The following is a 144,179-nucleotide window of genomic DNA, read 5'->3' as shown; positions in this document are numbered from 1 at the left end:
TTGGCCCGAAACGTTGACTGTACTCTTTTCCAGAGGTGCTGCCTGGCCTGCTGAGTTCCTCCAGCATTCTGTGTGTGTTACTCCTCAAGCCTAACTGCTATTGTAGTCATGCTGAAAAACAACTTTAACATAAACAGCCAGAATATGTTTTAGATGCTTTTTGAGAGATAGATATTGATCAAATAGAAATAAACCTGTTCAACTCAGAGACTAGCCTGTATTATACTGATATGGGTCCTACAGGTATTGCCCTGGTGTACCCTACCACAAACCATGACTGAATTATACTACGGCCACTGAAAGTGAGGCTAAGGAGCCAAGGCAGAGCACACCATAGATGTTTCTTTCAGATGTAAGAAACCACAGAATAAGCAAAGGCCATTCACCCCTACAACCACACTCCTTCCATAGCCCTGAATAATCTTCTCTGCTCCTCCAGTTGTTGTTGTTCGTCCTTCGGAGTCGAAGACGACCACGACTTCTGTCAGGTGGAGGGTTTGCGACTGTGGGTCCGGGGGTGACTGGGCCCTGAAAGCTCGCCCACATGTGGGACACATGAGGGTAGGTGCTGCAATGGAAGTGGAGGTAGCTCGAGCCTTACACGTGGTGCGTTTCCTCTGAGCCTCTGCGGTGCGTCTGATTTCTGCTGCACACGCTCCTTTAGTGGTCCTGCTCCACCAGGTTGGGCGGTCCAGAGCAAGCGATTCCCAGCGACTGGGATTGATGTTGAGGTCTTTGAGGGACACTTTGAGGCAGTCTTTGAAATGTTTCTTCTGCCCTCCAACTGAGCGCTTGCCCTGGCTCAGCTCTCCATACAGCAGCTGTTTTGGTAGTCGACTGTCAGACATCCTGACGACATGGCCAGCCCATCTGGCTTAGGCTTTCTGTAGGAGGGTGTAGACGCTGTGGGTGCTAGCCTGCTCCAGGACCTCCATGTCTGGGACTTTGTCCTGCCATCATACATAGAGAAGTCTGCGGAGGCAGCTCAAATGGAAGTGGTTGAGCTGTTTAGCGTGTCTGCTGTAGACAGTCCAGGTCTCACTGGCATAGAGGAGGGTGGTGAGAACCACTGCTCAGTAGACCTTCAGTAGTCAGTATCAGTAGTCTTGTGACAATCACCGAGGCATCTCCCTCCTGTCCATAGCTGGGAAGATCTTGGCTCGCGTCCTGCTTAATCGCCTTCTCCAACACCTTGAGCAAGGTCTCCTCCCAGAAAGCCAGTGTGGCTTCCGTGCAGAGTGTGGAACTGTCAACGTGATATTTGTTGCATGCTCCTCCAGTACTGAATACCTGAAAGTTCAGAGACAGTGAAGAAGTTGACACAGGCAGTGCTGATGTCACCAGCAGATATGTGGAAACTGATTCTGCTTTTGGATTCAAAGTACATTTATTACCAAAGTGTGTATACATTACACAACCTTGAGATCTGATGCCTTACAGGCAGCCACAGAACAAGTAACCCAAAAGAACCCAAAGGTCACCATGTAGGTGAGAAATAAGGAGAGGCCATTGCCGGAGATTCTCTGGTTAGGATCAGATTATTTTAATGTCATATACGCCTGGGTGCAATGAAATTCCTTGCTCTCGTGAAACTCACGGAGTAAACAGTATACATCATAATGATAAATACAACCAAAGCAGTGATAAATGCAGAACTTCGGAATGGCACAAACATCACAGTGTAACAAGGAAAACCAAAGTGACATTAATGATACGACTGAGAGAGGGAGAAATAAGGATTTGAGAACGCGGTAGCACCATTGGGAAGGGTATTCAAAAGAGCTGAGTGGTTTAGAGGTCTGAAAGCAGTGGGGAAGAAGCTGTTCTTCAATCTGGATGTCCAGGCTTTCTAGCTCCTGTTTCTTCTACCAGATAGTAGAAGAAAGAAAAGATACCGGATAGGGTGGCAGGCATCCTTGATGGTAATAATAGCTTTCCAAAGATAACACACTGTGAAGGTGTTTAAGGTAATAAAAAAGGCCGTTGGACAAGGATGGTGTGTGGTTAATCTTGTCCAAGACTAGACAGACTGATTCAACGATTGTTTATCAGTCCTATTTTTTAGAATTAATGATATGTTGAAGGCCCAATGCCAAGAATAAATGAAACAAACACACTCTTTTCATGCTAATTACTAATAAACGTATGAGTCCTGGAACTGGTGATTATGACTTTCTAGACGTGACCTTCAATGAATGTTTCAGTTCCTAAGATCCATGATATTGCTTTAATCCACAAAAAGTGGGTCTCAGATATTTGGTAGGGATGGTTCAAATTTGGTTAACCCTTGAAAGGGGAACGTTGATCTAAGTAACTGTAGGCCAGGGAGAAAGAAACCTCCACCAGCCTCTGATCCTTGTTGATATCAGTAACTGTGCACCTCTGTCAGGTTAAAATATATTGAGTAGAAATCTGGCTTCATTAAGAATGTTCACATAGTCAAACATTTCAATAACACACACATCTAGATTCAAATCTGAAGAACTGCTTTTGGACTAAAGCTGCACAGACATCCATGAAATCAGTAGTGTATCCCAGATACTGGTGCTGGGGCCTTCACTGCTTGTGATAGATTAACATGATGATGGCAGTTGGTTCTTCACTTGTGAAGATCAGGAGGGGAGAAGAGTCCTTGGAGTGATGGCACATTCGTTGGTGACTAAAGAGGCCAGTCCTAGATCTACTGACTCTGGAGCAGTGGGGACATGGGATAGCTGGGATGCCGGTGCTTGGGTAGTAGGATCCTTCCTGTGCCTCCTCTTCTCCTCAGGTCTTCTGGATTCCTCAAGGTTCTTGTCTGCAACATGGATCAGCATTCCTCAGTGTCGCAAGCCAGCCGCAGCCACCAATTGACCTCAATATTTGCCTGAGGAAGCTGCTGCATGAGTTGGTGTCTGTACCTCATGCGCAGAGCACGACGATCTCTCTTGTCCTGAGGGAGTTCGCCCTAGAGTACTGCTTTTGCTAACCTAAGTTGTCCATGCGAGACACATGGCCTGACCAGTGGAGCTGCCTGAGCAACAGAGTGGCTTCAGTGCCTGGAAGTTGAACGTTCTCCAGGATCTCGTTGCTGGAGACACAATCCAACTTAAATGTGAATAACATACAGTAGAGCGTAGCACAGGAGCAGGCCCTTCGGCCCGCAATGTTTTGCCTAACCAACTAAAAAACTAAATCAAAAACCTCTTAAAATTAACCCCTCCTACTACACAATGTCCAATCCCGCCATCTTCCTCACATTCATGTGCCTATCTGAACATTACTAAAAGCCTCTAGTGTATTTGACTCTACCACCATGCTAGGCAGCACATTCCAGGTACCCACCAAGCTCGGAGTTAAAAAACTTATCCATCACATCCCCTTTAAACCTAACCCATCTCACCTTCAATGCATGCCGTCTGAGATTAGACATCTCTACTCTGGGAAAAAGATACTCCCTGTCTACTCTATCTATGCCTCTCCTCTCAACCTCTGCCACTCTAAAGAAAACAATCCAAGTTTGTCCAGCATCTCAAGATAGCGCATGCCCTCTAAACCAGTCAACATCCTGGTAAACCTCTTCTGCACCCTCTCCAAAGTCTCAACATCCTCCCTATAGTGGGGCGACCAGACCTGGTAGTAATACTCCAGATGTGGCCTAACCAGTTTTACAAAGTTGCCACATAACCTCTTGACTTTTGAACTCAATTACTTGATTAATAAAAGCAAGCATTCCATAAGCTTTCTTAACCCCCATTAACTGTGTAGCCACTTTCAAGGAGCTATGAAGTTGAATCCCAAGATCTCTCTGCTCAGCAGCACTGTTAAGGATCTTGCCCTTAACAGTGTACTGTCTCCTTGCAATTGCCCTACCAAGGTGCAACAACTCAATTTATCTGGGTTAAACTCCAGCCGCCATTTCTCTGCCCAAATATACAACTGATCATGCTCTATTCTTTGCCAGTCTTCTACACCAACAACAACTCCACCAATCTTGGTATCATCTGCAAACTTACAAACCCATCCATCTGTATTTTCATCCAGGTCATTTATATACATTACAAACAGCTGAGGTCCCAGCACAGATCCCTGTGGAACACCACTAATTACAGATCTCCAGCTCCAATAAGTCCTTTCAACCACTACCCTCTGTCTTCTATGCACAAGCCAGTTCTGAATCCAAACAGCCAATTTGCCATGAACCTCATTCATCTTAATCTTCTGGATTAACCTCCCATGAGGGACTTCATCAAACACCTTACTAAAATCCATGTAGACAACATCCACTGCCCTACCTTCATCAATCTCTGTCATCACCTTGTCAAAAAACTCGATCAAGTTAGTAGGACACGACTTACCCTGCACAAAGCCATACTGGCTCTCCCTAATTAGGCCATGGGTTTCCAAATGGTCATATATCCTATTCCTAAAAATTTTCTTTAGCAATTTCCCTACAACTGTCATGAGACTTGCCGGTCTATAGTTTCCAGGATTTTCCCTTGTTCCTTCTTACACTAGCCACTTGCCAGTACTTGGAGAGCTCGCCTATGCCCAGAGAGCACATGAAGATACTGGTCAAAGCCCCTGCAATCTTGTCTCTGGCTTTGCTCCAAAACCCTGTGGTAAATACCATCAGGCCATGTAGATTTATCCACCTTGATCCTCATTAGGAGGCCCAATACTTCCTCTCCTTGGCCTCTAAATGCCCTAACATATTTATACACTCAGCACTGATCTCCTGGTCCTCCATGTCCTTTTCCTTGGTAATTACTGAAGCAAAGTACTCATTAAGTACCTAACTCACATTCCCACATCGAAGCAAATCTTCATCTCTTTACCCTAGAGTGGGCCTACCATCTCCCCAGTTATCCTCTTGCTCTTGGTGTCTGTATAGAATTCCTTAGGATTCACCTTAATCCCACTTGCCAAGGACTTTTCATGGCCCCTTCTGGCTTTCCTAATTCCCTTCTTTAGTTCTTTTCTGGCTTCTTTACACTCCTCATGTGCTCTGTTTGATCCTGACTTCTGAAGTTTTACATACTTTTCCTTCTTCTTCTTGACTAAATTCATCACCTCTATGGACATCCAAGGTTCTCTTAAATTTTCATCCCTGTCCTTCCTTCTAATAGGAACATACCTTTCCTGTACTCTGTAGAATTGATCTGTAAACACCCTCCACATGTCTGATGTGGATTTGCCAGAGAAAGGGTGTTCCCAATTAACATTCATTAGTTTCCTGCCTAATGTCCTCATAACTTACTCCACTCTCATTTAAAATTCTCCCGCAAGGATTATACCTATCCTTATCTATAGCTATCCTGTAAGTTAAGGTGGTGTGGTCACTGTTCCCTAACTTCATCCACTGAAAGGTCAGTCTCATTATCCAACACCAGGTCCAGTACAGCCCCTTGTCTCATTGGATCTTCTACAGACTTCAGAAGCCCTCTGGATACATTTAACAAACTCTGCCCCATCTAAACCCCTTGAACTAAGAAAGACCCAGTTTATATTAGGGATTGTAGCGATGTGCTACACACGGAGCTAGAAATAACGACACACAGTCTGTAAGCTGCACCCAAGACTGGTTTATTCAAACTTCGCGGCACTGGCTTTTACACAGTTCCGTTTCCGCCCTCTCCGGGCGGGAATGACATCAGAGGTGCATTACAGAAGTCTCTACCCGCGCGTGGGCTTTCTCCCCTTGCTGGTGAAGAAGAAGGCCCAGCGCCATTTTGGGGCTGGCCTCTCTGCCGAAGTGCGCACCATTTTGTGAGCCGGTTCCCCTGCGTAGAAAGTGGGTCACCACAGGATGTTGAAATCCCTCATGTCAACAACCCTATTATTTTTACACACACAATGTAGGAGAAATGATCATAAAGTTTGTGGATGACACCAAAATTGGCTTTGTGGTGAATAGCAAGGCAGGTTGTCGCAGGCTTTGTACAGCAGGATCAACACTCACTGGACGCATTATTAGGTACACTTGCTCATTAATGCAAATATCTAATCAGCCAATCACGTGGCAGCAACTTAATACATAAAAGCATGCAGACATGGTCGAGAGGTTCAGTTGCTGTTCAGAGAAAATATTAGAATGGGGAAAAACTGTGATCTAAGTATCAGAAGATCTGGAGGATCAGAGGGATCTTGGGGTCCGAGTCCATAGGACACTCAAAGCTCCTACGCAGGTTGACTCTGTGGTTAGGAAGGCATACGGTGCATTGACCTTCATCACTCGTAGGATTGAGTTAAAGAGCCGAGCGGTAATGTTGCAGCTATATAGGACCCTGGTCAGATCCCACTTGGAGTACTGTGTTCAATTCTGGTCGTCTCACCTGAGGAAGGATGTGGAAACCATAGAAAGGGTGCAGAGGAGATTTACAGGAATGTTGCCTGGATTGGGGAGCATGCCTTATGAGAATAGGTTGAGTGAACTCGGCCTGTTCTCCTTGGAGCGACGGAGGATGAGAGGTGATAGAGGTGCACAAGATAATGAGAGGCATTGATCATGTGGATAGTCAGAGGCTTTTTCCCAGGGCTGAAATGACTAGCACAGGAGGGATAGTTTTAAGGTGCTTGGAAGCAGGTACAGAGGAGATGTCAGGGGTAAGTTGTTTATGCAGAGAGTGGTGAGTGCGTGGAATGGGCTGCCAGCAGCAGTGGTGGAGGCGGATACGATAGGGTCTTTTAAGAGACTCCTGGATGGCTACATGGAGCTTAGAAAATTAGAGGGCTATGGATAAAGCCTAGGTAGTTCTAAGGTAAAGACATGTTCGGCACAGCTTTGTGGGCCGAAGGGCCTGTATTGTGCTGTAGGTTTTCTATGTTTCTATGTTTTTAAGTAACTTTGACTGTGGAAAGTTTGTTGGAGCCAGACAGGTTGTTTTGATTATCTCAGAAACTGCTGAAGTCCTGGGATTTTCATGCACAACACTCTCTAGACTTTACAGAGAATAGTGCAAAAACAAAAAATAACATGCAGAGAGTGGCAGTCCTGTGGGTGAAAACACCTTGTTAATGAGGGAGGTCAGAGAAGAATGGCCAGACTGGTTCAAACTGACAGGAAGATGATGATAACTCATATAACCACGCATTACAATAGTGGTGTGCAGAAGAGCGTCTCTGAATACATGATAGTTCAGTAGTTCAAATTAAAATCAGAGAATGTATACAGTGTACAACCTACAATTCCTACTCTCCACAGACATCCTCTAAACAGAAAAAACCCCAAAGAACGAATGACAGAAAAAGACAAAAGAACCCCAAAGCCCCTGCCCCCCCATGCACAAGCTGCAGCAAGCAGCATCAATTCCCCCCCCCCCACTTATTCTGGCATAAAATGTCAGCGTTCCCACCACCCACCATGTAAGCGACAGCAAAGCCCCCTAAGAGAGACCATGGTCTATAGCCCATCATAAGCTAACTGTTCACTCCAATATTTCGACATCCCACAGGCTCTCTCTCTCTCTCTCTCTCTCTCTCACTAACAAGGGAGGGGCAGAAGAGACAACAGTTAACATATCGATGTTACAGTCAATCTGAAGCATTGCTTTTTTATTTCAAGTTCCCCGATTTGAAAATCAGCAAATCGATTACCGAGTGCAGAGTTCTCCTACAGCCACCCTATTGTCTTCGATGTTCCAGTTCCCGCTAAGCTTCAGTATGTGACACCAGCAAGAATTCAGATCCTGAAGTCACCCGACTTCAGGCCAAACCTGGACATACCAAAACGCGTCAATCCGTTGGCTACATCAGCAGAAGAGAATGAACATACACTCAGTGGCCACTTTATTAAGTACAAAAGCTAAAAAGTGGCTGCTGTGTGTGGATCAGATGGAAAGTTGAGTGAAGCCTTGGCACCTGGAATTTAATGCAGACAAGTGTGATTTTGTACGTTTTGAGAACTAAAACAGGAGTAGGACATATACAGTAAACGATCGAGTGCTGAGGAATGTTGTTGAAGACAGGGACCTCAGGGTCCAAACCTGTAGTTCCCTAAACCTGAAAGGGTGGTGAAGAAGGCACATGGCATGCTGGCCTCATGGTTAAGGACACAGAATAAAGAAGATAGAACGTTATGATACAAACCACACTTGGAGTATTGTGTGCAATTCTGGTCGCCACGCTGTAGAAAGGATATAATGATACTGGAGAGACTTTCGAGAGGTTCACCAGGATGTTGCCTGAATGGGAGGACTTTAGCTGTGGGGAAAAGCTACACAGGCTGGGCTTGCTTTTCCTGGAGCAATGGGGGTTAAGAGATGAAATGATAGAAGTAAATAAAATTATAGGAGGCACAGATAGTGTAGATAATCAGAACCTTTCTTTTTGTCTCCACCAAAAACAATTGGCACAGGCTTAAGATCAAAGAAAGATGCTTTGAAGAAGATTTGGAGGGCTAAGAGTTCTATACTGAGAGTGGCTGACATCCAGATCTTGCAGCCAGAGGATGTGGTGGGATCCGATACAATTTTAAGAAGCATTTAGACAGGCTCTTGAATAGATAAGGAATAGAAAGGTGCAGACCTAAAGCAGGCAAATGTCATCGGTAGAGGTGGACAAAAGAGCTGTCATGGCTGTAGTCAGCCTAAGGGCCTGTTTCTGTGCTGACTACTCCATGATCATTCTGTAGAAGGAGTGTTTCCTTTAGCAGAGAAGGGGAGAATCTGTCAAGATAAAGACCAAATTCAATGCTTGCATAAATCATGCTGAAGTGTCAGGCTTCAATGGCATTGGCCTGACCCGCACCTACTTCCAGGCGTTCAGGCCTCTAGAACAGTCACTTCCAGGATCTCCAGCCCCTATCTTGGTATTCCGGGAGAAATTAGCCATTCTCGGGCCTTATCACTGCCCAACCAACACCAGACCTCAGATGCATCTATTTCATCCTGGGAACTACCCAATCGCATCCCTGGGCTGGAGTAAACAACAGCAGGACACTGCAGTACTGAAAGAAAATTGCTGAAGTAAAACACTTCACAGACATGAGTTAACGAGATGATTTAAATATTTACATATTTGAAGCTGCCTTTCCTTACTGCAATAAACATGCCAATGGAATTTTGCAAATTTTACAATTTATGGAAATATATACGTATTACCTATTTGCAACTTTTCTGCCTTACCTGCTTTAGAGTTCGCAGGGCCTTATGCAGAATCCAGAATGCTGCAGATGTTAAAGTGTTCATATCGGCTGCTGTGAAACTAATTATCTCATACCGGATGGCTGACCGTTTAAAGACCATGAAGATGTTGAGAAAGGCTGGCGTTGAGGTATATAAAAATGGAAGATGATGGAGATGTTCCGCAGGTCAGGTGGCATCTGTGGAAAGAGAAGTAGCTCACGTTCCAGGCATTTAAATAAACATTTGCAATATTATATCGTGTGATTAAAGATACATCGCTGTACCAGCCACTGCCAGTTAAGTGTTAATTTGATTCACACCCTGCCATACAGAACGACAACAACACAAAAGAGCTTACGGACACTCCATTGGTGATGATGTTACCATGTTACTGTTTCAAGGCGTGACAATACTGTGATCAATATTAATAGAGGAAGAGGGTTCGCTAGGTAGGGCAGTGCCAATAGCAGCCAGTAGATATGATGGATATGTTGACAAGCTCAAAAAGTATGAACAAATTAGTCCATCTTCCCTGTAAGTGAAATGAGTGTGGAGGATCCATGGATTGTACCTTTTATACAATATTTTACCAAAAACTGTTATTGGTTGAATGCTTCCACCATTCAGTAATGGATGTCGATAGCTTTATCTTGTTACTTAAAGTTAAAAGTTCAAGTTTATTGTCATTCAAACATCCACATGTGTGCAGCTAAATGAAACATCATCCCTCTGGGGCCAAGGTGCAGAACTCAGTCACACACAGCACATAGATTTACAACACACACAAAGTACTGGAGGAACTCAGCAGGTCAGGTAGCATCTACAGAAATGAATAAACAGTTGATGCTTCAGACGGAAGGCCTTCTTCAGGACTGAGAAGGAAGGTGGAAAATGCCAGAATAAAAAAGTGGGGATAGGGGGAAGAGGCTAGCCGGAAGGCAGTAGGTGAAGCCAAGCAGGAGGGGGAGGGGGGAAGGTCAAGGGCTGGAGAAGAAAGAGTGGACCATCGGAGAAAGGGAAGGAGGAGGGGACCCAGGCGCAGGTGAGAAGAAGTGAAAGGTCAGAGTGGGGTATAGAGGAAGGTGGGGGAATTTGTTTACCAGAAGGAGAAATTGATAGGTTGGAGGGTACCCAGATGGAATATAAGGTCCACGAGTGAATCTGCAGATGCTGGAAATAAATAAAAACTCAAAATGCTGGCAGAACTCAGCAGGCCAGACAGCATCTATGGGAGGAGGTAGTGACGACGTTTTGGGCCGAAACCTTTCATCAGGAGTGAAGTAACATGGGATGGTCGAGGGGGTATAAGAAGTGGGGGGAGGGATGAAGTAGAGAGCTGGGAGGTGATAGGCTGGAGGGAAATGGGCTGGGGGAAGGTGGAGAATTATGGGAAATAAAAGAGAAAGAAAGGTAGGGCTGGGGGGGAGATTATAGTTAGGGGGGAAAAAAGAGAGAGAAAGAGAACCAGACTAAAATAATAGATAGGGATGGGGGTAAGGGGGGGGCAGGGGTATCAACGGAGGTCTGTGAGTTGGATGTTCATGCTGGCAGGTAGGAGGCTACCTAGGCGGGAGATAAGGTATTGCTCCATCAACCTGCGTGTGGCCTCATCTTGACGGTAGAGGAGGCCATGGACAGACATGTCGGAGTGGGAGTGGTCTGTGGAATTGAAGTGTGTGGCCACAGGGAGATCCCGCCACTGCTGGAGGACTGAGTGCCGGCGTTCGGTGAAATGGTCTCCCAGTCTGCGGCGGGTCTCCCCAATGTATAAATGGCCACATCGGGAGCACCGGACCACTCCCACTCTGACATGTCTGTCCATGGCCTCTACCGTCAAGATGAGGCCACACACAGGTCGATGGAGCAATACCTTATCTCCTGCCTAGGTAGCCTCCTGCCTGCTGGCATGAACATTCAACTCACAGACCTCCGTTGATACCCCTGACCCCTCTTACCCCCATCCCTATCTATTATTTTAGTCTGGTTCTCTTTCTCTCTCTTTTTTCCCCCCCTCACTATGATCTCCCCCCAGCCCTACCTTTCTTTCTCTTTTATTTCCCATAATTCTCCACCTTCCCCCAGCCCATTTCCTTCCAGCCTATCACTTCCCAGCTCTCTACTTCATCCCTCCCCCCACTTCTTATCCCCCCTCGACCATCCCACGTTACTTAGATAGATAGATAGATAGATAGATACTTTATTCATCCCCATGGGGAAATTCAACTTTTTTCCAATGTCCCATACACTTGTTGTAGCAAAACTAATTACATACAATACTTAACTCAGTAAAAAATATGATATGCATCTAAATCACTATCTCAAAAAGCATTAATAATAGCTTTTAAAAAGTTCTTAAGTCCTGGCGGTAGAATTGTAAAGCCTAATGGCATTGGGGAGTATTGACCTCTTCATCCTGTCTGAGGAGCATTGCATCGATAGTAACCTGTCGCTGAAACTGCTTCTCTGTCTCTGGATGGTGCTATGTAGAGGATGTTCAGAGTTATCCATAATTGACCGTAGCCTACTCAGCGCCCTTCGCTCAGCTACCGATGTTAAACTCTCCAGTACTTTGCCCACGACAGAGCCCGCCTTCCTTACCAGCTTATTAAGACGTGAGGCGTCCCTCTTCTTAATGCTTCCTCCCCAACACGCCACCACAAAGAAGAGGGCGCTCTCCACAACTGACCTATAGAACATCTTCAGCATCTCACTACAGACATTGAATGACGCCAACCTTCTAAGGAAGTACAGTCGACTCTGTGCCTTCCTGCACAAGGCACTCCTGATGAAGGGTTTCGGCCCAAAACGTCGTCACTACCTCCTCCCATAGATGCTGTCTGGCCTGCTGAGTTCTGCCAGCATTTTGTGTTTTTATTTGGAATATAAGGTATTGCTCCTCCACTCTGAGGAGGCCACGGACCTGCACATCAGAACAGAAAGGGAATATACTTACTATCCAGCACATACAGTCACAAATAATACTAACACAAGTCCCTGAGTGGCATGGCCTGAAGATTGACAAGCTGGCGTGGTGCGAGGTGTAAGTTTATGTAAAATTATTACACTGAGACAAGCTGTGCTATAAAGGTGTGAAACAGCAAAAGTAACCAGTGAGGGCTGAGAGTGTGCCTGGGAGTTGGGAGCAGGGGCAAAGCATTCAGAAAGGGTGTGCATGTGCGCTGGGTGGCAACAAAGTGTTCAGAAGTGTAACAGCCTGGGGTAAGAAGCTGTTTCCCAGCCTGATCGTTCTGGTTCTCATGCTGGGCTACAGCAGATGGTCAAAGAGTTTGTGGGAAGGATGGGAGGGGTCTTTAAGAATGCTGGAGATGCTGAGTATGCAGTATATGTCCTGACTGGGAGGGAGAGAGACCCCGATGATATTTTCAGCAATCCTTACTATCCATTGCAGGGTCTTGCCATTTGCTGCATTGCATTTTCCATTCCAGAGATTGATGCATTTGCCTGTGGAAACAGTAACACAATAGAATCTATGGGCACTACTTTAATCAAACACAAAACATACACTACTAATTAAGGTACAAATTTTCGCCTCATCACCATCCACTTAGAATTAGTAGGAATAGGCAATAACTATGTGTCTTTTGGCATAATTCACATCCCAAGGATGTTTTAAATAAAACTTGCTTACACATCAGAGCTAAGTGTCTAGGTCAAAAGACAGTTAGCTTTTTAACATTACTTAAGTACAACTACACAGTTAGGATTTGAACTCTTAATGCATAAGACTTAATTTCCACATAGAAAGCCTACAAGATGGGTTTTTAGAGCAGCTTGTGATTGAGCCCATTAGGGGAATGACATTTCTGGATTGGGTGCTATGTAATGACCCAGATTTGATTAGGGAGCTTAAGGTAAAAGAACCATTAGAAGCCAGTGATCATATGATAGCATTCACCCTGCGGTTTGAGGAGAAGCTGAAAGCAGAGTGACAGAACATAACAGTGGTGATGAGGAAGTTTTAAACAACCCTAAGACAACTACCTACCTGTGGAAGCTCAGCGAGACGTTTAAGTTTAAAAAAAGCTCAGTGAAATGTTCAAGTTCTGAAAAAAAGCACAAGACATTTGAGTTAAAACAAAATGGATGAATTGATGGGTTCATAAACAATGAGTGTCAAGTAATCAAAGAGTAGAAATGACTGGCTACATCAGGAAGACAGATGTGTTTGAATGCATAAGAAATAACAGAATATTGTATACTGAGCAAATTGAACTGTATTTTGAAGCAAATGAAATAGCCATTGAAAAGCAAGGGCCAGTTTTGCTGAGTGCTTTGGGTGGAAAGGCATATGGTTTGCATAGAAGTTCAACTGCTCCAAAACAAACCAGCCAAAATTAGTTTTGCTGATATAGTAAAAGTAAAGCAGGAACATTTAGAACCAAAATCATTGTTGATCGCAGATGACTTTAGGTGTCATAAGTGGAATCAAAAGGAAGGGGAGTCCATTTCAGCATACGTGGCTGAATTGAAGAGATTGCCTGAGCATTGTCAGTTCAGTGATGGGTTTAATGATGCTCTGAGAGATTGTTTGGCTTGTGGAATCTTACAAGAAAACATTCAAAAATGGCTCCTAACTGAAGCACAGTTCACATTAAAAAGAGCAGTTGAAATCGCTATATCAATGGAAACAGCAGTTAGAGGCAGAAGTGAGTTGCAGTCAGGAATGAAAGTGGGCATGATCAAAATTGCAACATCTGAACAGACACCGGCCTGGCTGAATATATTGTGTTACTGTTATAGCAGGGGTTCACATACACCAGGCCAATGCAGGATTCAAGGTGAAACTTGCAGAAAATTGAACAAAAGTAGGACACATACAAAGAGCATGTCGGGCAGACAAAGATAAATGGACTGCACAGAGAAGAGAAAAATACAGTGATGCTTGAAAGTTTGTGAACCCTGGAGAATTTTCCCTACTTCTGCATAAATATGACCTAAAATATGATCAGATCTTCACATAAGTTCTAAAACAAAAAATAAGTAACACAAAAAAACATCCTTGCTCATTTATTTATCGAGAAAAATAGTCTATTTGTTTGAAAATGTATGTAAACCTCTGGTGTAATGCCTTCTACAAACCCTTTTTGTGGTTAGGTGATCCAATCAATAAGATGAGATTGGAGGTGTGGGTTGTAGAGGTGTCCTGCCCTATAAAAAAGACAAAGTCAGGTTACTGACAGAGCCTGCTCTTCTCAAGGAAGATCTGTTTATGTGCATCATCCTGCAATCAAAATCACTTTCAGAGGACCTTAGAAATCAAAATCACTTTCAGAGGACCTTAGAAATCAAAACAACTTTCAGAGGACCTTAGAAATCAAAACAACTTTCAGAGGACCTTACAATTCAGAGAATTGTAAAGATGCATAAAGCTGGAAAGGGTGACAAAAACATTTCTAAAGACCTGAGTGTTCATCAGGTAAGAGAAATTGTCTACAAATGGAGGAAACTCAGTACTGTTGCTACTCTCCCTAGGAATGGGCATTCTGTAAAGATCACACCATGCAATGCTGAAGGAGGTGAAAAAGAACCCAAGGGTAACAGCAAAAGACCTTAAATTGTCTACAAATTGCTATAGTCTCTGTTCGTGTATCTACTATAAGAAAAACACAAAAACGTTGTTCATGGAAGGAAACCCATTGTTCTCCAAAAATACATTGCTGCATGTCTCAAGTTTGCAAAGGTCCACCTGGATGTTCCACAACACTTCTGGGGCAATGTTCTATGGACAGATGAGACAAAAGTTGAACACCTTAGCAGAAATTCACATTACTATGTTTGGAGGAAAAAGGGCACTGCACACCAACACCAAAACCTCATGCCAACTGTGAAGCATGGTGGAAGGAGCATCATGGTTTGGGGCTGCTTCGCTGCCTCAAGGCCTGGACAGCTTGTTATCATTGGGAGAACAATGAATTCAAAATTGCATCAAGACATTTTACATGAGAATGTCAGAGTACCAATCCAACACCCGAAGCTTGTTATAAGCTGGATAGTGCAAGAAGACAATAATCCGAAAGACAAGAGTAAGTCACAACAAAATGGTTTAAAAAGAGGAAAATTCATGTTTTGGAATCTGAGTCAAAGTCCTGACCTTAATCCTATAGAAATATTGTCGAAGGACCTGAAGCAAGCATGCCCACCAACATTCCAGAGTTGAAGCAAGTTTGTATGGAGGAATGGCCTGATATTTCTCCAAGCCGATGCGCAAGATTGATCAACAGTTACTGGAAACGTTTGGTTGAAGTTATTGCTATACAAGGGGGTCACACCAGCCAGTGAAAGCGAAGGTTCGCATACTTTTTCCAAGAGATACATATAATGTTGGATCATTTTTCTCAATAAATAAATGAACAAGTATAGTGTTTTTGTGTTATTTATTTAATTGGGTTCTCTTTATCTAGCTTTTGGACCTACATGAAAATCTGATCATATTTTAGGTCATATTTATGCAGAAGCAGAGAAAATTCCACAGGGTACACAAACTTTCTAGCACCAGTATAAAACGTCTAATTGCAGTTTCAAAAAGACCACTAATCAGCATGCTATTGGTGAAAAATATGATAATGATGAGAGTGACACAGGACTGAGTAGCCTTGAGAGTTACAATGTGAAATCTCACTTCATCTGTCTGAGGAGCCCACCTGCTTCAAGCAGGGTTCAATTATACCGGTGCCTAAAAAGAACTTGGCAACCTGCCTCAATGACTATTGTCTAATAGCACCTATATCCAACATGATGAAGTGTTTTCAAAGTTCGAAGTGCAATGTAAAAGTTATTATCAGAGTACATAAATGTCACCACATACAACCCTAAGATTCTTTTTCATGCGGACATGCCTTGCAAATCTATAGAACAGTAACTGTAAGCAGGATCAATGACCAACAAACTGTGCAAATGTAAATAAATAGCAAAAAATTTGCCTGTTGGAGGAGATGCATTGGCTCTTCACTCAACCCTAGAACAACAGGACAGCGAAGATGCATACATCAGGATGCTCTTAATGGACTACATCTCATCATTTAATACCATCATCTCCCTCAAAACTTATCAATATGCTCCAGGTCCTTGGCCTCAATACCTCCTTGTGCGATTGGATCCTCACTTGCAGACCCCAGTCTGTACAGATTGACAACAACGTCTCCCCCATGATCTCCATCAGCACAGGAGAACCACAGGGCTGTGTGCTTAGCCCTCTGCTCTACTCACTTTACACTTATGACTGTGTGGCTAAGCACAGTTCCAACGCCATATTCAAGTTTGCTGATGTTATAGGCCGAATCAAAGGTGGTGATGAATCAGCATCTAGGAGGGAAGATGCCACAATACCAGCTGCTTACTCCATGCCAGCAAGAGCAAGAAGCTTGTTATTGACTTCAGGAGAAGGAAACAAGGGGACTATGAACTGGTCCTCATCGGAGGATCAGGGGTGGGGAGGGTCAGCAACTTTAAATTCCTCGGTGTTATTATTTTGGAGGACATATTCTGGGCCCAGCATGTAAGTGGAATTCTGAAGAAAGCACGGCAGTGCCTCTACTTCCCAAGGAGTTTGAGAAGATTCGGCATGACATCTAAAACTTCAACAAACTTTTATGGATGCATGGTGGAGAGTGTATTGACTGGCTACATCACAGCTTGGTATGGAAACACCAATAACTTTGAAAAGAAAATCTTACAAAAAGTAGTGGATATGGCTCAACCTATCATCAGCAAAGTGTTCCCAACCATTCAGCACATCTACATAAATGCTGTGGCAGGAAAGCAACCTCCATCATCAAGGACTCCCACCACCGAGGACATTCTCTCTTCTCACTGCTGCCATCGGGAAGAAGGTACAGGAGCCTCAGTACTCACAGCACCAGGTTCAGGGACAAGTTATTACCCCACAACCATCAGTCACTTGAACCAAAGGGGACAACTTCTCTCTGGTTCGCTTGCTCCATCATTGAACTGTTCCCACAACATATGGACTCACTTTCGAGGATGATTCATCTCATATTCTCGATATTTATTGCTTATTTATTTAGTACCATTACTTCTTTCTTTTTGTATTTACACAGTTTATTGTCTTTTGCACACTGGTTGAACACCCAAGTTGGTGTGGTCTTTCATTGATTCTATTATGGTTGTTATTCTAGTATGGATTTATTGTGTATGCCTGCAAGAAAATGAATTGCAGCATTCTATGTGGTGACATATATGTACTTTGATAATAAATTTACTTCAAATTTTGAAAACTAACAATAAACAAGCAATATGACGTACGCCAGAAGTGAACAGCAAATTAATTAAAATGGAATTGGATACCAGTTTGATGTTTCACCCATTCCACAAAATGAGTTTGAATGGCATTTCAAAGATACTAAGCTAAAGCCCGCAGATATCCAGTGAATAAGGTATACTGGAGAAAATATAACTCCGGTGGGAATGGCATTTGTAACAGCAAAATTTAAAAACCAACAAGCCACATTGTATGTGGTAAAAACAGGAGGGCCTGCACTGAGGGATCATGATTGGCTGAGACAACTACAACTTGATTGAAGATCCATCCAGTATTTGCATGCCACATCCCCGGCAATAGAGGCAACTGAAAGCAAATTAAGAAAGGTACTGGATGATGCCACAGCAGTGTTCAGGGATGACATTGGAAAACTCAAACATATCAAGCAAAAATTGTGCTAAATGAAAAGGCCACACTCAAATTTTACAAATCCTGTCCAGGTCCTTATGCCATCCATGATAAATTAGCCAGTGACCTAGATTGTATGGAGGCTGAAGGAATTCTTTCCAATGTTGAGTGGAGCCCATGGACAATGCCAATGGTCCCAGTAGACAAGAAGAATGAGTTTGTCAGGATCTGTGGAGATTTTAAGGTCACCATCAACCCAGTATTGAAAGTAGATCAACACCCTCTGCCCAGGATAGAAGATATCTTAGCAAACCTTTCTGAGAGAAAATACTTCAGCAAAGTGGACTCAGCTATATATATATAATACATAAGTTGATATACAATCCATTTTGAGTTAGAGTATTGTGTAATTAATATTTCATTAATATTTGATAATAGTAAATATACTGTTTGAAAAAACATTCTTTATTTGTTTAAATAATTTATATGGGCTATATGAATGGCATATGTTATCACAACACCTCATGATACGTGTGTGCCTCGTTTAAAATAAAAACGAAGCACACAACCTATCTCTTGGCTCCCTTGTTTTCCTTTTGATTAGTTTCTATGTTTTGGAGTTATGAAACATAACACTATCAACCTCTGTTTTAAATATACTCAATGGCTCAGCCTTAAACCCTATGTATTCAGCAAAACTGGCACTTGCATTTCATCAGATATTCCATTTGCTTTAAAGTACTGCTCAATTTGCTCAGTATACAATATCCAGTCATCTGTTGTGCAATCAAATGCCTCAATTTTCCAGCTGTAACAAGCTATTTCTGCATTTTTTAATGATTATTATCACCCTGTACTCACTATTTATGAACCCGTGAATTCTTCTGTTTTCTGCCTTTTTTTAAGTTTGAACATCTTTCCTTTTGTGAAGAAAACATGTTGCTCTGAAGGAAAGAAAACTTGCTTCACTTTTTAAAAAACTCAATCTTTTCTCACTACACTTTTTTTGAACTCCAACATCTTGCTGTACTTCAACAGGTAGGTAGTCGTCTCAAGTTTGTTTTAAACTTCCTCATCAACACTTCTGTTTTGTAACTCCAAAACATAAAAACCTGTAGAAAAGAAAACAAGGGAGCCAGGAGATAAGCCGTGTACTTAATTTTTAGTTTAAACGAGATATGTACATATGACATGGTGGCATGATGACGAATGCCATTTATGTAGTCTTACATATAACCTGTAATTAATTATTTAAAGAAATAAAGGATGCTTACTCAAACACTATATTTACAATATTACTGAAATATTAAATACACAACAGATAGTTTCTTGATTAATCAGGGCGTCAAAGGTTATGGGGAGAAGGCAGGAGAATGGAGTTGAAAGGGATAAAAAAATCAGCCATGATGGAATGGTGGAGCAGACTCGATGGGCTGAATGGCCTAATTCTGCTCCTATGGCTTATGGTCTAATAAGCAATGATTATACTAGTAGTTCAACTATGACATTATTGTGAATGGTCACATATTAAGGACATGATTTGAAATTTTGTGTGCTGAATGCCCAAGGTCCTTCACAGCTAAAGTTCAAGTGCATCTAATTGATGTCACTTTCAAACTTCAGGTGGCAAATCATAAAAGCTCAGCATGAAATGCCTGAGATTTCTTTTTTCGGATTGCTTTACATCTGCAATAAAGGATGGCATTGAAGTACCATGTCTGGAATGTGATGGGTGTGAACTAGATGCAAGACTTTTGTATATTTAACAATAGTCAAATGCAAATGCACTATATCTACTATATAACAATTACTAGAATGCTTTAAAACAATTTAAAGCAAACTTCTAACCAGCCATTATTGCAGTATCGTAATCACCATACACATCGAAATGAGGCAGCCTAACGTTTTGTATTTTCTCAGTCAGTTTGTTCAATGGAAGTCAAACATTTCCTTTTAAAGTTGCAAAACTAGGTGTTTACAACCGCCCTGATCGAACTTCCTGTATCTCCTATTGCTGGAGGTGATTTATTGCAAGTTGGCATTAGAAAATAGCAAGCACATTCCTGGGAGCTGGCAATGGTTCAGCTTCAAAGAATTCTAATCTCATGCAAAGCAATGATTCCTGAGCAGTGCATGCTTCAGATACCTGAGGGCACCAACGACCAATACTACAGAGCTCAAAAGCCTTGCTGTGACAGACTGGGCGATTCCGTGCAAGCGCTGTTCCACCGTTCTGAACACACTGAAAGCCATCAGCATAAGCTCAAAGCATTGGGTGGATCAAAGACGGAGCAATCCATTACAGCCATTCAGCAATGAGATACATTACAATACTTACAACCAAGCACAAGGAACAAATGTGTCTCGAAGACCAGAATATTAGCACATTAAATATATGGTTGATATAAGCACGCCAGATTAAGTGGTAGTTTGTCCAGCAAACTGAGGTCTGAGAGCCACAGCCAGCTTGGCTGGGGTTGGCTGCCTATCTGCCCGTGCCTGTGTGTGTCTTCTGGCTCATGTTACTATGGAACTTCCTGATGGGTTAAAGATCAGTCACAGTTCAGGATTTTGAAGCCAATTCCCTTTTAGTTATTCTGCTAAATTGTTCACAGGCAGGGCACAGTCTTCTGTGGTCGCAAGTTTAATGCTGCACAGTCTACAGTTTTAGTGACCTTTCTTTACGCTGGAATTTACATGCAATTCCCAGATACCCTATCAGTTAAAACATCGAAATACCATTAACAAGCCCAGGCTGATGTTTCTCAGAACATTTTCTTTCTTTAACTGTTTTCTCTGAATTTTATTCTTTTCATGTTTTCTTCCTTTTTATTTATCCTATTTACCAGTTTTCTACCCATAGACACTTTTATTTTGTAGGTATGGTCCGTTCTCAGGTGCCAGTTGGGCAGATGCAACTCTTGGGCTTTACTTTTCTGAAATCCCCAGCAGAGGCAGCTGGATAATAATCAACAGCATGATACTCCACTGGAAAAACTGAGACAAACGGACAACAGTATCATCCAGCACAGAAAGTGGGCCATGCACATTGTGCCTTTGCAGATCTGTTGACAAACCTTCCCAACTAATCTCACCCCTTGCCTTTTTTTTCCCCACAGCCCACAACATACTTTTTATCTTATCAAATCCTTTTTAATCATCCTTTGAGAGTCTTTCTCAGTCTAGATTCAGTGGCCACTTTATTAGGTAGAATACAACTGCTCATTAATGCAAATAGCTAATCAGCCAGTTATATGGCAGCAATTCAATGTATAAAAGCTTGCAGACATGGTCGAGAGGTTCGGTTGTTGTTCAGACCAAACATCAGAATGGGGAAGAAATATGAGCTAAGTGACTTTGACCATTGAATGATTGTTGGTGCCAGATGGGGTGGTTTGAGTATCTCAGAAACTGCTGATCTCCTGGGATTTTCAAAAAAGACAGACTCTAGTCTAGAGATTTACAGAGAATGGTGTGAAAAACAAAAATAAATTCCAAAGAGTAGCAGTTCTGTGAGTGAAAATGTCTTGTTAATGAGAGAGGTCAGGGGAAAATGGCCGGACTGATGGGAAGGCATCAGTAACTCAAATAACCACGCTTTACAACAGTCGTGCAGAAGAGCATCTCTGAACGCACAACATGTCGAACCTTGAAGTGGATGGGCTCCAGCAGCAGAAGACCACAACATTACACTCAGTGGTCACTTTATTAGGTACAGGAGGTAACTAATAAAGTGGCCACTGACTGTATACTCATCAGAGTTGTGTGCTGCAGTCACAAGGGCGAAGCACCTGCATACTCCCCACCTTCAATCTTACCTACTTTGGCTTCCTCAAAGGAGATTAGGAAACATGAAAATTGTTCGGGAAATGTCTGGTGTGTGTCTCCTTTTCACAGTGAGGCTGGGCTAAAGGGGTCTGGGCCCCCCACACAAATGGAAACCAACTTAAAAACAAGGAGACAATGCTGAAGCTTTATAAGACACTAGTCAGACTGCACGTGGAGTCATGTTAACAGTCTTGGGCCCCTCATCTCAGAAAGTATGTGTTGTCATTGGAGAGAGTTCAAAGGAGGTTCTGGGAGTGAAGGGGTTAACATATGAAGAGTGTTTGGCTCCTTTGGGCTTATACTCACTGGAATTTAGAAGAATGCAGAGGAGATCTCATTGAAGTTTACCAAACATTGAAGGGACTAGCTAAGGTGGATGTGGAGAGGATGCTTCCTTTGGTGGGGGTATCCAGATCTAGAGGGCATAGCCTCATAATTGAGGGGCAACCTTTCAGAACAGAAGAAAGGAGGATTTTGTTTTAGCCAAAGAGTGGTGAATCTGTGGAATGCTCTGCCAAGACTGCGGTGGAGGCCAAATCCGTGGGTATATTTAAAGCAGAAGTTGATAGATTCCCGATTGGTCGGGGCATCAAAGGATATGGTGAGAGGGCAGGTGTATGGGGTTGAATGGGTTCCGGGATCAGCCATGATGGAATGGCGGAGTGGACTCGATGGGCTGAATGGCCTCATTCTGTTCCTATGTCTTATGGTCTAACACAGGAAATAGCTCTAGAAAGATAGTTCACATTTTCTCCTCTCTGTAAACTCTTCCCTGACCAGTGATGTACTAAAAAACAAAGCCAACACTTGCTGAAGTTTGTTCAAAGAGAAAATAAATTCAGGAAATTAAGTCTGGAAATGAATTCAGTGCATTGCATGGGCTTGATAGGAAATTATATCAATTGCCAGGACACTCTGGCATCGATGTCTCTGTGCACAATCAATGAGGAACCTCATCACTGCCCATTCATTAGACTACGCTCCACTGTTAATAATTGTGAAATACTAGCACAGCTTACCTTGGGGATGAAAGCAGCCATTTTACCCTGCAGCATTCTGATGATCAGTTTCAAAGTGGATATCTGTTATAAGGAATTCCTGGATTTGATCACCTGCATCCCAGGTTTCTAAAATAGCTCATTACCAAGACAGTGGATGCATTATTTGTGGATGTGCAAAGATCTCTAACAGTTCCAGTGGACCAGGTGGCAGATGTGACCTACAGAAGTACAGATCTCTTTGTCTGATAAATGTGGATGGCAACATTCAGGAAACCACTGTTAAAGATTTAGTAACAGGACATTTAGGAAAACATAACCTGCCTAGGTTGAATCAATGTGGTTGCATGAGAGAAAAACTGGTCCTTTCAAACTTAACAGAGGTTCCTGCAGAATGTAAGATCAGAGAAACCAATGGATAGCACACATTTAGGTTTTCAAAGGGCATTTGATTAGGTACTACATAAAAATATTATTCAAACTAGGGCTCATGGGATTGGGTGTTAGAATGATGATAAATCTGTCAGTGGACAAAAAGTAGATAATGGAAATAATATAGTCATATCCTCTATTCCCCAATCTGGTCTGTTACCTCTTCTCACCCACCTATTACTTCCCCCTGGGTCTCCTGCTCCTTTTTCTACTGTGGTCTCCTCATTCTCTCCTATCAGATTCCTTCTTCTCCAACCCTTTACCTTTCTAGCACACCTGGCTTCACCTATCACCTTCCCACTAGCCTCCTTACCGTCCACCCCCCCCCACCTTTTCATTCTGTGTTTTCCCCCCCTTCTTCTTCAGTCCCGAAGGAGAGTCTCGGCCCGAAACGCCGACTGTTTATTCACTGCCATAGATGCTGCCTGACCTGCTGAGTTCCTCCAGCACTTTGTATGTGTTGCTTTGGATTTCCAGCGTCCGCAGACTTTCTTATGTTTATGGTCATGTTCAGTTTGGCAGACTAGTATGTTGTATCAAGGATTAATGTCTGGATACAGCTGTATTAATTGGACCTGAAGAAACTATTGCAACTGCTGACACAAAGGTGGAAAAATAAACCACACAAAGGATACAATGTGGTTGCAAAGGCAGGGAGAGAGCAAGCAGATGGCAAACGAAAGGAAGCTGTTTTTAGTGTGGGCAATGATTATCTGTTGGTGTTCAAAGAGATTTGGTTTTGTTATACATTAATCTCAGTGCAAACTATGTACAATAAAAGTACATGAACCAATAAGGAAGGCAAATACATTTTGGCATTTTTTTGCAAAGGCAGTTGGGTGCATGAGTAAGATTTGCATTCAATGTTCTTACACTGATATAAGGTATTTCACATCCCAGGTAGGCCCTGTTGTAATGGAAATACTGCAGACATTTTGAGTAAGGTTCTCAGTAACTGCAATGCAATAATAACTAGATAATCTGTCATAGTGATATAGACAAAGCAATAAATATTGGTCAAATCACCTGCCACCTCCCCTTCCCTTCTTCAAATAGGGCTGTGGGTCTTTATACTTACCTTTAGATGGCTGACCTTGGGTTTACAGTTGTACCCAAAACCTGCCACCCCGGAAGTGCAGCACCATACCGTATATCTTCTCAGCACCACAACAGGCTATCAACAAGATTTTTGCGATGGTCTCTGTTGTGGGCCCTGAACCCACACACTTCTAGCTAAATGCAACAGTGATGCCCGCTGAGCTGAGCTGACATATTATGCCAAGGGTATTTTTTAACAATCAGATGGTAGACTGTGATGGAATTCCTCGGTACAGAAGTTAGCTTTGGTAGTGCCAGTGAGATGGAGTTCAACCTAAAATCTCTTGATTTCAATCAGTTGAACCACAGCCAATATGACATTGCTCTTCAATGTGTCACTGGTGATCTGTGTGAGATAGAGGTGTTATCAAGAGCGAGAAAGTATACAATGAACTCACTCAAAGGTACATAAAGAAAACTGAATACTCCAAACACTAAACCTTTGTTGTAGGGAAGTCATCACTAGGAAAAAAAGGGAAAGGGAAGGGCAAAATAGATATAAATATCTCTTTCCTGTGGTGTTGGTCCAGAGTATTACATAAGCACGCGACAGTCAAGGGAGAGTGCTACTCCGTAGCCAGCTGTATTAATATTAGTCATTATTCTAGCTTCAGTGGGAAGCAAGTAATGGGAGCAAGTAGCTGGAACAGCAATGTAAGGGGACTGGGCAGAAGCAGCTGAGAAACTCCCAGTTTCAGGGAGAGTTCATCGCATTGTGAAAGTCAATGTATCATAGGGCAAACAGACAGTGTATAATCAGTCATAACATGGAAATATCTTCTAAAAAATTTCTCAAAGCTGAAATACAGGTAATACTGAAGAAGGGGCTGTCTGAAATGATAACCCTGTTATTGAATCACTTGCTGGAAATGAGCAATAAGGTTAATGCTCTCATCTGAACCACATTGGCGGGGGCCACAATAAATTGGATGATTTACTGTTTTGAGAACGTCAGCTGAATAACATGAATTTCAGCGTTATATGCTCTTGGCAGTGGGGTGTGGGTTGGAGGAGGAATTCTGCTGCAGTCCAATTTCCTGGCGCAGCAGTGGGATGTATTTTGGGGAGCAATCAAGAATTTCTGATTCTACACCTTGCCAACCGCATTGTGCTGTCTTTGGAGAGGGTATTATACTGCACATGTTAAGAGCTTATCAGTACTCACTTAAACACACCAAGACCTACATGAACACTGCAACAGTGTTGATGTAAGTTAATTCAAAAACGGCCACAAATGAAAAGAGTAATCCATATAAAGACAAATTGACTCCATTTTTTAACTTAGAGATTCAAGCCTTCCAGCCCAATGATCCATGCCACCCAGTAATGCCCAAATTTAACCCTAGCTTAGTCACAAGGCTATTTACAATGATCAAGTAACTTACCAACTGGTATATCTTTGGACAGTGGGAGGAAACCAGAGCACCTGGAGGAAACCCACATGGTCACCGGGAGAATGTACAAACTCCTTACAGACAGATGCTGCTGGAATTGATTTCCAAACTCTGACGCCCCAAGCTGTAACAGTGTCACGCTAACCGCTATGGTACTGTGGCATTGCGTTCTTCACACCTGTCTCAACTCAACACCGCTAAAGAATGAGGCAGAAGCTCCAGTTAGCTCGACAATCAAGGGCTGGGGAGAGAGACAAACTGGTGCTTGTGCATTTAATCATTACCCATCACTCAACTAGTGTACACGCGGTGCCAGTATCTGTGTCGATGTGTTTAAGAAACGGAAGATATCGGAAACGACTGCTGAACAAATACCCTGGACTAACTTACAGGGTGAAATTTACTTAGGATGTTCATTTAACTAATACATGGAATTGTGAATGTTTGAGAAATTTACAAAATGGAATCTAATCTCAGGATTCTACATTGTGAAGGTGACTACAGTTCTAAAAGTGGAGTCACCCTTCTGCAGCAGAATCTCTGAGATTAGATTCCATTTTCTGAGACTCCCTATCAAAAACTAAAATATTTTGCGCAATCCTAGTACTTACAATGCTTCTAGTAAAAGATAATCCTGCAGATGTTGGGAGTGAGTTCCAAGACTTAGATCCAGCAATAATGAATAAAAAGCATCCTCTTTGTAAGTCATTTGGAAAGAATCTGCCCCATAGTAAGGTTGCAAATTCACCTGGTCTGGTTAAAGAAATATTAACAAGTAACTAATTTGTTGATGGTGCTTACTCCAGTGAAGATAAGCCAGAGTGAGGATGGACTCTTTCATTAGCTGGTGGGGTAGGGGGGAAATGTGAACTTTGAGGATGCAAGGTGGCCTCAATATGGTGTATTATATAAATGGGCAAATGCGTGGCGGATGTAGTTTAAATGTGAATCTATCCACTTTAGTTTTAAAAACTGAAAGTCATAATCATCTAAATTGTGGTAGTCTGGGAAAAAGGAAGGAGCAATTAGAATGTGGAATCCAGTAATGTGAGGGCATCACATATATTTTCCATTTATGTCCACTGTAACCTCCTTCAATCCTCTAAACTCAGGCTCCTGCATCCCTCCTGTTCTGGATTTTTCTGTGCTTTGCTATTGGTCTGACCACTGTCTATGAGCCAGGTTACTTTAATTCATGAGATTATGGAATTTGGATGAAACGCTCCAAGGAGAGAAGGGCGTGTAGAAAGGAGTAAGTAACCAGGTGAGTGAGATCACACCTACTCTGGGTTTGACATTTGTTTGCTCAATGTAGATGACTACCCCCGAACGAAATGAACTGGAGAGAAATTTCCATCATTCAGTTGCCGTGGGCTTTTCTCTCTCCCTCCCCACCAACTGCATATCACCACATATGTAGTCGAGGCAGCTTGAAGGGCAGCTGGGCTTTCAGGTAGGATTTGTGCTGTCTGAAGTCTGACATCACTGTCATTGTGGTGGTTTTGGTTTGAGCTGGCTCAGTAATCTGCACTTTGAAATCATGATGGTGTTACGGACCCCGTAACTGGGTATCTTACCAGCAAAGATAGGAGTATCCGTTGAAGTCTGATGATACTATTTTTAACAGTATTTATTAGTAAAAATACACAAAAATAATATCAATGCAAATATACAGATAATATACTACATCAATACTAAACCTAAAAGTGCGGGTGTAATGAATTGTCCGATGGAAATATAAAGTTCAGTTCAGTTCATGCAGGCTGCGGTAGTTGTTGATCACTGTGTTGCAATTGTTGGAGAGAGAGAGAGAGTAACTTGCTGACTTTCCTTTTATGCTCTTGATCCGTCGATGCGTTGTTATTGTGGCCATTCACGTATGACCCCTCCGTCCTTTAGCTATACCGTTCCGTGGAGGACTCGTCACCCAGGCAAGGGTGGACACACACACAAGCCCCCACCGGTCTCGTAACGTCTCTCCTGGTGCATCTGAGGGGTGTTCCCCAGACCCTACTTTTATCCCCACTCACAGGGTCTCAGGTGTCAATCAGGTTGGGATGATGCAATCCCTCAACCAGACCACTCTGGTTGCCCCCGAGGGGTTTCAATGAATAGAACAGTACTCAATACACAATTCCTTCTCCAAGAGACAATAGCAGTAATCAGTGGTTCCGTTCTGCTTTTGTTAGGAGGAGACCTTCCACCTTTGTGTATCCCTGCGTTGTCTCTCTCTCATTACTGACATGAGCTGTTTATCTCTCTCATTTCCTGGGTATCAGACCCGAAATAATAGCGATTTTGCGATTCTCAAAAAGGGGGGGGGGGCGACTTTGCACCCTTCTGCCCATCAGAGTTGCTCCTCATTCGTAACAATGGACTAGCGGAAGGATTGGAGGACCAAGACAAACAGCCAACTCTGGTCCCGTGTGTGTGACAGGCATGTTCACTCATGCAACAGTTTCTGACCAAACAGAACTCTGTCCTTTTGCTCCTACTGTGCACAAGTAAATACTAAAAAAAAATGGACTAATTTACAGTTGTGTAGTGGTGATTAATTCACCTTCCTGGTTTTAAAGAATGGAATTTGGGCCCAGGGAGAACCTTTTTAATGCTGTAAAGTACCACAGCACGTAACTAACTGCTGGATAAAAGATGGAGGAATGAGCTGTGCAAATTTTAAAAATGTATATTCATATTTGTTTTACATTAACTAGCATGACTAACATGTTAGAAAAACTAGCACAATTTGTCATCAAGTTAGTTGTGCTAATTAGTGGCAGCCTTACTAATGATCTTCCAAAATTCTTAAGATTTTAATAGTTTCTCAGAAAAGTAGGAAATGCAGCCACTACTTAAGGAGGCAAAAGAAAATTGCAATACAGACTACTCAGGTCTGACAACTATTGTCAGGAAAATGCATGGATCAGCAGCATTGTGGGTGGGAGTCTCCTTCTGAGCAGCTCCTCCACAGCAGCTTGTCTCCACCTTCCAATGGGTATAACTTGTTGTCCTTGCTAATAACCATTTAATGAATAAAGTCAGCTTTGTGTTGTAAACACTTCATAACCATAAAAACATCTCAATCACTTTTAAATACATTAACACGTACAAATGCTCAAATACTGCATTGCCCTCTACCCATCAGGACAACCAGGGATATAATCTTATACATAAATGGCTAACCTCAGCTCTCAGAAAGAGTGGCCATTTTATTAGATATATCTGCTCAATAATGCAAATACCTAATTAGCCAATTATGTCGCAGCAACTCAATGCATAAAGCATGCAGACATGGTCAAAAGGCTCAGTTATTGTTTAGACTAAACATCAGAATGGGGGAAGAAATGTGATCTAAGTGACTTTGATCGTGGAATGATTGTTGGTGCCAGATGTGGGAGGGGGTGGGGTTGAGTATCTCAGAAACTGCTGATCTCTGGGTATTTTCATGCACAGCCGTCTTTAGATTTTACAGATAATGATGTGAGAAACAAATACTATGGTGTGAGCGGCAAGTTTGTGAGCAAAGATGCCTTGCTAATGAGAGTGGTCAGACCGGTTCAATGACAGGAAGGTAGCAGTAACGCAAAGAACCATGTTACAACAGTGGTGTGTGGAAGAACATTTCTGAATGCACAACACATTGAACCTTGAAAGCAGGAGACCCCAAATGTATACTCAGTGGCCACTTTATTAGGTATAGGAGGTAGATATCCCTGCACTGGAACAATTGTAACTAATCCTAGAAGCACACTCCACTGCAAAAGAATGCACTGTCATAAACAATAACATGTAATTAGTTAAAATTAATAAAACTTTGTAGTTAACATGCACAAAATGCTGGAAGAACTCAACAGGTCAGGCAGCATCTATGGAGGGGAATAAATTGGTCAAATTTTCAGGTCGACCGTTTATTCCCCTCCAAAGATGTTGCCTAACTTGCAGATTTCCTCCAGCATTTTAGACCGTAAGACTATTCAGTCCATCAAGCTCTACTCTGCCATTCCATTATGCTGATTTATTATCCCTCTCAACCTTATTCTCCTGCCTTTTCCCCTTAACCTTTGACCCTTACTGATGAAGAACCGATCCACCTTCGCCTTGTCCTCCACACATTCACCACCCTCTGCCTGAAGGAATTCCTCATGTCTGTTCTAAAGGGACATTCTTCTATTTTGAGGCTGTGCTCTCTGGTCATATAGTGACTCCCTCACTATAGGAAAGATCCTATCTATGTCCACTCTACCTAGGTCCCTCAACATTTGATGAGTTTCAATGTGATCCCCCTCACTCTTCTAAACTTCAGTGAATACATTCCAGAGCCAACAGACGGTCCTCATATATTAACACGTACAAACAAGCTGGATGAACTCAGCAGGTCAGGCAGCAACCGTTGAAATGAGCAGTCAACGTTTCAGGCCGAAACCCTTCGTCAGGACTCAGCCCGAAACATTGACTGCTCATTTCAACGGATGCTGCCCGACCTGCTGAGTTCCTCCAGCTTTTTTGTACCTGTTGATTTGACCACAGCATCTGCAGTGTACTTTGTGTTTACTCCTCATATATTAACCCTTCCATTCCTAAGATCATTCTTGCGAACCTCCTCTGGACCCTCTCCAATGCCAGCAAATCCTTTCTTAGTTAAGGGGGCCAAAACTGCTCACAGTACTTGAAAGTGCAGTATATAGCATCAGCATTCCCTCATGCCTTTCTGTTCTAGTCCTCTTGAAATGAATGCTAACATTGCATTTGCCTTCCTTACCACCGACATAACCTGCAAGTTAACCTTTAGGGGGTCTTACACGAGGACTTCCATTTTCATCTTTTGTGCATGTTGCTCAAGATTTCCAGCATATGCAGAATCCCTTGTGTTTAGTGTTCACTGGGTTTTTTAAAAATATTCCATCATGGGAAAGTCGGACAGTATAGCAAAACATTTTTTTTGATTTTGACCAGAAAGTTAAGTCAATATGATTGATGTTCAAGCTGCTGATAAAGAACAGAAGGCAGAATACATCTTTTGGCAGAAGTTTTCATTAACAAGGTCCTGAATTGGTTTCTATGTTGGAGAAACAGAAGTGGAAGACGGATTGGGTAACAAGCACATTAACCGGTGGCAGGTTGTATAGCTCAGGAAAGTGAGAGAGAGGAGAAGAAAAACCCCACAGCCTCAAAAGTATACATTCAGGGAGGTTCATACTACTGCGTAGCAACTCTTGAAGTAACAAATATCTCTTCAAATAGGTAATGTTTACTCAAGGTTGGATTAGGTGTCCACAGGAGTCAAACTGTCCAGCCACACTTGGGTCAAAGCATGTTGAACAAGATTCCTCAATACAACAAGGCAAATGCAGACATATTTTGTTGGGAGAGGGAAGGTGCTGTGAGGAATATTACCTAGCTTTGTAGCTTATATCAAATACAAATGGAACTATATCATCAATTTTTAGACTGTTCTAGGTTTCAGTAAATAAACCAATTATTGAAAAGAGATTTTACCTGGGAAGCTATTTTCAAATTAAAAGGCTTTTTTTTGTGTTTTCTCTTTGATTCAACCTGGTGACTTTATTATTACATTCTCATAAAGACCTCAGCAAACTGAAGTATTTTAAGTGGATTGACTATAGGTAGCCAATGCAAATTGGGTAAATATTGGACAAATCATCAAGTTTTAATGTTTAGATCCTGTAGTTTAGTGTCCGCATTAATACTTGTACCTGTCAATTACTGTATCGGGGAGTACTTAAGGAATGTTAATATGAGGTCTAATGCTGCAAAATTAATCTCTGAGTAGGCTGGAAGTGAATGGCAAGTGGTTTGGTGCTTGCTTTTCTTCCTCTCTGCTGACTCCTTTGTTAGGGGGTATTCTGAAGTTATGTGAATATAGCATATTAATTTAAGCAAGAACCAGTCTTCAATTCTTATTGTAAATGTAAATACATTCAGGACGCTTGCAATTAGCCTTCAGTTCTTATTGTAAATTGCAAGCAGCAAATTGAAGTTAAACTGGCCCACAGATCAAGAGATTGCAAACGGAACAGTCAAACATTAAGAAAATGGGGTTGTTAACTGGCTTGCATCGAACCAAGCAACATGGCCAACTTATTTGCACCATTGTGTTAGTGCAGGGAAGTGTCCCAGCCAAGGTATTTGAACATTCAGTTTTCTCCCAATGGAGATATGCAATTCAAAGGAAATATTGTCAACCCAAAATATTGAAGTGAACTATGACCTTGCAACTATATCAAATCTCCCACTGTTACCATTGATCTTAAGGGGTATAAAATATGTGAGGCTCTACTGAGAGTGCCTGCTTGTTGGAACAAATAAAGATTTCTATTTCACCAGTCTCAGTGTCTCTCCGATGAATTTGATCACAGTCACAACATCCCTTTTCTTCTTAAAGGCTAGGTAGAGGTGTGGCCCTGCCAAATGTGTGTGTGCAAGTCTTAGAAAGGAATGTCTGGAAAAGTTACAATCTTCAAGGCTGAAGGGATCCTTACCCCAAATCAATCAGGTCAGTGAAGTTCCACCGTCTCCTTATGTGCATGATGACTGCCACTGATGCAAGTTGTACTTGTATCATTTCCACCACTACCTGGCTAACTCATGTTCAGAAATGAAGACGGCCCGGTTTCTTTATTGGTTTACCACAAGGCTGCTTAAAAGATTCAAATTTAAAACACACACTCAAACTCTTCAAAAAAAGTTTCTTTTTTTATTTAAGGTCATGAATAAAGAGCAGTGGTCGTTATATTATCACAATTTTTGATTAAATTTATTAGAAATGCTAGGCGTTTTTCCCATAAAGGACACAGAAAATCGGCAGGAAATTGTGAATCTTTGATTGTATTTCATAAATTTGGTGCAAGGGCTAAAGTACAACAAAATATAGAGTCTCTTCAAATACAGTCTACACAAAGTAACAAAAACAGACATGTTACAGTCACTACCCACCTTGCAAACCATCAGTAAACTAAATTGGCCTCACTTGACTGATTCGTCTCACTTCTCTCGTCACCACCAGCCAGCACAATCCGTCAGCCAGTTGTTAAAATCCAGGCCGTATTACACAGCAACTTCAAGCCTGGATTTTACCTCAGCCAAGAAGAGTGAAGAAAATGACATCTCCCACCAGTGTAGCTTCCCTCAGAAACAGGGTATGCTTAGCCTCAAGTCCAGAAATACCTAACCTTTTTAATACAGTGCACAGATTTACATTTTGCTTTATCTCCAAGCCTGTGGGGTAGGGGTAGAGTAGAGACAATGGGAAAAAAGATAGAATCTAAGCCATTAATCGTAGCTTTATTGAAACAATGTGAAGCTGAAAACAGGAGTCAATTTCAGGGCCCTCTTAAACTGCAGTATTGTTTATAAACGTCAAGGGCCCTTTGCTTCTCATCAATTCCTACTCCGACTCATTTGCTTCTGAAGGCACCATTTGGTTATCGCCCCGACTGTCCCACAGGTTTATTGCAGATGCACTGGAGGCATGCAGGCTTTAGCATGTTGAGTGGAGTGAAGCTTAGCCTACGCAGTTCATCATCTGAAGAGGCTCAGGAAGTGGCAGGTGAGGAAGAGGAATGGCACAACTTCTCCAGCAAGACCTAAACCTTGCTGACCTGGGAAAGGGAATTTACAGGTCCCAGCTCACGTCACCTCCCCTCCTCACAAAAGAACTGTCCAATCAAGTAGTGTAATGATAAAATCTGCTGGGGAGAGCAATCTATGTCAATTTTGTATTTTGTACTTAAGGATTTGCATTTTAAGGCATAATTCGTGGGATACAAAGGTCCTGATATTACTTTAACTAATTTGTTCAGTTTTCCTCAATCATGTCTAAATCTAAATCCTCACATGTGCGATGGAATGGGAAGGCCTCTGTGCCACCACAATTCTTAGCATCCTCCTCTTCCTCACTTTCACTGAGTGTTTCAATCCGGCAGCTTCTCGTTGGACAACTATGTGACAAGTCCAGCCTGAAGCCTGCAGTGTCCAAGGTAGAGTCAGGTGACTGGCCCTCTGGGGATTTCTTTTTCTCCGTTTCTAGGCAAGGACTGCTCAGGTTTCTCCTCTGCAACAAGAACAAAAAAAAAGAGTATGTTTACAGGGCAATGTACATCAACCCCGGCAAATTATGCACCGAAGCAGTAGACTGTGTAAACAGCAGTTGAAATTTTATCTGCTTTGCAAACTGGGAGAGTCCACAATGATAATTAATATTGTGATAGAAACAGAGTATATCCCAGTGTTCACTTGGGACTTCTCTGTTCCTGGCCACTTCTACCTTCTGCTTCATGATTTCTGCTGGCCACTGCCAAAGATGGACAAATTTCTACTGGACATTTCACAGATACTATAGTCAGCTCAGATAAACCAATTGCACTTCGATTCAATATAAGCACATGCAGTTTGAGGATAATGTAATTATCAGAAGGAATGCTGACTGATTCTCATTCCTAGAGTGAGTACTTGAAATGAGCAAACTCACCATTGACCAAAGACTGAATTTATGACCTTTCTGGCCTGTGTGTCTAACGACACCTCTACAAACTGTTAGAGGTTGACTTATCAATAAACTGATTTGCAGTTATACAAAGAATAAAGAACCTTGGTTACACATCAGCTCTGCTGGGATTCTGTACAATGCATAAATTCCACTCTAATCATTTCATTCTAACAGAATAATAATCAGCACTGCAAGAGGGGTTTACTTTTATAGCAGGTGAAGTGCTATACAGGGATAAGTGGGGAAATGGAAGACATGTAGATTCAGCTGAGTGAGCCATTCCACTTCTGTGTTAAAGAGATCACCCCCTCTATTCCATCTCCCCCACATCACACACAAAACCAGCTTTCCTATTTAAAAATAAAGACAAGCTGAAATTAATGTTATTTGAACCTTTAAAAGATGGTATCATGCTGTATTTTTTCTTATCTGATTAGAATGGAGATGTCTTCCAAGGTGGAAATCTATGGTGACTGGCAAGAGTATTCTAGTGTAATGTTCAATTGCTACCAATTGGTGGTAGTAGAGAACAACAACCAGTGCACGCACTTACATGACAGGGTTAGGCTTTGTAGTGAGGAAGGTTGACAATTACCCTTTGAAATCATTAACCACCTCAACCCCAGTGTTGTCAAGCTATTTGACCAGGGTTGAAAACACAGCAGACTAGTATCTTCCATTTATACAGTTCCTTATTGAATATCTCAGTAGCTCAGAGTACATGAAATAGTTTTTAAGATGCAGTGATTCATATAGACAATGGTACAGTTATTGGCCTTCACCAGCCCCATACCCATCTTAGGAATGATGGTAGAATGGCAAATATTTAAAAACTTATTAGTTAGTTTTATAAACAAAGAATTGGGCCAGTAACCATATTTTCAAATTATTTAATTAGTTGTAGAGTACTTTGAGCCAGAGTTCAAAGAAAGGCAGCACGAGTGCAAGCTATTCCTTCAGTGACTTTCCCAATCTGTGTGGTACAGCTTCTCACTGCAGGAATCTGGATAGCATTTGGAGTAGGCAAGGATTTCCCCTCCAGAGAAAACAGAAATGGACCAGGCATTCCAATCTCCTAACAAGTGATTGAACAGAAGTGGAACAACCTTCAGTCTTCCTGACTGAGTAACCACACATGGACAAACCACCTACAACTTCTGTGCATTTCATGAATTTTTATGATTTTATGTTCGCCTCATTCAACATACAGTGGTGCTAGAAAGTTGGTAAACCCTGTGGGATTTTCACTGCTTCTGCACAAATATGACCTAAAATGTGATCAGATCTTCATGCAAGTCCTAAAACTCGATACTGTCGAACCCAGTTAAGTAAATAACACAAAAAAACACTATACTTCATTTATTTATTGAGGAAAATGATACAATATTACATGTATCTCTTGGAAAAAGTATGTGAACCTTTGCTTTCAGTAACTGGTGTGACCCCCTTGTACAACAATAACTTCCAACCAAGTGTTTCCAGTAACAGTTGATCAGTCCTGCACGTCAGCTTGGAGGAAATTTTAGGCCATTCCTCCTTACAAAACTGCTACAACTCTGGGATGTTGGTGGGCTTCCCTGCATGAATTGCTTGCTACAGGTCCTTCCACAACATTTCTATAGGATTAAGATCAGGACTTTGGCTTGGCCATTTCAAAACACAAGTTCTCTTCTTTTTAAACCATTCTGTTATTGATCTACTCTCGTATTTCAGATCATTGTCTTGTTGCTTTATCCAATTTTTATTAAGCTTCATGTAGCAGATTGTTACCTTGACATTCTCCTGTAAAATGTCTTGGTACAATTACAAGCTGTCCAGGCCCTAAGGCAACAGAGCAGCCCCAAACCATGATGCTCCTTGCACCATGCTTCACAGCTGGCATGAGGTTTTGATGTTGGTGTGTAGTGCCCTTTTCCCTCCAAACATAGTGGCATGCCTTTCTGCCAAAAAGTTCAATTTTTGTCTCATCTGTCCAAAAAACATTGTGCCAGAAGCATTGTGGGACATCCAGGTGGTCTTTTGCAAACTTGAGACGTGCAGCAATGTGTTTTTTTTTTAAAAGAGCAGTGGTTTCCTCCCATAAACATCATTTTTGTTCAGTGTTTTTCTTATAGTGGACACATGAACAATGACTTCAGTAAGTTCTAGAAATTTCTGCAGGTCTTTTGCCATTACCCTTGGACTCTTTCCACCTCCTTCAGCATTGCACGTTGAGCTCTTGGTGTGATCTTTGCAAGAAGCCCACTCCTAGGGAGAGTAGCAACAGTACTGAGTTTCCTCCATTTGTAGGGAATGTCTCTTACTGTGGACAGATGAACACCCTGGTCTTTAAAAATGCTTTTGTAGCCTTTTCCAGCATTATGCATCTCTACAATTCTTCTTCTAAGGTCCTCTGTAAGTTGTTTTGATCAAGGCTTGGTGTACATAAACAGATCTTTCTTGAGAAGAACAGGCTCTGTCAGTAACCTGACTTAGTGTCTTTTTTTTTAAAAAAAAACAGGGCAGGGCACCTCTGCAACCCATGCCTTCAATCTCATCTCATTGACTGGAACATCTGACTCCAAATAACTTTTTAGAGGGCATTACCCCAGAAGTTCACATACTTTTTCCTGACAAATACATGTAATTTTGGCACACACAAAATGCTGGTGGAACACAGCCGGCCAGGCAGCATATATAGGGAGAAGCACTGTTGACGTTTCGACGTCGACAGCGCTTCTCCCTATAGATGCTGCCTGGCCGGCTGTGTTCCACCAGCATTTTGTGTGTGTTGTTGTTTGAATTTCCAGCATCTGCAGATTTCCTCGTGTTGACATGTAATATTGGATCATTTTTCTCAATAAGTAAATGAACAAGTATGTTTTTTGTGTTTTTTATTTAATTGTGTTTTCTTCATCTAGTTTTAGGAATTATGTGAAGATCTGATCCCATTTCAGGTCATATTTATGCAGAAAGAGAAAATTCTACAGGGTTCACAAAATTTCGAGCACCACTATACAATGAGGATGACTGACAGCTCCAAACTTGCATTTTATGAGAGGGAAGAGGATGCCACATTTTACCATAATTAGTGAGAAAATTTAAGAAGTGATGAGAAAACAGAGTTTTTCCAGAATCTACAGATGAATGCCAAAGACAACAAACACTGTGGCAGCATTTATCTCTAGGCCTCTAACCCTTTGTTAGGCCAAAATATATTAATGATCACAGACCCACTGAAGGCTATCAGCAGAAATATTTTGCCTTAACTTTCCTCTCCAGGATCATTTGTTGAGGTAACCCTTTTGTCCCAGGAATGATCAAGAGTAACTGGACTTCACTACAAATGAAACAAACACATCTGGGACTGGATACAGAGATGAGTGGGGGAAAAGCTTATCAACTTTCCAGGAAGATAAAAGCAAGGAAATGATATATCTGCATTCATTAGTAATGACACTGTCACAGGGCCAGTGGCATTTTCAATAAATTATACAACCAGCTTCTTCACATCCCTCAGTAAAAAGCAGCCCCTGCATCCTTTTCTTTAAAAGAACACCAATCATTCGATTGTTTGGGGCTGCCCTTTCCCTGCTGCTAAGAAACCATTTATCAGCTCACTCCAATTAACTACCAACAGGGAGAGCGGTGAACAGCTTTGAAACCTGGAGTCATTGCAGGACTAAGTGTGGGAACATCTCAGAGTTTCAGTGCTGATGGACAAAAGGATTCAAAGAATTTCCAACATTTTTGCAGTGGGAGGCTGATCCTGGTCCACTAGCTTAGGGAAACAAAGCCAGCTGTTTAAAGGCTGCTGTACACGTCGGAATATTTAGTTCTTGGGCTTGTACCTTTGGTTTAAAATGTGCTGGACATGAGGATCTGGCAGAACAAGCAGCTCTATATCTGTACTTAAATATCATTACACGGGTGAGCAAAATTCAGTTTGCCTCACTTCACTCCCAAAAACTCAAACTGTTTCCTTTTTGCAACTTTAGTTCAAGGAAGTTTAAATTTTAGCTCAATTTTTTTTTCCAAACTGTAGACAATACAACAGGTTACAAAAAATGGCAAACACTCCAGCTAATTTCTGGCAACTTTCATGAAATGAAATTAAAATTTTACCATGGGATTGCAATTAAAATATGTTTTGAGTAACACCAATCTTGAAGTGCTATTATAAAATGACTGCCTGTGAATTTTAAAAGTCTTCACAACTTCTTTTGATAAATAAGTAGCCTTTTTCATACAGGCTGTTTATATCGGCTGAGCCATACTAGTTCAGCTGAGGTTTCTACCCTTATCAAACGTTTACCAACATCCCTCTCTATTTAAATTACCTAGCTTTTTAACACAGAGAAACATTTCAGATTTACCTAGTTCATCTAAAACATGAAAGCACCTCAGGAAGATGGTGTAAATACAAGAAATTTGGAATACCATAAAACATGTTTGGGTAAAGATGGGAAAGTACTTGAGCAGCATGGTTGTAATGTTGCTAAAAGAAGTTCCCAGATGGCTGGCATACAGATCTTAAACAGGGCAGTACTAGGATTTGGTAAGGAAGGGGATATCAAGGCCCTATTTTTGAATGTCACTTTGCTATTTGAGAGTAGGAAGCAGCAAATGTGTACACCCAATTCTAGGACAGACCAGGGTCTACAGCTAGGGGCTGACACGTGATAGACCATGGCACATTCAAGATTGTCAATTCCTGACAAAATGACCCAGTGTCAAGTACTACATTTCAAGGATAGGGCCTTGTAAAGGTGGAATTGTTTTAACCTGACTGAGGTATTATGGCTCAACAACATGTTTCTTAAGGTATATACAAGACATTTTAACTGTTTGTGAGAATCTAAAGTACTTGACAAGGAAATAAATTGTCAAAGAGTCTGCTTTTAAATTTGGTCTCATAACCAACCATTATATACATATTTTAATTTGATTCAACTTCAGACTTCACAGAAATTATGCTAATAAGTATGCCATCCTTGATCCTGCACTCTACTATTCCTACTGGATTACTAGGGAACACAACAAATAAATCTCAACCTTCACTACCTCTACTGACAAACATAAAATCATAAAAACCTTTTGGCCTGTATTACTTGATCAATACTGTGAAATACATGCTGTTTGGGTTCTCTAATGAATTCCATTATTGAATGGACAGACTCATACATAGTCACAGAGTGATAGAGCATGGACACAGGTGCTTTAACCTAACAAGTCTGTGCCAACCGTGGTACTCACCCAGCTAGTTCCTGCATAAAGCCCATAGATAGCCTTGTAAGCCCCACTCCTGCAAGTACCTAACTAAGAGCTTTCTCAACCACTCCCTTCAGCAGCTCATTCCATATAATCACCACCCACTGGGGAAAACGTTGCCCTTCAAGTCCCTTTTAAATTATTCATCTCTCAACCTATATCTTGTTTTGGATTCCCCTACAATGGGGGAAAATCCGTTACCTTCCACCTAACATACACCACTCTTCGGTTTAAACATTTCCATAACATTCCTACGCTCTCAAGAACCTAGAATGGACAACCTCTCCCTCGAACTCTGGTCCTTTAGCTTTCACAACATGCTCGCAAATATTTTCTGCACTTTTTTCAGTTTTACCATACCTCTCATACAAGAGTGACCAAAACTGTACTCAGTAGTCCTAGTGTGGCCTCATCAATGATTTATACAAATGCAACATGGTGTCCCAAGCCAGTGAAATGACTGATGGTCAGCTTATTAAATGTCTTTTTCACCACCCTGCCTATCGTCAATACTTCTTTCAATGAACTATGCACATACTCCGAGGTCTCTCTGTTCCATTGCAATCCCTAATGCCCTACCATTCATGGAACAAATTCCATGCCAACTTGTCTTTCCAAAATGTATCACCTCACACTTATCTGTATCGAGATCCATTTGCCACTTCCCAGCCAACTTCCTTAACTAATCAAGATTCTCCTGTAATCTACAATTACCTTCTTCACTATGAACACCTCCTAATTTTGTCTCATTTGCAAACTTACTGATTAAGCCTTGTGCATCCGTATCAATATCATTCATATAAATAACGAACAGCAAGAGGCTAAACAATATAGCACTGATACAAGCTCTTTGAACCAACCTCTCCACGCTGTCCATCCAGCTACTCCCATTTCCTGGAAATACCCAGTTACCTACAAGCCCCAACTCCTCAATGTACCTATTCAAATCTTCTGCTCGGCCTGAAACATTAAATCTGTTTCTCTTCCCACACTCGTAGGAAAATTCCACAAATTTCCAGTATTTTCTGGAATTACCTGATAGAAGCAGCCTCAGACTAGCCTGCTATTATTAGCTTCCCCTGCTAATTAGTAGGCTTGACTGCTTATTCTCATTCAAGCTTGTCTTCCCTTTGCAACTACCTGACATTCTGCACTAGTTACTCATAAAATGTGGTCAAATACAATCTGCCTAAACTACTAACACACCAATTGTACACATTGTTTAATCTCTCACGGTCCAGGCTGGAAAAAGTCTGTGAAACTTTATATTTAATAACTGGTAGACCCTCCTTTAGCAAAAATAACCTCCACCAAATGTTTCCTGTAGCTGCTGATCAGACTTGCACAACTGTAAGGAGGAATTTTAGACCATTCCTCCATACAAAACTGTTTTAGTTTGTCAATACTGATCGACAAATGACGCAATAGCCGAGCTCTACACACTGTCCTTACACACCTGGAGAAGAAGGATGCTGATGTGAGAATGCTCTTCTTGAACTACAGTTCAGCATTCAACACCATAATTCCCTCCAGGCTCAACAAGAAGCTCAGAGATCTCAGCCTTCACCCTGCCTTGTGTAGCTGGATCGTGGACTTCCTGTCAGATCACCAGCAGGTGGTAAGAGTGGGCTCCCCCATCTCTGCCCCTCAACACAGGAGTCCCTCAGAGCTATGTACTAAGCTCCCCCCGTCACTCTCTGTATACCCATGACTGTGTCACCAGTCACAGCTTCAATCTGCCAATGAATTTTCTGATAAGACTACACTGATTACCCAATCTCAAATAATGAAGCAGCCTACAGAAAACAAGTCACCACCCTGACACAGTGGTGTCAAGAAAACAACCTCTCCCTCAATGTTGCAAAAACAAAAGAGCTGGTTGTGGACTACAGGAGGAATGGAGATGGCAGGCCCCTATTGACATCAATGGATCTGGGGTCGAGAGGGTGAACGGCTTTAAGTTTCTTGGCATAAAACATCACCCAGGATCTTACGTGGTCTATATATACCAGCTGTGTGGTGAAAAGGCATAACAGCTCCTCTTGCACCTCAGACAGCTGAAGAAGTTTGGTATGGGCCCCCAAATCCTAAGAGCTTTCTACAGGGGCACAATTGAGAGCATCTTGACTGGCTGCATCACTGCCTGGTATGGGAACAGTACTTCTCTCAATCGCGGGATTCTGCATAGAGTAGTGCAGACAGCCCAGCGCATCTGTAGATGTGAACTTCCCACTATTCAGGACATTTACAAAGACAGGTGTGTAAAAAGGGCCCGAAGGATCATTGGGGACCTGAGTCATCCCAACCACAAACTGTTCCAGCTGCTACCATTCGGGAAATGGTACCGCAGCATAAAAGCCAGGACCAACAGGCTCCGGGACAGCTTCTTCCACCAGGCCATCAGACTGCTTAATTCATTCTGAAGCAACTGTATTTCTATGTTATATTGACTGTCCTGTGGTATATACTATTTATTATAAATTACTATAAATTGTACATTGCACATTTAGACAGAGACATAACATGAAGATATTTATTCCTCATTTATATGAAGGATGTAAGTAATAAAGTCAATTGAATATTCCTGAGATACCTTGCATGAACAGCCCTCGTCAGGTCATGCCACAGCATCTCAATTGGTTTAAGGTCTGGACTCTGACTTGGCCATTCCAAAACACAAACTTTTCTTCCTTTTTAAACCATTTAAAAAAACTTATTCTTGTATTTCAGATCATTGTCTTGTTGCAACATCCAACTTCTATTAAGCTTCAGATGACGGACCACCACCTTGACATTCTTGATACAATTCCGAATCGATTGTTCCCTCATGATTGCAAGCTGTCCAGGCACTGAGGCAGCAAAGTGGCCCCAAACCGTGATGCTCCTTCCACCACGCTTCACAGTATAGTATTTCATTTTCATTAGTTTACTAGAAGTGCTAAATAATAATTGAAATAAATATGTCCATGAAGTAACGGACTGGGAAGTATGAAAATCAACACTAGTACCTTAACTCATCAAATCCTGGAGAGCCACCAAGTTAATTCAGTGCCTCAGCCAATTTATTTAATGAGCTGGAGGGCTGTCTCGTTCCTCTTTGCCTGGTGGGTAGAAGGATGCAACCCTTGGCAGGCGATGGGATTGTTTGAGCTGACCTCTCAGTAGACAGAGACATCCCAGTAGTAAGGAAGGATCACTGCTCCTGAATGTCACCCAGTGGTCACTGGTGGTAATGGATGCGCCAAATGCAGACATAGGGTTCAGATATGGTCTAATAACTTTATGCTCGCTATCCAAGGTATGGAAAATGAGCACAGAGTTAGGACTGGAGATAAGTAGCTCCACTGACTCTTCACTGGGAGGCACTAGCCTCTGTAGTATCCAGGACATCTTCAAGGAACAGTGCCTCAGAAAGGCAGCATCATTAAGGATCCCCACCACCCAGGACATGCCCTCTTTTCATTGTTACCGTCAGGACATACAGAGCCTGAAGGCACACACTCAACAATTCCGGAACAGCTTCCCCTCCACCATCCAATTTCTAAATGGACATTGAACCCACAAACACTACCTTACTACTTCTGTTTTGCTATTTTTTGCACTAATTTAATATAAAAACATACACACACACACATACTGTAATAGTTTTTTGTCCCTAGATGATCATGTATTGTAGTGGTCGCCAACCCGTCGATCGCGATCGACTGGTGGATCTTTAAGACTTTCCCAGTGGATTCCAAAAAAAAAAGAAAAATAAATACACAATTCCGGGTTGCGGGATTTTAGTTTTGTTCCTTCTGCCCAGTGTGCATGTGTGTAGCTCCCCTGCCACGTGACTACACAGTGTAGTTCAGTGGTCCCTAACCACCAGGCCATGAGGAAACTATGTGATTTGTTGAACTTGAATGCACGCGAGGTCATCAGTCGCCTAAACGCAGTGATACCCTCATGCCAGGGATCACTGGTTGGTCTCAGGTAACCGGCCGCTTCATGCGGCTGGCAGGAAGTGCCGTTGCTGCTGGCCTGGAGCGCGGACAGATGGGCACCGCCTCTAAACCTGTTTAGCACACCGAATGTCTATGGAGAACCCGGTGCTGAAATATTCGCAGACAACCTAATTTGGGCTCAGGGTTTCGTAAGTAGCAGAGCAGCTACCTCACTGTGATCTACTGAAACAAACTTTTGTCAGCCAATAGATCCTATGGGGGGGGGGGGGGGGGATGCGCCCTGTCGTACTCCTCGCTCAGTCACTCGCTCTCTCCGGACTGTGACCACCACAGCCCTGGCACTGGGACCTCACCCCACCCACGACCAGCCGCACCTGGCCAAGGTGGCGGGCGGGCGGGAGGCTGAAGTTGGGGCCCGGAGGCTGTCTAATGAGGCAATGAAGCCCTCAAAATTGCTTCAGTACCCTCAGTCCAAGGACCCCGCACTTAAATACAAACCCGCTGAGTTTTTTTTCCGGCGTTAAGAATGTGAGTAAGCGGGACAGCAGCTAAGTGCTGAGAGCCACGTAAACTAAATTGCGGAATAGACTGGACATAAGGAACCTTCTTCGAGTATCGCTGTATTCTGGTGGCGTTTAAACCCGCCCAGCCCCCCAAATCAGCCGGTCCGCAAGAAAACTGTCAATATTAAACCGGTCCGCAGTGCAAAACAAAAGGATGGTGACACCTGGTGTTCATACATTATTTCTACTTCTGGTCTTTTCTGCCCCGCTGCGCATGCGTGTAACTAATCGATTTGGAGTCGATCTTGCCTTTCACTAAGCCCGAAGTAGGGGATCTTGGGTTTCAAAAGGTTGGTGACCACTAATGTATTGCATTGTACTGTTGCCACAGTTTACAAATTTCACAACATATGCAGGTGATACTAAACCTGATTCTGATTTTGAAGACAGAGGGACAGCAAGTGTGAACGAGACAGTGTCAGGAAATTGTGCATATGTTGACCAGCTGATGGCAGCACCAGCCTCGAGTTCTGAAGCACCACAAGATTTAGGGGTTTAGACAACTCTCAGCACAAAAACTAACCCAGCAAAAAAAAGGCTAACATTGAAAAAAAATTAGTCGACAATTAAAGAGCCATACTTCAACATGAGTATGTACCTTTTCCAGAGGAAACAGTAAAAGAAAATTAAAAATTAGTAGTGTCTCTGAAACCTTGATTAGAATTGTACTGGGTGTAGGCTACAGCCAACTGCAGCAACACCAAGAAGTTTCCATAATGAACAACCAAGAGACAGCAACAAGATACTGTGCTCTAGAGCTATGCTGCAGTACAAAGCCTGAGCAAGACAATAAGAATGAGACCTAGCAGCACCTAACATTATCTGCTGTTGAGGAGCTAACCAGAACTGTGTAAAACCCTGCACTTTTGCTGAGCACTCACTGTCTGTGTCTGGGGAGCAGGGCTGGGAAGAGGAAGTGGTTGGTAGTAGAGGATAACGTTAATGCTTGTAACAAGAGGCCTTACTAACCACAGTGAGCTCAGATGTCAAATTCACTAATGTGCAATTGCATACACCACCTGTCTCTCTTTTACACCACAGTAAAAGTGTGTAAGTGCACTTAATTTCACTCACTAACTTTGTAGATAGAAAAGACAAAGAGGGTGGATTCCAATTCTACAGCAGTAATATTCTGTTTCAGTCCTCTGTTTTGTGTTGGTACTGACTAGGTCAATGACTTTTTAACTCCATCTGCCTGTATCATCACCCCACATAGCCCTGAGCTTACTTCAATCAACCTGACAACGTTGTTGACATCCTTTATTTGTTTTAAAACAGTCACTATCTCAAGACTTTCAACAAAAGGAAACAGAATACAGGTTACAGTTGTCCAAAATTCTCTTCTGATACCTGTCAAGGCCAGTGAGTACTATGATTAGATAAAATCTTTTTACAAACTGAACAGCAAGCAATAGCAGGAGAATTTCGGTACCAAAGCAACTGCAACATTCCAATGGGACACATCTCAAGCACAAAGACCTTTGTTGATTATTAAGACCTTGACTAATAAGAGTTATTTTAAAATCCTCTCTTCCTTGACAAGACAAAGGTGACATGAAGGTGCACTGTGACTTCTTGCAGTGTCTGGCTTATCTCCAGCTTTATTCCCATTTGTTTTAATAAATTAAACATATCTGCTACAATCTGGTTTTAAAATGATTACACTATGTTCTGCATTCTGTTTTTCTTCTACTAACTTAATGTACTGATGTATGGCATGATCTGTACTCATAAAGAAGCTTTTCAATGCATCTCAGTACAAATGACAATAATAAACCAACAAATTACGTGGTATGGTGTCATCAAACACAACAACATCTAACAACCAAAATGCACAGGGAATCCCAAAATCAGTTCTGTGTTAGTGCAGATTGAGACAAAAAGAAAAACTACTTTTTGTCAAAATCCATTATTAAGAGTACATGACTCGGTGCATGGTTTGTCACCCATCTGTTCACTTTAATAATATCCTTCCTCCCTCCACAACTACTCCTATTAAACAACGAAACATTCAGTGGGGTCCTGCCATGCATTATAACCACACATCCAGTAGCATTACCAAAGGACTATCCAATACATACATGAACACTAACTAGATACTGTACTATATAACTTGCCCTGCCAGGCTTGCAGCAATGAACACCACCCATGTGCTAAATGGCACAGATCCCTCTGCCACAGGCTCAGGGTTAGGGATGGATTTTATAATCCACTTACTACTCAGAATAAATGGCACATTAAATCAATTCAGGACTAGAGAGAATCACTGCAGAGTAGTTCTGGGAGTAGAGGTGGTTTTATTGGTCAGCAAACTTGCACTGCACCTGATCTGTGAATGTTTAATGGAACACCTAAATCAGCATCATTTATCTAGCCTATGTGACTTGGGATGAACACACTGCCTGTTAAAAGCACAAATAGGTTAACACTAACTGGTATGAAACGAAGAACTAAGTCCCTCTTTAAATAAAATGCCTTGAGTTCAGAATTTTAGGAGTTAACCTGAAACAAGACTAAATTACAACTGAAAAACACCCACTCGTTCAGAATACATATAGTCAGAATAGAGTACTTGGCAGTCTGCCTAACAACTATGTGCAGTGTTTGGAGTTATTGGTCCTATATTTACATCCCTTAACAGGAAGGGTGGGATATTATAGCCATCATGTACTTGGAAAAGGACAAGAACTGGAAAATAGCATTTCAGTGGGAAACGGCAAATGACATCAATAAGTACTGATTAAAATTAGGGCAACCTCTAAATATAAAGGGCAGCACACAGTTGGTTTTCTGGCTTATAGATTAGAATTTAGTATTTCACTACCTAATATTGCTGTTTAATGTGTTCAGATGACCCAAGATTAAATTGTTGATCTCTATGTAATATAACACACACAAATTACTGGAGGAGCTCAGCAGGTCAAGCAGCTTCTATGGAGATGAATAGACAGTTGACGTTTCAGGCCGAGACCCTTCACTAAGACCAGATCAGGACATGAGGTCTGATGTAGGGTCTTGATTCAAAATGTCAACTGTTTATTCCTCTCCATAGATTTTGCCTGACCTGCTGAGTTCCTCCAGCATTTTGTGTATGCTGCCCTAGATAGCCAGCATCTGCAGAAAGTGAATGAGATGTCTCATACTGAATCCTGGGGTTTGTTCAAGGTTAAACTGAGAGCACAATTAGGCCCAGCACCATAAAACCAAGAAGATGCAACAAAATCTGTGTTTCCCAATTATTGCCCACCACACTGCCCACCCCCCTCACCCCACCCTGTGAGCAGATACCTCAGCTGTAGTCTGGAATCAGGCTTAAATGCCAATCTGTACAATACATAATTACCAGCTATCACAGATGGCTCAACAGGAAAGAACAAACAGCTTCTTTATCTCATTGTGCCCTTCCTACCAAATAAATATTGAAAAAAAGAACCTTTTTTGATCAGTAAGAACATTTAATTCCAGCCTACTACAGATTGATAATGAACATGGTACTTTAGAGAAAGGATTTTTACCAGTATTTACTCTACACACCCATATAATAGGAACTGGATAGATAACAGGTATACTGGTAACCAGGAGATCAGTGCATATTTATTTTATAAAGGTGGAGCATATATTGCATTATTAGCAGCTGGATCTAAGCCACTCCATGTTCTACACCAGGGCTCTGCTGAGTTAATGGATCTCAATCAAGACAATAGTTTGTCTGCTACATTTTACCTCCAATCCCTACGGTCAGAGGAAGAATGAGGTCATTCAAGGTTTCCTAATGTATGAAACTTTGCAGTTCCTATCTGTTGGGAAATGCAAGTGCCAGTCAGGACCTGAATTAGACCCACAGTCCTCCTTCCCCAACTCTCTGATTTTGTAAGTTATAAACATCCTGCCAGGCTGTTACACCACAAACTATAATTGCCGAATTAGGGCATGTCTCTCTAGGATAAAGAGCTGAGCAGTCACATCTTCACCCAGCTGCTTTTAATCCAGTAAAAATACCTATAACATCAGGCGGCAGTTACTCAGTTAGTTTTTTTCTAATATGATTCACGGAGAATGTTGGTATTGCAGTGATATAAACAGAGTTACCATTAGCTAACAGGGTAGATAGCCAACATCATCATAGATAGAACAGAGTGGTAGACAGACAATATCTGCCTTCCATGGTAAGTGTGTCTAAAACTGGTGGGCACAGGTTTAAGGTAAGAGGGATATCCAAGTGGTAACTTTCCACAAGACGAGTAGTTGGTATCTGGTAGAGCTGCTAGAGTTAGAGATGGAAGCAGGAACAATTACATGTTGACAGGTATTTGGATGAACAGAACATAGAGGAATATGGAATTAAACAAAATGGAATTAGTATAGATTGTTATGACTCAGAGGGTCAAAAAGCCTGTTTCCATGACTCTACCTTTGTACTTCAGAGACAAAATCAGATATAATGGTAAAAACATGAACAACACAGGAGATTCAATGAAAGCTTCATAATGCTGACAGTGTTTGATTAAACACTAAGGGACCGGACCGGATATATAAGTATTTGGACAGACATGAACTGATTAAGGATAGTCAGCATAGCTTCGTGAGTGGCAGGTCATATCTAACCATGTTTTGAGGAAGTTACCAGGAAAGTAGATGAAGGCAATGCATTGGATACTGTCTACATGGACTTCAACAAGACACTTGACAGGGTTCCGCATGGGAGACTGGTCAAGAAGGCTCAATCGCTTGGCATTCAGGATGAGGTAATAAACTGGGAGAAGCCAGAGTGGTAGTAGAGGGTTGCCTATCTGACTGGCCGCCTGTGACTTGTGGTGTGCCGCAGAAATCGATGCTGGGTCTTTTAGTGTTTGTCATCTATATCAAAAATTTGTGTGATAATGCAGTTAACTGGATCAGCAAATTTGCAGATTATACCAAGACTGGGGCTGTAGTGGACAGTGAGAAAAGCTATCATGGCTTGCAGAGGGATCTGGACCAGCTGGAGAAGTGGACTGAAAAATGGCATACGGAATTTAATACAGAAAAGTGCGAGGTTTTGCACTTATACAGTAAATGGTAGGGCACTAAGGAGTGTGGTAGAACAAAAGGATCTGGGAATACAGGTACATAATTCACTGAAAGTGGCGTCACACGTATATAGGGTTGTAAAGTGGCTTGAGAACATGGAATGAGCACAAGTGGTGCACGCGAGCTCAACTTCAACATTTAAGTTTAGATAGGTACATGGATTGTAGGGACATGGTGGGCTATGCCCCCAGTGCAGATCGATGACAGCAGGCAGTTTAAATGGTTTTGGCATGTATTAGATGGGCTGAAGGGCATGTTTCTAAGTTGTACTTCTCTACAAGGACTGGCTTGGTAGCAGCAATCCTAGAGCATCGTTAATTGAAAAAGAAATGTTCCTTTGTGCTAGCTTTCTTTACACTGCAGAAGTAATCAGATAATCTGCAGAGATCCCTGATTTGATTCCTCAAGTCCAGAATTAACTTTTCACCAAAGTCCCGAGACTAAAGGAGAAAGGAAGAGGAAACAAAAGCTCTCCAGCACCTGTTGAAAACTCTACCTTTATCCCTGGATCCTAAGCTGCAAGGTTCCAGTTTCAAAGGCACAACTGTTAGTTAACTGCCAAGAGGAAATCAGGTACTTCCTTACAGGAAAGGGGGAGAGAAAAAAAGTTACAGGGCCAACAATTTTATTTTATAAAGTCTTTCACTGGATGGAAAGAAGCTGGGATTTCTCTGCCTTTAACAACACTGTCATACCTCACTTTATGGGAGAGGCAACAAAAATACAAACAGAACTCAAGTAAAAGCTCAGAGACATGCAGTTTACAATTGGAAATTAAGAACAAAATTGCCAAGAGCTGTAGGTGAAAGCTGGGTGGGCCAAAAGTGACCCCAAGATACATTAGAGACTTGGGAAAATGGTAACTACTAATCTGGAGAACACCTTTCTCTATAACTGTGCTTTGAGCCCAGAGAAATATGCAAGACGTTTTCCAGCTAGCAGTGAGGAATCAAATGCAATATTAAATTTTGCTCTGTGCCATGCTGTTTAAGGGGAACAATACCTACAAATGAAAAGGTTACACAACATCAAAGGACGTGATTCTCATAAAAGGACTAATTGGAAGGGATGTTTGACTTCATTATTGATTCCATCATACAGCACACTTACAAAGAGTGTTGCACAAGAAAGCAGCATCCATCAAGGATCCCCATTGTCCAAGTCCTTCTCTCTTCTCACGATTACCACTGGACAAGAAGTACAGGAGCCTTATGCCTCACACCACCAGCTTCAGGAACAATTATTATCCTACAACCATCTGGCTCCTGAACCAACATGGATAACTTCACTCAACTCAATGATGAACCGATTCCACAAACTATACTTACTGTAAAGGGATGCTGCAACTTATGTTCTCAGTATTATTTATTTACATTTTTTATTTGCATGATTTGTCTTCTTTTGCACACTGGCTATTTGTAAGTCTTTGTTATGTATAGTTTTTCATAAGTTACATTGTATTTTATTATCTTCCTGCAAATGCAAGAATCTTTAGGTAGCATATGGTGACTTATGTATTTTGATAATAAACCTACTTTGAACTGTAATGTTGTGTCTGCAGAATTATAATACTCACTTTAGATTGAAACCAAACAGTAGAAGAGTCTAAAATCTGAATTCTCTCACGCCTGAGACATATACAGCCACAATCTCAATGAGTATTAGAGACATAAAAAATGAACTACCAAAATATTTTTAAAAATCTAACTTTTCTCAACACTATTCACACCCAAGGACAATGCCCAGACCATCTTAGATCAGGTCTACCAAGAAACGCACAGCTGCATTGATTTTCTTGGATTTTGTGTTTGTTCATGGAATACATGAGCCCGGCTCGATGCATCTCCCGTGGGATGTCTAAGCTGAATGCATCTGTAATACCGTGTACTGATCCCTCACCAACTCACCTGTTATTGAAACCTTCAATTTATTTTGTCCCTCAAGTTCAGCAATTTCCAAAAATAGCCAGAATCTCTTTCAATCCTTTCCTTTCCCACCTTCCGCATTCTGTAATTCAGTTCCTCCAAACTTCTGCTGTTTATGCATCATAGCTCACACTGTATAGTATTTAAATTTAATTTTGACCTGAAACTCCCATCATGCCTAAATCCTCCCCATACAGAAACCCTTTGTTTTTCTCTGTGTGGGTTTTTCAACATTCCCACTTCTTTTGGCTCCTGTGCTTTGTGCTTAGACCTCATAAGTTAGGTCATCTCTCCGTGAGGCTGCTGCTTCTCCCTATCCCTCAGCTCTAAACCCACTGCCATAACCAACGTTTAGTAATCTCTTCTTTGTCTCAGGTTGTCTTTCAGAGAAAAATATACTTCAAATTCCTTCAACTGTTTCACATACAACTTGTTCTTAACTTGCTAGCACAAATTGTTATAGGATTAGTTACAATGATTAAAAGTTTGTTGAGTCTATTTAGACCTCTTCTTGATCTTTTACTCTGTTTTGACAAAGGGTCCCCTCTAAGCAGAGGGTAGAAGCATTGTCTCAACAAGATCAATATCTATGGGGGTGGGGGTGTGGTTTAAATAAGGTTGGAAGGAATTTCTGAAAACCTAACATGTTGGTTTTGAAGATGTATTGCGTAGTGTTTTTTTTGCAGAATAGCAGATGCCATTAGTAAAAATCATTTACTGTATGTGTTCTAAATCATAGGTATCACAGTGCAAAACACTTTGGATTGATAATGTTACCTTCACAAACCATACTTGTACAAAGCTTTCTATCCATTAAGTCATCACTGTCATAATAAAGCTGTGTTCTTAATACTACAATGTTCATTGAATGTTCTCAGCAAGTCCTGGCCTGCATAATACTCTACAATGAGAAATATTGTTCCTCTAAAATAATTCTTACCTTGATTTCACAAATTCATTTTCCCACGATAGTTTGCTACTAGGCACCGAGTAGAATAAGTCAGGAAAATCTTTCTCTTCCCACCAAGATCATTTACGTCTGTTATTTACAATTCTGACCTCATTTGCCATTCTTAAATATTACACCTGGCACAATTTACAACAAATTACAGTGCAATTCTTCTCAGAGTTAAGACTATTAAGGACACAGATTCTTTGAAAAATCAACTTTCTATTTAGATCAGTGGTTCCCAAAGAAGGTGATATCAACCCTCCCACCCACTCTCCCGGGCAGTGGCAGTTTCTAAGAGGCCATTAAAGATAAAGGAGGCCATGGGGGTAGGTATTTGGTAGCAAAGGGGCAGCTGAGGGATTATTTGGCAAATCATGAGAAATCTGGACTGAAGAAATTATCTTAGTTCTGGGCACAGCCCGGGCATTTTTACTGTTCACTGCTGTAGTACAGTGTTAGTTAGTACGATTCCCATACTCAAATCACACAGTGATGCAATTCCTGTGAATCAGGGTATGGCATTCAATGGGATAAAGCTCCGAAGTTGCCCTTTTGAATGGTCTTGACCACATTTCTCTAGCCCATGGACGAACTGGGATATTGCTGCTCCACTTTATGTACCTTCAACAGAGTCAGGTTTTGCCTGAGCTAAGATGACATCATAACTTTCCCCTTTATTGACCGCAAATCTTAGGGTTGAGCTTAAATGATAGGAGATTGACTGGGGTCGTTAAGCTATAACAAAAATGGCAGAAGCAGACCAAACCAAAAAAGTGCAGAGTATCTGAAAAATGGATTTATACCAACACCAAGCAACCAACAGTAGCCAATGTGACTGCTGATTTAAAAAGCTTTTTTTTTTTTACCCCAAATGAGGCAATGAAACCATCCAGGCTCCTTGAACATCTGAAGAGATTACACTATTGGAGCAAACAAGAACTTAGCTTATTTTCAGTCACTTTGTGAAAACTTTCAGAAATGGAAAATAGTTCTAAGCATATTTATCAGCGTTTCACTACAAAAGTGATGGTTTGCATGCTTCAGAAAACATTTTTATCAGTGTTTCACAACAACAGTGATGGTTTGCATGCTTCAAACACTTCATTGCTATATCTGGAAAGCCCCATCTGGAGAAGAACTGATACTGCCACCAGTGAAGGGACTTCTAAGAACAGTTTTGCATATGTCATCAGACCAAATAATTAAAACTATTCCATGCAGCAACAACTCTGTTCAAAGACAAATAAATGAAATGTCTTAGAATGTGGAAGACACATTGTGCAACATACTTAGGACACAGAATTGGCTCTGTAGTTGGCCAAGTCAAATCTGGCAGGCAATCAATTTTTGCTTCTTGGTTGTGTTTGATTCTGAAAGATGAAAGCATGGTTGAAGAATTATTATTTGCAAGGGGACTGGAAACAGATATGATGGGGGAGTCAATATTGTGGGTTGTTGAGTAATTTTTCCAAAGTGGTCATTCCACTCACCATCAGATGGGACACCATCAACAGGGCGCTACAGTGGGGTTATTACTTTCTTGAAAAGTGGTATGTGACATTTTCACAGACTACATCGTGTCGCAAAAAACTGTAGTGACTGGCAGCACAATTCATTAAATACTGTTATCACAGTGGTAAATAAAATCAAGTCTCACACTCAATTCTGGACTATTTCGAGAGCTTTGCATTGAGAATGAAGAACAGTTTGAAGGCTTACTGTTGTACAAAAAATTCAGATGGCTCTCAAAAGGAAATTGCCCGAGATACTTTTATGCGTTTTTGAAATAGTGATAAAATTCTTTGAAGACTTGAATGCTTCATTCAGTAATCAACTCAAGAATATGAGCCATGACACTGCTTATTTGTTAGAATTATTTGCAAAATTTAATGAAAACAGTCTTCAACTGCAAGGAAATAATATGAATCTTATCAAAGCCAAATTAGTCATTTCCACCTTTCTGTTAAGTGCAACATTGGACAGTGCAAGCTTTTCCAATTTCTGAGCCTCTGAATTGGAAGGGCAAGAAAGAATACCAGATGACCTTCAAGTATACTGTGCCCATCTGCGTGAGCTGTATAAAGACATGACAAAGAGATTTCAGAATCTTCTCTCGATCCATTCCTGAACACTTGTAATGAGGAATTAACAGGAAGGATGGAGGAAGAATTGATCTTGCTACAAAATGACTTGAGATGAAGCTGAGGTTAAAAAAAAATGATATCAAGACTTTTGATTGCAGAAAGAACATGATTCTGCACTGGAAAAAGGTCAAGATGTTCTTCATTGCCTTCCAACACCATATTTAGTGGAGAGCGGTTTCAGTGGAGTTGTCCAACTTCTTTCAAAGCAACAAAACAGACTGCAAATTACTGTATGTGGAGATCTGAGCTTCCTTCTAAGTGACATTCAGCCTGATGATGAGAAGCTGATCTCACTGCACCAAGCCCATCAATCTCATTGAAAGGTGAAAAAGCAATGAATCATAAAAAGCAATGAATAGTTGGACTACTAGTGTATGCTCTAAAATTGGTGATGAAAATTGTTTTTACTGTAATTAAAGACAATTTTATTTGCAATTTTAAATCAATTTGAATAATTTTTGCAATTACTTATCAGTGCTTTGAATTTTCAGCTCCTATTTTCATCACTGTACATCATAAATCAAAATTCTTTTTCATTTTTATGTAATGGCCAGAAAGGGACAGAGACTATGCTGGCGATGTGGTCTGGGAGCCAAGGAAATGTTTGGGAATGTTGATTTAGATCGATGAGGTATGCATACTAAATATTTTATTTGCATATCTAGCACATACTATTATACCTTGCACACCTGGTGAGTGAGTATACTGCACAACAAAGAGTAGTTCATGTGCTTGGTATTTTCAGCATTGCAGAGAAATTTCAAAAATGAGAATCTGTGCAAGAATCCAATGCGGAAGCAAAACTTGATAAAACTAAATAGATTTACTAAACAACTTGGATTTGGTCAACAGATTTAACAGGAAATATTTATACAGTCACAGTTACGCTTCAGGAGTCTCCTTGCTGAAATTTGTAATTAACTGCTATCATATTTCAATACTGTGTCCAAAATAAGGAAGAGGAATGAAATGTAACATCGGGCGCTTAGAAACTAAATGAGAGGAATTACTATTGGGGAACAAGTAAATGACAAAAACCTTAAATATTTGGTATCAAACTTCACAGTAGAAGGCAAGAGAACTAACTATACTAAAGTAGGTAAGCAAGAAGCAAAAGACAATGAGGAACTTAATTAAGGTTATTAGAGAAAAAAAAATGCTAGGGAAAATAATTAGCTCAAGCTTGTTAGGCTTGATGGTTCCCATCCTAATGATCAAAGAGAAGACTGACATGACTGGAGAGTTGTCACCTTCCTTAATTTTGACAAAGTGGTGAAGTCTAGAACAAGGGAGCATAGCTTCATTATAATGAGCACTGAAGGGTGAACGGAGGAGGACCGTCTTCTCTCAGAGGATTAAGGATCCTTGGAATTCTTTTATAGACAATCCTCTAGGGTGGAGCAGATAAATCTAGAAGTTTGATGTTGCAGTGTTTGCCGAGCTTGGCAATTAGCTTTTAAACATTTCATCACCAGTCAAAGTGACATCCTCAGTGCATAGTTGCTGGTGTTTCTCTCTGGGAGTGCTCACCTTTATATAGTCTCCATTTGCTTGCCTCAGTCTTGATTGGCTACCTCTTCTGTCAAAGCTTCTGGTATAAATGAGGAGCAAGGCAAGCAATACCTTTGACTGCAACAAAACAATACCCAAGTGCTGTCAGGTGCAGCAAAGTTGAGCACAGTCTGAATGAGTCACATGCTCAGATCCGCCTGAGAGTTAAAAAGGTTGAACCGCACTACACATTTCTTCCTATCCCTTCTTCACCCCCAAATTCAGTTCATGCTAACATATACAAAAAGAGATAAATACCAGCCACAACCACAGAGAAGAAATAACAGGTTCAACAGCTTTTGGGGGGTGGGGGAGAGAGGGGGAGGGATGGAGGGAGAGGGGGGAGGGATGGAGGGAGAGAGGGATGGAGGGAAGGAGAGAGGGAGGGAGAGAGGAGGGGGTGGGAGCTAGGGAGACTTTGCTTCCCCAGCAAGAGGGCAAATAAACGTAGCAGTGCTCATCTCTGTGCATTATCTTAACCTTAACCTTTAATAACAAATACTCTCCGTATGTGAATTAGAACATATACTCAACATGATTAAATCTACTCAGCTCTACCAACCAGGAAAATGAGTTGATGTGTTACAAAACTGCCTTCCCCATTCATCATCTCTTGTTCCTTACATGCAGGTTTTACAGTGCTACAGTTTATTAACTAATTTGCTTCTTTTGAATATATTAAAATTATACTAAAAAATGTCAAAGCTTTTGGTTAAGAATATAGCATGTCACAGAAAATGCATGTGAGATGGGGGAGGGGGAAGAGGCAATGAACTGTGCTCCTTTGAAATGTGAAATCAAGAAGCTCCACGTGAAGATTTAGAGTAGCATTTTGAGCCATTTCTCTTTGTTGTCACCCCTCTTTTCATGCCCAGCCAAGTATCCAAATTGCCAGGAGAGGGCTGTGCCAGGTGCTCAGCTACAATGAAACTGCTTGTGGTAGTGGGGTTTTTCCTTTTTTAAATGCAGCAGGAAGGCAGGAGAAGGGAAGAGCTGCATCATCAGACGTACAGCCATAAAACAGATTATCGAGAAAACGTTCAGTTAGAAAGTCTATCTCACACATTCTTTTGAAACAACTTAGCCTTTCTTTTTCCATCCAGCCTCAACATCTAAGCCACATGATTTTAACTTTAGTTGCTGCCCTATGCACGTCACACAGTGAGAAACTGCAGTAGTTTGCAGTAACATACGTATGTTCCATGGTAATGTATAGTAGGAATTGCCGTCATGGCATCCTGTTAAATGCTCCAAGAGCAACCGAACAGCCCCTCTGTGGTGCCATGAGAATTTGCTTTAGTTGCTGCTTTAAAAAGAAAGCCCTTCTGGTGTTGGAAAGACATCAATGACCAACTATTGACACTTGTTTGTAATGAACTCATGTCTAGAAGGAACTACAAAATGTACAAATTAATCTTTGAAACAAAATTTCCTTGAACTCCCTATCATTGTCAAAGTTCCTTTATTAGATAGACTACAGTGTTTCTTGAAAGCTCTGCCATATTCTTTCAGGACAACATGGGACTGGCGCTCACAAATAGAGAACAAACAATACAGATAAAGACAGAGGAAAACTGAGGTGGCTGAGATGGAAAAGAAAAAAAGAGAGCAAGTGTGTTAAACAAAAGGCAAGAGATAATAACAACAAGACAAAGACATGCCTGAAATCCTGATTATATTTTGCTGACCCCTTCTTCTCATCTCCCTTCACAAAAAAATGAAAGCTCAAGCCTGGGTACAGAAACAGCTGAACCTTATTCTCATAATGCTGTCTTGTTAAAGCAGTTGTGTCTTTTAAGGATTACCATCAAGTGCAGAATTAAAAAGTGCCAATTACCAGATCTTTGTCTCATTGCCTAGACATTCAGCAATTCAACTTGCACTGAAATGTGACACAAATACTGAACAAAACCACGCTTCTGAAAATGTTCAGCTGTCTCCAGGTGAAGTCTGGCAAAAGGCAGGGGCCTTTAATGTGAAGGGTTAATAACCATATAATTGGGATGCCTTTTATGCTGAGATTGGGATTTCACATTTAAATTCCATGCTTGACGCAGAAAAATTGAACAGAAGTTAACAAGATGCTGTTCCAACCATTTGAATTCCAGACTCAATCTGTCTAGTCCATTTTGCCTACTTTTTAAACTTGTTTCATGATTCTTCATTTCCTTTAAAGTGAACCCTTCCCACACCCCCTTCTCTACTATGTTTCAATTTAAAACAAAGTCATAAGTTTAGTGACATATACAGTAAAACTGAAAATCAGAATATTGTAACACACGTCAACTCATTTCAATTCATGTTGGAGTCTGGCTAAGCTGTTAAGGGCAAATTAAATTAAAAAGCATTAAATCATTTTAAATTCCTATTGACTACCATTTATTGTCCTGCAGCTTTCAGAGCTCTTGCCCCTGAACACGTGCACACACACGGCTCATTGTCAATGTCATTTGTGGGAAGGTAGAGTGTGTCTCACTTTTTTACTAATTAAAAACAAATAAGTATGAATTTCTGAAATTTGGCAAGTATACCAGGAGCTTGTGTGAAACTTGGGAATATTAAAATAACTGTCTTGAAATGGATTAAGATCCAAACCACATCCTACTAACATAGCTTGAAAGAAACACCGACTTATTTAGGCTCAGTGGGAGTTAGGCCAGTATTACTCAAAATTCCTGACTGATGATTGGGCCACTGATCCAAATATAGTTAAGTCAGGAAACTGGAGATCGGGTTCTAGTCAGTTCCAAACACAGAATCACTTCAGTCAGCTTTTCCAAAAGGGGGAGAAAAGTCTGATTTGTTGGGCAGTTGGAAACAAATCACATTTCATTAGAGTCAGAAGCAAAATCATACAATCCCTCCCCACCATTAAGCATGTATACATGAAGAAGGAAAGTGGCATCCATCATCAAGGATCCCCACCACTCAACTCTACTTGCTGTTACCATCAGGAGCCTCAGGACCCACACCACCAGGCTCAGGAACAGTTATTACCCCTCAGCCATCAGGAAGGAGGTACAGGGGCCTCAGGACCCACACCACCAGGCTCAGGAACAGTTATTACCCCTCAGCCATCAGGAAGGAGGTACAGGAGCCTCAGGACCCACACCACCAGGCTCAGGAACAGTTATTACCCCTCAGTCATCAGGCTCTTGAACCAGAGGTGATAACTTCAAGTTGTCTGTTGCAGAACTGTTCCCACAACCTATAGACTCACTTTGAAGGACTCCTCATCTCATGTTCTCAATATTAATTGCTTATTTATTATTTCTCCCCTTTTTTGTACTTGCACAGTTTGTTGGGCGTGGTCTTGCGTTGATTCTATTGTGTTCCTTAGATCTACTGTGTATGCCCACAAGAAAACAGTTTTCAGTGTTGTATATAGTGACATATGGGCTGTGATAATAATCTTATTTTGCACTTAGCTATGACTAGTCAGAACTCCCTCAAGGTGCTTGCACCACCTTCTCATACACATACATGACTTTCCCTTCATAATACTTGACACAATTACTGTTTGAAGAATGGTTATGATGCAAGATAGACAGTGCCAAAGAGAAGCAATGGCTCCACAGATATCGTCCTTAAGATGGAACAGCTGGAGGATGTGGAAATATTATCCTTCAGTTTCAAAGAGGTCTTTTTACATGGCAAAACAGAATCACCTAAAAATGACTTCGCTGCATGGCTGATTTGGCGTGTGCTGTGAATTTTGAGTGTTTCCCTACGGCACTCTAACTAATATCAACAAGAATTCAGGAATGGACAAAATAGTATTAGCCCATGGCGATAGGCAAGACTTTCAGATGTAAAACATAACCCTCCAATACAAAAGAGGTGAAAGTAAATTACAGTGTGTAAGCAACATTAGTATGGTCTCTAAGGTGGTCCTTGACCTCATTTAGATGATGGTATAGAAAGTAGGACAAGAGTTGAAGTGCATTATTTTACCACCTGTAAGACACCATTCCAATTTCTTTATCTTCAAAATCATTTGGCAAGGACTACATCAAAATAACTGCCATTTCAAAAAGAAAAACATCAAAAGATTTCAGTAGGGCTCCACATGGCCTACAGGCCTACGGAGAGAATCAAGCCTCAGTAACTAATGCATTATACAGCTCTGACTGGCTCATTACTGAACTGGAAAACTCTGTTGTTTTTCCAAAAAGAACAAAAATGTAGCTAAACTATAGTGGTTGTTGCATTTCTAAATGTGGTAAATCTCTCAATAATATGCTCCATTTCCACGAGGGCTGTAAATGTTTCAATGATTTTAATCTAAGTATTTTTGCAGAAATTCTGTGGTTTAATTTCTTGAAAATATTAAAATTTGATCTGCACAAGTACATTGGTGTCAGCAGTAAAAAAAAACACAAGACCTATTTTTTTTCCTACAAACCACTTGCAAATATCATAACCTAGGTTTCTAGTTCAGAACAGCATTCCCTCAACACTGCACCTGTTAGAGCTGCAGTCTTTCAGATAGTACCCTAAACCAAGATTACATCAGCAACGCAGATATAAAATTTGCCATGATATTCTTGGAAAAACTGACAAGTTCTTATGTGGGTTGATTAAAATTTAGCCATCAACCAACACCAAAATTAGACAGTCCAACCCCTTAGTTCACTGCTGCTTTTCGATTGCTGCATACAAAATACATTGCTTTTTAACTTACCTATTTTTCAAAGTAATTTGCATTGCCTTGAAAAAGTATTCAGCCTCAACACTTCGTTCACATAAATAATTATTATATCCAGTGACTCTGATAAATTTAACTGAGAATTTTTTATTTGTGAATCACATGCTACCTTGCTCAAAGTACAGCCCTAAAACAGTGAAAATTTAAAATTCAAAAACTGAAATGTCAGTAGTTCAAAAGTATTCAGTACTTTGTTGAACCAACCTCCTGCAGCTATTATAGTCAGTAGTCTTTTTTGATAAGTCTCTATTAGCTTTGCACAACGTGATGGAGTGAGATTTGTCCATTGCTCCTTGCTAAACTGCAATTTAGTTGGGGAGCAACAGTGGACAGTAACCCTGAGGTTTTGCCAGAGATGTTCAATTGGGTTAAGGCCAGGACTCTGATTAGGTCACTCAAAGACATCAATTTTCTTCATTTGGAACCACTCTATGGTTGCTCTGGAAGTGTACTTTGGGTCGTTGTCCTGCTGAAAGACAACCTTCCTCCTCAGTCTAAACTTCCTGGCAGAGGCTTGCAGGATTTTATCCAGGATCTCTCTGTATTTAGCAGCATTCATCTTCCCATTAATCCTGACTAGATTTCCAGTCCCTGCTGCTGAAAAGCATCCCCATAGTATGATGCTACCTCAACCAAACTTCACAGTAGTGATGGTGTTACCTGGCTGATGAGCAGTATTAGATTCATGCCACACATACCACTGAGTGTTGAGGCCAAAAAGTTCCACTTCAGTCTCATCTGACCACAAGACCTTCTTCCATATTTTTATAGCATCTTCTAAGTGATGCTTTGCGAAAACTTTATGGGCAAGGATATGCTTTGTTTTTAAAGCCAAGGCTCCTTCCTTGCCACTCTTCCGCAAATATCCTTTTTGTGCAAGGCCTTAAGAGATTGTGGAGCCATGAACTTCATCTCCAGTTGTAGCCACTGACTTCTGCAGCTCATTTAGAGTGACTGTTGGTGTCACAGTAGTCTTTCTACAAGTGCCATTCTTCTCTGGCAACTAAATTTAGAAGGACAGCATGACCAAGGCAGACTGGCTGTGGTTTCATAATTTTTTCCCATTTTTACACAACGGACTGCACTGAGCTCAAAGGTATGGTCAGTGCCTTTGAGACAGCCTTGTACACTTCCCCCGATTTGTGTTTCACTATTATCATTTCCCTGACTTGGCTTGAATGCTCTCATCTTCATTTTGATTTGGTCTGTTGAAAATCTATCGTACTTTTGGACCAAACAGAGAGTAGGGTATTTATTCTTAAGAGTTCATTGAAAACAGGTAATCTTCCAATTTTCTAAATTAACAAATTGAGTGAGTTGATATATAGCATTAAGTATACCTGAAAGTTATCGTAATAATTACAAAGGGGTTGAATACTTTTTCAGCCTCACAATTTTGGTTTTTAATTTTTAGTAAATTGTTGACAGCTTTTAGAATTTTTCTTTTGATTTGACATGATCCACAGTGTTTTGTAGATTAGTTCAAATAAATCCTACTTCAGTATATTTAAAATTTAGAAAATGAGACTGTAATATGGGAAAATGCTGGGGGGGGTGGCTGAATACCTTTTAAAGACACTGTACATATTTGGCTGTGAAGTACCGGTATCTGTGAGCCAGGTTAGGAGCAGAACAGCTTAATTTATGTAGTCTAAAGTCTTCATATGAAAGGGGCTATATAAATTTAAGTTTTCTTTCTTCAAACTGCAATTTAGTTAGTCTGTCACAGTCTCTGTATTAATGGCGATCAATTCAGAATGTTATAAATTTGCGCCAGCCATTCCAAAGGACAGAAAGAGAGTGGTTAGCATCTGTTCTATTCTTAACAGGGGTGACAGTTAAACCCCAACAGTTCCTACAAACAATGTGCAGTTCCAATTAAAAAGCAAAAGTACAAGAGCAGGAGCAAGAGCGAGAATGATAAAAGGAAAAAGGGAATGAATTAACAAGTAAAATGAAAACAGTAAGTTAGATATTGCATTCTTCCTGCAGTCGTGCTGCATTGTACTGTCCCCACCAATGGCCTAAGAAAGAAAGCACCATGTAAATAACTTGACCATGCAACAGACTGAAATAGGACTATAATGTTTTGGTATTCCTGCCGAATAACTGACAGGCACAGTTAGCGTTCAATCAATGAGACCCAGTTACATCAACATGGCTGTTAGGCTGAATAGTGTAAAAGGAATTTGCACTTCAAACCAACAGTGTCTGAGCTTTGATGAGCTCTTTGAACCCGCTGAATGCAATCTGACAGCAGGCTAGGACTGGGTCATTGCTCCCATGGATCTCACAAGGGGAAAGCTGCTCTTTGCAACTCAAAAGGTCAAGGGTTTCACACACAAACACAGAGCTCAAGGGATGCAGCAAAACTCTTCACAACACAGCTAAATTGCACTTAACTTCAAATTCTATGGCTAGCAAACTTTCAGGTAGAAGTACTAGGGGTGGGCCAGATCAGTTGGAGGTAGAGAATGTCTCTTTCTGAAATTTGTACAGTTGAGTAATTTGGCATGAATGCCCATTTTTGCAAAGTAGAGAACTCTTTCAAACAGATATTTACACAAGTTCATTATCATAGAGAGGAATGATGGATTCAAACTCAATTCAAATGCATCCTGCACTCTGGTACCCCGCACCCGCCTCAAGTTCACCGCTCCAGCTAAGAGTCCATACTTTGAAAACAGTTCATTTCCTGAGCATTTATTGCTCAGCATACCAATGGATTCAAAGGAAATTCAATCCATGACCCACACTGGTCTAGATCTGAAGCTCCAAGAATGAACACAAAGACTGAAGTGTCAAGGTGGATAGAGTATAATCTGCACCACACATGTTGTACAATAAAGGAAGTAGCTTCATTTGAAATACAATTTATATAGCTTTTATAACCAGACAATAGTAAAATTATTTAAGATACAAAGGTTTATTATATTCACAAATCAACAGCTGTGTATTTTAAAAATAATTATGTCAGTTATACATCATGCTTTTCATAAAAACCTCTACAATAGGCAAATCAGATTTGCTTCCCCTGTGCTCAATTTCTGATGTTCTACCATAAGTATGGATATACAAATAGCTGGTGCACTTGGTTTAACCTGTGGAAATTCCAATGTTGTAGCAAGCTTGGTCGCATCACCAACTAGCATAGAATACTGGACAATGTATACCCAAAATATCACTGCGCCTGGCATCAAGAGGTAATGTTATCATCAATACTTAACTAGTCCCCGACTCCAGCTTGCATCAGAGAACAGATATAGGCATTTCAGAAAAGATCCAAACATTAATTTAATGAAAATGCAAGAGATAGCAAATTTCTCATTTTGCTGACAAAACATGTACCAACACAATGAGTATTAACTTCATTTCACTTTTATTAGCAATTTGAGCACTTGCTTTGATCAAATGTTCAAAACAAAGTCTTTAAATAAAAATAAAAGGCACATAGTTGCAGAGTAAAATAACAACATCACATAGTGACATTACACAGTACAATCTCTGCATTGGTCAAGTGGTGTAAGCTATAAATAGGATTATAAAGAGTGCCAACAATGTCATCCACTTAGTCTTAAATCAGGCAAGAAAGGAAGAAAAAAAAAGAGAAACTTGGAAATCTTTAAGGCCTCAAAAAGACCGATTTAAATTCACTATTGATATTAGGTTAGACAGTACACTGTACTATATGTACTCGGTGCATGAAGCTCAGATGGAAAATATAAAATGTAAAGTACACAACTTTAAACTTCATTGTTCCTAAAAAGTATGAAAGCATCTGAATAAGACTCTGGGACCTGTTCACTGGGAAACATCTTTCATTTAGTAGAAATACCACTTGGTCCCATGCTTCGATGGCAAGTTTTCAAACTCTAATTACACATAGGGCAAAACAGGCTTTCTGAATTCATAAGGCTTTTCAACTTGAACATTACAAGCAGATGTCTCCAAGAAACTTCAGATATTCCAGGCTTTACAAAAGCAACATTCTTAATAAGAGGGAACAATAATTAGCCTGCTATTTTTCCAGAGAAAGCAGCAAAAAAAATCTGTAATTAGCGTCCCATTTTACAAAGGAACTGCTTAATGCTGAAATGATAACTATGGAAATAAAGAGTCTTGGAAGCATAAAGGCGAGGGAGAGAGAGAGAGAGACAGACAGACACACATAGAATATTTCAATGAAACTTTATAACTGGCTAAATACAATAGAACAGCTTGTCAAAGACATTTGTGTTAAGCAATTCAAAGTAGCTGGGCTGATCAAAGGTTAAAACTTATCTGCTTTTTAACAATGTTCTGGCTTTTGAGAGTGAACAAGTAGATGATATTCCATCACCATCAGTGAGAGAGACATGAATGAAAAGAATTTAGGAGACAAACTCGCTGTTGTGATTTTTTTAAAATGGTTTGGAGCAATGAGCATGTTGTCTAATGGAGCAGGACATCAGAGAGCCTTTTGCAAACAGATGTCCTGAAGGGGGGGGGGGGGGGAATCTTTTGCTTTTAGCAGTATTGACGGTGTACAGAGATCAAGTGTATGGAGGTTAATTGCCTTCCAGTATACACATACAATAGGTGTCCTGGTGCCTGATCCAGGGAGCTTATTGCTATCCAGGCCACTATCTGGTGGAGTAAAGAAATTGGAAAATTGAAGCTATTAATGCAATGCAGTAATCAGAGGAAATAAGAGTTTAATTCACAGTGGTAGGACAGTTACCATTGTAAATATTTTATGTCATAAGTACAGTAGTACTATATACTGTTATACTTGAGATACAAAATATAAAACTGCGACCAAAGATTACTCACATCAAATTCATCTCTCACTTTGCTCTATAGCCATACCACAACACACGACACAAGCAGAGGCAGTAAACAGGAATCTAATTGGTATTCATGCTAATGGTCAGGCCAACATGCTGAACATTGAAGCCTCAATTACACACATCTCTAAATAATGTTTGCGTGCCTCACACCAGACTACTGAAAGTAACACAACTATTTGAAGCACTGTCCCAAGAAGAGACTATCAGACAAAGGAAAAAGATTACGGCCATCATCAAACTCTTCTTTAAAATAATGCAATAGCACCTTGGAATCTGTGGGCTCACAAGCACTCAAAGGTGAAAGAGAAGCATTTGGGATGGCACTGAGAAACTTGGTCTATGCATCAGGATGGTGAGTGCACCATCTCACACTAAACTAGTTACAGTCCCATGCTATCAGGAAATTCCTATGCTAGTTCTGGAAGAGACTGCAGGTATTATATTGGCCCCATCAGTCACCTTAGAACAGTTTTGGAATCAAGTCTTCCCTGATCCCCAAAGACTGCCAAAGAAGAATAGCCAATTGCTTAAAATGCTATTTCCATGTACACTTTCATAACATGAGGATTATTTTCTCTCTGCACACCTGTGGGATATCATGACATTTCATTATGATGCCATCACTTTATACTTGTGTGCAAATATTCTTGAAAAATCTGAATAGTAGGTCTTTGCTAACTGCATGGTTTTTGAAGCATGTTGCCCTTAAGGTAGCAAACCAAATTCATCAGGAGCTTACATAATAATTCCTCCAACATGCAGAGTATGTGCTAAAATTGATCTGGGCAACATGAAAGACTCGCCAAGGACTGAACACAAGATATCTAGAAATCCGTTTTAGTTGGTACAAAGCCAACGTCAGCAAAGTTTTCAATAAATGACACAGCTCACTCTTCAGGTACATTTTTTTTGTTGATAATAGGTCTCTAATGAGATAAACTAGTTTTACAGACTTTTCCCCCCCAAATATGGAATGTTACTATATTTGAGGCAGGTAAGGTAGACTGAGGGTGGGCTAAAAGGTTATTGTGGGACCACGAACTGTTCCACAGGGCAGCAGAATGGCTAATGAAACAAGTTTGTGCCATTTACACTCACCAACACTGTGCTCTTGATACATGGCCTGGAACTTCTCAATACTGTCCCAAATGCTCCTTCACTACTTTAAGCTTTCATGGGCTAGAGATTTCTAGGAGACAGTGGGGATGATGATTTCTTCTAGGTAGCTTTCAACACATATTCTTGAGTTGTCCCTTTTGTGATCCTGCTAATTTCTTCCCACACAATGAGCTGTCAGTACTAAGCAATCCCAGCCAGACAGCATGCCAACTGAGGGTGTGATGCTTGTGGTGCTGGTTAAGACTTTAAATAAAATGTAACCAATGCATGCAAATGTAGGTCTCCTAATTGAAGTAATGTCAGTCTGGAAACATCGCGAGAGAGGAAATTCAATGGAGTAAAGTTGCAAAAACAAAATGTTTGCCAACTGAGTGTCAGCAGTCCCCACAGGAGCTCAATTAAACTGATCCATTTGATAGTACATAGATGTGGTGGAGTAGTGGGATCTGCAGATTAATCAAGTGAGTTGTGAATTCACTCAAGCAATAAACCATAACAGACTGATGAACCTTTAATAGCTATATTCACCCATTGTATTCAGCAAACTTTATCAGCAGCCCTGTGCTACACACCCATAAACAAACTGATAATCCCATATTTGCCTCACCACAGCAGCTTTAGCCTAGAGGCACATTGTCTGGTAAATAATCCTAATCTTGATACTTTTTTTTAAAAGAAGAGTTGTTTTCCAGGAGCAGGGGGCTAATATGATCAAAGGGATATCCTGATAAGCAAAATACACTGTCCCATCTTGCTCTAGTATGCATGCCAACACATCAGCTGCAGTCAGCACCTTTGGCCAGGCTATAGACAAGAGGAATTTTGTCATGCGTCCAAGGAATAAAACAATGTGCTGTGGAAGATAAAGGCTAGAAAAAAAGAGGAAATTTATAGAAACTACTCTTTGTCAACTCCCTTCCCTAGTTTCAAACACGCTAAGTGCCAGAGAATAGCTCCTGCTTGTGAGTATCTTGAAGTTAAAGGAACTACAAAAGCAATACTTGAGTTACTTTTATCTCTAACTGACCCCAAAATGATCATTTAAATTATTCTATATTGACACTATGTTATATCGAGTTTTGCCTGTGTATCCATTCAAGGGTGCCTCCTTGAAAACATCTCTCAAAAAGATATGACACTTCTAACTTGGTTCATCTATTTGTGCAACCAGTTTTTAAGGGACCCTGAAAAATTTTAATTCTTTTTTCATCAAGAGTTCACTGCTACACTTCTATCATATATCCAAATATTAACTAAAAACTTCCCCCTTTCCACATTAGCCAAAAGGACAAAGCCAACAAACACAAAAGGTCAAGGGATGCATGGCTGCTTTGCTGATAGAAGCTTAATCACAAATATTCAGGGAATCATCACACAAAAGATTCAGGGCACCAAATTCACCAAAGGACACATGAAATCTCTACATACTGGAAAATCTGGGAGCTTGTGGTTTACTCAGAACAAGGAGGATGATGAAAAGTCTGCCTTCTGGACACAGCACATCCCAAAAGCAATCCCCACTGAGACTCGGGTGCTTTCCAATTTTGTAAATACACTTTGGATTACTGTGCATATTATATCCATCACCATAAAATCAGAACTTTACGTTCCTCGGGAATAAAATAGAACCACAACATTATGATGAAATCTAGTTTCTTCAAAGCCAAGTAGCCTCAGTCCTTATCACAATTTGGTTACTAATCCAAACACTATACAAGTATTTAATTGAAGCAAATCACCCCCCAGTCATTTCCACAATAGGAAAACAGATTATCTATCTTATGGAGTCTTCTCTCTTTGGATTAGTAAATGCTGTCTACTCCCAACCACCTCCCGTCCAACCAGTTTACATTCAGTTTGCTTAAGGTTTTTTAAAAAAAGTTTACTTAGATCAAGTTTAGACTGGTTTAAATTTGGTCCAGTTAGGACAAACCTAATCATAATTTGCTGGGTATAGTCATCAGGTCAGGCAGCAGCCATGGAGTAGGAAGCAGTTAAAGTTTTAGTTGAGCAATCAGTTCATTGACTCCAAATGTTAACTCTGTCTCTCCCCTGTTACCAGGTCTATTTTCAGCATTTTATATTTGTATTTGTGATATCCATCAAATGAAACCTTTTTGGACAATAATAAATGTCTGGTAGCAATAAATGCTCTGGTTGTTCAGTAGGGTGACTACAATTCATGAAGATGGAGAGTGAGGAAGAATGTGTTTTACTGCTGCACTATCACCTTTTTTCAAGAGAGAACTTCGCTTGGCAAGTGTGCCATATTTGAAACCTAACAGGAGAAATAGAAACAGGAAAGACCATTTGGTCCATATGAACTGCTTTGCCATTCAGTAAAATCTTTGTCCTCGGTCCCATTTTCCAAGAAAAAACAGATACCCCCAATTCCCATCATATCGAAAAAAAATTGATCTTTGTCTTAAATATATTCAAATAACTTCACCTCCATGGTCCTTCTGTACAGAACTCAAAAGATTCAATACATTCTGAATACAAGATCTCTTCTCATCTCAGTTCCAAATGGCCATCTCCTGATTCTGAAACTTTGACTCCTCTGGTTGTAGACACCTCAGCCAAGGAAAGTAATCACCCCTTTCAATGACCACCTCTCCGTCCTGTATAATTCAATTGTTTCTCTATCTCAGCTGTTAACCATCAGCTCCAATCTAAACTCAATATACTTTCCCTACCACTATTCAACAAGGTTACTTGATTTCTTCTTAAATTTTAGGCAATGCTTTTAATAAAAAGCAATTCCCCTCAATCTACTGCAATGATAACATACTAAAATCCTGATTTTCTCTTTTGAAGGGCAGGGACACAGCAAATTGAATTGTGCCTTTAAAATGTTAAAATATTACATTCATATGATAGCTTTTCAGCTGTATAAAAATCAAAACCCATCATGTATGACTGCAAATACAAGTTTCCAAGGTCCTTTCAGCATGACAAGGTTCACAATTTCTTAATAATAAAGTCCAGTAAGTACCATCAGGGGCCACAGTACTCAAATGGTCTCTGGAATAAAGTGCAGCTTATGATGGCTTGTGAATGACCCCATAAAGTTGATTTGTTTAACACGAGAATGCAGGAAGACGTTTTTAGCTCAGCTGTCCCCAAGTGCCAGGCCTAGCACAAAACGCATGATCATGGGTAAAAAAGGTTCATTTCTAATTAAGGGAAGTGGGTGCATTAAGCAGAGAGACATTTGGCTTCCTGTTTGTAACTCTTTTTTGTACTATCAAAAGAAGGGTGGGTGAAAATAGCACATAAGGAACCACGTACAACATCAGGTTAAAGAGGTACACAAATATTCAAAGACTCAACTGTACAGAATGACAAAACTTCTCAATATTTTTGAAAACAATAATTTGGAACAACATAGATATGTAAGTATTTTCTTTAGAAACTTGCTTCTACAGTAGTGCTTACTATGTATAGGTAGACAAGCACCAAGCCTCACTCGGGCAAGATCACTGCACTATGATCAGGCATTCAAGCACAGTTCATCTTGTTAGAATGGTCAAAGGAGCAAGGATATGCTGTTTTTTCACACCTTCCTCAAGGGTATCAATACTAGACTCGGCTGGTAGATCTGCCAAACTAACGAGAAGTTGAAAGGGTATGATTCATACTCCCCAATGTACTGAATTCAAAACTATTAATGAAACAAGCTACTTCGTTAATATTAATGTCCATCTGCAAAACTTACATCTGTAGCGCTTCCTATTTTATAGGGAGTAAAATGGTTGGCTAATTGTTATAAAGATTATTGATCTTAAGTAGTCTTCATTTTATTCATTTTTTAAAAATAAAGAATGATTCTTCAAAGCCAAGATTAAGTGTCCATCACTAATGACCCTCAGGACAGAGGAGGTTGGCAGTCAATGTGATAAGGAAGATTTGGGGCGCTTTAGGGTTTTAGATCAGCATCAACTTGTGTCCAATTCAGTGTGGGGCTTAACCTGGAGAGAACTTTGACAGCGTTACGGTTCCCAAGGATCTAGTGCTTTTTGCCCTCTCATGTTCAAACTAAAGCTGGAACAGCACTAGGACTTGTCTGTGGAAATGGCCCATATTCACTCTACAACAGCACAAGCCAAATTAAACCAAGAACCAACGGATGACATGCAAAAGCAACATGCTATGCAAATAAGTAGTTATGAATCAATATCCATGGCAACATTTTATCTAAACTATTTGCCATTACATATGAAAAGTAATAATCCAAGTCAGGACAGGTTGAGTATTGTGTAAAAGGCTTGAAGCTTTTATTGAGTTCTAAACCATTAAATAGTTGAACTACAATTGGGCTACAGGTGATGTTATTGGAGGATGACATGTATGCCTGTTGTTATAAGCAGGGTGTAAGAGAGCATGCTGGTTATTTCATGAGCAAGTTTTCTGACAAACACTTATGCCACATAAACATGGACCTGGGCAAAAATGAAGACTCACCCAAATGTCACAAAACCAAACATCAAGAACAGGGCATCTATCACGATACAACAGAATCAAGTTAACTCGGGGGGGGGGGGAGGGCAGGGTGTACTTTATTAAAAAAAGTTCAACAATAACCTTTCGTTACAAAAAAGGAAATTATAATAATACCAAAAGACAACGATGAATGCCAAGAATCCATGCCAAAACTTCCTCCTTTGAAAATGTCATAGGAACCTAAAATACAGTTTGCAAGGATTACCCTTCTAAAGAGAAATTTCAAATGGCAATTATAGATTTATGAATTGAGTATTTCAATTTGTTCTACTCTTTAATGATACACTTGCATGCCACATGTTCAGGCACGCTGTTAAAGTTGGCTGAAAGGAATGCAGTGCCTTCACTGCAAACATGAACAAAGGAATTTATTTTCTGCTTAGTACGTTTTCTATTGAAATAGTGTAATACTATACAGCAACAAGTTTTCCTGCAAACAAAACAAAACCACACTGAGTATCACATTAGTGACAATATGGTTCACCACAGAATTCATGAAAGTAACAGATTACCTATAAAAGACTAATGCTTGAGATTGTGTTACATATTACAATTGAAAAATATTGGGCTAATTTCTAAATGCCAGTCAATATCTTAATAAGTTTCCAGTTCTGGGATTTTCAATTTTAGTTCATTTCCTGAGCAATGGACAGAATGAGATTCTTTGTACTTTGATAATCTTCATCAACTGCAGGTACTCCACCAATGATCCTTGAGGAATTAAGACTCAATACATCTTCCAGTTTAAAATTACTTGTTTATCCTAAATCCACTGGTTCCTTCCCCAGGCTAATTCTACATTTATTTGCAGTGTTTCTTAAGATAAAGATCACTAAGTCTGTGCAACTTTTGACAAAAGCTTCCAGGTATCTGATGTATATTTTAAATCACAGAATTTTTCAACATCCACTCAGCTTACTTGTGCACAGTGGAAAAGGGCAAAGTAGGGAGCAGCAAGTTTGCAAGCAAGAGATGAAGATGAAGAGGCAAGGTTATCAGAAAGAGTGAATAGAAGAACTAGAACTTGAGGTTTTAAATTATCAGTGAGAAATACATGGAAGTTAGCATAAAAGTTTTACAAGGATAATCTACAAACTATTCTAGCATCTTCCGTTCTTAATCAACTCTACATACAGTTTGTCATGAAGTTCTGACAGTTTCAGCTTTCTGCCACTTTACCCAGAAGCAGAGCTTAAAATTAACAACATCCATTTTTATAAACAAAATTAATATCAGAAAGGATGAAGGAGTGGGATGGTGAACGTATTTGACATCCTTTACTCTGTTAATTCAGATGCACAGGAAGCATCTTTTGAAGGCAGTTAACAGAAGCTGTCAGCTTTATGGCACGGAACACACTGGCCTACAGTCTTATCTATGCTATTTTTCTGGCAATGATCCAAACACGGTTTCAAAAATAAAAACTGCACATTCTCCTCATAGCTCTGACCTCAGGAAGTGGCCTAAAAAGGACTTCATCACCAAAAAACAACTCTGACAATCTACTATCCAACTACTGAGAAAGTCTAGTGCTTTGGCATCTCATTCATCAGGTGACTTTTGTATTTACTGTATTCCTTACCCATACACCAACACCTAGCTCCCAGGCTCCCTTCCCACTAACTGGGGCCAGTGTTCTCATAGCAATAGTAATACAGCACAGAAACAGGCTTTTGGCTAAACACGTCCATGTCAACCAAGTTGCCCATCCACCCGAATCCCATTTGCCCATGTTTGGCCTATATTCCTCTAACCCTATCCTATATTAGCATTTCAGTTAACTGGGACCACTACACTTTGGTCCAATTAAGCGGCTGCCCCAGTTAGCCAAAGTTTCATGGAAATAGTTAAAAAGGCATAAGAAAGGCAAATTACCTTTAACTGAGTAACAAGTTATGTATTTAAAGGAAATGCAGAACAAATTAGAACACTACAATTACTACTACAGTACCATAAAATTAAGTATTAGTTCCTAATAGTTATCAAAGGAGGAATTCAACTGGTATATGCTGCCATGTTCCTTTAATTGTAAATGAACAGAATCAGCAGAAACACCAAGTGCAGAAAATGGACTGCATTCATACAGGGCTTTCAACAATTGCATCCTCCAAATGTTCATTTTCATTGAAGCATTCAAGATGATTGTTGATACCTTCAAATTCTTTCTAATTCCTGACTTGCTGAAGTAGTGAAATTGTTTTATTTTTGCTCCCAGCCATTTCGGGCATCTCGAAACCTAAATGCTCGAATCCGCAGTGAGCTAAAGCAGTTCGGAATTGTCTTACTGCTTATTTCTCGCCAGCTATCAGTGACAAAACTCCCAATGAACCGGACTCCACTTTACTTATCCACGTCTTTTATATGTTGCTGTTTTGCCTGCCTCAAATATTTCCTCTGGTAAGTAATTACATATATGCACCACCTCTGGATGAAGAAGTGCCCCTTCAGTCCCCTCTTACACCTTTACCTTCTCACTGAAAAGTACCTATTAACTGAATTGACATTGTTTTGGGATACAGTATTAATATAAACAACATATGGAAAATCTGCCAGTCTGGCACCACTAAAGCACCAAGTGTACCAAATTATAGGAGTTTTACTGTACAGTTAGCATTCTCGAGCTACTCGAGTGCTGGCAAACAAGTAGTACAAAGTATATTATAATAACGAGCGTGGAAGGCGAATACCCTACAATTTTGAGAGCTCTGTACCATAGCTCAATGAATGACCCATCCACATCTGAATTCATTGGAGGTGTCAGTATGACTTTTACAAATTCCTCAGTTTGCAGGAATTGAAATAATATTGTCACATGTACTGAGATACTGTGAACTATTCTTGACTTTCGAAGTGCAGCAGCGACTGTCAAAATGTCAAATGCGGCACAACACAGTGGGGATGGCCTGCGAAGATTGTGAGGCAAAGCTTCTGGTGCTGAAGTGGATCTCGATTTTGACAGTTGTGCAGGCTTGTGTGGTGTGCTAAATAAATCTCAAGTAGCAAGAATCTCTGCACTGTTCTCGGGGTCAGTCAGGGTCATCTCTCAGGATCCTTGTTGGCTGCCTCTACTGAAATATGCCACACATTTCCTGCTCATTGCTACAATGCAAAATAATAGTGCTAGGAGCAAAGTGGGGACCTTCCCATTTTGATACATCTGACTTGTACACTCACTGTAGTAAGAGCATTTGGCTGCACTACCGAGCTGCTAAAAGTGCTGGTATTCCCCTCTCCTCATTTAAATCTGAAACACAGGCCTTTTACCCAGGTTTCTTCTGTCACTTCTAGGCACTTAACTTTGAGGACAAACCTTAATTACGAAGACAACCTACCTGAAGATGAGGAGACTGGAATCCCAGTTTTGACGCTTGTTTAGCAAATGGTTACGTAGTCTTTACGTAGCCTGAGTGAGCACTCAGCATTAACTAAAGGTTATTCTGAGTGAGAGCAACACACCGACACACACTGCTGGAGGAAATCAGCAGTTCAGGCAGTTTCTAAGGAAAAGAGTACAGTCAACATTTCAGGCTGAGCCCCTTCATCAGGATTCGGCCCAAAACGTCAACTGCACTTTTCTCCCCCATAGATGCTGCCTGACCTGCTGGGTTCCTCCAACATTGTGTGTGTGTTGCTTGGATTTCCAGCACCTGCAGGTTTTCTCTTGTTCGTTCTCTGAGTGTAGTGTTTGTTATTCATGATTCATGCCAATATGGTTGATTAACCCACTGAAATACAAATTTTGGCATTGCACTAGAACTGGTGTCATTTGGATGAACTGGTTGCCAAGAAAAACAAAGTTAATGTTCTCAAAGTTCACTTTTACTTCTCTCAGAAACAGGCAAAATTGATTAATGCTACATTAATACAGTTTCCATCTGTGTAAAGCTGTTGACTTGGGTGTTGTGCAAGTGAATTTCTCTCATTATGAGATGATAATTACAGACCAGAAAACGCTGAGTGGGCTGGTGTTACTGGAGTACTAAGTTTGAGCTATGCCACTAATAGAAACATGTTATGTCAGCATAAGGTGGTGGGTTTAAGCAGAAAGAGTAAAATGTGGAGAAATTTTAAATCTAGTCCTCACAGATCTGAAAGCATATGGCTTATATGGCTTTCACTCTCATTACAGATTGGTTCCCTAGAGCCAGCACATACCTGGTTCATCTTGAAGAAGTCCAAAGCAGGTCGTGTCCATCGGACGTCGTCGTCATGCCTTCGTTTTATACCGCACTTGCGTTCATTTAAGTCACAGGGCTGGGAGTGACTCCGCAACAAGCCCTGCTGTCGTCGGTTCATCTCTGGAGTGGAGGAAGGTGTGCTTTTGGCTGAAAGCAGACATCGTGCTGCCTCTTGAATATGTACCGGTGACAGTGAGAAACGCCTCTGAGGAATGAACGTGCACTGCTCGGGCCAAATGCACTGCACACCCAAAAAAGTTCTCTCACCAATATCTGTGGAATGATTATTGGGTGACAGCATCCATGGCAACGGAGATTCAGGAGATGCTGTGAGACTGGAAAATGTGAAACTGCTGGTGTTGGAGGGAAGACTGGAGTTGGATAGCTGCTGGAGACCAAGGCTGGTGGGGCGCTGAGTTGAGTTACTCAGCTGTGTGCTTCCATTTCCACCACTATTGCATCGCCGTTTGACAGGAGTCCACACCTTGGATCCAGCAGGCTTCCAGAGAGACCTGTAGCGTGACAGGTCTTCTGGCACAGAGAGTGACCGACAGTGTCTTTTGGTTGGTGGATCTGGCAGTGAGGCAAAACTCTCAGAGAACTGCAAGTCACTTAGATTCCCCACTGAAGTGCTCGTCACATGTCCCATCCACGTGTTTGTTGCTTGTCTTGTGCACAATGATTTATTCTGACTGGAAGAATCGATACTGCTTAGGCTGCAGCTTGCGAATGAAGAAAAACCCATATCTGCTGGTAATTCAGTGTTTGAGGACTCTAAAACATTCCAGTTCTTTTCCCCTGTAAAATGAGGAAAACATTTAGTAATGTAATTCTATCATGAAAGCATCACGTGATTTCAGCATTGTGCCCAACACCAGATATCCACTCAATCCGGTGATGATTCCACGGGTCTATCATTTAATAAATTAATTGTTTCCTCATCTAACATCTATTCTTCTTGCAGTTGCAATTACATGAGCCAAATGGATACCAGTTGGGAGTAAAATCCTTCGTGAGACTGCTCTTAACCAAATCAAAGTAATTATGCTAGCTCAGGTGCTGTCCCAGGTGAGATCAGCTACGTGGAAAAGGAACTTCAAAGTTCAAAGTACATTTATTATCAAAGTACGTATATAGAAGGCAACTCCGAGATCCATCCTCCTGCAGTCAGCAATGAAACAAAGAAACACCATAGAACCCATTCCTAGAAAAACATCAAACACCCAATGTGTGAGAAAAAGAACAAATTGTGCAAATGGCAAAACATCAAACCAGGAATCCAGGAGTATTCAGTCTAGTTCAGCTCAGTGCCTTGACTTTAAAGCATCTTTGACTGACTTGCCAAGTATAACTGAGGTACAAAGTGATTAAGATGACATTTTTCTTTCCCTTTTAGTGCTCCTCCATATCGCAAGCTAAAGCCAACCACCCTCACCCAACACCATCAACAACATAATAATTAGGGAATAAAGCTTACCAATGGCATATTAGAAAGTGGAAATTGGTTGAATTACAAAAATATATTTATGGTCTCCTTTACAACTTTAACAATTCAAGTTCAGTTGTACATTTATGACACAAGGACAATAACATTAGAAAAATTCTTGTTACCCTTTTTGATATATAGACATTATCAATAAGCTAAGAGCCACAGGTTGTCTGACACTATCTCCTTTTCTATATTTTACACTGTGTTACTTGTTCCTGTGAAACATGGAAACATTTGCACTCATTGGCATTTCTTCAACTTTGCATTAGGTTTGCGCAAGTTCTTTGATGAGAAAAAAGCAGGTTTCAGTATAGTGCAAAACAATGGAGTATTGAAGGACCAGCACTCAGTACATAGTTTGTGCTCACCACACATATTTTTAGTAGTTGGAGAGGTACTGCAATTAGTGCCAGGTTTCTGACTTGGGTTTCAAAAGCTTGAACTCTTCTCCTGATGACCATGTAGGGAATCTAATTAGAGATTGGCTGCTTGTAGACATTTGACAAGGATAGAATTGTACGGGTTAAAACAGCTGCTGAATTTCCATGTGCATCTCAGAAAGGAAGACTAATCACTTGGGTAAAGAAGAGATTGCAGGCTGCTCATAAAACTACACTACAGTAAATTGGCAGGTAGCTGCAGGGGAGGAAACCTGGAGTGATTTCTTTTTGTAAACAAGACATGGTTGTCTGCGCATTGCTAATTCTCAAAGCTCCAATGACGACAATTGCCCATTTGGTCAATAAATGCCAACTGATTTTGCCACTCCCAAGTTGTAAGTGTTCCAATGCCAAATTAGTACATTAAGATTGGAAGTGGCTGTGACGTAAAGACAAAGCCTTCATTTTATCAGGTTTCAAAGCTTCCAATTACATCTTATGTCTCCATGAATGGTCAAATTCAGTATCATTTTATTGAGTCAGCGCCACACCCAAGGCTTTTATGTTTTCTAGCAACCAGGTGATTAAATTCAAATACTACTGCATTACAAATTCAGGTATCTAGATAAATAACATGGATCAAAATTCAAGCATCAACCTGACTCAACTGTTGTTTTCAAAAAAAGGATCTAATTCTTTCCCAGCATATATAAACTCATCTTGGGCTTCCACTGGGTACAGGTATCGATTATAACCGACTTTTCAATGACAAATTCTGTCATCTTCATGGCAGAGTTTGTCATCAAAACATCGGTTATAATTGATACCTATAACCAGCTGGAAGCCTGAGAAAAGTTCATTTGTTAACTCTTGTTCATACATTACACTTCTAGCACTGGGACACATAATCTTGGGAGATACTTCACTGTAATAATGATGAATTTATTGTCAGAGACTTTGTATGAATAAAACCTTCATTGAGGCCTATCCCTGTATATTTATTTATTCAGAACAGACTCTTCCAGCCATGCCGCCCAGCAGCCACCTTCCCCCACCCTAATTTAATCCTAGCCTAATAAGAACATAAGAAATAAGAGCAGGAGTAGGCCATCTGGTCCACCAAGCCTGCCCCGCCATTCAATAAGATCACGACTGATCTGTCCATAAACTCAGCTCCATCTATCTGCCTTTTCCCCATAACCCTCAATTCCCTTACTATGTAAAAATCCATCTAACAGTATCTTAAATATATTTAGTGAGGAAGCTTCAACTGCTTCCCTAGGCAGAGAATTCCACAGATTCACCACTCTCTGGGAAAAAGTTTCTCCTCATCTCTGTCCTAAATCTTCTCCTCTGAATCTTGAGCCAGTGTCCCCTAATTCTAGTCTCACCTACCAATAGAAACAACTTTTCTATTTCTATCTTATCTAACCCTTTCAAAATTTTGTATGCTTCTACAAGATCCCCTCTCATTCTTCTGAATTCCAGAGAGTATAGTCCCAGGTGACTCAATCTCTCCTCATAGGTTAACCCCTTCATTTCTGGAATCAGCCTGGTGAACCTCCTCTGCACTGCCTCCAAAGCCAGTATATCCTTCTTCAAGTATGGAGACCAGAACTGCACACAGTACTCCAGGTGTGGCCTCACCAGTACCCTGTATAGTTGCAGCATGACATCCCTGCTCTTGAATTCAATCCCTCTAGCAATGAAGGCCAACATTCTGTTTGCCTTCTTAATAATCTGTTGTACCTGCAAGCTGACTTATTGCGATTCATGCACAAGCACTCCCAAGTCCCTCTGCACAAGAGCATGCTGCAATCTTTCACCATTTAATTAATAATTTTCTCTTCTATTATTCCTTCCAAAGTGGATGATCTCTCATTTACCAACATTGTATTCCATTTGCCAGACCCTGGCCCACTCAATTAACCCATCTATATCCCTCTGCAGACTCTCCACATCCTCTGTACAATTTGCTTTTCCACTCAGTTTGGTGTCATCAGCAAATTTTGCTACACTACACTCAGTCCCCTTTTCCAAATCATCAATGTAAATGGTAAACAGCTGCGGGCCCAGCACCGACTCCTGCGACACCCCACTCACCACAGACTGCCAACCAGAGAAACATCCATTTATACCGACTCTCTGCCTTTGATCGATTAACCAATCCACTATCCATGTCAATACACTTCCACCGACTCTATGCATCTGTATCTTATTTATAAGTCTCTTGTACGGCACCTTAACAAATGCCTTCTGGAAATCCAAGTATACAACATCCACCTGTTCCCCTCTATCCACTGTCCTCAAAGAACTCCAGTAAGTTTGTCAAACAGGACCTGCCCTTTCTGAATCCACGTTACATCTGTCTAATGGAACCACTCCTTTCTAAATGTTGCGCTATTTCTTCCTTAAAGACAGCTTCAAGCATTTTCCTGACTACAGATGTTAAGCTAACAGGCCTACAGCTGCCCGTCTTTTGCCTACATACTTTTTTAAAAATCACAGGACCATTTACATTGGCAAATTAACCTAGTAACCAGAATATCTTTGGACTATGGGAGAAAACCAGAGCACCCGGAGGAAACCCACATGGTCATGGGGAGAACGTACAACCTCCATTGAAGCAGTGGTGGGAATTGAACCCGGGTCGCCTAACCACTATGCTACCATGCTTCTGATGATTCAAAATGTTAAGCACACTGTAGCAGAGGTAGCAATAGTGTGGGAATGCATACACGTATCCCAGTAAACAGTTTATTTACTTCAACACCTTTGCCCATTTATTATTGTTTGGAATCTTACAGAATGTGAGCCTCATACACAAGGTCAACATTTGGTATCCAGTCTTATTGCTCTTGAGATTTTCTTGGAATGAAAGTAGAATTGTAATCCATTCCACTAAGTGCCCTACCAATGGTGCCGAACTCATGGGGCTATGGCCCTCACTCCTGCAGTTGGTACAGGTTTGTAACTTTGGAAGTACCGTGGACAGATGTTTAGTAAATTGCTGAACTATTGATATCAGATTTTAAATTTAACAACTGACCCAGCATCAACTGCAGCTTATGCAAAAATGTAAAAGTTTGCATGTGTAATAATATTTGAAAAGCCTGGCTTGAATTTTAACAGAACTAACCAGATCATCTAGTCATCACAGTTGCTTGTGGGATCTTGATGCATAGAAGTTGGTTGCATATTTTCTATATCTAAAACAGTTATTTGCCTGCAAACTGCTTAGAGGTACCTTGTGGTCAGGAAGCTTTCTGGTCAATGTGATGTCAGTAACAAAAGGTCAAATGGATGGGTTTTGCCACCCTTTTGATACTTTTTGCAGGGTAGTGGAAATCCATTAAGGGTCATTTGTTCAGATAGTGGAGTTAGTAGAGATAGTAGAACTGTTGCTTCAATTCTAGCAACCCCGGGTCAATCTTTACATCTGGTACTGTCTGTGTGGAGTTTGCATGTGCTCCCTATGACCACATGGATTTCCTCTGGGTGTTCTGGTTCCCTCCCACAACACAAAGATGCAGATTGCTTGGTGAACAGTAAACCTCCTCTAACGTGTAGCAAAGTAGCAGAATAGGGGGAGTTGATAGGGATGCGGGGGGGAGGATCTGTGCAAAAGGGTGCTTGATGGTCGACATGTCCTTGGTGAGGTGAAAGACCCATTTGTAGGTTTATGACTCTATTTGGCCCCCAACCCTCCCCACTTGGACACACCCAACTCTCAATGAAATGCTCTTTGGCTAAACAATACAAAACAATATGATTCCATACTCTGGGGAGGGTAGAACTTGTATCAACACCACTGAAGATGCACACACTTGATATTAGAATCTGAAAATCACATCACCATCTAATTATTTAAAAGAATCAAGAGCTCAAAGAAACAGAAGTGGTATGACCCAAATCCACATTTTACAATTTTAACTGTCTCAACAATAACAGTTTCAACATATCTGTTGTCTACCACCAGCACCATTAACCATGACCTTTTGTTGCATGCGCCTGGTATATATGCTTGCAAATACAATTGTTCTCACAAAATGAGGGCTTTCACTTCCTTAACATTACTTATGTTTCTAGAGATAGAATTTGATCTAATCTTGCTGGTTTTTCACATGATTCAGTTATATATTTAGAGTCAGAGTCATAAAGCACAGAAATGGTCCTTCCACCCATGACATCTATGCCACATTTTTAGCCATGTACGTTATTGCTACTCTATTATCCTTATGAAGTTTTTCCAAATAAAATTCTCAAAGTTTAGACGGACACTTCATTCGGGAAGATGAAAACTATACACTTTTCCAACCCCTCTTGAACTTAGAAATGTTAACTTTAAACATCAGTCTCCATCATCTGTAGTCAACAGTGCTCCTGGTACAGTAAGTCACATTAGTGTCACACCTTTACACAGAAGTCAATATTACAGGTTGAATAGACAAGCTCAAAATATAATTTGAATCAAACAATGAAAATTTGGAACATATAAACAACCTCTATATTGTAAGTGATGAGGAAAGACTAACAGTAAATGAGCACTTAATTTCAAAGATGACATCTGGTGATAAACATTTTTTACTTTCAAGTTAAGAAACTCTACAGTTAATAAAACCACAAGCATTCTCAGCTGGTGATATTGCTGAAGGCTGAGACAGAGAAACAAGGAAAGTTCAAGCTTTGCTTTATTTAATTCATAGAGTTAGCTATTAATCCTGGCCATTCCCTTTTCTCTCTTCTACAGGAGCTTGAATTCCAGATGACCAGATTCAAGAACAGCTTCTTCTCACTGCTATCAGACTTCTGAACCAATCACCTCTTTCACAGCACCTTCCTGGTGATGCCGCCACATTCTCGTACTCCCAATTCTACCTTTTCCCATATTGTCACTTCAGCATATTGTTTGCAATACCTCAGTTTGCAGCAATGTATTTTGCGCATTCTGCTTTTGTAGCCACTGCATTTATTATTACCATTCATACTCTGTAAGCTTCATGCATGCAAGGAATTTCACTGCATCCTCCTGTACATGAGAATAAACTAAACTGAATCTTATTATACCAAGGATAATGAAGCGCTTTACAAACGTATTCAGGATATCCAAGAAAGAATCAGTAAACTATGACTGTAGGGCTTTGAGGGGTTAGGTGCATCTCCCAGTCATTGGATATGCACGGAAACCATTCTAAACCAAGCCACTTAATAAACTGCACTTTTTAATTTGGCTAATGAGAAATATACATTCACAAATATGAGCATTGAAAAGCAGGTGGAGACTGGCAGAAATCTAGAATAGAGGAAACAAACCACATTCAGAAATATTGTTCAAGTTTGACCAGCTGTCCAAGTGTAGCTGAAACCAGCCAACCAGCTAGAACTAGCAGAGTCTTTCTACTACTTAATCGACTAGGATCACTGTTGTTTGGGACTTTGGTGTAAGCTATCTCGAGTTAATAACTCTATTCATCTTCCCCTGGCCTCACTGAACATGGATCATTAATATAGGTTCGAGTCAAGTTTCTGATAAACATACAGTATAACCACCAACAATCTCTCTGAACAAGCAAAATTCATTGCATTCCCTAACTGCAAACTATTAATAGTTGCTTGTTCTCACGCAACTCAAGCACTAAATCTTTTATTCACATTATTTGAACTGTAGTTAATGCTCTTCAGCACTGATAACCTGTATTTGAGAGTCTTCTCATCAGCAGCTTCTAGTTCAACTCAAGCAAGAAGTTCAGACCCAAACTCAAACACCACCTCCTGGTGCACTAAGTTACTTCCCATCTTGCTCCAAAAATGAACCTTTTGGTCTGATAAGGAAAAGCTTTAAAAATTCCCTGGGAGTCAATGGTTACTAAAAGCTGGACTGATCCACTGGGCAAATCAAAGATTTTCATTCCATCTTCAATCAAGCAACAAGTGAAGTTGCAAACCTAACAGGCCATTTAAAATTCTGTTTATTTTTTGTGTTTAAAAAGAAACTAAAATCTCATCTGATCAAAAGGATTAAGCAAATGAACCCAAATATAAAAGTACAGAGCAATGACACTCTCATTTAATTTACCTCTCCTACTTATTGGGCTCAAATGACTAATAGGATCTATTATTTAGCAAACACGATGAAATCTGCAGATGCTGGAAATTCAAACAACAACACACACAAAATGCTGGTGGAACACAGCAGGCCAGACAGCATCTATAGGGAGAAGCGCTGTCGACGTTTCGGGCCGAGACCCTTCGTCCTGACGAAGGATCTATTATTTCTTTACATTTGGGAATAGCAAGGAGAAACAAACAGCACGTGAACAGCTGCATCAAACTGGAAAGATTACCCCATAACATCTTAAAGTGATGGTCAAATTTGAATTGAAAGCAGTCTCAGAAGAGATCACACTGCAGCTACAAAAAAGTTATCAAATAATTCTCTATCAGTCCTGCTTTGTCTGCAAAGGAACTACATGTACATCAGTAACAAGTTTCAAGAGGAGTAAATTTCAGGCCATTTGAACTGCACTGACCAATAACCCCCAACAACCTCTGATTTAATCCTAATCTTTGAACTGGTATATTTAAAATAAAACTGCAGATGCTGGGAATCCAAAACAAATACAGGGTATGCTGGAAATACTCTACTGGGAAGAGAAATGAAGAGTCCTTAACCGGAACATTTCTCTTTCCACATACATGGACTGACATCCTGAATACTCCAACATTTTCTATTTTTGAACTGGTGTCTCTGTTGTGTCATTCTCTTATCATATTTTTTGTATTGTAAATTGGCAACGTAACTCAACACTTAGATAAAAGAAATTCAGCACCCTCCCACTAATCCCTTGCCAATTATTATGCATCTGCAGAAAGAATTCTGTGTAAAAAGCTTGTCGTTAAAGCAGAAAGAGCACACATTGCAGGAGCATGGAAGTATGCCATTTTGTTGTTAGCTAAAGAAAGGCAATGATGTACATCTGTGAAGAAAAAGCTCATTCTCTGCATTCATGGCCTAGCTTGTGTTACTATAATTCTTTCTACAGTTCTGAATTAATGAGAACTCCATGCCTCTCCGTCTTTCTTTTCCTTACACTTCCTAAGCTTTTAAGATTGAGATGTGGTATTGTCTAATCTGCTTCCCTATTCAATTTCTCCAGCACTTTCAACAAAGATGTTGCTGTAGAGCTCTTCACCTAGATTTCCAAAATTAAATAATGCAGTGAGACAAAGCTAAGACATTTTAGAGAATGTAAATGAATTACACATGATTGCAATCACTGTTACATCTGCAACACAGTGAGCTGCTGTTACCTCTTGCTTTAAACATCAGCAGTCCAGAGCTGAAGGGAATTATTGAAAAGAGTAAACAGTTGACGTTCGAGCCTCAGTCCAAAACATTGACTGTTTACTCTTTTCCACAGATGCTATCTGGCCTGTTGAGTTCCTCCAGCATTTTGTGTGCTGCTTTGGATTTCCAGCATCTGCAAAGTTCCTCATGTGTATCGAACTGTTGAACAACCTTCTCATATAAATCCACACAGGATAATGTGCAAGAAATCAAATTTGACTACTTTTGCAAGAGCACCTTAAACACCTTTTATAAATATACCTACAAACCCCAACTCCTCAATGAATGTATGGATGGCTCATGTCCAACCCTTGATTCTACAAATACAAGTTAGGTACTTCTGCAGAAGATTAAGTAAATACACTTACCTGCTATGAATCGGTACGGATTCCAGCAGCTACCTTTGCTTGTATTCTCCGGCAGGGGCTGTAAGAGCCAACATGAAAGACATGGGTCTCAATATCTGATCCAAGGATTCCGAAAATAACCAAAAAAAACCAGAAGGCAATTGCTCATCTACCACCTAACCTTCAAATAACTAGCAATGCTCCTCTTAAGGGTAACTAGAAGAATCAAAGTACTGAGGAATCACAAAAGAAACTCCATGACATATTATTACCTACTCCTAATATATGCAAAGATCAGAAAAGTATCAGTTTAAGGTTAAAATAATCAAGTTCCAAAAAAAATCATGTGCTCGTGAATTTCTTGGTGAATTATTATGCAATGAGAGTACTGTACGTTATGTGAATGAAAACGACTTAAAAAGATATTGCACATAACGAAAAAAAAGAGAAAAATGCACATGAAGAATGAAAAGCAAAAAGTTTTGATCAACAGTCAGCCCTCCTCATCCACGGGTTCCGCATGTGCGGATTCAACCAACCGCGTATCGGGAAAACCCGGAAGCTCTCGCTCGAGCACTTGTTGTTTCAGTATGTACAGACTTTTTTTTATTGTCATTATTCCCTAAACAATGCAGTATAACAACTATTTACATAGCATTTACATTGCATTAGGTATTATAAGTAATCTAGAGATGATTTAAAGTATACAGGAGGATGTGTGTAGGTTATCGTGAATTGGGATCAAAAAAATGGATGTTCTCTTACAGGTACGTCCAGTATTATTTAGCATCAGTTAGTCAAACGTTTGTCTTAGTATATAGTATATATTTTACCTTTCTATGCATATAAAACACTTAAGATGTGTTTCAATAAATATGTATTTCAATAATTAAACCACTGCATTGCTTAGTAATAACTGTAGCTTTCATCGGGGCAGGGCTTTCCTCACTTTATCCTTTAAAATTGTTCCGATCGTTGACCGACTGTAGCCTAACGCTTTTCCAATGACCAATGGCGTTTCACCTCTTTCCATTCACTTTATTATTTCCACTTTATTTTCAATCATGATCGTGATCATTTTCATGAACAGAAACACTGAGGATTCAGAGCTCTGCCGGGTCCTAAAGTCCACCACACAAACAGGTTAAATAAGGGACTTGAGCATCCGCGTTTTTTGGTATCCACTGGGGGGGGCCAGAACCAATCCCCCATGGATAAGGAGGGCCGACTGTACTTCTCAATTAGACCTCTAGACACAGGTGCAGAATTAGGCTATCCAACTCAAGCCTACCGTCACCTCATGGTGCATTTCTATCCCCCCAATACATCAGAGGATCACCTAACCAGTGAATGGCTGATTCTACAAAATCCCAGTGATACCAGTAATGTTTTATCATGTTAGTCCCTAGGTTTTACTTACACTTATAAACTATAGAAACTGTTGGTCACTGAATTAGCATAAAAATGCCAAATTGAGAAATCTATTCCAGCATCTAATAGGAAGTTGAATTATTGAGAAAACTAATTAAATGTTATCATCTGCACAAAACTTTTTGAAATCAGTCAAGAAGTTATGTAGATTTCCATTTCTACAATTAAAACATCTGTACTGTCTACCTATACAGTGGATTCCAGCTAATTGGGCCATTGGTAATTGGGACAGTTGCTTATTTGGCTCAACTCTTAAAAAACAAAAACTAATTGAGAAAATAACTGGGGAAAATGGAGATACCTCTTTCTCCCTTATTAGGGGGAGAGAGAACCTGTGGTATGTCAAATACCGGGTGAAACGCCAAATCTTTGGGGTAACTGCAAGTCTGTGTCTTTGCTGTCTTGCTTTCAGTAACAGTGCCGATGCTTTTTTGCTGCTGGGGGAGGGGGGATCGTTGCTCACTGCCGCTTATGTGCGGGAGTGGGGAGCTGGGGGGAGGCATTGGGGTTCTAACTGTGTTGCCCTTAAGGCATTTGTTTAGTTTATTACATTTTGCTTTAGTAATTCCTTTGTAATTATTTTCTAGTTAAAGTTAAGGCTGTTGAAAGTAAATTTGTTGTCTGTGATGTATCGCAGCATGCGATGATGTCACACCCTGTTTCGCCGCGTCCTGTGGGGAAAATACTGGTTTGGAGAAACGGGAAGGAGGGGGCTTGTGTGTGCAGGATCAGTGCGAGGAAAGTTTCTTTCTATGCACTAAGAAACATCATAGAAGCAACGCCATAAGTTCATAAGATAATCGATATGTTGAAGTAAAAATGTTAACGCTGATTCTGTTAAAAGTAATGACAATTGATTATTTCTTGTGCTATTGAAAAGAGTTGATGGATAGTTTGTGTTGAAGTGTATTTAAAGCCAGTTGATGGCATAGGTAGATTCTGACTGTATGTTGTACTTCAATGTAATATAGTTTGTTGTAGCTTTACTTTTGCAAGTATTTATGATGTAAATGTGATGTCAAAGAAACAAATACTGTATATATTTTGTATTGTTTTATCAACAGTCTTCACCATATGTTAATGTGGAAGAGTGAACAGTAAACGGTGAATCTTACTGCGATCGTGCCCTCATTGACTACGGTTTACCTCAGTGTTTAGTTCAGAGTTTTTACACCTGAATGAGAACACTACACTAACATTTAACATTCTTTGGGGCACTTGTTTTCTTGGATGGTTGTGAAGAAAAAACATTTCAGGATGTACCTTTGAACTTTTGATTCTATTTGTTTATATGGGATATCATGCTGCTTAATTGGGGCAGGAAAATGCTGCTGAAAAGTTTCTCACTAGCGTCAGACATATGCGTTTGTGTAGCCATTAGACACTACATTACTTCCTTAGAAAGCTGCGTTGATTTGGCATGTCATCAAAAACTCTGACAAACTTCTATAAATTGGTAGTGGAGACTATTACCGGTGCATCACAGCCTGGTATGGAAACACCAATGCCTTTGAATGGAAAAATCAGCCCAGTACATCAGGGGTAAAGCCCTCCTAACCATTGAGCACATCTACATGAAACACTGCTGTAGGAAAGCAGCATCCATGATCAGAGATCCTCACTACCCAGGCTATGCTCTTTTCTCACTGCTACCACAGGTGGAAGGAACAACAGCCTCAGGACTCGCACCACCAGGTTTAGGACCATTACTAACCCTCAACCATCAACAAAAGGGAATGACTACACTCACTTGTCCATCCTTTGAGATATTCCCACAGCCAATGATCTCACTTTAAGGACTCCTATTATTTCAGGTTCTTGTTATTTATTGCTATTTATATTTGCATTTGCACAGTTTGTCTTCTGGTTGATCTTTCACTGATCCTGTTATAGTTACTGTTCTATAGATTTGCTGAGTATGCCCGCAGGAAAATAAATCTCAGGGTTATGAGATGACATACATGTACTCTCATGATAAAATTTACTTTGAACTGGGAACTACACCACACTTAGAGCAAGAAGCTTTTAAAATAGTGTCAGTGTCATGCTTGTGCTCAAAATGCAGCAATTTGTCACTGATAGTTGGCAAGAAATAAGCAGTAAGACAATTCAGAAATGTTTTGCTCACAGCAGTTTCAAGCATTCAGGCTTGGGCATGCCAGAAACAGCTGGGAGTGACAGTGAAATGATTTCACTACTTCAAGTTAGGAACAATGAAGAATTAAGGTATTGACAATCATCTTGAATGTTACAATAAAAATGAAAATTTGGAGGATGCATTTGTCGATAGCTGTGTCTGAAGGGAATCCATTATCTACACATCGAGTCTGTGCTGTTCATTTACAGTCAAAGGAACACGGCAGCATCCACTGGATTAATTCCTCTGTAGATAACTATCATAAATCGAGAGTTTGATAGTCCTGTAGTAGTACTGGTAGTGTTTAATTTGTTCTACATTTCATTTAAATATATTGTTTGTTACTCAGTTAAATGGTAGTTTGCCTCTTTTTATACTTTTTCAACTATTTCCGTGAACCTTTGGCTAATTGGGTCAACCGCTTAATTGGCCCAAAATATACTGGTCCCGATGTGTCCCAATTAACCCAAGTCCATTGTATTTCTATCGTAAGTTATATATATTCTATGTATTGCAAAACAAAAAATTTCACAACATACTTCAGTGTTAATACACCTGATTTTAATTTTGAAGAGCTAGAATGCTAACTAATCTCTCTCAAATCACGTTTGACCAAAACAGGGAAAAGAATGAAATCAAAGATGGTATTTAGAATCTGAAAACTTTAGGTGCACAAGAAAAGCAGTGAGGGGAAGAGGAAACATGCAATACACTGGGACACAATGGGACTAGTACATTTTGGTCCAATTATGTGGCTCACCCAATTAGCTGAAGTTTCATGGAAATAGTTACAAGGCATAAGAAAGACAAACTACCGTTTAACTGAATCACAAAATTATGCATTTAAAAGAAATACAGAATAAATTGGAATACTACCAATAATACTACAGTACTATAAAACTGTCTATTAGTGTCTAAGAGTTATCAACAGAGGAACTCATTCCGTTTACAGTGCAATGCATGCTGCTGCTTTGAATAACTGTAAATGAACAAAATCAGTAGATACCCAGTGCAGATTATGGACTGCCTTCATTATCTTCCTGCATAAAGTCAAAATAACAAATAGAATCAAAAATTACGGCTTTTTGAATCGGCGCTCGTCGGCCCAAATGAATATAAGCAGATGCAAATGACGTAATTTAAAAACTGTTTGCTCTGTAACGTCTAACAGCCATTTCTGACATCTCCAAGTCTGAATGCTTAAAACCACAGTGAGCAAAACATTTCTGAATTGTCTTAGCTTATTTCTTGCCAACTGATAAAAATCACTGCCTTTTCAATGCTATTGACGCATTTAAAAACTGTACTCTCTAAGCACTGTGTAGAATCTAATGGCCATACAAGTGCATGCGACTGATGCCAGCTAGGAATTGTTCAGCAAGTCTCCTGTCCCAATTAAGCAGCTTACTGTCCCAAATAAACATAGGGAATACCGGCAATTTTCTCAGTTAGTTTTTGTTGGTTGAAAAGAGATAAATATACTGTTGGTGGCTGATAAAAAGACTCTTACTAGGAAATGGTTATCACAGGAGAGTCCAACCTTAAACGCATGGATGGAAACTACAATGGACATTTACAAAATGGAGAAGATAATAGCATTTGTTAATCATAAGTTGGAACTATTTGATTCATACTGTGAAAATGGTTTAATTACATAATACCTCATAGGCCTGACTTTACTCTCACAAATCAATATGTTGTAAAAAAAAAGATCGCTCCCTACTTGTACATAGTTTTCTCCTTTTGCTTTTTCTTCCTTTCCTCTCTTTTCTACAAGTCTATACATCAGATAAATACTATGTGGAGATTTGTGGCAAATATGACTATATGATATATATGTATAGTATCTGAAAAACATCTTATGGAAATGTTTGTTTGATGATGAACTTCAAAAATAAATTACAAAAAGAGTTGTCCCAAATACATGGCTCCCCTATCAACCCAAGGAACAATTATGTGTAATCCACTTCATTTTAAAAGTGCTCAAGTGGATAGGACAAATGGGCTAAAACCAACTAAATGAAGTAGTCTTTTCATTTGAAGTACTAAAAATAATCATAATAGGCAGCAGTGTGATACAGCTGTCTCTCACAGGGCCAGAGACCAGGTTCAATCCAACCATGGGAGCTGTCCATGGAAATTGCTCATAACCCCTGTAACCACGTGAATCTCTGCCAGGTAGTCCAGTCTCATCTGCAAACCAAAATGCGCAAATTGGTAGTTTAAAAGATCACTGCAAAATGCCTCAAGTATGTTGGTGAGTGGCAGAGTCTGAGCAAGCTGTCTTGAATATAGTGACCATAAAAATAAAATGGGATTAATGTAGAACTAATGTATATGGTTGTATGATAGTAGACGTAGTGCTGGGTCAAAGGACTGCTTCCGCACATTGTCTCTATATAAATGCAATTGCTCATCCACAGTCTCCGCCAAATAATTAATCTCAAAAGCTATTTTCCAAATATGGACTAAATTTAATTGGAATCCTAAACACAAATATTTTCTTCACACTGAAAAACTGTTGCAATATTTTTTCCTCATTACCCCCTTCATGCATGCTCCAAGCACATCACTTCCCATTGACTTTCTTCCTTTTGCCCTTGCTGTTTTAGCTGTGCATTAGTTTTTAAGATTCTAAACATCAACATATTTACAAAAGATAAAAACACCATGATTTTTTTTTCATATAGGAAAATGCACTGGGTGGGAAATTTCAGAATAACGAGGCTGATGTATGTCTCTAAGAACTAATACAAATCTGTCATCAAAAGTCCCATGGGGAGTTCAGAAGAAAATTCTTTACCCAAAAAGTAGTGAGAATGTGGGATTCACTATCATAAGGAGTGGTCAGAACAACCTGCATAATTTAAGATGCTGAACAAGTATATGAGAAAGGAATGTTTCAATGGGCTCAAAAGGGGGCATTCAATGTCAAAGAATATACAATATACATCCTGAAATTCTTTTTCTTCCTATTGAAAGGAATAAAGTTATTCCTCTCCTCACTGCTAGATTGAGAGATGAAAGGGCTATTTCTCTGCTGTGTATCCCATTTAATCATGCGGACTGCTCTCCGGTGAAGACATTACTGGCAAATTTATTATTTTATTACAGTGTTCACTTTTGGCCAGCAAATCAGGTACATGATTGAACAACAGCACTACAGCCTGAACAATTTTTTGATTTTCAAAAGTAGCCTTTGCAGGATGGGGTTGTAAGGTGCCCCAGACAGGCCAGGGATAGGATACAAGTCTCCTTTACTAAATGTTTAATAGCAATGTCATTATCAAAACTCTTAACAATTGTCTTCCATGAACACTTCCTCACCACAGCATCTATCATGGTCATTTTTGCCCCACCTTAACATTTGTTTCCTAGTAATCGGTTCACGTGAATTGCAAGTTGAGCAGCAAAACTGATTTAGTACCATCATGCAAAGAAAATTTGATTTAGCACTTGAAAGTGAAACATGGTTTTGCACACAATTCAATGACTAGGGTGTTATTAATACAATTTAGATAACTCTCCATAACTAAACATTATTTGGGAAAGATCACAATATAACAGTTCAAAGGGAACTACAAATCTTTACATGATCCATATTAGGATTTACATTTACAAAGTGCTGAATACATGATAAAAATACTAAAACTGTAACATTTCCTCTACATGAGAGAAACAAACAGCGAAGATATGCAAAACTTTAAGCAAACACACATTGCCAAATTAATAAAAATCAACATTGCAGAATGTGTTTTGCTGATCAGGTCAAGTCTATTACTTGGTAAAAGTGTTTTACCAACAGGTTATGCATGTACTGCAGCTAAGTCCAGCCGCTGTGAGAAGCTGAGTAGTTCCACCACTAAAAGCTTATTAATGCAGGGAAGGAAGGAAAGATCAAACAAGGCAACCTTTAAAGAGAGACTGTTAATGATCCAAGGGAACCAGATTTATGCAGTTCTTTAATTATTGACTTCCTAGAACAACCTGCATTACCATAGGGAACATAAACCACAACCATGGCAATCAATTCTTTTTAATAACTGACATTACTTTACAGAAGCTAGGGCGATAGTCCACAGGAGTGAATCATTATTCTTGGACATGGATATTTACCGTGAGCATGCAAATAAAATTGCACAGAGGAAACTGGAAAACCACTGCCAGACACACCTGACTGCATGCCAGCTTTACAGAGCAGTGAATAAGTTATCAAAATAACTACTTGATATTAGAATATTTCAACTTCACTGCTTTAAAAGTGTGAATAGTAGAGGAGTGGACATGATGAAGGGGATATTAGAAAATAACACAAAGGGTATGCCATAGGAGATATTACACTCTGGCTTCCAACCTGATCAAGCTTCATTTGCTCTGTGAAACATAGTTTAGCTAACATGAAAGTTACAAAATATGTAGAATGGTGCAGAATGGTTCCAGATGGACCTTTCTGTAGTGAAAGATCTGTCTCTTTTTATATTAAAGGTTGTGTGCTTAGCCCCCTAGACCACTTGCTTTATACTTATGACTGTGTTGCTCAGTACAACTCCAATGCCATATTCAAGTTGGCTGTTGACACCATTGCCACAGACCAAATCAAAGGTGGTGACAAACCAGCATATAGGAGAGGGACTGAAAATCTGGCTGAGTGGTGCCACAATAACAATCTCTTACTTAATGTCAGCAAGACCAAGAGCCGATTATTGACTTCAGGAGGAAGTTGGAGGTTCATGAGCCAGTCCTCACTGGAGGATCAGAGGTGGAAAGGGTCAGCAACTTTAAATTCCTCAGTGTTATCATTTCAGAGGACCTGTCCTGGGCCTCATCATGCAAGTACAAATATGAAGAAAGCACCGCAGTGCCTCTACTTCCTTAGGAGTTTACTAAGATTTGGCATGATATCTGAAACTTTGACAAAGTTCTATAGATATGTGGTGGAGAGTATATTGACTGGCTACATCACAGCCTGGTATGGAAACACCAATGCTGTTGAATGGAGATTCCTACAAAACATTGTGGATATGGCCCAATCCATTGTGGGTAAAGCCCTCCCCAGCATCTACACAACACATTGTCACAGGAACACAGCATCCTCCACCCAGCCATGCTCTTTCTCACTACTGCCATCGGGAAGGTGGTAGAGAAGCCTCAGGACTCATATCACCAAGTTCAGGAACAGTTATTACTCCTCAACTATCAGGCTCTTCAACCAAAGAGGACAACTTCACTTGCTCCAACATTGAAATATCCCCACAACCTATGGACTCACTTTCAAGAACTCTTCACCTCATGTCCTCGATATTTATTGCTTAGTTATTATTATTTCTTCTTGTACTTGCACAATTTGTCGTCGTTTGCACTATGGTTGAACGGCAAAGTAGCTGCAGTACACGCATAACCTGTTGGTAAAACACTTTTACCAAGTAATAGACTTGACCTGATCAGCAAAACACATTCTGCAATGAAAATCTCAAAAGCTATTTTCCAAATATGGATTAAATTAAATTGGAATCCTAAACACAAATATTTTCTTCACACTGAAAAACTGTTGCAATATTTTTTCCTCATTACCCCCTTCATGCATGCTCCAAGCACATCACTTCCCATTGACTTTCTTCCTTTTGCCCTTGCTGTTTTAGCTGTGCATTAGTTTTTAAGATTCTAAACATCAACATATTTACAAAAGATAAAAACACCATGATTTTTTTTCATATAGGAAAATGCACTGGGTGGGAAATTTCAGAATAACGAGGCTGATGTATGTCTCTAAGAACTAATGCAAATCTGTCATCAAAAGTCCCATGGGGAGTTCAGAAGAAAATTCTTTACCCAAAAAGTAGTGAGAATGTGGGATTCACTATCATAAGGAGTGGTCAGAACAACCTGTATAATTTAAGATGCTGAACAAGTATATGAGAAAGGAATGTTTCAATGGGCTCAAAAGGGGGCATTCAATGTCAAAGAATATACAATATACATCCTGAAATTCTTTTTCTTCCTATTGAAAGGAATAGAGTTATTCCTCTCCTCACTGCTAGATTGAGAGATGAAAGGGCTATTTCTCTGCTGTGTATCCCATTTAATCATGTGGACTGCTCTCCGGTGAAGACATTACTGGCAAATTTATTATTTTATTACAGTGTTCACTTTTGGCCAGCAAATCAGGTACATGATTGAACAACAGCACTACAGCCTGAACAATTTTTTGATTTTCAAAAGTAGCCTTTGCAGGATGGGGTTGTAAGGTGCCCCAGACAGACCAGGGATAGGATACAAGTCTCCTTTACTAAATGTTTAATAGCAATGTCATTATCAAAACTCTTAACAATTGTCTTCCATGAACACTTCACTCACCACAGCATCTATCATGGTCATTTTTGCCCCACCTTAACATTTGTTTCCTAGTAATCGGTTCACTTGAATTGCAAGTTGAGCAGCAAAACTGATTTAGTACCATCATGCAAAGAAAATTTGATTTAGCACTTGAAAGTGAAACATGGTTTTGCACACAATTCAATGACTAGGGTATTATGGATTTATTGAGTATGCCCACATGAAAATGGATCTCATGGTTTTATGTGGTGACATACAGGTACTTTGATAATAAATTTACTTTGAACTGTAAAGTTGGATAGGCTAACGGCTCTATAAAAGCCATTAGCACCAACTGGCAGGGTTGTGGCCTGAGTTACTGCTTTCCTACCACCCAGGAGCAGTGTTTACAAAATTCTCTCTCTATTGCATGTCTGCTGCCAAGGTAAAGCAGTAGAGGAAAAATATTCACTCACAGACAGACTAGTGTATTCTAGGCATGGCATGGCAAGACACAAGACTGCGAATATTGCAACTGTCCTCTTACCAGGTTAATACTGAAGACCTTACACGCCAGGTCATCTAAACTCTGTTTCTGTAGCTGTTCCGTGATGACAGTTACCATGGTAACCTTCCTGCTTTTCCTCACTTGCCGTGAAAGCGACCAAGCTTTTCCTTCTACGGTGCCTTGCTTTCACTCTACCATGTTTCTCAGTCCAGGGGTGTAGAGTTTACAGGGAGGTGTTCATCTTAGATGCAAGGCAAAGCACCAGTACATTCTTAGTCCATTCATTTAATCGCCTACAAAGGGAGGGAAGAAATATTCACATCAGTTTCTAAACTGCAACTATATCAACTCCTAGAGATCAGTGGCAAACAAATGCAACAAGGTCTTTTAAAACCACTTGGTGTCAAGAATATTGCTTTAAAAATTCTAGATATTTCAAATTAATTTTTCAACAACCCTGGTTTAGAGGGGCATATTTATCATCAAGAACTGTTTATTCATTGAGAATTTAGGGCCATTCAAAAGACATTGCTTAAAGGAAAAAAAATGCACTGGATATCACAGCTGTTTCTGATGTAACACATGAAAATGTGAATAACCATGAAATATTATAACATGCATTCTAATAGAAACAGCAGAGAAAATGTGAACCTCCAAGGCAGAGTTGTGACGAAACATATAGAAATGGCATGTGACCAGATCCAAAAGCTAAACACTGGAGACGTGACAATCTTAAATACGAACTGATAAAATGTTATTGGTCTGAAATGTTAACTCCCTCAGTCGATATCTCCACAGATAATGTTTCAGTAGTATGTGCTAAGGCAAATGCTGGCCAAGACTTCAAGAAAGTGCTATTTTTACAAAAGTGTCATGGAAACTGTTATGCCCTTTGGAGAGGTCTAGTGTCTTCAGTCCCATTTAACTGAAGAGCTAGCCTGCAGTACCAATGCCGGTCTATCTGAAGTATATTTTGGACTAAATCCTTTCCATTTAGGTGAGGCTGTTACCATGGAACGAACAATATCATGAAGGAGATGCAGGGATCTTGGCATTGTTCCATTAATTTAAACTGAGAAGAGGTCTTCAAAGCAGCCTAGAAACCTACTCAATAAATCACACCGCTAAAGTAGTTCAATGAATAAATAGAGTTGAGTTTACATTACCACAGCTGAAATCACATAATGGCAAGTTATGAAATCTGGCCATTTGTTAGCACCAGGGAATCATGGAAAATATGCAATGAGGTGGCTATTCAAAGCCTTGCTAAAATTCATGTTGACTAAACCAAACCCCTGCCATCATTGACTCTCCTTGTTGCCTTTTCAAATAAGTATCAAGTTAGTCTGTCATGATCTTTCCATTATAAATCCACAAAGACAATATCAGATGCAGGAGACCACTGTTGGATTCCTGCAAAACTCAACTAGTTCTTAGATGTCCTGCAGGGAATAAAATCTTAGCATGGTCCGTTTGGAACTGCTTTGAAAATGAGATAATAGTACAGGAAGCACAATCAACACATGGTGTGCCTGAGCTGCACAAGATCCCCTGGACTTTCCAAACTGAGTTTGTTTCTGCTTTTGTCGATAGTTGTTATTGAGCCTCAATCAAAACACATGAAGCCAAGGCTCAGTTTATCAAATAATATACATCTACAGCAGCATTTTGTTTTCCAAAGCAGGTTCCAGCTCAAATTTAGTCCCAGAACATTCAAAGACTACAACATAGGTTGGCTTAGGAATTGTTCTAGAAAATATTGGATGCTTTCCAACTTTTAAAAAAAATGTTGGACATTGGTGACGCAGAAAGTTGCCAATTTGCTTCACTGGTTTATTAGCGGGACAGAGGTGTGGCCTCAGTTGTAGGGAAGACTAGGCTTCATACAGTGGTTTCGCCTGTAGCAGCTGCCCAGGAGAGGTGACACTGGAGACGGGTGTGGCGTGGTGTCCATGCTGGCATCGGTGCTGCTCTCCAGTGGTTGCTCGATGGAAGACAAGCTGGATAGTGTTTGTCTGCAGACTGCTGTGGGCTCGTTCTTGCCAACAACATCCATGAAATCAGGGACTTGTGCTATTTTTAATATTTTTTTTGAGTGACTGCTATCTTATATTAACTATACGGTACGTACCTTGTGCTGTGCTTGACTGTCATTGTTGTGTTTTGTACCTTGGCCCCAGAGGAATGCTGTTTCATTTGGCTGTATTCATGGGTATCCATGCATGACTGAATTACAATTAAACTTGAACAAAACCCACAAAGAACTCAAACTAATTCAAATCACAAAAAGTGGCAGCTGGTGGACATTCACCATTATGAAGGCTAGTCATAGCATGCATTAATTCCAGTCTTCTGGATAAACTTGACCCCCTGTAATTGCCTTACCACCAAAACAAGTCTCCGGTGGACGCTATCTCCCTGGCACTGCAATCTTCTCCAGAGCATTTGAACAGTAAAGATGTGCATGTTAGACTATTATTTATTTAGTACAGCTCAGCATTTTAGCAAACTCATCATCAACTCCTAGACCTGGGACTCAACAGCTCCCTTTGTAATTGGAACCTTGACTCCTTGATCAACAGACTGCAATCAGTAATACGTCCGTCACGATTATTTTCAATGCTGATGTCCCAAGACTCAGCTCCCTACTCTATTCCCCACACATCTATGATTGTGTGGCCAGATTCTGCTCTCACTCTACCTACAAATTTATGGTAATACCTCAGGTGTTATGGTCTAAATTTGTAGACGATAGCACCAGCATGGCCGTAATGCTAACAATGAGTCGGAGTACAGGAAGGGGATAAGAGCCTAGCCACATGGTGTCATGACATTTCCTTCAATGACAGCAAAATAAAGGAGCTGGATAATGACATCAGGCAGTGAACGTATAGCTGTTTACATCAACAGTGCTGAGGTCGAGAGGGTTGAGAGCTTCAGGTTCCTTGGAGTGGACATCACCAATAGTATGTCCCTTTTGACACCATGGTCAAAAAGATTCATCAGTACCTCCACTTCCTCAGGAGGCTAAAGAAATATGACATGTGCCCCTTGAGCCTCACCAATTTTTTTTGAAGCCCTTTATGAAAGCATTTTATCCGGATTCATCACAGTTTGGTATGGAAATTACTCTGCTCCTGACCACAAGGAATTGTAGAGTTATGGACACAGTTCAGCACATCAAGGAAACCAATCTCTTCTCCACGGACTGAATACACTTCTCTCTGCCTCAGTAAAGCATTGTCATAGACGCCACCCACCCAAGACATTGTCTCTTCTCTGCCCCCCGCCTCCCCATTGGGCAGAAGATACAAAAGTTTGAAGAAACATACCACCAGACTCAAGGACAGCTTCTATCTTGCTGATTCAAGTCTATTGAAAAGTTCCATTATACAATGCAATTGGCTCTTGACCTCACAATCTACCTCATTATGACCTTTCACCTTAATGTCTGCCTGCACTGCACTTACCCATAAACATTTTACTCTGCAGCATTGTTTTTGTTTTACATTGCACTACTTCAGCGCATTGTTGTAATGAATTAATTTGTATGACTGGAAGGCAAGCCAAGTTTTTCCCACTGTATCTCAGTATGTGATAATAATAAACCAATTTATAAACTATTTACCAATTTATTTTCAAAGTAAACTTCGTGATTTGGTTACTCTACTGGACTGTACAATTAATTAATAATTCTGGATTAAAGATCTATCAACACAAGTTCATATGCTTGGTGATAGCTGGAAAATTTGAATCCAATTAATTCATTAAACCTAGTTTTTCAAAAAAAAAAACAAGAAGCATGAAATGTGTCTCCCAAACTATCATTAAAAGCCCACTCAGATCACTAAAATACTTAAGGAAAAGGAATCAACCATCCGTAAACTGACTGGCCTATGCTGCCTGCTCCAGAACAATGTAATAAGTTTTACTGCATTTTAAAATAGCCTACTTTGTTGTATCAAAACCACCTCAGCAAAAAAAAAAGACAACTTGAAAATCAATACATTATTAACTTGGGCACTGGACATGACAAATAGATATTCAGCCCTGCGAAGTTGCTCTCCAATAACATTTGGGAAACTTTTCCACAAGATTAGTTATACCTTACAGAGTTGATACTCACAAAATCAGAGAAAGCAACTAAGTTCACAGTTAAATTCTTTCACTTATAGGACAGATTAATCACTACTAGACAGACATAAACAATCAGGAGGGAGTAATCCCAACAGTCCACAATATGGGATTCAGATATCTTGAAACTACAGATCATCATTTGCAAGGGAACCTCAAACTCATTACAACATTCTCACAGCTGATAAGATAGTGCTCTTCCATGTTGAAGATGGCCAAAAAACAATATTTATTTATTATTAATTTATTGAGATACAGCACTGATTAGGCCCTTCCAGTCCTTTGAGCTACACGGCCCAGCAGTCCTCTGATTTAACCCTAGCTTAATCAGAGCACAATTTATAATGACCAATTAATCTACCAACTGATATGTCTTTGAACTGTGGGAGGAAACCGGAGCACCCAGAGGTAACGGGGAGTACATACAAACTCCTTTCAGGCAGCAGTGGGAATTGAACCTGGGTCGCTGGGTTGTGCGGTGTGCTAACCATTATGCCTCTGTGCCAATTGACATTCCAATAGCTGTGCCAATAGCAAAGGCAGTTCTTTGCAGAGGACTTCAATATCCATTACCAACGGATTGAGCTGGAACCCCAATGACATGACTGCCAGTGTGGGTCTTCATGACAAATCTCATATGCACTCATTTTCTAACCTTAACAACTGAGAGGTTGAAGCTGCATTTATAACCATCTGCAGATGGCATTGCACCAGAACAAGGCATTATTCAGTATTGGTCAAAACACAGATAAAATAAATGATACCACACAAATTTCTGAATTTGATCTAACATGACACTAAAGAGAGTTCTGAAAAATTGAAGTTGAGTAGAAGAAAATACTAGCGATTGGATTTTTACCTTGCAGAAAGGAAGACTGGACTGGTTAATAGAAAATTACTTTTTCAAAGATTTGAAGTTACAAAGGTTATTAAGGTAGTGCCCTTGGGCTATTTTTTATTGAAGAGGTTCCATCTCATGGTATGAACTATGTCCTATTCCATTTGCACTGCTTCAGGCAACGTGACAAGGTAAGAATAGGAACACATGCTATTTTACATTGAGTGCATGCCGAAAAACCCCCCACTAAAGATAGCACCTTTGAAGGCAAATCCATTCATTTCTGTCTCTATAAATGCACCGAAATATAGCATGTACTATTTACAAACTGCATCACAGCAACTCACCATAGCTTCTTTGAAAGCATGCCTACTAGTGAACGTTAGGAAGTACAGCAAAGCCATACTTTAAAATTCCTCTTCATAATTATGCGACATTTCAACTTGAAGATACATCAGAGATGTTAAGTCAAAATCCTGGAACTTGTAATAGCATTTGGAGTGATCCTTCACTACACGGTTCTGGCACCTGCACATCACCACATTCAAGAGCAATTAGGAAGGAGCAATTTCAGAATGCCCATACACCATCATTGAATAAAAGCTCTCACCCAGCTCAGGATTATTCTCTAAGGTGCCCATACTCTTCCCTAGACAGGTTAAGCCCATAATTAGGACACCTGGATGGAATCCAAAAAATTAGAACTGTATGTACCAGTCTCAGAAACAAAGCATAATCTTCCCATTCAATAAATGATGAAACAGCACTTGGGCATGAAACTGCAAAAATTACCACACATTAATGTCACAATGAAAATTAAAAATATTGGTTCCAAAAGGGGATTAAATATATAGGTGATTGTTTTGAAGGAGGTATATTGATGTTGTTTGATCAATTAAAAAATAAATATAAAATATCAAATAACACTCTTTTCTGTTATTTTCAATTAAAAGCCTATTTACAAGAAAAGCTGGGTCAAACAATGTTGATACCAAAACCTAGTGAAATAGAAATATTAATTCAGAAAGGAAAAATTAAAAATTTTACATCTTGTATGTATAATTTGATTCAAAAACAGACAATTAAATTAGGAATTCATAAATCAAGACAAAAATGGGAATCTGATTTGAATGTTAAAATTGATGGAAAAAACTGGTCGATTATGTTCTGATAGTATGAGAAATACAATAAATGTTCGACTTAGATTAATACAATATAATTTTTTACATCAATTATATATAACACCACAGAAAATAAATAGATTAAATTCAAATATGTCTGACCAATGTTTTCGATGTAATCAAGAAATTGGTACTTTTTTACATTCTACTTGGTCTTGTTTTAAAATTCAACCATTTTGGATAAATTTAAGACTTTTATTGGAACAAATTACTGGAGTACAACTCCCACATAGTCCACTATTATTTTTATTAGGAGACATTGAAGGGACAATATCGAAACTTAAATTGAATAAGTATCAGAAAAAAATTTATAAAAATTGCATTGGCAGTAGCCAAAAAAGTTATCGCAGTTACTTGGAAATCAGATTTATATTTAACTATGGATCGTTGGAATAATGAAATACATAGTTGTATTCCACAAAAAAATTACGTATAATCTAAGAAATGAATATGATATATTTTTGAAAATTTGGTTCCCATACTTACAAAAGATAGGATTAAATACATAGGTCCTTTGAAGATAAAATTATAAAGTAATTGGAGAAAGTAAAAATAAATATCAAAATTATTTTGAACTCCATGGAGCATGTGGGGATCCTCCGATATCCAGGCAATCTTTCTCTTCTTTCCTTTTTTTCTTTCTTTAGATAAGCATTAAGGGGGGAGGAGGGTTAAGGGGAGGGGGGAGGGTTAATATTATTTTTCTTACTATTTTATCATCACATTTATTCTTTGTAATTTCTAAAATTTAATAAATAAATAATTTTTTAAAAAGATATTATACACCAAAAGGTTACCAAACATTACAGCAAATCTCTGCCAGAAATCTAGAAATCTCATCCTACACTATAAAAGGAGAAAGCTCAAACATTAAGAGTGATGATTAAGCCTAATAAACAGAATGATAAATAGAAGAGGATGCACTCAAAAAGAGAAGGGAAGTGTACAGTTGGCACAAAGGGGAATTGACACAGCAGTGTGCAGAACGAAGCAATCTGAACTGTCAAATCAATCCAGTTCTTTGTAGGACAATCCAATCATCCCATTTATCCATTCCTTACCCAAATAACGATTTGATCTGCATTCACCAAATTCTGCCAGTTTACTCTGGATCATTACCATTCACCATGCCAAAAAAAAAATCCTTACAGTACTACTGAATCTTTTAATCAAACACTATTTTTATGTCCTTAAAAGGGATGTTTCTCTCTACTTACCCTCTTATAAATTTGTAAATATTTTATCCAACACCATCAAGTTTCCGTCCAAAGAACAAGACCATATTCTCTAATCATGAATGCAATAGAAATGTTTCCCTCTTCAAACCATCCTAATAAACCTTGCCTGTACTCTGTCAAGCTTTCACACTAGTGCAAAGTGTGATGTCCAGAACTAGATGTAACATTCTAGTTGAGGCCCAACAAGCATTTTATGAACATTCCATACAAATTATTTTGTCTCATGTTTCCAATTAAAGTCCTGCTATACTTAAATGAAACTATTTCAAGGGGTGTTACTTATGAGCTATCCATTTTAGTACAATTTTTTCAAAGCAGTCATAAGCAGTTTTGCATAAAGGAAAATGCAAAACTATGGTGTGTTTTCAAATATCACTTTGCCAGTTAATTTGAGCAAAACATGATAGAGATAATGAGCAGATAATTCAGCTCCTTGTGCCTTCTCTGCTATTCGTGAAATTCAGAATTAGATTTTCAATTCATCCTCTATTTCTTGCACCTATCATACTGTACTTAGAGATTATTGACTGCTCTCCAATATACTCAGCAACTGAATTTCCATAGCCCTTGTTGGTGGTAAAATTCCAAAGGCTGTGTCCTGTGTGAAGAAACTCCTCTCACATCTGCACCTACTGCTGAACACCTCACTTTTAAGACTATGGCACTGGATTCTAAATACTCAAGCCAGATGAAACATCCTCTCTACATCTACCCTGCTAAACCTTCTAAAACTGTCTACATTTCATTGATGTGAAATATTGTTTTAAACTCAAAACTGTATAGACTGTCTGATTAGTTTTACCACAAACCTGCCAGCCTTTCTACTTGCGTACTCAAATTCTTTTGCAATAAAGGCCAAAAGGTTTGCCTTCCTCATTGCTTGCCGTATCTGCATCTTAACTCTAGTGATTCATGCACAAGGACACCCACATCCTTCTGTGCAAGATTTAAAAATATCCCTATTTTACTTTCAGATTGAATGGCCTCACTTTTTCCCCACATTATACTCCATCTGTGGTCTTTTGCATCAGCTATGCCTTTCCACATTCCCTTGGCCTGTCTACATTCCCTTGAAATCTCTCTGCATCCTCTTCCCCGTCCACACTGTCATCCTGCATCTGAAAACTTGAATATAACTGAACCTGATCCACTCATCCAAAATACTGATCTAGATTACAAACAACAGGATGTCCAAAACAGATCCTTGCAGAACCCCACTAGTCAGACACCACATCAAAAATGATCCATTTAAGCCAGCTGTCTTATCAATGTTAAGCGATCCTCAGGTCACATTTGTATATAACATGCAAAAAATCATTCAGTGGATAGTTATAGAGCAAAACAACACAAATGCCCGCCCTTCGGCCCATCAAGTCCATGCTGAACATGGTGCCCACTCAGTAGTCCCAATTTCCTGCATTCAGCTCATATCCCTCCAACTCCACCCCTCCATACACATATATTAGCACGTTTTAAAATGCTACCATCATACCTATCTCAACCTTTTCTTCAGGCAGCTTGCTCCATATACTCACCATCTGTGAAAAACAATTGCTCCTCAGGTCTATTTTAAATCTTTCCTCACTCACCCTAAACCAACGTGCCTAGTCTTGGACTCCCCTGCCCTGGGAAAATGACTTACCACCCATCTTATATATGGCTCTCATAATTTTTAACATTTCATTAAGGATATCATTCATTTTACTATGTTCCAAGGAATATAGACCAACCTCTCCCTAATACTTAGGCCCTTTAATCCAGACAAAATTAGTGTGCAAAATTTGTTTGCATTCTTTCCAGTTTAAGACCAAAAATGTACAGATCACTCGAAGTGTGGTTTCATCAGTGACCTATAGAACGGCAACACAATGTCCCATCTTCTATGCTCAGTGCTCTGAATGATGAAGGTGATGGTTCTAAATGCCTCTTTCCACCACCCTGTTAACCTGTGAAGCAACTTTCCATGATCTATGCACTTAACTTCCTTTGTGCCTTACCATTCAGAGTACAAGTCTCCATGCACACTAAATTTGTTTAATACACCCATGCAATATTTATTCCCAACTTTACTCTACTTGCAACCCCAACTTCATTTTTGTTACCTCGTCCGTGGCAGTGCCTCATAAATTGAAACCCATTTGTCCCAGAGTCTTTGAGCCACACATTGAATTTTCTTATTTATCCCATCCCAACGGGCACACGGTTCAGGTAGCAATTCAGATATTAGTAATCCCGCTATTTATTTAATATCTTATTCTACTTCAAACAATTGCCACATTCCCCTTTTGAGAGAAGCAGTTAGGGTAAGCGTGCATAGAGTATTGCGATGCAGGGAGAGAATCTGAAAGAGAGCAAAACTCTATTTGCATCCACATGCCTGTGTATGATTCCAGAGCAAGTATCAATGTAGAGATTTCGGGCAAATCTTTGCAGCAGGTTCTGCAATGGCCTTGGACTAGACTGCTATTGGGCCCAGACTGCCAAAGGAGATGCATTTTTAGATTTGGTATCCAGTTGTTAACCTGCAATGGCTACCTGATTCCAAGACAACTTGTGCACAAGCATCTTCTGTTCCTCAGAACTGGAGTAACAGAAAATCATCTGCAAAACAGAAGGATCTCTGCCCAAAAGGCTGTTTATTCTTTTCTGTAGGTGCTGCCTGACCTGCTGAGTTCCACCAACAAATAATTTATCACCATTGTGATTCTGGTTTTTACCTTAGACCCTGGCTACTCACATTCCTTCTGGAAATATTGGACCGGACCACAACTCATCAGATCTGAGGTAAAGTTCCTCAAGCTGCAGATGTGGTTTCCATAGATCCCAATGGTTTGCTTCATCATCATGTCAGTGCTAAAAAATGTCCTCCATACTGGAACTTTATTTTGATGTGGCAATTCAACTCATTTGCCCAAATTATCTAAGAGTGTAATGCCACAGCAGATGGGGCTCGTCAGCCATGGCTGGCAGATTATCAAGGAAAACCCTGATTTCATACTTCTGCTGCCTTGCAGCTATACCCTCTCATGGGAAAGGCTTCAGGAATAAACCCACAGGAAAAATCCAGAGCTGTAATCCCTAAAGCATTTCTACACTGAGTTCAACACTGACTGGCAACTTCTGTGACCTTTTTTGGTGCCAAACCATATTGGTCTCTGTCATTCCATTCATCAGCTGCATGAAGAGGGGGAGCCTGCTGTATGGGCAACAGCTTGCTCCCTGTATCACACTGTCCTGGCTTGTATACACACAGATGGCTAGGATGCAACATCCATGGTCAACCCCAACCAATGGACTCATCAATAGTGCCACACAAAATAAAGAAAATCATATTTTAATTGCTAATGTAGCCAAATGCTATAACAGGTTGAGCAGTCCTTATCCAAAATTCCAAAATCCAAATATCTCCAAAATCCAATTTTTTTTTTGGACTACTGACATGTCCAAATGGAAAATTCCATAGGCCAGTAGGAAGGTTCCCAGGTGATGCGCAGGTCATTACATACCACAGACAGTTCTGAGAAGTGCCCTCACATATGCAATGAACAGAAGTTAATGAAATAGAAAAACTGCATGAAGCGAAAAATGAAGATCCCGATGGTGTATTGAAAGAATGGATTTGTCAGTATCAGAGTGAACATATGCTGTGGTCATGAAACAAGCAAAGATCACAACCACCTGAAATTTAAAGGCAATCTGTTGTCCATGTTCTTTACATTTACTGTGTACGTTGCATTGTAAAACTGTCAGTAACTATGGAAACCATTTCTGGGTCCATTATTTACTACTGCAAAATGTAAATTTTAAAAATACTCAAATGTTGAGGATTCTTGCAGTCATAATTCTTAGACTGATATTTTTCTAATTATTGTAAACTCAGTAATACAAACTTTTACTGCTACTGTAATTCAAGGGATAGCACACATTTCTAATACACATGAAAACAATCACAAGTTTCAGATAGGATTGCTGGCTTATTGTTCCTCAAGAAGTCATGACTACCATGAAAACTATTAAAACAAATTAAATAATAGTGAAACTTGAAGAATTTTAAAAAATGAAAGCAAACATTGGGTTATATCACCCAATTTTAATCAATGCTGCTTTCCAGTCAGCTTCAAAATGAATACAAGCTTAGTCAATCTTTAGGAATTGACGACCACTCTATTCCATTCAGTTTTATGAGTTCTCAGGCACCTAATGAGAGCAATGAAAGATCAGGTACATTCCATGAAACACCTCTGGTGGTTTGTGACATTGTCCACTCCTTCTGCAACTTACACAGGAGCTTCAGTGTGTTCCCAGAGGCAGAGTGTCAAGATGCCAATATCAACCCAAATGCTCCTTCACTTCTGAATAGTCATAGATAGTTATTTTGAGCAGCTGGTGGGAATGTTTCATTTTATAAAACATGCTCTGAGCACATTCAAAATCTTTTCCACTGTTGATCTAGTAACCTGTTCTTTTGACAATGCTTGGAATGGAGTGGTTATTTTGAGAGGTTGATCTTGGGCATGCGAATGACTTGGCCTGTCCAATGTACAGTAGTTAAGTGAATGCAATTACATCCTTAATACTGAGGAAACTTTGCTTGTCTATCCAATGAATTTAAAGCATTTACAAGGTCAACTTTTACCAGTGCTCCGTGATGTCTGCTGTACACAGTCCAGATCATGGGAGTATTTTGGAAAGCAGAAATCACAGGTAGACAATGTTTTGTGCTATGTCTGAAGTCTTGATCTTCACAAACACTTCACCTTTAAAGATCAAAGCCTGTGCTGGTCTTTAGATGGCAATAATGAATTTCTTCATCAAGATATCATTTTGCCAAAAGTTGGCTCATGAGGTATGGAAAATGACCCACATTTTCCAGGGTCTTACCATGAATTTTTACTGTACGTGGGCACTGTGGTGCAGTCGGTCAGTTGAGGATTCTGTCTTGCAGATATTGATCATTTTGTGTTTTTAGTAGAACGTTAACGATGGTTTAGAACTCAGCCTCTTAACATGTTGTAACAGAAATATAATCTGCATACTGAGGCCCAATTACACAGTTTGGATAACCTTGATTTGAAGTGCAGTTACCTTTGGTCGGACAGCTTCCCTTTGGTTCTGACGATTAACTCCACCTCTGCACTGCAACAAGGATACAGAAATGTGCTGGATAATAACTTAGCTTGTATGAAACCAGTCCTCACCGAGAATGGGTCTGTTGTGAACCCACTGGCTAGCCTCACCATTTACATGACAATATGTAGCAAGCATGAAATGGGAGATAAATTTCTATGACAGCCAAGTATTGAGGAAGGAGATCCACAAACCTGTTCAACTGATGCAAGTACAGGTTTTTGAGAGGTCAGAAACATCACAATAGAGACAATCCTGCATGCTATTTGATTTGCACATCAGAATGTTGTATGCAACTAAATAACTATACACAGCATTTTATTAATTTGAGCTTCATGTTATGTTATTCCTTACATGAGTCATAATCTCAGCCTTCGAGTGGTGGGGTGATAGTTACAACACATGCAATTGTCAGAATCAGAATTACTATCACTGACTTATGTCATGAAATTTGTTGTTCTGTGGCAGTAGTACAGTTCAATACACAAGGTTATTAAAAATAAATAAATAATGTAAAAAGAAAGCAAACTAGAGAGATAGTGTTCATGGACTGTTCAGAAATCTGATGGTAGAGGGCAAGAAGCTGTTCCTAAAATGTTGAGTGGGTATCTTCAGGCTGCTATACGTCCTCCCTGATGGTAGTAATGAGAAGAGGGCATGTCCTGGATGGTGAGGGTCCTTAATGATGGATTTCATCTTGAGGCACCGCCTTTTGAATATGTCCTCGATGCCCATGATGGAGCTGGCTGTGTCTACAACCTTTGGCAGTTTTTTTTGACCTGTGCATTACAGCCTAAATACCAGGTGGCGATGCAATCGATCTGCACTGTAGTTTTGCAGAAATTTTCAAGAGTCTTTGGTGATGTACCAAATCTCCTCTGCAGCTGCTATGCCTTCTTTGTGATTTTATAAATATAGTGGGCTCAGGATAGATCATCTGAAAGGGAGACATCTGGGAACAATGTGTTTTCCCAAGCTCACCTCCCTGAAGTCCACATCAATTACTCAACCTTACTGACGTTGAGTGCAAGCTTGTCGTGGCAACACTACTCAACTATCTCACTCCTGTATGCCTCATCACCATCTGTTGTTATTGGTAAATTTACAGACGGTGTTTGAGCTGTAACTAGACATGCAGTCATGAGTGTAGTGAATGCATTCTATGAGAATAGAACACATCATTAAGGTGTACCTGTGCAGACTGTAGGCAAAAAGGGCATGTTATTTCTGATCTGCAATGTATGTGGTCTCCCAGTGAGGAAGTCAAGGATCCACTTGCAAAGGGAGGTACAATGATCCTGGATTTGAAGCTTGTTGATTAGTACGGAAGGGATGATGCTGAGGAACACCAAACAATAATCAATAAACAGCCTGATGTAGATTGCCCAGGTCACACTCCATGATACAATTTAATTCAAAAGGTAGATTTAAGACTCACGTTTATTATGTACAGTGAAATGAGTTATTTGCATTAACAACCAACACACCCAAGGGTGACCTGGGGGGCAGTCTGAAAGTGTCATCACACATTCCAGTGCCAAAATAGCATGCCCACAACACTTGGCAGAAGAACACAAGAAGCAACAAAACAATAGCAGAGCAAGCCCTATCCCTCCCTGCCACACACACAGTCCATATTCATGGGGCGCCAGCAGACTCCCTGACAACGGGCCTTTGATTAACCCTGCAAGCTCAGATGCACAAACCCGAGGCTCCGGGCAACGAGCTTTGACTTCAAATTCAACCCTTGGGCCTTGATCAGCATTCACCCACAGAATCCCACCAATCACAGAAAATCCAGCCTCAAACTCTAGACTTGCGTTGACAGGACCCTGAATACTAGGCCTTGAACTCCAGTCTCACCAATTTGCAAATTCAGGGTGTCAACGGACTTTATTCCTCCTGCCTGCACGCAACTCCGACTCTGAAACCTGCCTGCAACTCCTTGACCCTAGGAGAGCCACCAGCCTTCATCCACGCTGGTCTGTCGGCTAGACATCCTGGCCCAATCAGTGGATGTCCCATGTCAGCATCACTGTCCTTGTCACCCTACAACCCTAGACTGACCCCTAACTCCCATCTGTCCCCAGCATATTATGGGTAAAATGAATTTGTAAGAAGGGTTACAAAACTTTCTTCTTCAAAAAGATAGTTAGTCTCTTTCCACTTAGTCATTCATCTGGGTGTGAACAAATTAACTCAATGATTGTCCTGCAGCAAGAAACTGACCTAATATCCCTGCGAGGTTCAGGAGCTGAGAGAAAATTAAGTGTCGTTCACCTTATGGATCCAATACCCAAAACAGATAGCGTATATTAATGGGAAAGATCCGGCAGCCTAGGCTTGTACCTGCTGAAATTTAGACACACACAAGGTACACTGATTTAAACACATAAATAAGCTTGGCTGGATGAATATAGAGAGAATGTAGAAGAATCTAAAATTAAGGGACTTTTAATATGGATGGAGAAATTAAATTCAGACAAGTTTAAGATGTTGCACCTTGGGAAGTTAAATAAGAGGAAAGTACAAAGTAAACGGCAAGACCCTTTACTTTGGATCATCATGGAGGAATCATGGTGTGCATGCCCATTGCTTGCCAAAATTGGAAACAAGCAGACAGTCTGGTAAAGGTGTATGACATACTTGCTTTCATCGGTTGGGCTAATAAATCTTAAAGTTGGCAAGTCAGACTACAGCAATACAAACCTTTGGTCAGGTTACATTTGGAGTATTGTGTGCAGTTCTGGATGCCATATTACAGTAAAGATGCAGAGGCTTTGGGGAGGGGTGCCTGGATTACAGACTAGTTTCTATCAGGAGAAGGGAGGAAAAAAGTTGGTTTGTTTTCTCTGAAGTGCTGGAGGCTAAGGGGTAGCCTGATAAAAAGTATATAAAATTACAAGAACCATTCATGTAGGGTAGGTAGTCAGAATCCTTTTGCCAGGCTGAATATTGGCAAATATTGGCAGCCAGAGCTTTAATGGCACAAGGGGGAAAAGTTTCAAGACAATTTACAAGGCAAGTTTTTCTTTACATGCAGAGTGGTAGATGACGGGAACACGCTGCGAGAGGAGGTGGAAGAAGTAGATAAGATCGCAACATTTGAAAGGCACATAAACAGGAAGAAGAGGGATATATGCAAGGTGCAGACAGATTGGATTAGTATAAATTGCCATCATGGTTGGCTCAGACATCACAAGGTGACAAGTCTGTTCCAGTGCTTTATATTTTCTGATTAAAAATACATTTAAGATTGAGATGAAGTGAAATTTTCTCAGAGTGCTGCAAATCTTTGAAACCGTCTTTCTTTTTGGAAGGGCTGCAGAAGCTAAGTCCCTGATTTTTTTTAAAAGCAGAGGTGGACAAATACACGATAAGCAAGGAAGTGAAGGGCTGCCAGGGTAGAAGGGATTATGGATTTGAGATTACAGTCAGATCAGGCATGATATCATTAAATAGACATTAAAGGGTCAAAAATGACCTACTCCCACTCTTAAAATGTAACTTTATATGACATTTTGAATAAAGTACACAGATATAAACAAAAGCTACTCTAAAGCATGAGCTCAGCATAAATCATTTGAAATATTTAACAGGCACACACTCCGTCGTCTTCCAGGTCATTGTCACACAAAGCTACTTGAGCAGATTTCATCCGCTAAGCTGCCAAGCTGTAAAAGTGGACTGTGCAATGACCTCTCAAACAGTTACTGCTCAAAGAAATGTGTGTATTTTTTTTAAACAGCCACCCCAGGTCAGTGAGCAAGGTTCCTTCAGTCAGTTAATTAATAATCTGAGGGAGATCGATAGCTATACCATACGTTGCCAAGACCTTACTATAGATCAAAATATCTACACTGGTCAGGAAGACTACTTTCTTGAAATTTTTCAATAAAGAATTGGTGAATAGATAAATTAGTAATGAGGCTAAAATATATAGATCAAGCTTCAAAAAAAAAGAGTTGGGGTATTTAAACATATAATAGAAGATAGTTAATGAAAATGAATTTATATTTAAATCAAGCTTTTGAGTTAATGGCAAAACAGATGACAATTTGCTTCAGAAGAGGTTTGCAAGATGATCAAAAAGACACTCTAACAAAGGGTAAATCCGTGAATCTCCCAGACTACCCATTTTTGATTTTTAAAAATTGCTTTTTTTTTGTAATTCCTTCACAAAGAAAGTTCAAAGCTTGGTATATTACACAAAAGTACATTTCACCATCACTACAACTGTAGCAAGCGATATCAAAGTGTTGAAACTCAGAGCTGACTCCAGTGACAGCACCCTTCCCCTTTCTCTCCTCTGAAAAAGGAAGACAAAGACACAATATGTTACTCTGCCAAAACATAGATGAACTACCATTTCAAACTCGGACAGATGTGTATAATCTACAAAATCATGCTGATCTCCCGAGTTATGCCCAACTACATGGCTAAAGGTGATGATATAATCTTTGCATTTTTATCCTGCAAAGATTAAAGGAAAATAGGGACAGGAAAAATAAAGTCATACTTTGAAGATGAAATGGAAGCATCTGATCTTATGCTAATGTCCGAAGGCACCTCTGAACTGTAACGGAAATCCAAGCGCATCATTAAACAGGTGGAACACAGCATAGGGTAACGCATTGTCATGCACTTTGGTCAACAGAATAAAAGCGTAGACTGGTTTTGAAATGGGCAGAGAATTCAGAATCGAAGGTGCAGCATTAGCTAAAGGTTAACTTGCAGGTTGAGTTAGTAGCAAGGCAATGATAGTTTTCATTTCAAGAGGATGAGAATATAACACGTATGTAATGCTGAGGCTGAAGATACTGATCAGACCACATATGGAGTATTGTGAACAGTTTTGGGCCCCATATGTAAAGAGCCCAGAGGGGATTTACAAAAATTATCCTGGGGATCAAAAGGTTAAAATAGGAGCATCTGATAGCTCTGAATCTGTTTATAATCGCTGGAGTTTAAAAGGAGGAGGGGAAGATTTCATTGAAATGTATTGAATATTGAAAGAGCAAACAAGAGGAAATCTGCAGATGCTGGAATTTCAAACAACACACACAAAATGCTGGTGGAACACAGCAGGCCAGGCAGCATCTATAGGGAGAAACGCTGTCGACGTTTTGGGCCACATAAGAGAGAAATCTCTTACTATCTTTCCTTTCAGTTAGTCCTGACGAAGGGTCTCGGCCCGAAACGTCGACAGCGGTTCTCCCTATAGATGCTGCCTGGCCTGCTGTGTTCCACCAGCATTTTGTGTGTGTTGTTGTTTGAACATTGAAAGGCCTGGAGAGAGTGGACATGGAGGGGATGTATCCTGTATTGGCAGAGACCAGGAACAGAGGGCACAGCCTCAGAATAAAAAGAAGTCCATTTAGAACTGGGATGAGGAGGAACTTCTTTAGCCAGAGGGTTATAAATACGTGCAATTTATTGCCACAAATGGCTGTGGAGGCCAAGTCATCAGGTACATTTAAAACTCAGAGTAATAGGTTAGTAAAGGTGTCAAAGGGAGATGAAAAGGGTTGAGAGGAAATAATAAATCACCTATGGTCAAAGAGCAGAAGAGATTTTATGGACCAAATGGCCTAATTCTATCCCTATGATTTATTACAATCTCTGTATTTACAGTAAGTAAATTTCAATTGAAATTTCTACATAATCCAGAAATAGTGGCAAGATAGTACAAATATGAAAAAGCATCCAGGAGTAACTATTATTTGCTTTCACAGACATGTTTCTCAGGCAAAACAAAGTCACAATATAAGACTTTATAGGAAAGCAGCCAATACAAAAATGTTAAACAGATTAACATGACTCACAAGTCAAATAATAGGCATTCACATTCAGCTGCATGGGGCCTCTTAATTAAATTGTGAACTGTTTGTCAAAAGATACAAGGACTGTTAATCCTACTTTTGATCTAACCTTGTTCATGAAGATGCTCCTGGTGTGGAATTTATGGTGCAGTAGACACCTTAATGATAGCAACCATAAATGAGGTTGCACAGTACTGGTTGCATAGCCATAGTCATGACCATAGTTGAATATTACAAACATTGCTGCTGCTGCCAGAGCTCTTCCGGCCCAGGATCACCCAAGAGGCCACCTGGAGATCAGCACCACATGCCCACCAATGCTTCTTAAACTAGTCATTAAAGTAACAAAATGACTGCCATAATTTTGAATCTTTTCATTCACCAGACCATTTAGTTGGGGAAAACTCTGAATGATTTGGTGAGGACACACTCATCTATGAGTGTCTTTATAAAGTCTGTGAAACCATGGCATATTCATTCAGCCCTCAAACCTAGCCCAGTCCACCAATACGAAGCAGCCAGATAGCCATTCCTCTACCCCCTGTGACTACCTCTTCGTTGTCCTTGCCTTGGTGCCTTGCTCTTTAGACTCTTTCTATACTCAGGTAGGACATTCAGATGGTCAGATTTCCCAAAATGTGATCAAGCAATAGAATGGTAGGCACTCTTGAAGGTAGTGTAGCAGTGGTCAAGTGAGTTGGATCCTCAGGTGCTGCAGGTGATGTGCTGATGGTCGCTGGCCAGACTTTTTCAAGCTAGCCTGACTGAAGTCCACAGCAAAAATGAGAAAAGGGTCAAGGCAGGCTGTTTTTGTTAATCATGGCACCCAATCCACTAAATGCTAGTGTGGTATGTAAACTGCAGTCATGGCAAAGAACTCTCTCGGTAAGTAGAATGGATGGCATGTAATCATTAAATGATTCCCAACTACCGAAACTTTTGCTACAATTTACCTGGGTAGCAATAGGAAGCATATAACCTGGATTGCAAAGTTATATTTACGTACACTTTATCTACAAAATACAGTATTTTTATGTTGACTTTTACCATACTCACGCCATTGTCTTCATGATAAATTCTTATATCCACTTTATAATCTAAGCTCTTTATTTAAACCAATTACACAACTACATTCTCCATTAAGTAATGTCAATGTTTTCAATAGATTCATTAAGGTTCAATAAGTACATTTAATGTCAGAGAAATGTATAGAATGTACATCCAGAAATTCTTTTTGTTTTCAGTATCAATTCCACAAATTGGGCAATTCTGGCACTGGCCCACTCTGCTGCTTTCTACATCTCTGTATCTTTCATATAATGATAATAAATTTGTATACAAGCCAGCTTAGACATGAATTGTGACTACTCATTAACTATCTGCTACTTTCAAAACTGTCTTAATCTCAACTTTACATAATACTAAACCTCTGACATGCAGAGCCTTAGAAAATTCATTTCAAGTAAAACCAAAGGGAGCACAGAACAGAGCAGACAGAGCAAAAAGCCAGTTTCCATTTTGTAGCACTTTATATTTGTATTTCTAAGATATTGTTAGAAAAAAGGACAAAACTGAAACTAACTTCACAACTACAATTCAAACACTGCACATCAGAGTATATTGTAAAATATTCTATTACATTATTGCACTATAATCAATGTGAACGTCATGAGCATTCGAAGGTACAGTGAAAATCAATAACGTTCCCACCACATGACCGATAATGGTTATCAAGGAGGTAATTTGCAGATGATAACAGTAAAAAAATAGAACCGGTCAAAGATAATTCTTTGGGACAAATGGAAAGTACCTACGCACTACTCAGCAGGCATTTTATTTGCAGTACCAGACAAGTTACAAGAGAGAAATCAGAGGGCAATATTGGATTATCACTGTTCTTCAGATTACAAAAATGATTGAAAAGAACATTAACTTCTTACCTACCAAGCAATTCTAAACTTTATGTGGCAGAGGAGACAATTTAGTAAACTGAAAACTCAAGCCATTAATAGAATATACGTAGACAGTTGGGTAGGAAAGAAGGATGAAAGAGAATTGTTCCAGTACTCAAGATTACCAATCTTAATTTGAGGTAGGCAAAAAATATTTTACCAATCTGATCACTGAAAGGAAAAGGGACCAGCATAATACAGATAAGTCTTCAATTTGAAAAGCACTGCGGTATTGTTCAGAATATTTTCTATCACATTCTTTCCAAGTCACAATGGGCAAATACACTGCCTCTATCATCATCATCATATGATTCTTCAGGCTCAAGACACTAAATATACAAACCCCATTTCCAGAAAAGTTGGGATATTTTCCAAAATGCAATAAAAACAAAAATCTGTTATATGTTAATTCACGAGAACCTTTATTTAACTGACAAAAGTACAAAAAGATTTAATAGTTTTACTGACCAACTTAATTGTATTTTGTAAATATACACAAATTTAGAATTTGATGGCTGCAACACACTCAACAAAAGTTGGGACAGAGGCATGTTCACCATTGTGTTACATCACCTTTCCTTTTAATAACACTTTTTTAATCGTTTTGGAACTGAGGGTACTAATTGTAGTAGATTTGCAATTGGAAATTTTGCCCATTCTTTCTTGATATAAGACTTCAGCTGCTCAACAGTCCGTGGTCTCCGTTGTTTGATTCTCCTCTTCATGATGCGCCATACATTTTCAATAGAAGATAGATCTGGACTGGCAGCAGGCCAGTCAAGCACACGCACTCTGTGTCTACAAAGCCACGCTGTTGTAGCCCGTGCAGAATGAGGTCTGGCATTGTCCTGCTGAAATAAGCATGGACATCCCAGGAAGAGACGTCGCCTTGATGGCAACGTATGTCTCTCTAAAATTCTAATATACGCCTCAGAGTCAATGGTACCTTCACATACATGCAACTCACCCATGCCGTGGGCACTGATGCACCCCCATACCATCACAGCTGCTGGCTTTTGCACCTTTCGCTGATAACAATCAGGATGGTCGTTTTCATCTTTGGCACGGAGAACTCGACGCCCGTTTTTTTCCGAAAACTAGCTGAAATGTGGACTCATCTGATCACAGCACACGGTTCCACAGTCCTTTGGTCCATCTGAGATGAGCTCGGGCCCAGAGAACTCGCCAGCGTTTCTGCATAGAGTTGATGTATGGCTTCCTCCTTGCGTAATACAGTTTCAAGTTGTATTTCTGGATGCAGCGACGGACTGTGTTAAGTGACAATGGTTTTCCGAAGTACTCCCAAGCCCAGGTGGCTATAATTGTCACAGTAGTATGACGGTTTCTTAGGCAGTGCCACCTGAGGGCTTGAAGATCACGCGCATTCAATAGTGGTTTCCGACCTTGCCCTTTACGCACTGAGATGTCTCTGAATCTTTTCACAATATTATGTACTGTAGATGTTGAAAGACCTAAATTCTCTGCAAACTTGTGTTAGGAAATGTTCCTTTTGAACTGACTAACAATTCTCTCATGAATTTTGGCACAAAGGGGTACAAGGGGGTAAGCCACCACCAATCCTTGCTTGCAAAGGCTGAGCCTTTGATGGACGCTACTTTTATACCCAGTCATGATACCTCACCTGCTACCAATTAGCCTGCTTAATGTGGAGTCTTCCAAACCGGTGTCATTTGAATATTCTGTGCACTTTTCAATCTTATTTTAACTCTGTCCCAACTTTTGTTGAGTGTGTTGCAGCCATCAAATTCTAAATTTGTGTATATTTACAAAATACAATTAAGTTGGTCAGTAAAACTATTGAAAATCTTTTTTGTACTTTTGTCAGTTAAATAAGGGTTCACGTGAATTAACATATCACAGATTTTTGTTTTTATTGCATTTTGGAAAATATCCCAACTTTTCTGGAAATGGGGTTTGTAGACATGTGCCTAAGATAGAGTTCTCATATCTGCTGAAGAGCAGTGCCAATACTTGTACAGTCTCACTTGCAAAATGGCAAACTTTGCGGTATTAACAGTATCTAGATTCAAGATTATTTATCACTTGCACATCAAAACAATACAGTGAAATGCCAATAACTGAACCTGAAACTCCAGTGTCACCGATTTGTGAACCAAGAGGGTCATTGGACCTCATTCCTCCTGCCCACACAAAATTCTGACTCCGGAACCTGCCAACAACCCGCCGACCATGGGCCATAACTTACAACCCTCACATTCATCATGGTCTTCAAGTGTGGAGCAAAGACTTAAGACTCCAGCCTACCTCTAACTCTCTCACATCCCTGTCACTAAAATCCTAACCTAACTCCCTAATTCCCCTCTCTGTCCCTAAAACCATCCTCCCAAACCCCAAAACAAAACACTAAAGGAACAGCTAAAACCGATCACAGCTCAGGGCCATCTTGAGAGTCTATGCACCATTTGTTCCTCTTACTGACTTTTATCTCCCCCATATCTGGTGTTTGCTTTGTTTCTATTTTTGGAGGTATTTGCTGAGTTAACAGTTCAACTGACATTAGCCCTCCTGAGTAGTTGCCTCCTGGTTTTTGCATTTGATATCCAGTACAGGTGAGGTCATCCAATTAATCCTTTACTGTGGCTAATTTTCTACAGAGGAAGAAAAGTCTTTGGGAACTCAGCCATTGCTCAGCGATTATGACTGAACAATTAGAGTCATTTGTCTGAACAGCCTGTAAATTCTTGGGATCTGTGCAGGATCCAGAACATCAGAATGTAATTTGATTTTTCCAAAATATGGTCGGAGTATGCTACAGTGCATTTGGAAATTATTTCCAATCTATTCAAGAGACTAGAGATCATGGTTTAGAATCATAGAGCACTGATGTCACATGCTTTGAATACACTGGATTTTGTGTGCTCAGTCTGTTACTTAACCATACTTCATTTGTGAGCCGTGGCAGTTTTCCTGGTGTAAGTTGACATCTGCTTCAATAAAATGTTATTGACGATAGTGAACCAAAAAGTCTTTAAATTTGGTAACTACCAGCAAAAATGTAGCTGATATCATCAATGAAAGCAGGGGTTCACTCACATCTGGTGCCTTCACACTGCTTTTTGCCAGGAAAAAGCAAGGCCAAAACCCAGCACACATGGAAAATGTGTCACTGTTATATGAAGGGAAAGGAATAAATCTCTGATGAGGACTGAATGCATTTTGTTTTGGCTCGAAGTCCTGAGACTGAATATTTTCCGTTTGACCCCATGTGAGGGTAAATTTGTTCTGTAACTGTCCCAAAAGACACATTCAATGAAGAGGACAACTAAGATCCTAAAAAGGGTTAGAGTATCAATGTTGTTTAACTCTTGTTATATACACTCAAATGGGTCCCAGGCCGAGCCATCACATTGATATTTTTCATACCTACATGGAAAGACTTGATCCTACTGAGAAGCTTTTGAAGAATAGCTGATCTCTTCCAACAATTGGCACAATTCCTTTTTATGTGCAAGTTCAAAGGTCTTAACAAGATCTATGAATGCAATGCATAGCCACTTTCTTCATTACTTGCTTTTTCTCCTGCAACAACCCCAAGGAGAACGCATCAATGGTTTACCATTCTGTTCAGAAGCTACACAGCTCATTGCAAATGCCCTCTCCAGAGAGGCAGTTTACAAAGGGAACACATACAAAAGGCTTTCCAGTGATGCTTAGAAGGGAAATGCTATAGTAATTATTGCAGTAACTCCCGTCACCATTGCTCTTTTAAAAATGGGACCATAATTGTTTCCTTGTATCTTCACAATACAAGGAATTACATGTTCCATCCAGCACATATAAAGAGGCCTGTCAAGATGTTCTAGCAGAGATGTTTGATGGCATCACATTGGATTCCATCCTCTCGAGGAAATGGCCTCCTTGCTGGGTCAGTCATGGCTTTGCTGAGCTCCAACTGCTGGTACATCGTGGGGTTCCAATGTGGCTGGCTTGAGGAGGGGAAAACTCTTCTTCAGAGATGGGCTAAATGCTCTTTTGCCCCATTCTAGACATGGGTAAGTTCATAAAGTTCAAGTAGCCAATAAGCATTTTGCTACTTGTTCAGTGTTTCCAACTGTTGTCTGGGGTAGCAACATTGTGTTGATTGGAATATCTTGTTGTTATATTTTCTTTTATTGAGATACAGCACAGAATAAGCCCTTCCAGGCCTTAGCGCCACGCTGCCCAAGAAGCCCCAATTTAATCCCAGTCTAATCACAGGACAATTTACAATGACCAACTAACCTACCAACTGGTACATCTTTGGAGTGTGGGAGGAAACCAGAGCACCCTGAGGAAACCCACATAGTTACAGGGAGAACACATGAACTCTTTACAGACAGCGGCGGAAGGTGATGTGCTTTACACAGACAGAGGAATTAGGTGTGAAACTTAAATTACAGTTAACAATAATGAAAGAAAAATTAGAAATGATAATCACAAAGCTAACTAATAGGTAAGCAGCTAGATATTGACAACAAATATCCTTGGACAGGGTTTAGGGAATTCTGCCACACGACTACTTACACATGGAGATTTGGCCTAAATGTGTAATATAAACATAGGCAGAAAAATTGGGAAGTGGCTAGTACAACAATGTGCACAAAATTATGTTCTATATCAGTTAGAAGCCTTGATATGAAAAAAATCCTACTTTTTCCACTCTTGATTACCAATGAATTGAAAGATCTTTGTTGAAAACTCAAGCCTCGCTAGTGGTCGTTTAACAGAATGGACTGCGGCCAAATCTGCACTGAGTAAACTTTCTCAGACTACTTGGAAGCATAAAAAGCACTTGGGTAGCATGTTTTTAGGAATTTTTAAAAACTACAGCATTTTCCACAGTGGAACACTTAATAGTTTTACATCTGTGCCAACAGATTCTGTGGCATTGCTCAAAAGCAATGTGGATCAGAGTTGTAATGTTTAGCTGCTAAACCCAACCAATTCTTTTCAGGTCACTGTAAAGACACCCCCCCCTCCCCCCCAACAACAGTGATCAAAATAAGTACCAAGGGCAAAGAATGAGCGTACAAACATCTGAAAAAGATGCATCAGAATTGTGTTCTTCACAACCTGTGAGCAATACAAAACTTCTTTTCTCTGGGCCTTCAACTGCTCCACAAATATTCCTGATATCTCAGAACTTCTTAAAAATGAAATGATGTTAGATTGGGGGGGGGGGGGGTGGAGAGCAGGGAAACTAATAAAAGTTCCTTTTTTTATATATATATTTTGCAAAAGACTAAATAACTGGACTAGTGTGATGGACACCAAACCTTAAATATATAAATTGGAATCTGGCAGTCTAAACATTTACTTTGGCCGCATAAGTAACCAGGTAAAGTCAATAAAAAAATCTCAATGGACTAATCTGGGCACAGTTGCATTTAAATTCTTCAGGAAATTATTGCGCTTTGTAGAATGGAACTCACGGCTAAAATGTTTTAACACTTTTTACTAATAGTGAATTTATGAATCTTTTTGGAAAACAAAATTTCCACCAACCCATACAAGTGTATAACAATTGGTTACTGTGCGTTTATTCCCAATCAAAACTCGCCTCCCTTGAGGTGCAACCCAGCTAAAGCACTGTCTTTATGAATCTACAATGGCTGCTAAAATGGTTTGGCCTACTAATCAATTACTTCTGGCCAAATTGAAAGTCTTGCAACATGAAGAATCAAATTGCTGACAACAGCAAACCTCTTCTTGGTGAACTTATCTCATTCTATGCACAGTTTGCAGAAGGGAATTGGAATAATACCACCCAAACCTACAGGAATGATGCATTGGACCCACAGTCACCATTGCAGATGCAAGATCAGTCTTCTGGAGTGTGAACCCACTGAAAAAACCTGGACTGGATAACGTCCTTGGCCATATGCTTAGATCCCATGCAGATGAGCTGGAGGTGACGAGTGCGGATATTCTAACATTCCCTACTTCAATGTGAGGTTCTGACCTGCATTAAAATGACCACTATCATCCTGGCTCTTTAAAAAAAACAGTAACACGCCATAAGGACCATCAACCAGAAGCTCTGACATTCACTACCATGAAGTGCTTTGTGAGGCTGATCATGGCAAGCATCAACTCCAGCCTCCCAGACAAGCTTGACCTATTGTAATCATCTACCACAGAAACAGTTCTATGGCCCTATACTCATCTCTGGAGCATGTAGACTGGAAAGACACCTATGTCAAACCATTGTTTACTGAATTGCCTTCAATACTATAGTTTCAAGCAAACTTGTCTCCAAACCCATACACCTGGGAGTCAACGCCTCCCTTTGCAAATGGATCCTTGACTGTAATCATTAAGGGTAGGCACAACATTTCCACCATGATTATCCTCAACACTGGTGTCCCACAAAGCTGAAATCATCCTATACGCTCATGACTACACAGCTACATTCTGCTCTAACTCCGACTACAAATTTACAGACGATACCACCGTTGTGAGCCATATCTGAAATAACAATGAGTTGGGGAGAGAGAGCGAGCGAGAGAGAGCGAGAGAGAGAGATGGTGTCATGAAAACAATCTATCCCTCAATGTCAGCAAACCAAAAGAGCTGCTCTTCAGGAAGGGGTGGGGAGAGTCGGTGCATATGCACATCCTGTTTACATGAACGGTGCACAGTTTGAGAGGGCTGAGAGATTCAGATTCCAAGATCCTAGGTGTCTTGGTCCAACAACATGGGCACCAGAGCCAAGAAAGCTCACTAGCACCTCAGGAGAAAGGCTAAAGAAATTTGGCATGTTCCCTTTGACCTTCAATAATTTTTGTCAATGCACCATACGTAGAAAGCATCTTATTCAGATATATCATGGCTTGGAATGGCAACTGTTCTGCTTGTGACCACAAGAAACTTCAGAGCTGTGGACACAGCTCAGCACATCACAGAAACTAACCTCCCCTTCATGGATTCTATGCATGTTTCTCGCTAGCTTAGTAAACCATATAACCATATAACAATTACAGCACGGAAACAGGCCATCTCGGCCCTTCTAGTCTGTGCCGAATGCTTTCTCTCACCTAGTCCCACTTACCTGCACTCAGCCCATAACCCTCTATTCCTTTCCTGTTCATACACCTATCCAATTTTTTGTTTTAAAATGACAAAATCGAACCTGCCTCTACCACTTCTACTGGAAGCTTGTTCCACACAGCTACCACTCTTTGAGCAGCCAACATAATCAAAGTAGAAATGTCCTGAGGATAAGGGACTTCAATTACATGGATAAATTGAAAGCAAAATTTTTCATAAAAATCAAAAATAGAACATAGATGCTGGAAATCTGAAACAAAAATAGAAAATCCTGGAAATACTCAGATTTAGGTTCTCTGACCTGAAATGCTGACTTGGTTTATCTTCCCAGAGATGCATCTATCTGCTGAGAACATCTAGTATTTTGCTTTTGTTATAGCATTGTTCTTCAAGAGTTGAGAAGTAATTTTGTACAAGCATTCAGATAATTAAGGCCCAGACAGAATGAAAGAAGAGAAACTATACCCAGGCAAACAACCCAAGGACCAGAAGACAGATTTTAAGCAACTGGCAGAAGAAACAGGGGTGATTCCAAGAAAAAAAAATTTTAAACATGCAAAGAGTTGCCATGATCAGGAATGCATTGCCTTAAAGGGTGGTGGAAGGAGATTCAGTCTGAGCTTTCCAAAGCAAACAGAATAACACTTGGAGCAAACAACAACTGCAGGGCATGTTGGAAAAACGCTGATTAACATACTGACCTCCTTGTCTTTAGGCACCTACATTACTCCAGTGAAGCATAATGTAAGCTCAGGAAAGGGTACCTCATCTTCTGAACTCAACCAGTTCTGGTGGAAGATAATCCAAAACAAAATTATTCACTTCTTCCTCATTCCAAAATGCTGCACATTTTCTTATCCAGCATCTTCAGTTTTTTGAAGAGACAGACTAGATTAGTCTTGCAGCCAGACATTGCAAGACAATGAACTGAATGCTGGACCAATTCTCTGATTGAGATGATTTTTGACACACGTGCTGAATTCCTATTCAATGCATCATATATACCACGTGCCAGCTAATATGTAAACAACTATGAGTTAATGGGCAGAAAAGGTGAAAAAATACAAAGCATTCTTTTGTTTCTGCAGCTGAACTGCACCAATAATATAATCAGAGTGATTTTAGCCACAATGTTTCCAATATTATTTTAAAATCTATTTATTGTGACATTTTTCTTCCCATCATCCCTCTACATTGGAAGTCAAATGTGCACAGCTTGTTTTTATTATTTTACAAGTGAAAAGAAAATTTTAAAACTCTAATCTCCCATCTACCAAGCTTCTAGAAAGAGACAAATGTCCAGATAATCCTGGAGTCAGAAACGAAGTAATTATCTCACCATCAGCAAATCAATTTAGGTCAATTGCCACAGCATATCACTGAGAGTTGCCAGAGCTAATCAAGAGATTAATTTAAACATATTCCATTCAGGCTGCTTCCAAAGGCCATAGAAAAGGTAGAATACATGTTGGTTCCCATATGGATCACACTGCCTTGCATTTTGCCCCTTCTCCATGGGTGCAGCTACAATTATGGGGTTGAGGGCGGAGGGAAAGGATAATGTATAAGAAAGAAATGAGGCTATAAGAAAAAGTACAATGTTAATCTGATTTGGATGATTAAGCTATTCATTTTATGGACTCCTCTAACACCAATGGCAACTTTTAACAGAGCAATGCTTTAATCTTTATCCTTAAAAAATTACAAATATACATACTATTTAGGGTTAAGTTTTAGATTGGGGGAATAGTCATCTGGGCAGTAGATATGGGGAAAACGTTGAAAAGAAAAACATCACAAATAACAAGATTTTAAAACTACTGCAAGGGGTTTGCTCCAAATTGCACTTTGATTACAGTACGCACTCTGTACAATAACCAATTTATCAAACACAGTAAAGGATCATAAAACAATCTTTAAAAAATCTGTCAATAATCTCCTGCATATACAGCCCAGTTAAGCACAAAGCAAGGTCCAACAGTCAACAGTATGTCAGTAATTACTGCTAATCTATCACACTGGATAGTCTATGCTTGCATCATTCCTGCCCTGAAGTCCAAGCTTTGTGTTTCAGTCATCTAGATTGATTGCCAAAGTGCAAAGGCTGTGTGAACAAGTTCTAACGCTCAAGTTGTGCACTCACAAGCTTGTCTTGTAGTCATTAGGACAGCGCTGGAAGAAATACAATTCCCATGGAAATCAGTTGGCTCAATTGCAACTGAAGTTACTCCAGGAAAAAAAGATTAAGAATCTGGAAAACATCACAGCTCTATTTCACAATGACAGAGTTGGTTTGTTATGCTAGTACTTGCACTTCAGTATCTATCATCAATGTATCTGCAGAATCTTGTAGTAGTCTTAGATTTAGAGACCATGTTGAAGTTTACAACAATATATCATCCAATATAAATTCTGGTCACACCACAACTAAGGCTACTTCTATAAGGCACTGGGGTTCTAGCAGCATGTGTTTATAGAAAGTTTTAGATCTTTAAAACCCAATTAACATAAAATAATTTTTCAAGATACAGAGCAATTGTTTATATTGGCAATGAAAAGATAGAAAATGCCAATTCCAACTTACAGTACCATTCAAAACATTGGCTGGTCTTTGCCTTTCTCTTTCCAAAATCTGTAATTTAAATGAGGTCTGACGAGCAAAGTTGTTGGATTTAATTACTATAGTGGCAGCAGGTTATATTCCAATGCAATAGTGTTTTGCTTATACCAGAATTTTCTACCACTCTCTTCTCCCAATCACACCAGCGCAAAACATATTTTCCAAACAAAATCTAATAAACTGAAGATTGCTACTCACTTAATACTTTTCTAGTGACAACTTCCTCAATGAAATGGTCAATATGTCACATGACTAGGATGCATTGAGCCTAAATGAGATAACTATTATGACCTCATCAACCTTCCAATGAAACAAATGGCTTAGAGTCATTTGTTGACAATATAACCATTGTTGGTAGAACCTTAGACTAGAGGTGTACAGGAGTGAGATGTACCAGCTAGTTGAATGGTGTCACAGCAACAACCTTGAACTCAACATCAGTCAGACCAAAGAACTGATTGTGGACTTCTCGAAAGGGTAAGTTGAGGGAACACACACCAGTCCTCACAGAGGGATCAGAAGTGGAAACAGTGAGTAATTTCAAGTTCCTGGGTGTCAAAATCTCCGAGGATCTAACCTAGTCCCAGCATATCCATGTAGCTACAAAGGAAGCATGGCAGCAGCTATATATCATTAGGAGTTTGAGGAGATTTGGTATGTCACCTAAAACACTTGCAAGTTTCTTCGGATGTACTGTGAAGAGCATTCTAACTGGCTGCGTCACCATCTGGTATGGTTGGGGGAGAAGCGAAACTGCACAGGATCCAAGGAAGGTGCAGAGCTAAAATTAGTCATCTCCATCATGGACACTATCTTCTGTAGTATCCAGGACGTCTTCAAGGAGTGATGCCTTAAAAAGACGGTGACCATCATTAAGGATCCCCATCACTCACCACATGCCATTAAGGAGGTACAGAAGCCTGAAGGCACACACTCAACGATTCAGGAACAGCTTATTTCCCTCCGTCAAAGGATTTCTGAACAGACATTGAACCCATGAACATTATTTCACTACTTTTTAAAATTTCTTTTTTGCACTACTTATTTAGTTTAACAATATATTTACTGCAATTCAGTTTTCTTCTGTTATTATGTATAACATTGTGCGACTGCTGCAAAGACAACAAACTTCACAACATATGATGGTGATATTAAACCTGATCCTGATAAGAGTCTCACATTATAGCCAGCTTCTGAGCACAATGAGGAATTCCCCAGGGGTGAGCTGAGAGATTAAACTTCCCCAGATTACAGCCTTTGGTAAATCCCTCATTTGGGTCCAGTCTTGAACAAAATACATAAAATTCAAGGATTTGGGGCGGGGGAAACCTAAAGGAAAAGGAAATGTTACTTTAAATAAAATCAGACTTATTTATAATATACATGCGTATTATATTGAGATATAATACAGATAAAACAGATATTGGAGATCTGAGATAAAAACAAAAACTTTGCTCTGTATACTCAGGAAGTCAGGCAGTGTTAATGAACACAAAAAAAATTAATGGTTCAGGATGATATCTAGGCCAAGTGAGAAGGCTATAGCGAAAGAGAAAGTCTGTGGAAGAACAGATCAGAACAGCCAGGTAGTTACATGAGAAGAGTTTGGACAAAAGTAGAAACAGTGGATGCAACATTCCTTCCCCTGCAGCTAAGTCTCCAGTAGAAACTTTACCTGAACAATAGCAAGCAGGTTTCTGGAAGCATGTATCACAAAATATCTCTGTTAACAACACTTTTCCTTCATTGTGGTGACTGACAAAGTAAGAAATAGCCAGACTGGATGTGTCCTGATTTTTATGGCTTTAACCCAGCTAAGCAATTGTCCACATTGTCAGATTGATTCCAGTATTTTAAATGAATTGGGAAAAGCATGGTCAAAGATGTGGCTAGTTATGAGTTCAGGTCTTCAGCTCATATGCTGTTCAAGTCATTAACCATTGCTATATCCAGTGTTTTCAGTTGTGTCTTGGTATTACACGAAGTGACCCAAAATGGCTGATGCCCGAGTTTTATAAATAGCAAAGACCTCAAGGAACTCAGGGCATCTGTATGGTGCCACTGTGGTTTAACAGTTAGGACTGTTTCTTGGAATCCCAGGAATCTGGGCTCGATTCTGCAATGGGTGTCATGTACGTAGAGCTTGAACGATCTACCCATGGTCATGTGGGTTTCCTCTGGGTTCTCTTCTCACACCCCAAAAATGTGCTCGTCCATGAATTGGCCACAGTAAACTCCGAGTGTGATAAACAGCAGAAGAATCAAAGGGAACTAATTGGGCGTGTGAGAGAGAATACTGGAGGACTACAGGGAGATAGGAAGCAGACAGGATTGTTCTGCTGTAAACTGTTATGAACCAATGGGTCAAATGGCCTTCTTTACAACGATAAGTGATCAGCCACTTAGCCATTTGCACTCAAGACCATTTCAGATGCTTCAGCCACATCTTTAGCACTCAGATGCTGAGCATGCAATTATTGGGATCTTATTCGACAGTTAATTATAGCCCACTATTCACCAATTGATGAGACAGGAAGGAAAATCTTTGATCAACATGAACAGAAAATGCTGGAAATACGTGGCATTTGTGGAAATGAGAAACAGTGCAGACCCTTTATCGCTATTCCCATATTCTGTTTCTGGTTTCTCCTTCAAAGTGTTTCTTTCACCATAGATGCTGCAATATCAATTTTAATGTGTCTGCTGTTTGCTCCTACCATTCTTTTCTGGACTTTTCACTGAACAACAATTGGTTTCTTTTGACTTCTTCGATAGAATGTGACACATGTCACGTTATTAAATTAACAGTTCTGCTGTTGCCATGGGACTTTGCATCTCATGGTTACCCAGTTCTGAATCTATCCCATTTAGGACAATGGTACTGCCAAAAACAAAGGGTACTGTCCTTAATGTCTCTACAACTCAACTGCGCACGGTGTATACTCCTCCCATTACTATCGTGGATAATGCTTCTGTAAAATGCAGATTGATGTAGTTTGCTGGTTTCTCTTCTCACCACCTGCTGCATACAGATTGGCAGTTTCTTGATTCAGGTAATCACAGATTTCTAACATCCACAGTATTTTGCTTTTGAATTTATTTCATTCAGCAGTTGCACAGCATCACCAAACCACTCTGTAAAGTCTCTTACTCTCTGCCAATGCTACATTCAGTGGTTCTTCCAATTTATCTTAGTACAGTAAAACAGTAATTCATCTTCTGAGAGACGGTAAGCAGCAGCTTTCCTTGCCTACGTTTGACCCAATGCCAAAGAAAATGTTCAGGAATCCCACAGCTATTCGAGGGTGTGTTGCAATATCTTAAGGATTCTGACAGAAATATCTTAGTTAACTGTTCCGACTGTGCAAAACAGACCGTATCAGGAAAATACTCAATAAACCTGCAGTTTGCAAACCAGTTCCCATGCATTCACAAGGAGGGCTGCACGTAGCACTAGGCCAAGGACACAAATTAAGAGAACTCTTTTCCGAAGGAAAAAAAGGACAGTAAAGGGCAACATAGCCAGGTCAAAATACCAATGGGTTGATTACAAGAGACATTACATTTAGTAAAATCTCTCTGCACCGGAGATTCTTGTTCGTGGCATGCCTCAGAAGCAATTTTCACTGAAGCTTCTGTTAACAACTTTCCAGGGGTCTTCCACCAGCATCCATTTCTGCCAACTATCAGAAATATGAAGGTAGTTGATGAACTGTTGTACGTCAATATTTAGTGGAATAAAATGACCAGAGTACATTAATATATTACAAACACATCATAAAAAGTCACCTTTGAATCTTTACTTTCACTTGTGTACATGAACAAATTAGAAAGTAACAAGTGTTCATTAAGAAAGATTACTTCCTCGTCCAAATATAAAAAGCCCTTCAGTTTTCTTTTGGACTTGTTCCTTTTTTCATGTTATTTAATCTTCAATGAAGAAAAGTTGTTGAGATCTCGATCAATGGAAGCTTGGACTCTACAGGTAAGCAGGCATCCAGTGGAGACATAATTTAAATATAAATCCCAGTATGTCAGAAATTACCCGATTGCAGGTACATTAAAATTGTTTCAGACTAAAACTAAGTAAGAGTTGTCATTCACAAATTTCTGCCTGTATGTCCCAAGCCATGAACCCCTATGACCTGGAAAAACAACGGCACCACCCCTTACACGTTCTCTGTCGAGCAGACACTACCCAGATTTGGAAGCATAACTCATTCTAAGTGCTGTCCTCAAGCTCCCTACTCCACTGCAGCATAGAAGCACCTTAATTAAACAGCAGCAGTTGGCTTACTATCATCTTCTCAAGTCAAGCCTCATCTTTAAAAATGAATTAAAAATAAAAATCTAATCAACAAATGAAGACGTCTTCTTCTCATACCTCTCCCTTGCAGGAATATCTGCAAGAAAAGCTCCCACATTGTTTCTTCCTCCTCCTACTCTCTAGGTAGTTTGGGCAAGGAGACTAGAAGTACAACACGCATACTATTTCCTGCCAAATGAAAGCACATTAAATTTTAAACTCCAAATCATGCCACCATTTATCTGACAAATTGTTTCTATCAGTCACCTCAAACCTAGATACGAACCTCAACAATATAACTCATTAGTTCAAAGGAAGTGCATCAGTAAATTTCACGACATATGCCAGTGATACTAAACCTGATTCTGAAGTTTCCAGACACAATGTCAGCAAAGTGGGCAATAACAAATAGGGAAATACCCTATAGTAAATAAATAACAGAATGAAGAGCAGAACAATACAGTATTTAAAACTCGAGGATGCAAGGCCCAGATGTGAAGTGCTGATAAATAAGAACTCAATTTCTAATGGTGCAACGAAGGGCAGAGGGGCCAGTGGGATGGGGGTAACAGGGAAGGGCCAGGAGACAGAGGGAATGGTCAAGAAAGAGGGAGAGTAAGTGGGGTGGGGCAACAGAGGGACAGAAGGGGAAGGGCCAATAAGAGTGACTGGAGAGGGACCAGAGAGCAGTGGACAGTAATAGTAGGGGTGGGGCTGGTGGGAGTGACAGATGCAGATAAGGATAGAGGGGCTGAGGGGGCCACAGAGGGCAGAGGAGGAAGTGATGATGATGGATGGGGAGCAGCCTGGAAAGTGGAGTTCAACAGGTGGGGGTGGGGTCCGACAGATGGAAGAGGTGTCTAAGTGGAGGGCAACAGATGGGGGGGAGGGGCCCTGGGGAAGTAGGTAGGGGAAGGATAGGAGAGGGGCTGGGGAAATGGGTGGTGAGAAATAGGGGTAGGGACCAGAAAATTGAAGGGGTACTAAGCGGCGGGGCCAGGGAAATGGGATTAGTGAAGGGAATGAGGGAGTGGGGGACACAGACTGGGGGATGGGACGAGTAAGTGGGGGCGACAGATTGGGGAGGGGACGAGGAAGTGGGGGTGACAGATTGGGGAGGGGGCGAGGAAGTGGGGGCGACAGATTGGGGAGGGGGCGAGGAAGTGGGGGCGACAGATTGGGGAGGGGGCGAGGAAGTGGGGGCGACAGATTGGGGAGGGGGCGAGGAAGTGGGGGCGACAGATTGGGGAGGGGGCGAGGAAGTGGGGGCGACAGATTGGGGAGGGGACAAAGAATGGGGGCAACAGACTGGGGGGACAAGGAAGTGGGGGGTGACAGATTGGGGGATGTAAAGTGAAGAGTGGGCAACAGAGCAAGAGGGGAGAGGTGAGGGGAGGGGAGGTGAGGGGAGGGGAGCTGGGGGAAGTGGGGGTGACAGGGGGAAGAAGCAACTGTTTGGTAACATAAAGTGAGTGAGAGTGAGGCTCTGAGGGGAGGGATCGAGAAGAAATGAAAGGGGTGATCCAGACACATCTTGTGCACCTCCTAGTGGTTTTTGATCGGGAGACTGAAAGAGGCCTGCATAATATTCCTGTCCTGCCACTATATTTGGGCGTTAAAAGGACACCTTAGGAGGCCACCCTCCCCTATTTGCAATTCTGCTAAAAAAAAAAATCAATCACTCCATTATTTGTGCAGCACAATATCAGAATATCAACCAGTGAATTTTGGAAGGGGCAAATAAAAATGGAGCTTAAAGAACAAACATATTTCCCCTACGACTGTGGCTGGCAAAGGTGGGTACTGGTCACACAAGTCAGTGCGAGCCATCAAGAGTTCCGGCTGGGCAGTTGAGGTGAAGGAGGGGACACTTGCAACAAGTGGCCCTCAACTATCCCCCCCACCCCCTTACTCACAGGCCGCACCATGCAGCCTCCCCCACTCCAGTGTGCCTTGGGAGCCGGGAGAAGACTTGCAAGGTCCCGCTGAGGAGGCAGCGCTTTCGCTGAGCAACGAAGCAACTCATCGCCTTCACGCTCTGACGGACACCACGCTGGAAAGTTACCCAGCAAAGGGACTACTGTGGCAGGCCTCCCCCACCCCACTGGCCCTAGCCCGGGAACTTGTATCACAGCTGCTAAGGGGCTCCCACAGCTGACAAACGGATGCACCCACCGCCACCATCAGTGTCCTCTTCCCGTCGCCGTCTCCTTAGTAACGCACTCCAGGCAACTGAGCAACGGGGACCACTCGGTGCCTTATATAACCATTGGCCACTGCAACCGGCCCGCAGCTTGTGGGGGGAATTGGTGTCTTCCCTCAGCACTTCTTCCAAGCCCGCCTTTCACTTTCTGCTTCCACTCTCCACTGTTTCTGTATAACTCTGAGAAATTACTCTTGTAGAAACTGGAGCAGATCTAAATGAATTATTTCGCTGTTGGACCTAGGGGCGACAGTAATCCCCCCCCCCTTCATTCTGCATGTTTCCAGAAACCCGAATGGCCACAAGCATGGGAAATAAACGGGGAGAAGACTGGTAGGAAAGGGGGAGGGGTTGATATTAACTGAGACGACCACCATTAGCAGGACAGTTATTATTCAAATTTTACAAATTACGTTTAGAGACCAGCATTCGCCAGATAAATTTGAGATTATAGCTCCTTTTAGTAGCTATTTTTCTGGAATTGGTCTTTGTACAAAATTTAGTCTCCCCTAGTTGAGCGAATGGCTCAGCCCGAGAGGGCGGGACGAAAACTTAGTGAACGGGCCTGGCGGATGGAACCAGTGCAACGCAGAATATAGGGGGTATTGAATACATAAACAGGTTTATAACTGCAAAATAAACATAATATTACCAATATAATGATTGTTTCCTCTAACTTCATAACAAAATACTATTGACTAATGCTTTAAAATACTGTGTGAAGGCATTAGTGGCGGAAAAGGAATAAGGATTAAATAGAACCCCCTCGCCAGTTATCCATTGCTTGGGCTAGCCAGCGCGGCGGCTGCTGGGAGTTGTAGTTTTGATTGGCTGCGGGAGTAGTGAACTCCGTACAGTACCTTTATTGCCCTCATTCAATAGGGCTCTCTTTTTATCCCCTTGTTGCAATTCCAACGAGGAGCTTTTAATATATCTAGTGGGGCAAATTGAATGATTTATTTTTAAAAGGGTAGATCTCCACTCAGCAAAAATTTTATTTAAACTTTGACTATATTCTGTCTGGTTGAATATTAATTTCATGTGAACCTCTCAATTCACAGACTTCCACAAATCCACTGCGTACAAGGAAAATAAACAGCCCCGCTTCTAAATGACCTATCTTAATGATTGTAATTCAATTTGGAAAAAAAAGTCACAAAGCTAGTAATATGGGCTTGAATTTCAGCAATTTGGAAATTAATCACCTCGTGCTCCTGATAGTTATTTTATTTGCAGTGATGAACAGAATATATTATGTAGTATGTGACTATTTTGTTTCCTTTCAAGAAAATTTAAACAGAATCTTTGAAAGGACAGGAAAAAATACTGCAAGCATTTCCTTTAAAAATGTGCTAGCTTCTGTTCTATTCGCACAGAAAAGGAGCTTAAATCACAGAGCAAAACAGCTGGCTAGTCACATGGTACCAGGCCATTGCCACTTTAAACATTCAGTACCATTGTTCTATGTTGGCTGAAATTTATATTAAAATGCAGTTCCAACTGTTCAGTTTCAATGAAGGAAGCATCACAAGAACTGATTGATGTCTTGTTCAAAATGTTTCTGCTCAAGTATCAGCCAGAGTAAGGTTGCAGAGCTTGAAAAACAAAACTCAGTTTCAATGACATGCCCAAAGTGACACGGAATTTCTTAGCACTTGGTTTTAAAACAGGGTGGGGGAGGGAAATGGGAGAAAGGAAGATAGCAAGACATGTTTACAGCTCTACAAAAGGGCACAGGATTCAAGTATAAATGCCCCTTTAATCATTACACTATAAATAATGATAACTTCTCAAGCATCCTTAAAGAAGTCACTTACCCTCGTGAAATCTTTATTTGGTGTCATCTGTCGTTGTAGCCAGCATTTTAGTGTGTACATTACATTGTTAGGCATCTTCTCCAAGTAAGACAATTATTACAGGGCCTGGTCCAGTAAGAATCACCAGGAAAATCACTGTGTGCTTGTGCATGCATTCAGACACCAGCCTCAATGTAAGTAAAGTGAAAAGTCTGAAAAAATGGTTCTGTCCCCGGGACTTAAGCATGAAGTTCTGAATGGATTTTATATTTCCAAAGATAATGATTTAACATTCAGATATAATCTTCACCTTAGTTTATAAGTAGAATGGTACAGGACATAAGGCTATTCAGCCTATCAAGTCTGTTCTGCCATTTGATCATTGCTGATTCCTGGGTGTCAAGATCTCAAAGGATCTAACCTGGTCCCAACATATCAATGTAATTATAAAGAAGGCAAGACAGCAGCTATACTTTATTAGGAGTTTCAAGAGATTTGGCATTTCAATAAATACACTCAAAAACTTCTGTAGTTGTACTGTGGAGAGCATTCTGACAGGCTGCATCACTGGCTGGTATGCAAGGGGTACTGCACAGGACCGAAAGAAACTGCAGAGGGTTGTACATCTAGTCGGCTCCATCTTGAGTACGAGCCTACAAAGTACCCAGGACATCTTTAGGGAGCGGTGTCTCAGAAAGGCAGCATCCATTATTAAGGACCTCCAGCACCCAGGGCGTGCCCTTTTCTCACTGTTACCATCAGGTAGGAGATACAGAAGCCTGAAGGCACACACTCAGCGATTCAGGAACAGCTTCTTCCTCTCTGCCATCCGATTCCTAAATGGACATTGAACCCTTGGACACTACCTCACTTTTTAAAAAAATATACAGTATTTCTGATTTTTGCATGTTTTAAAATCTATTCAATATACATATACTGTAATTGATTTTTCATTATTATATTTATTTTTTCTCTTCTACATTATGTATTGCATTGAACTGCTGCTGCTAAGTTAACAAATTTCATGTCACATGCTGGTGACAATAAACCTGATTCTGATTTACTTCCCATCATTCTCCTGCTTTCTTCCCTCAACCTTATTAAGAAATTATCAGCCTCTGCTTTAAACATACCCAATGTCTTGGCCTCTACAGCCATCTGTGGCAATGAATTTCACAAATTCACCAGCCTCTGGCTAAAGAAATTCCTCACCTCTTTTCTAAAGGGACGTCCTTCTATTCTGATATTGTGCCCTCTGGTCCTAGACTCCCCCACTATTGGAAGCATTCATACTATCGAGGTCTTTCAATATTTGGTAGGTTTCAGTGAGTCCTCCCCCCCCCCCCCCCCCCCACCCCTTGTTCTTCTAAACTCTAGTGAGTATAGAGCCATCATACATTAACATTTTCATTCCCAGGATATTTCTTGGTAATCCCAATGAGACAATCTCAAATGCCAACACATCCTTATTTAGATATGCGGTGCAAACCTGCTCACAAAACTCCAATATGGTTTTTTTAGGTATGTCCTTCACAGAACAAGATTTCCTATATTAGCCATCAAGGCTGAAAAAAAAGCTTATTTTCAAAAGTTCCTTACTAATACCCACCTCCAAATTGATTCAGGGACACAAAGGCAGAACAATACCTGTAATGACATTTATTGTTGGGATTAAATCAAGAATGCAATTTAAATGAAAAACACCTCGTTCTTCAGACAGCTAATGCTTCAGCTGGTTCTCGACTCACACAATGTGAGCATGAATTAGATTACTGATTTAGACTTAACGACAACTGTACAAATTTCTTTCCTGAGCAGCATGTGGTTAAGGAAGTATGGATGCAGCAACCAGGTAGTATCTCACACAAGTTATCACACTCTACAGCTGAACCCAGGGCAAGAGATTCCAAGTGTGCAGGATGCTACATTCAAACTGAGATCTGAGCCCAGATTGTACAGTAGCAGGAAAAATGCATTTAGCTCAGGTATTTCACAAACTGTCCTGAAGTGCTTCCAGAGGCTGGTCATGGCACACACACATCGACTCATTGCAGTTCGACTAACCAGTGAAACAGGTCTGCAGTGGACATCGTCTCCCTGCTCCTCTCTTCATCTCTGAAAAACCTGAGTTTTGTTTACTACTACAACTCGGCCTTCATAATCCAATCAAACTCATCTCCAAATTCCTAGGCCTAGTCGCTGACTTCAGGAAGCAGCATTGCATCTACATCACTCTCTGTATCAACGGTGCTGAGGTGAAGATGTTTGAGAGTTTCAAGTTCCTAGCTGTAAGTATATCCAACAATTTATCTTGGTCTAGCCCTGTAGAGACAATGGTCAAGGAAGCACACCAAAGTTATTACTTGCTCAGACGGCTAGGGAAATTTGGCACATCTCCTATGACTCTTCTCAATGTTTATACACGCATCATCAAAATCAGCCTATTCAGAATCACCGCAGCTTGGCACAGCAACTGCTCTGCCTAAAACCACAAGAAACGGCAGCGTTGTGAATGCAGCCCAGTCTATCGTACAGAGCAGCCTCCACTCCATTGACTCTATCTGCTGCCACAGGAAAGCAGCTAACGAGACAATCCCCACCCCAACCTTATCACTCTCTCAATAGATACAAATGTTTTAAAGCACGTAATGTTAGCATCTACTCTGTTATCAGACTCTTGAGAAGACAGTAAAGATCAAAGTTCAAAGTAAATTTTATTACCAAAGTTCATATATATTGCCAGATACAACTGTGAGATTCATTTTCCTGCGGGCTTGCTCAGCAAATCTATAGAATAGTAACTGTAACAGGATCAGTGAAAGATCAACCAGAGTGCAGAAGACAACAAACTGTGCAAATGTGCAACTAAATAAATAACAATAAATAAGAAGAACCTGAAATAACATGATAAAGATTCCTTAAAGTGAAATCATTGGTTGCAGGAACATCTCAGTGGATGGACAAGTGAGTGTAGTTATCCTCTTTGTTCAAGAGCCTGATGGTTGAGGGGTAGTAACTGTTCTTGAACCTGGTGGTGTGAGTCCTAAGACTCTTGTAGCTTCGATCTGATGGTAGCAGTGAGAAAAGGGCATGTCCTGGGTGGTGGGGATCTCTGACGGATGCTGTTTTCCTACAACAGCGTTTCACGTAGATGTGCTCAGTGGTTTACCCTTGATGTACTGGGCTGAATCCATTACCTTTTGATGGATTTTCCATTCAAAGTCATCGGTGTTTCCATACCAGGACATGATGCAGCCAGTCAATACACTCGCCACTAAACATCTAGAGAAGTTTGTTAATGTTTTAAGATGTCGTGCCGAATCGCCACACACTCCTAAGGAAGTAAAGGCACTGCCATGATTTCTTTGCAATCGCACTTACCTGCTGGGTGCAGGACATTAAAAGCCGAATTCACGATCTCCTAATTTAGCTTGTTGTGACTTTGTCTACCTGCATTGCACATTCTCTATAGCTCTATTCTGCATCCAGTTTCTTTTTGTTATCTCAAAGCACTAAATACGCTATGATCCGCTTGGATGGCACACAAACAATACTTTTCACTACTTCTCAGTACAGGTGGTATCAATAAAAATAGCAGAAGTTGGAATTATTCTTCCTCCTTCCAAGATGTCAAGACCAGTATGGTCCCCCAAATGGGCTTTTATTGGGCTAAAGTAAAAATCCAAATCAATGATTTCAGCTTTCATATAAACAGGAAGTAGACAAGATGTTCATTTTCAATTGTCATCGTGTACACATGAATATCTAATTTGTAATTCAGTACTGCCTAGTGCTACAATAGCATTATGGTTAGCATGGCAATATTACAGCTTGGAGCATTGGACCTCAAAGTTTAATTCCAGCACCACCTGTAAAGATTCTCTATCCGTCCTCCCCATGGAATGCATGGGTTTTCCCCAGGTACTGTGGTTTCCTTCCACAGTCCAAAGGCGTGCCGGGTAGGTTAATTGGTCATTGTAAATTGCCCCATGATTAGGTTACGGTTAACCGCCGTTGCCAGGGGTTACTGGGCCGGCGTGTCTCAAAGGGCTGGGAGGGCCTAGTCCGTACTGTATCCCTAAACAAATCAATAAAATGTCAGATAGATCCTTTTAATATAAATAAATCTGAAATGACTTCAAAGTTTCAGAGTGACAGCTTGCCAAAAGGTTTACATCAACCATTTCCTTTCAAAAAGGAAAAATCCCACGTTATCTTTTACTGATGGGGTAAAACACGGTAGCGTAGTGGTTAGCGCAACTCTTTACAGCACAGGCTCAATTCCCACTGTTGCCTGTAAGGAGTTTGTACGTTCTCCCCGTGACCACGTGGGTTCCCTCCGGGTGCTCCAGTTTCCTTCCACAGTCCAAAGACGTACTGGTTGGTAGGTTAAGTGTTCATTGTAAATTGTCCCGTGATTAGGCAAGGATTAAATCAGGGGATTGCTAGGCGGTCTGGTTTGGAATGCCATATCTCAATAAAATTAAAGGAAATATTTTTTTTAAATGGACAACACATGGGTAGCTAACTGTGGCAAGTGAAACAGAAACTTCGCAATGCAAAAGTCTGCCCTTGTTAAAAGGCATGTACAGAAGCAAGGTGTTGAATGGGGTGAAGGAAAGGTACCTGTTAGATGCATCCTGCAAAATACCTACACATTTTGATGCTAATAGCTAGAGCCAACTTGTGACTTTGTATGTCATTTGCAAATAATCTTACTTATCAAACCCAAATGATGAACTCTTGTCAAACCCCATTCAACAATATTTAATGTTTATGAAAATTATTCTCATTTGGAAAAGTCATGTGGGGATAGAACAATTTATAGTGTTGGGCAGTGTAGATACAGATACATTAGGGACATTTAAGAGATCATTGGATACACACTTGGCTGAAAGAAAAATGGAGCGGAGGGAAAGGTTAAGATGGTGGCACAACATTGTGGGCTGAAGGGCCTGTACAGTGTTGTTCTAAACAGATTATATTTATAAATGTAAGAGAAGATGCACAATATATGAGAGGAGAATAAAATTAAAGTTGATTGTTCCACTGAAAGGCCAGATTCTGAACATGACTGAAAATAAGTAAAATGTGAACTGTGTTGGTGTGCCAAGAGAAATTTCCCAAGCTTTGCTTTCAGATATCTTTTTTAAAAAAGCAGCAAGTGTCTAAAACAGGGGCTCCCAAATGTTTTTTATGGACCAATGCCATTAAAGCAAGGGGCTTGTGGACCCTAAGCTGGGAACCCCTGGTCTAAATGTTTTGCTCATACAGCGTTACTGCACTGGATGTATTGATATTTTGTTCTTTTGGGAGCAGCTACAAGTGACAACAAGGCACTGCAAGATTCATGAATGACTTTTAAATTGTAACTGGTCTGGGCGAATGCCTTTGGATTTAACTGGCTTCATAGGGGTGCTTGAGTTTCATTATCAAAGTGCTAATTGATGCATAGATCGATGCGATAGGCAGTTCAATGTATTAGTATGGATTTCAGCCTCCTGCTAATTCCTATGACTGCAGGTCTTGAGAAATAACTTGCATTTTATGCAAACATTTATTCATCTACACTGAAGGAGATAACCTATTGCCATTCTGTTTTTGATCTCTATGCCAAAGGAACATTTCGTTGTCAAGATAGCCTTTTAAGACAAAGCATTCTGTGAAAAGAATTGACTTTGACGCCATCACAGCCAATGTTAAGAATTCTATGCTTTTCTAATCATAGAAAAGTGCAAAGAATTTTTTTCATCATTTTGATCTTGTTACCGATCCATCCTTTTGCAGCTGTCCTGCTTTTCAATGCAAGGCTAACTGAGATTCTTCCTGACATTTTGGCTTGGATTTGATGCTATTAAAGGATTGCCAGTGAATACTTGGACTCTGACAAACCCCTATACTTTCCTCCAATCACCTTAAAATTATACTTCTTCATAGTAGCCATTTCCACCCTGGGAAAAAGTCTCTGGCTGTCCACTTTCTATTCCTCTTATTATCTTGTACACCTCTATCAAGTCATCTCTCATCCTCCTTTGATCCAAAGAGAAAAGCTTTAGCTCACTTAACTTTGCCTCATCAGACATGCTGTCTAATCCAGGCAGCATCCTGGTATACTCTGCTTATAATGGGTGTGCTCTAACCAGAGCTTTACAGAACTACAACAGCTCTTGAACTCAATCCCCCAACAAACGAATGCCAACACTCCACACATCTTTGAAACCACTTTATCGACCTGCACTGCAATCGAGGGATCTATTGATGTGGACTCCAAAATCCTTCTGTTCTTATGCACTTGATGTGAATAATATTCCACAATCATGGAGAGAAAACAAAAAGAATTTTAACTCAGACCGTTCTTTTGTCTAGGAACTCATAAGGGGTGGGAAATACTCCATTTACATAATTCCATTTGAAGTCCAATCACTGTTAGAGGCAAGAAATAACCCTGCAAATCAAATATTTAAAAGTTAATGGGCACTAAAGTCAATTAATTGGTCATCATTACCAGTCATTTCAGTATCCCTGCTGTCTTGGTTTCTTAAGACAGATTCAACAGAAGTCCTGAATAATAGGTGAAGATCAGAAGTAAAATATGGATTTTGAACCCATGGTTGAGAAGAAAAAGCATTTCAGGATGTATATCTCTGACATTAAATATACCTATTGAACCTTCAAGGTAACGCTATTAGTAGGTGGATAGATGAAAGAATTCAGGTGAACACTCTGCAACAATAATGAGGCAACAGCTGACAGATTTAAGGGACAATGTGAATCCAGCATCAGGATAATAGGATACAGCTGGTGATTTAACACCAAGGTGGTTAGTTAGATTTTGGCCTGTATTAAGTACCTATCAGATATTCAAGAGATGAATATGCTAACTGGCAAGCTAGATAGATAAACAAACAGCATGCCTGAAATCCTGAATTTTGCACATTAAGCTCCTCTGTGGGATTTCAGCTTTGTAAAAGTTTAAGTACATCATATCCATTGGTTCTCTTATCTACTGCAGATATCCTCAAGGGATTTGACTGTAAGACATATGAGCAGAATTAGGCCTTTTGGCCCATCGAGTCTGCTCTGCCATATAATCATGGCTGATCCTTTTTGCCCCTCCTCAGCCCCACTCCCCAGCCTTCTCCCCGAAAGCTTTGATGCCATGTCCAATCAAGAACCTATCAAGCCCTGCCAAAAAGTACACCCAATCACCTGGCCTCCACAACTGCCTGTGGTAATAAATACACCACGCTCTGGCTAAAATAATTTCTCCACATCTGTTTTAAGTAGACACCCCTCTATCCTGAGGCTGTGTCTTCTTGTCCTAGACTCCCCCACCATGGGAAACATCCTTACCACATCTACTCTGTCTAGGCCTTTCAACATTCGAAAGGTTTCAATGAGATCTCCCCCCTCCGCCATCCTTCTAAATTCCAGTGAGTACAGACCCAGAGTTATCAAACATCGTCATGTGATAGCCCTTTCATTCCTGAAATCATCCTTCTGAACCTCCTCTAAACCCTCTCCAATGTCAGCACATCTTGTCTTAGATAAGGCATCCAAAGTTGTTCACAATACTCGAGGGGGGGTCTCACCAGTGTCATATAAAGCCTCACATCCCTGCTCTTGTATTCTAGACCTCTTGAAATGAATGCTAACATTGCATCTGCCTTCCTCACCACTGACTCAAACTGCAAAGACTCCAAAGTCCCTTTGCATATTAGATTTTTGGATTTTCTCCCCATTTGAAAAATAGTCTGCACATTTATTTCCACTACCAAAGTGCATGACTATTCATTTTTCCAATGTTGTTTTTCATTTGCCACTTTCTTGCCCATTCTCCTAATCTATCCAAAACCTTTTATAGCTGACCTGTTTCCTCAGCACTACCTGCCCCTCCACCAGTCTTCATATCATCTGCAAACTTGGCAACAAAGCCATCTATTCCATCATCTAAATCATTGATATACAGCATAAAAAGAAGCAGTCCCAACACCGACCCCAGCAGAACACCACTAGTCACTGGCAGCCAACCAGAAAAGGATCCTTTCATTCCCACTCACTACCCCCTACCAATCAGCAAATGCTCTAACCATGCCAACAACTTTCCTGTGATACCATGGGCTCTTAACTTGGTAAGCTGCCTCATGTGTGGCTCCTTGTCAAAGGCCTTCTGAAAGTCCAAATATACAACATCCACTGCATCACCTTTATCTATCCTACTTGTAATCTCCTCAAAGAATTCCAACAGGTTCATCAGGCAAGATTTTCCCTTATGAAAACTATGCTGACTTTTCCTATCTTGTCCTGTGTCACTAAGTACTCCATAGCCTCATCCTTAACAATTGACTCCAACATCTTCCCAACCACTGAGGTCAGGCTAACTGGTCTATAATTTCCTTTCTACTGCCCTCCTCCTTTCTTAAAGACTGGAGTGACATTTGCCATTTGTAATAGTAACACCTATCACTTCTCTTCCGTCACACCCTTCAACACTTGGAAAACTGTTAGCATCTTCCACAGTGAAGACTGATGCAAAATACTCATTTAGTTCATCTGCCACCTTCTTGTTCCCCATTATTATTTCTCCTGCCTAATTTTCTAGTGGTCCTATATCCACTCTCATCTCTTTTGTTAAAAACATGCTTGAAAAAGCTTTTACTATCCACTTTGATATTGTTTGCTAGCTTGCTTTCATATTTCATCTTTTCCCTCCTAATGATTCATTTAGGAGGGGTTTTAAAGCTTCCTAATCCTCTGACTTACCACTAATTTTTGCCTTATTGCATGTCCTCTTTTGCTTTTATGTTAGCTTTGACTTCCCTCATCATCCGTCAGCAGCTCCCTCCAGTTTAATTTGGCCAACTCCTCTCTCATACCACTAATTTCCTTTACTCCACTGAAATACTGCTACATCAGACTTTGCTTTCCCCCTATCAAATTTCAAGTTGAACTCAATCTTATTGTGATCACTGCCTCCCAAGGGTTCCTTTACCTTAAGCTCCCTAATCACCTCTGGTTCATTACATAACACCCAATCCATTATAGCTGATCCCTAGTAGGCTCAACAACAAACTGCTAAAAAAAAGCCATCTCATAGGCATTCAACAAAATCATCCTCAAGATCCATTTCCAACCTGATTTTCCCCAATTGACCTGCCTGTTAAAATCTCCCATGACGATCACAACATTGCCCTTTTGACACACCTTTTCTATTTTCCATTGTAATCTGTGGTTCAGATCCCAGCTTTGACGGCTTGTAAATAACTGCCATCAGGGTCCTTTTATCCTTGTAGTTTCTTAACTCAGCCCACAAGTATTCAACATCTTCTGATCCCATGTCACATCTTTCTAATGATTTGGCGCCACTCTTTACCAGCAGAGCTACACCATCCTCTCTGCCTACCTTCCTATCCCTCCAATTTAACATGTAACCTTGGACACTCAGCTCCCAACTATAATCATCTTTCAGTCACAATTCAGTGGTGGCCACATCATACCTGACAATCTGTAATAGTGCAACAAGATCATCCACCTTATTTCTTCTACTCTGTGCATTGAGAAAACACTAAGTATTGTATTTTCTACCCTTTTTGGTTCTGCATCCCTAATGTACCGATACTCACCCTGCTAGCTGCAATTTTGTCCTGTCATCTACCCTTCCTGACAGTCTGACCGCACACTCTTTGCCTTTTTACCATCTGTCCTATCCTGAGTCTCTTCACTCCAGTTCCGACTCCTCTGTCAAATTAGTTTAAACTCTCCCTAACAACTCTAAGAAACCTGCCTGTGGTTCAGGTACACCCTATCCCTTTTGTACAGATCATACCTCCCCTAGAAGAGATTCCAATGATCCAAGAAGCTGAAGCCATGCTCCCTGCACCAGCTTCTCAACCACGCATTTATCTGCCAAATCATCCTGTTTCTACCCTCACTGGTGCATGGCACCAGCAGCAATCCAGAAATTACCACCCTGGAGGTAGTTTCTCAGCTTTCTGCCTAGCTCTCTAAATGCTCTTTTCCATCCCATGTCATTGGTACCAAAATGTACCAAGGCATCTGCTGCTCCCCCTCCCCTTTCAGAACACTGTGGACATAATCCAAGATGCCCCTGACCCTGGCACCTGGGAGGCAACATGCTACTTGGGTGTCCTGTACACATCTGCAGAACCTCCCATTTCAAATTCATGCCAACTTCTAATCCCTTTTGAAGTTCTGACAAGTTTTAGCATTGCACTTTATGATTTAGCATTTCTCATGTAAATGACATTAGGCTTACTAGTCTGCAATTCCCCATTTTGCACCCGCCCATTAAAAATAGAGAGGCCTGCAAATGCAGCTTCACTCATGGGAACTGCTCCAGAGTCTCAAGATTAAGAGTGAGCAATGCTTTCACTATTACCAGGGCAAAATTCTCTGGGATACAGATCATCAGACTCCAGTGAATTTGTCAGCCTTCAAGATTTCTAATCCTCATTTTGAAAATCAGTAGTGATTGCCTTCTTGTCCTGTCCTGTATCCCTTTCAAGAAATGGAAGCGAACTTTTCTTGAAGGCAACAGCACACACTCAATTGTTCTGCTACTTCATTACTCAGTGATACCCCCCCCCCCACCTTGCCAACCTCTGATCAAATGGTTCAATTTAATATCAGAATGTATACACTATACAACCTGAGATTCTCACTCTTCAGAGACATCCACAAAACCCCAAAGAATGAGTGATAGTAATATCAGAGACCCCAAGACCCCTCCCATATACAAGCAGCCCCCCCAGCAGAAACACCCCCACACCATACAAGCAATAGCAAAAGCCCCCAAAGAGACCTTTACCTTCTCTGTCTCTTCACACTAAGCTTGCAGAAAACAAATTGTGAAAGCTTTCTCTCATTCTATCCTTCCCTATCCTAAACCCTTCTTCCCTTTTGCTGCAATCCAATCCACTTCTAATATTTGGTTTAGCTTCCTTTTCCTGCTAAGTTAACTGTGTGAACCCCTAGTCCCCCAGTAAATTTGTTATTAAGCTTATCCGAGAAGTCACTGTCCTAAATCCTGTGCAATCCAGTTTCTAGGCCAATACTTTATCTTCAGTTTTACCGAACTTGTATCAACCTCACCCACAGATTACTGGTGTATGCAGCCATAAGATACAAATTTGGCCATCACATTTCCCTGTATTTACGTGCAGGAAACATATC

At 40.4% G+C, this 144,179-nt stretch overlaps 1 protein-coding gene and 1 long non-coding RNA gene across 6 annotated transcripts; both read right to left on the bottom strand.

Annotated features, from left to right (window-relative positions):
• Positions 1–8,832: 8,832 nt before the first annotated feature.
• Positions 8,833–20,168, bottom strand: LOC140739615 (uncharacterized). Its single transcript, XR_012101691.1, has 4 exons — positions 20,090–20,168; positions 13,111–13,168; positions 12,502–12,566; positions 8,833–9,301 (listed from the first exon to the last, which is right to left on the bottom strand). It is a non-coding gene; the product is annotated as an uncharacterized lncRNA (long non-coding RNA).
• A 12,028-nt stretch (positions 20,169–32,196) lies between these two features.
• On the bottom strand, positions 32,197–131,221 carry fam53c (family with sequence similarity 53 member C). 5 transcript variants are annotated; one of them, XM_073067832.1, is made up of 6 exons: positions 131,163–131,216; positions 129,066–129,176; positions 94,738–94,991; positions 84,332–84,389; positions 74,724–75,544; positions 32,197–33,572 (listed from the first exon to the last, which is right to left on the bottom strand). In XM_073067832.1, the coding sequence occupies exons 3-6, from the start codon at positions 94,813–94,815 to the stop codon at positions 33,318–33,320; spliced, it is 1,212 nt and encodes a 403-aa protein (XP_072923933.1). In that variant the 5' UTR covers positions 94,816–94,991; positions 129,066–129,176; positions 131,163–131,216; the 3' UTR covers positions 32,197–33,317. The 5 variants fall into 5 exon arrangements, with proteins under 5 accessions (XP_072923933.1, XP_072923935.1, XP_072923934.1 ...); XM_073067834.1 differs by lacking the exon at positions 129,066–129,176 and adding an exon at positions 122,763–122,849 and having other exon boundaries at positions 131,163–131,207; XM_073067833.1 differs by lacking the exon at positions 129,066–129,176 and adding an exon at positions 100,018–100,198 and having other exon boundaries at positions 131,163–131,199.
• Between the last annotated feature and the right edge of the window lie 12,958 nt (positions 131,222–144,179).

This window comes from Hemitrygon akajei, chromosome 15 (genome assembly GCF_048418815.1).
Source record: "Hemitrygon akajei chromosome 15, sHemAka1.3, whole genome shotgun sequence".
Taxonomy (NCBI): Eukaryota; Metazoa; Chordata; class Chondrichthyes; order Myliobatiformes; family Dasyatidae; genus Hemitrygon; species Hemitrygon akajei.
Note: the sequence above shows the minus strand (reverse complement) of the source record. Positions and strands in the feature narration are given on the sequence as shown.

What these genes read in the sequence shown, in the direction of transcription:
- fam53c (XM_073067830.1), bottom strand. Translation starts at nt 94,815, where the DNA reads ATGGTAACTGTCATCACGGAACAGCTACAGAAACAGAGTTTAGATGAC. An exon ending in TCCGTACCGATTCATAGCAG is followed by an intron (nt 75,545 to 84,331) that starts GTAAGTGTATTT and finishes CTCATTTTACAG; the next exon opens with GGGAAAAGAACTGGAATGTT. An exon ending in ACTTCTTCAAGATGAACCAG is followed by an intron (nt 33,573 to 74,723) that starts GTATGTGCTGGC and finishes TTCTTGTTGCAG; the next exon opens with AGGAGAAACCTGAGCAGTCC.